This window comes from Amphiura filiformis, chromosome 4 (genome assembly GCF_039555335.1).
Source record: "Amphiura filiformis chromosome 4, Afil_fr2py, whole genome shotgun sequence".
Lineage (NCBI taxonomy): Eukaryota > Metazoa > Echinodermata > Ophiuroidea > Amphilepidida > Amphiuridae > Amphiura > Amphiura filiformis.
This window is the reverse complement of record NC_092631.1, coordinates 74,018,048-74,162,226: the sequence shown is the minus strand read 5'-3', so window position 1 is coordinate 74,162,226 and position 144,179 is coordinate 74,018,048. Positions and strand designations below refer to the sequence as shown.

Here is a 144,179-nt window from a genome sequence, read left to right as displayed (position 1 = left end):
TGCCAAATTTTGATACCCTTAAGGGCTGGGGTATGAACGTTTGGACAGTATTTATTTTGGGACATTAGAGCACATCAGACATATCGAATTGCATTCTGAATCGAAGAATGTCATTCTGATATCAAATAATTTTGATTTTTTGAAATTAGCAATTTAATACACATTTTATGGCAAATCATTAAAATTGATATTTTTGATATTTAACAGTACTTGAAGTAAACTTTATAAATCTGATGATTGATAATTAAAGTGTATGTAGGTGGGATGAAAAGCCGACGATCAATTGAAAATTTTGACCTTTCGTATTGAAGATATGGATTTTTTTTCCCAAAACACCAAAATAAATTAGGGCTTTTTGGGAAAAAAATCCATATCTTCAATATGAAAGGTCAAAATTTTCAATTGACCGTCGGCTTTTTCTCCCTGCTACATACACTTTAAGAATATATCATTAGATTTATATAATTTACTTCGAGGACTGTTATATATCAAAAATTTGAAAAATATCAAATTTTTATAATTTGTCATCAAATTTGTATTATATTGTGATTTTCAAAAAATGAAAATTATTTGATATCAGGAAGACATGCTTCGTATTCAGAATGCAATTCGATAGGTCTGGGGTGCTCTCATGTCCCACAAAAAATACTGTCGAAACGCAATAAACGCTCATTTTAGATCCCTTAAATAGTCTACAAATATGATGTGAATGTAGCGATCTAGCCCGAAACATCATGGCCCTGTTCCTTCCTCACGGAGAAGGACAGTGGAAATCGTAGTGACGGAGGTGTGAGTATCTCGGGCTAGTAGCGATCAAGACATTTTGCAAATGGTTTTCATACTGTTTTTGCCAAGATGGCTTGCTAGCGAGGCATAGTAGAGCCTAGCGAACATGGAAACTTTATTAGAAATGAAGGAGGACTTCACAGTCCTAGGAAATGATTAGAGCCTTCTTTTTATATTTTTTTATATCAGATTTTAATTGTGATGTTCAGAGTATGGTTTGCAGATTCGCTGAAATGTTAATTTTGTTCCTTGTAGGTTATATGGCATAAATTTCGATTTACATAACTAGATCAACATTCGGAATGTGTTGAGTCTACTCGTTAATTATGATATAGCCTTAAAATTTACATTCAACATTTACAGCTGAGCAGATGGCACAGTGGTTAAACCAATAGACTCCCACTCGGGAAACCCAGGTTCGAATCCTGGTATACCACCTTTTTTTTATTGTTTTCTTTTTCTATCCATTTCATATTAAAATATATACTTGCACTGGGAACTATATTATGTGCCCTGTTTTCTGTAATGGTACTTCATGGGTATTATGAATAAGAGCCAAAATCGTACCTCGGATGCCTCTTCACAATGCTTTGTAATTTGTTTTTAGATGTTCCTAACAACTGCATCCTATATATATTATTTTTCGGAGATCTTGTTCTAAACGTTTTAGCGCATATTTTTTGAAAATATGCTCATCAATGTGTGCAAAAATCGCTCGTTTCCCTTTTCGACCTTGCAAAAATAGCTTCCCACTTGTTTTTCTTGTCAAGTGAAGCCCCCCCCTTTTTTTTTATCCTCCCTGGGCTCGTAACCATTGCACAGCTTCATATTCTGATAATTAAAATGATGCCCGAAAGAGAATGACAGATCTGGGATAAACGCACTTTCTGTTGCCCAAGGACGACTTGAATGGGAGAATCACCTTGTATCATGTGATGAACATCGACAACGAAAGATTACGTCGCCCTTTAAATTGACCTGGATGAAAGGGGGAATCCCCGCTTTGGCACAATCCACTTTTTACAGGGGTGTCTTCCGCGACGGTCCTCTCTCTGGAATGTTTGTCATTGTGGTATTACTAAAAGTAAAAGCATGAAATATAATCTGATTATCAGTAAATATTTCTATAGCTATTTCTCTCTTGAGATTTGTCGAAAATACCCAATAATTTCCCACATATTGACATTTGTATTGGAATTACTTCCAGAGGCATAGCCTAAATGTAAATATGGTACAATCGCAAAAAGTGATCGGGATGAGGTCAGCGCGAGCGGAAGGTAAATAAAAAATGCATGCTTGTTTCACATGTTGAGAGCGTGGAATCTGCATGATTCTATATTAAAATGTGAATGAATAGTTGGGAGGTGTGTCTTAGGCTGGTATGCAGTGAGATAGTACTACTAGTTGTGTTTACAAACACAAGAACTCGACCACATCATATTAATATCATGATATGGAAAAGCAGACATGTTTTGGTGTGGGATTTTGTGATCGACCGGCAAGCTTATTTTGAATGACACGTCAGTGCAGTGGTATTCGACGATCTCTCGGCAACGGGACGCGCTCAGCCTCAGGTCTCATCAGGCTCAGGTCTGTCTTCTGGTAAGCTTACAATAAACATGATAAACTGAGGAATAAATCACGTGTAAATAACATAGTTCATGACGTGCAAGAAAAGCCATTAGTGACTTGTGCGTACATGTATCAGGCTCATAAAAGCTTAGGGCTGTGCAAAAATTATGAGCCATGGTGGGAGGGTAAAATTGGGGAGGGGGGCACAGGGTTGCTCGAGAACTCTAGCCAAGAATTTGCTCACCGATAGCTTCACATTCTAGGCTAGAGACCTTTGCATTCAAAATCTAGTCGGATTCCCTGAAGCATGACACCGTGTAAAGCAATGGAAGGTCAGAAGTAAACACAGCCGATCACGACAGGTGATTGCATCAAAATGTTGCTAAAATTACACTTCAGCAAAATTTTAGACTGTCCAAAATCGCAAATCTTGCTCAAAAGATACAGTTGACTCATCGAAATAACTTTCATTCAAATTTCAACATTAACAGAATAAATAACCTCCGTGTAAAAAATTGAACCGCTGTCCGACCGAAAAACCATAGTAAAGTACTCTAGCATCGAATGCGTAACTATCGTGTGCAAATTCGAAGCTAGAGTTCTCGAGCAAGCACAGGGCTGTCAACTCTAACGCATTGGCCGTGAGTCTCACGCATGGGGTCACTTTCTCACGCCAAGGTAGTTTAATCTCACGCCTAGGTAGTAAATATCACGCCAAAAGCTGGAAAATAGAGTAAAATCTCACGCATCGTCAAAATAATTTGTTGTCCCTACCCGCTTTTCAGATTCTCGAGGGCCGTGGCTCAAGTAATCACGGGTCAAAATGAACATTGTAGTCGGCAAATCCCGGCATGCCTCTCTCTCACGCCAAGCAATTCCAAAAAGTTGACAGCCCTGGAGGGCAGGGGAAGAAATTTTTTGGCGAGCCGAAAGTGTGGGGGGGACAGTGGCGTAGATTTCTTTTTGACATTGGGGGGATGGTGTTGAAAAAAATTCTTGAAGAATAGAGAATCCAGCACCTTTTGGCGACAGAATAAGTTGATGTTACAAATGCACGCAAAGCGCGCGAAAAATGTTGCTATTTTGAAGCTAAACTGATGAAATATGGTGCAAAAGCGCGCAAAAATTTGCACTTTTGGGGCTAAAATGGGCAAATATGAGGTTAATTTGGTCAGAAACCTATATTCAGAAACCCAACATTGGCAAAATATTGGGGGGGGGGGTAAATCCCCCCATCCCCCCGGGATCTACGCCTATGGGGGGGAACACATTTTTGACAAGCCGAGAGGGTGGGAAAGCGATTTTTGGCACACATTCATGGGGCGCCTTTTAAATAAAATGCTCTAAAAAAAGACCTAGTAAAACAGTACCGGTAAGCAAAAAAAAATGGCTCGCTGCACTCGCAACATTTAAGGCTTGCAAAAATTGGGATCCCAAAAATTTGGCGTGTGCAAAGGGGAGGGGCCAAAGATGTTTGGGCAGGCCGAGAGGGGGGGGGGAAGCAATTTTTGGCTGTTTGGAAATTTGATCCCCCTGGCTCATAATTATTGCACAGGCCCTTAGATGGGGTGGGGTTGTGCAATATAGACCTGTAGGATGTTAAAATTGAGAGGTGGCAAGTATTTTTGGCAAGCCGAAAGTTGCTTGAGAAATCTAGCTTCAAATTTGCAAACTGCGCATTTTAGGCTAGAGTCCATATATAATAGGGTGCAACTTTAATACTAGGACTTGAGTTTACAGAGTTTAGGGTTGGGGTAGGGCAGTCTTCATGGTCTTGTAATAAGTCTATTAGAGTTGCACCCTATCCGATAATCGCTCCGAGTCCATTAATTGCTGTTGTTTTACGGTAGATCAGCATTGATTTTTTGCAACACATATTATTTAAAAAATATTTTTTCGGTTGATGTTTAAATTTGGATGAAAGTTATTATGAATTAGCTGTATCTTTTGAGCAAAGATTGCTTATTTTTAAACAGTCTAAAATTGAGTTGAAGTGCAAATTTAGCAACTATTGACATTTTTGATGCGATCACCTGGCCACCTGCCATGTCTACTTTCTGAACTTCCATTGCTTTATTGATTTCTATTAGATTTCGATTGCCATGGACTAGCCTCGAATGTGAAGCTATCAGTGAGCAAATTTAAAGCTATAGACTTCTTGAGCATTATAACCCAAAATGGGGGAAGCAATTTTTGGCAAGGGTGAAGTGGGCAGGCAAATTTTTGGCACACATTCATATCATGGGGCACCTGTTAAATAAAACACCCTAGGCTTGAAAAGAAAAAGACCCAGTTCAGAAACGCTTTGAAAAAATGCACATCCTGCCTGATGTGCTCGCATTATATATCTAGACCATTTAAGGTTTGCAAATTGGGATTTAAAAATTAATTGGGATTTAAAAATTAGCATGTGACCATTTGTCAGTACATGTACATACAGAACATCAGTTTATAATTTTCAATTCCACAGAAGCCAGTACCTCGATGCCTGATAGTGCTACTTTTGTGTGAACAATATCAAGAATCCCTATAATCATCTGTTATCAATTAGCACTAGTGTATTGACTCCATGTCAATATTCTGTCGAGACGTGACACGTGGGTGGACTTGTGACTCTAGTCAGTCAACGAGAGAACAGGAGAACAACTTGGATGAAGAAAGGTTTTTGTCAGAAGATGGTAAATGGGCACATGCACTGAACAGCCTAATTGCAGAAGGTATTTATAAAAGTACACATTTTGTTCTTGCACCACTATTAAAGAGACATTCACAGCTATTCACAGAGCTCTGTCACTGATGGTCACTCCCAAACTATCAGCCTTTAGTATCGTTTTGTTTTGTTGCACTTTATGGTAAGTTTTTGGTAACTAATTCCTGTGATTTCATGACAAGAGAGACAAATTTAATGAGTTCCAAGCAAATCTAATGGGGACATGTGGTCTCAAAGACAGGCGTATACGTTTTCTTCATGTTTTGTTGATATTTCAAGAAGAAATGGTTTATAAACCATTTTAAAATATAATATCAGACAATTTTACTGATGTTTTTGGACAGTCCTTGAGGGATCTCAGAAAGTGCCTTTAAACTGATATCAATGTTTTACACGTAACCTGTATGGTAAGTTTTTGGTAACTAATTCCAGTTAGTGATTGTGAGTCCATATATATATACAAGAGTTTTGTATCAGGAGGGGAAAAAGTGGTATTGAAATTCTCAATGCATGTATAATAGGAATAGCAATTTAATCATAAAACTAGAATCTTTTTTTATGGCAAAACCAAATGCTGATTAACAATTTGATGGTCATAGTCCTAATGCCAAAACTAAAACTAAAACTCTTTAATTGGGATATTTGATAAATTACATTAAGGGTACACGATGTATTGTTGGTCGAAGCAGCCAAAAACTTGATTTTCATTATATACCTAATTCAATCATGTTTTGCAAAAGTTCATTCTACAAATTATATACTTTGAAAACTTTCTCGATTTATTGTTGTAAATGAGTTATGTACGTTTTACAACATAACTCAGGACCTACAAAAGTATATATCTGTGATATTTGAATTCTTCTACACATTCACTATGAAATGATCAATGCCATTTTTGCCAAAGCTCACTACCATTCGCAAGATGCTGCGTACTACCAAATTGCAACAGTTGAAAATAGTTGCTAACCTTAAATTATCAACAAACGTAGGACTCTTAATCTCTTATATATTTCCATATCAAATTTCAATTATCCATTGGAATTGTTCACATAAGTGAGGCTATTTCAGAGTGGTTCTCAACATTTACTTATTCAAGGGCCAAACAACTTTCAAACACATGATGCTTCAGGGCCAAATACACCCCAGTTTTGTATGTTTTCCTTAAACATTTTAGAGTTAGTCAAGGGCCAATATCAGTGGTTGGCAGGCCATGCCCAAGGAACACCTGTTGAGAACTCGTGGGCTATTGTTGTTTCTCTTTAAAATACTTCGGAAGTGAAGCAGACAAATGCAGGTGAATAACCATTGTCCAATCACATTGAAAGCATTCACTCATGTCAGTCTATTTTGTTCTCTTCTCTTAGGAGGTCAAGCAGACTACACAGGTGTCGAAATGCGGATATTTAAGGATTATTCACTCAAGCATGAAACCAGTATGTACACTTTGTTATCTCATGATATTGATAAACAGTAAATCATTTCACACTTTCGTGTAGATAAATTAAGTATCGACTCAGCATTTATTCTTGTTTATTTAAAAATGTACTAATAGTGAGTTTTAGATATTTGTGAAATATGCTTCATATTTCTGGGCCTATGAGTATTTCAAAATCAGCAATTAAACAAGCAATTATATGGGCCCAAAATGTCTTTTTCCATAGACTTGTGTATTCCAGAATTGTTTGTAATAATCAAGTCCAATGAGGCTATTTTTATTCCTCCTGGTTACTAAAAAGTAGTTACTTAAAGTATTTAATCAGTATTAGCATTGTATATAATTACAGTTTTTGAATAATTATACCTATACACCTAATTATGGAGAAAATTTTGATCACCCTGTGTACCTATTTAATAGCAAATATGATTGTATATTTTCTGGCCATATTCAATGGTATACGTGGCACAAAACAAACTTCAGTTTCATTTTAAACATCTGTTTATACAGCGCGCTACATGTATGCTATATCAAACACAAGCAAAATTTCAATTGATTTCACATGACACTGATGACAGTAGCTATAGAGCTCTAAATTTTTCCAGTGGCACAAGCGATCGAGGCTGTGGGATTTTTGCATTACAGCAGACGTAAATTTGGATGTACGCCAGCTCAGAGTCAAATAAAGGACAGTCTGTCTGTCTAAAGTCAATAATTATTTAAATGCCAGCTTAATATGTAAATGATGTTTTTAGTAACGCCCACACACCTCTTCAGGTCATTAGTGCATTGACTGCAGTGCATTGCATAGTGATGCGCATTGATATCGTACATGAGATTTGTTTTGTGTGATTGACATGTGCATGCAGTGTGTAGAATGAAATGAATACTAATTTTGTTGTATAAAGGTTAAATTGATCAGTTATTCAGACAGACTGGCTTTTTGGCTCTCAGCCAAGCAGATTGCTCAGACAACGATTGCTGAATATACATACTACCGGTACTTGATAATAAAGAAAAGTCCCTATGATTGAATTGTGAACCAATTTATATCTAGTACATAAACGGGATGTGTGTTTGGGTGGCATGCTTGTTTCTTTCTTTGTATAGCTCTTTCTTTGTTTGTTTTTTACTTAATCCTTTCAGTACATTTTTTAAATTTTTCTCTGGCATAAATAAATGTTGGTTTTTTTGTACAGCATTTTTATGTAAAATTTGCCATTCATTGTTGTGATTGTATAAAGTTTATTAATACATTAATTAATTTAGGTCATATTTTAATTTTAATTGTGTATAATTTGGCAGGGCATGGGGGCAAGCAATTCTTGGCAAGTTGAAAAGGGGGAAGCAAGAGATTTTTGGTACGGTAAGTCAAAAAAGGGGATTAAGAGATTTATGGTACATACTCATGAGGTATACCTATTTAAATAAAACACTCTAAAAGGGCTTAAGAAAACAGTACCGAAACATTCTAATGTGCAAAATTTCCTGCTTGTTACACTTTTGCATTTATTTATAATCCAGACCATTTAATATTTGCAAAATCTTGGGGCATGTGTAAACATTACAACTTTGCCAAAAAATCAGAATTGAACCAAATTAAGAAAGTTTGTATACATAGACAGTTAACTTATCCCTATATGCAGGACCAATGGTCCTTCTCAAATGTACATGTAGGTTCCAAGAAAATAAACCCCAATGATAATGATTTTAATTGTTCTTATAGATGGTGACAACAATGAAAGTTTTGATTCCATAATCCCTGGTTTGACACATCATTGTACCAGCAGCAATGACAGCAGCACATCTGCAGCGATACCTGTACCAACAAGATCATTGTCAAGACAATCCTCTTTGAACTATGCAACACCTGCAAAGGACATTACACTGGTAATTAATGAACCAGAGGCCACAGCTTGGAAGGAAGGAGAACGGCAAAATGCTTTGAATGCACAAGCAGATAGCATGCATGAAGAGACCCTTCCAAAAGACCCATGCTTCAGTCCTCTACCTACATCATCAGATTGCAGGTCAGCAGATAACAGTGGCTTCAAAGGTTACAGAGTCAACAAGACAGAAGATAAACAAGACAACATCCTTCAGGAAAGTAAGACTCCATTATCCGCCTGTCCCAAGCATGATCAATCGCATGTTAAACGTCACACATCAGTATCAGGCTTGCGTTCATCTGCTGCCTCATCCGGTTATGTTTCAGATGGCTTTCCTAATTATTCTAACTCATGGAGGCCAAGAAAGCCTGTTATGTCTACATCCAGAGGGATGCTTGACGATGAAGCAGGAAGCAGATCTTGCCCTTCAATCCTTTCCCTGTCTGCAGATCAGTCTCCAAAAGTTGGTTTCAGGTCTCGGAATCCCAAAAAGTTCAAAGCAAGTGTGGACAATATGAACTCCCTAAAGTCTCCCTATTTGGAACGTTTTCGTCAAACAGCACCACAACCATTATTTAGTAGTGATCCAGGCAATCGCACCAATACAGAATTCAACCATAGATGGTGCTATTGTGAGACTGTGCGCAGCTTACTATCTTCAAGAAGTGTTTCATTAAAATCAGAACATTGCTACAGGTGTTGTGGGGATTACAGAAGCAGCAGTTTTGACCTGGATATGTCTGTAAAAACCTGTGATGCATCAACTTCACCACATCTACCTCTGCAACGATTTTGTCCCAGATTCTTCAAATCTCTGGAAGACCAGGTATGTTACACAGATACATTGTATATAGGAGATAATTTAGTTAACAAAGTTAAATTGGTATAGTACGGTAAAAGGAGCTTGAGACTTGCATCCAATCCATCAATGGGCTATTGCAGTTGAAATCCATACACCCCCTATGAAAAACATGACCTTAATAATCTTCCACACACAGCGTGTGAATTTCAAATGAGATTACCTGAATGGATGACTCCATTTGAAGTCTACACCCCCTGTGTGGGAGATAAAGGTCATGACCTTAATAATCTTCCACACAGGGGTGTGAATTTTAAATGAGATTACCTGAAAGGGTGACTCCATTTGAAATCTACACCCCCTGTGTGGGAGATTAAGGTGACCTTAATAATCTTCCACACACAGGGTGTGAATTTCAAATGAGATTACCTGAATGGATGACTCTATTTGAAGTCTACACCCCCTGTGTGGGAGATTAAGGTCATGTTTCCTATGGGGTGTATCTGGAATAGTCAAATGCATCAATATCAGTAAAGCCAACAATTCACAAAACGCATAAAAGACAAGAGTACTGAAGCAATATGTCAAAACAAAGGATCCTTTTTTTTTGCATTCTCAGAAAAGTCCCTAATAATATACATTACACGGGGGTGCTGAAGGCAAATTGTGAAATGTTGGTATTTATTTTAGAATTACAATTTCTGATTTTAATATTAGATACCAGTGCTTGGTCACAAATGATATGTACCAAACAATTTTTCTCATAGAGTTAATAATAATACTGACAATGCTGTTTCTGTTAATTTCTTGTTTCCTGTTTCAAACAGTCTAAGATCAGTCCTGTGGTCGCTGACAAGTCTAGTACTCAAGGCCAGAGGAAAGGTAGGCCTATTGACAAAAACACGTACTTGCAAGATTATTATTGCCTTTTTGGCAGGGGGCTTTAGATGATAGGACTCTATTGAAAGGGGGAAGGGGATGTGTGTGTTTCCTACTTGTGTTAAGGAGGATCAGACCTCATATTTTTTATGTGCTCTCAATCAAATATCCTCTGAGTTTCCAGTTTACAACTTGGTATAAACCAAACACCTGTGATATCTGAAATTGTTTGTCAATAATATTGAGCAAACTGTCATCTCAAACAATAGATTTTTGCCAGTTTGGGGACACAAAGTCCTGATGGTAAGAGGCAAATATATATATACTGAGGGCCCAATTTTGCAAAGATTTTGCCATCAAATTGTGTCAAACAAAAGTCTCAAACCCAATCTCAGCTGTGATGCATTGAAACATTTCGGCAGATTTTGGTCATTTTTTTACTGAAGAAGTTTTTATTTTTGCAATTAACAGGACCAACACAAGCGGACTTCAAATACGATGCGTTCTTAGCTTGCAGTACCTGTGATGGTGATTGGGCTCATAAACTGTTGAATATCTTGGAAGGACCGCCATATAGATTTCGTATCTATATGTATGAAAGGGATCTGGTTTTAGGCAGGTATGTCATATTTAAAGTAAATGCAAACAAAGCTAAATACATGTATGTTCTTAGTGCACACATGTTTCCAAGTTCGCATCGTGATCTGCAATAATGCTGGTAGCTGTCACCTTGAGAAGGTGACTTTATAACATTTCTTTTGGAACAAATGTTAATACAAATGAATTTATCAATTAAACTCGGACAAACAGACATACTTGGTATAATAAATTAAGAGAATGAACAAATCAGGACTCAGCAGGGATTGAAACCTGGTCACTTGATTTAAGTTGATCACTGGCCGAGATCTTACTGCACTTTAATGAAAGACAGAGATAAAAAGACTAGTTCGCGTCTAAAATTCTGACAATAACTAGAGAGAAAATGCTGTACTGTGCAGGTCGGCAACCAATCATGGCACACCTTTGCCCTGGATGTCAGATGCGATTTAGTCTTTTTATCTCTGTCTTTTTTACTCTTTCATTATACCCCAGGTCATAGCTGTATGATCAGGTAATCTCAACTACTATGAACTAGTCATGACTGCCCACTTTGTCATTCTTTATTATTAGAATATATTCAGTTAATTTGACAAAGTAATAGATTTGCTAATAATTTAATTTAGATAGGTTTTACAAGTGGATGCTAAACTTAAAGCAAACTATATCTATAGTTGAGAGCATTTTCTCAGCTAGCTGATTGCTAGCTAGCTACCTGTCCACCCATAATTTGGGGAATTAATTTGCTCACAGAACTCACAGATTCCTAAACAATTAGAAGTCAAAGCAACACATTTGAACTCTTGATCTACTTGAAGACTATTATTTTGACCTTGTTTGTAGGGTCTGATTTTAGGGTTTATATATAGCAAATAGCTATTAGTGTTACTATTTCTAGCTGATACACATTAATATGATGGTTTTCTTACATGTATATACCGAAGCTCCAGATTATTATGTATAATAATTCAGTTTGTTCATGAATGTCAATATAGTCCCAATGCGTGGCAGTGCACACATCATACAACACACAATTAGAGTAAGTGCTGTGCCCAACTGCATGCAAACTGGCAATATTTAATCTGAATGTTATATTGTTTCATTATTATTCAAATCTTTCAGGCATATCATAAAAGATAAGGCTGACCAAATCAAGAACAGCTTCAAATTCATCTGCATTCTGTCACCAAACTTTTTGAGCAACCCACTCTGCATGGATGAACTTCAAATGGCACAGCATGAGCGGGCCATCAATCGACCATTCAGCAACTTTGTCATCCCGCTTCAGATAGCACCTTGTGAGATCCCAACCAGTATGGAACATTTGCAGTGGGAGAATTGTGTTGCCTGCACAGAGGGACCTAATCCGTATGTGGTCAAGAGGGTAGTTAGGGCTATTCAAGATGTTGTGTGACCATAGTTAATGTGAAATCCAACTAGTCAAGATCCTGGTCGCATGAGCATGTCCAGTAACCTTAAGGAGTGAGAGGTGGCTGAGTGATTGCAATATGGATCAAGATGGGTTGATTTTGCATGGTTAAAAAACAACCTGGGGCTGAAGCCAGCAAAGCCACCCTTTGGTCACACCACTGATAGCATGATTAGCACGCACCCATGAGAATAGATGGTCTGCTATCTATTTGGTTTTCTTGAGACAGTAGCATCTGCATGTGATACATGCAAGATCAAAGGCAGTAATTTGTAGCATGCGATGTGGCACGAAGTGACTGCCTTTGATCGCCCATGATACACACGCGAACTCTCCCATCTTGAGGAATTCCAAATGGACTATAGTGAAGTAGTAGAAGTCTAAGCATGATTCAGTGCACGTGTGTACAATAATTTGGCCAAGTTAATAAAAATGTTGTGTTCCCTCTTAAAAATGTTCAAGATGATTGGTTTTTAGTCACTCTTCACATTTTCTTTTTATTTACACATTTTTGTTAATTTTACTCAAAAATTACCATACAAGGATATAGTTAAACACCAGCATGACTGGAAACTTGGGGCTGTGGGGCTGGAAAATTACATGCTCAAATAGTTGGTAGCATCTTAGCCTGCATGTTCAATAAGACTATAGCTAAAATAATAGTTTCTCGATCATGAGAGCTCAATAGGCACGCAATGACAATTGCGTCGGCGTACAGCACCTACCACACACGCTTTGGGTAGCGCTGCATTTCCTGTGTGTGCACAATCGATCGCGCTATCGTGTCATTCCACTAAACTTGCGACATTACGCAGTGCACTCAGTACATTCATACTCTCATGATCGAGAAATTATTATTTTAGCTATAATGTGTGAAGTATATAGGTATTATAATAGTTCCAGCCGGGCTGGTAATTTATTATGCATACCCAACCGACAACTAGAGTGCCTCCTCTTCAGCAGGATGGGGGGGGGGGGGGGTAAGAAAAAAAAATTTTGCACCTCTGATGAAACCACCTATACTAGGAATTTCAATTGAATGAACACAGCTTTCAACAACTGTATTCGGTCCAACATTTATCGTATATCGCGTATTTAAAACTACAACGCGAACGCATGACCATGGACACAATACCAACCAATCACAAGTGCGTTGGCATGGTTGGATTCACTTCCACGTTACGCATGCACATTCGCACACGCTGACGTACATTATGGAGTGTACGTAAAAAATTGTCACACTATGTTAGGCTGTGTTCATTCAATTGAAAATGTCCGCTATAGTGGCCTGTGACCGTATACCTTGTATTATATTCAACAAGGCTAGTGTGCAGTATAAAATTATATATACTTTAATATGAAGAAGATCAAGAAGAGTCAAAACCATTCAATATAAAAAACAGCTCCCAAAGAAAAACAGTATATTGTAGTACGGTTGGAAAAGTGAGGTCACTAATCAAGACCTGCAATAACCAAAAATATACTTGTCAAAATTGGTATGATGTTATAAATAAAAACAACAAAGTATAATGCCCTAGAAAATGTTACTACATTTGGCTTTTTTTCTTAAACATGCAGTTTTTTATCTCTTTATTTAGTGTTGAACAAAGACAAAGATGGTAGCACAACATTTTCACACTATATTTTTTATGCCTTAGAAATGCAATTATTTGAAACAGTGTTACCTCATTCAGAGGCAATGTAATATATTTTATCTATGTTTATAACATGTACATTACACAGAATACAGCCATTATATAATCATATTGGTTTATACTTAATATATTCATTTAAATAAAACTCAGAAGTATTGTTGTAATTGTATATCTCCTATGTATCTAAGTAGTCATGTGCAGCTGTATTTTTTCCTACCTTTTGATTTTTTTCTCAAGATTTGATATACTTTTTGCAATAATTGCTGATGTTCATTTTATGGATGTTGAATACGAAGGGTCATAGACCGGGTAAGGATATGCTTTAGTGGGCTATTTCAATTGAAATCAATATACCCCCTATGGAAGATATGACCTTAATCTTCCACACAGGGAGCATAGATTTTAAATGGAATCAACCATTCAAGTAACCCCATTTGGAATTCTCACTCTTTTTGGGAGATTTAGGGATTTCAACGGGAAGAATCCAATTTCTTCAAAATTTGATCAGCCACTTCTCAAGGGTGAATCATGTCATTTATTGCTAATATGGATTTGTTTTGAATTTTGGATATAATCAAACAAGAGACAAAACTATAAAATAGAGTATATTTTTCATCTTCAATTCATGTGATCCAAAGAAAAAATGTCTTTGATAAAAATTAATCACTTCATTTCCAGGCAATTTATTCAGCTGTCTTATGAAATATTATTTATATAAGTGCATAATGTTACATGATATGTAGTGATTTTAAACACAAAGTGTATAGTTTATGTATTGTTGATGTTACAGAGAGAGTATTCAGTGCTGGTCACTGTACTCTAGAGTATTCTAGTTCAAGCTAAGAAATAAACAGACATGCACCAAAATATATGTTCTTGTACTGTAAAAATAGATTATTGCTGTGGACATGAAGGTGGATTTATTACAGTATCCAATTTTGTATAGTTCACAAAACAATTGAGGTTTTGCTGATTAAGCTCACATTTCTGCAAGTGCTCTGGACCTGATGTGGGCATCAGATTAAATGAGCTGTGTGAAGCAACCCTCCTGTAATATTGCAGACACCAAATCAGTCTATTTTGGAAATATATATTCTTGCAACTATATTCTTGCAACTATTTTGCAAATGCCCAGCAAACAGTGGCACTCCCACAGTTGTGTCACCTGATGGTACCAACCCAGGTACACTGCATGAAAATTTACATTTTGTATTTCATACCAACTTTTAGGTATAATTTTGGATATGTCCACATTTTCTTTTAATAGGCTGAATTTTACCCCTAGGGACATGTCTAAGTCCAAAATGTTTAAGCTATGATGTAACATTCTTGAGACGACTATAAAGATTTGATTGATAAATACTGTTCTAAGATTACATAATGAATGTTGATAAATACATTTGATCATCAATGAATATCCTATATAAAACAATTACATGGAATCTGATGCAATACAACATGCTGGACATGCCGGAAGTTTGGTCCTTAGTAGGATTCATATTCTTTGAAGTGATTATGAAGATTTGAAACATATGTACTTAATTACATAATGAATGTACAACTGTACATATACAGTACAGTTTATCTCTGGTACATAAAATGAATTCCCATGTAAAATAATATGATGGAATACAACATGCTGGACATGTGCAGAAAGTTTGGAAAGTACATCATTGATCCTTAAGGATTATATTTGTTGTTTTGTATTAGGACGTAAAGTTCAAAGTGGTCTGAAGTTATATTTTTCATCAAAGATTTAGAGTAAAAACAAAACAAAACATGAAAAATGGTTGAAGTGCAATTATACAGTTGTTTGTCAAAGGTGGTGGAACTTGGAAGCCCGGGGTGGAAGAAACAGTGCACAATTAAATTATGAGCCCTCCCACATGTGGGTGGGGTAAAATTTCCAAACAACATGCTAAATTCCTTGCCCCCACCCCTCTTGGCCTGCCAAAAATCCTTGCCCCCCCCCACATCCTTTGCACATGCCAAAGTTTTGCAAACGTTAAATGGTCTAGATCAGTGATGTGAGTGCAGCAAGCAGGAAAGTGTGCACATTTGAATGTTAACACTAACACATTCTTGCCTCGCCCCCCCATTTTATCCTCCCCAGGGCTCATAATTACTGCAACCCCAAATTGCTCCAAGAATGGATAAGAATAGGTCACTTTGATTCGACACCCAATTTGAATTAGCCAATTGCATGTCATCAACATTTACATATGAAAGGTGCCAATATTGGGACTAGTGTGTTACTTGCATTGCTGTTTGCCAATTACCGTACTTAATTTTGGTTAGAGAATAAAACTTTCCATGCATTGCGGTTTCAGTTAAATGTATGCAACCTTTGTTTCTGATACTTCATATGCATGCTTGTTCCATCAAAATTGTAGCATTTTTGGAAGTTTCTCAAGTTACATTTTGCACTCATTGTGTAACACTAACAAGTGTTCAAATATTTGATATATTTTTTCTATTTTTTATTGAATTTGTAGAATTTTATACAACTGAACTTTTTGCACTCATACTTTTATTAGTTGAAATCAATTTTATTTGATAAAAGTACATAATACAATTATGTATTTCTTTCTTTCTTTATAAAAAGAAACCTTTTGTTGATTTCACACTGTTATTTATATTCTGCAAATATCTAGGCCAGTTTTCATGTTTATCCAAGCAAAAATGGTTATACAATATACATGATTGCGTGAACCTGATATGGCCTGTATATTACCATACATAATAGCTACAGTTTGCTTTGAACTACAGTGTGCAAAAGAATTAAGGTACCAGTTATGTTCACCCCTGTATATCCTAAACAGAGACTAATATGTCAAAATTTAAACAAGCAGCCAATACTTCTACTCTTTATCTTTAGTTCAGATTTAAGACCTCATTTGTTGAAAATTAAAGAAACAGTGACCCAAGGAAGAAACAAAATCAAAAGTTGCACTTTTGTGTTCTAATCAATGAAAGCATGACACTAGTTTTAACATGCTAATCAATGGAAAGCAATTCGCTAGTACTCTTGCTCGAGAACGCTTTGTGTATATACAAATCAATAGGGCATGCAATAGAGCAAACTGCAATTTCCTTGGATTTTTAGATCGTTGTGTCATTATTGGCTGCTGGTTCCAATTATGACATATCTGTCTTTGTTTAGTATACAGGGGATGAATGTAACTGCAGTGGTACCTTAATTCTTTGGCACCCTCTTTATGGTAGCATAGAGAGCAGTATAGTGAAATGTTTGTAAATCAGTGTATGGTAAATAAGCAATTTATTTCATAACATATAAATTGTAGATTCTGCTGATGTATAAACAAAATAAATGTGTGATCAATTGAAAGAATACTTTCACTTTGGTGTTGAATGTGTTTTGTGGCCATCATGTACCTTCATGATGAATTGCAAGTAAAAAGCCATCTGAAATTCCAAAATCCTATTTGACATCTGAATACCACCATTTTCCAATATCACAATTTTTCATTTTCCTAAGGCTGCGATCACATAGCAGTATACTGTATACGCTCATTCGATCAGGCTGAGTTCACATACGAGTATACTATGTGAACTCAGCCTGATCGAATGAGCATATAGCGAATACCGTATACTTTGTACTTCTATGTGATCGCAGCCTAAGAGTCCATTTGCATCTGACGGGCGCAGACACTTTCGCCACATCGTGCGCTACAGATGTCATGTGTACAAGGAAGCCAAATGGCCTGTACATGTACTGTGCAAAGTATATTCTGATATAGGATTTTGTTCTTAAGACTTCCATACCTATGAATAAGTTTGACTATAATCTATGTCCGATATTCGAGAAATGCACTATACAAATATCAAGCAATTTGTTTTCCAGGCAAAAAACTAAGCACAAAAAATAATGTCTATACTATGGTGAAAAGGTTTCACTGCACACATGTGAGTGGGAAATCCCCACTTCTACATATAGAGTATGACATATACAATAGATTCGGGATAATCTCAGCTTGTATTAAAATAGATGATACCATTTGTTTACAAAATGGATAACTTCTGACCTTTCTGATGCTTTTACGTAATGAATATACAGACTGTATCAAAATGATTGGTACCCATCAGCTTTGATGGTTATTGAAAAGCCTGCTTCTTCCTTATTCAACATGTCTTCTTGAAATGAACATAATTTATAGTTTATGACTGTTCCTGTCATTAATCAACAGATTATGCAGACCATGTCACATTTTTATATGGCAGTCATGTTCATTATCACCGGAAACTGATGGGTACCAATTATTTTGATACAGCCTGTATTTGTTAGTTCCAGATTACAGTTTTGTGTGGGTTTGTTTACCTATCAATAACTACGTATCCATCCCTGGTTGGTATACGCTGGCGAAGGGATGTAATAATCGGATTAACTACTATAGTACGGTATATTCAAAAATTGTTTTCACCTATTGCTATGGAAGTTATATAATCTGATTATTACATCACTTCGCCAGCGTATGTTGGATGTGTGGGGTGTTTGTTTGTGGTGTGTGTAAGTGCAAAAGAGCATTCTCAAACCTACAACTGCAGACCATCCACATTCCCTTATCATAAGCAGTGGACCACAAACACAATACATATGTATTTGAGTCTTACATAGAGTTCCCCAAGACTTTTTAAATAAAAAATTGTTGATTAAATTTATTAAGTATTAAAGTTATTGGTTCCACTTGACAATGTCAAATAGTGTTGTGCAGATAAAAAAAGTTTAGTCTATAAAACAAGATAGGCTACTGATATTTTTAACCATATTTTTAATTTCATAAAAAAAAGTCTTAGGGGGAACTTACTGACCCTCTATGTCTTCAATTGGTTAGTACAAGAAAACATTGTAAAAGGGAAATAAGGGATCCAAGCAAGCATAATTAGAATACTAGGACAAAGCCAAGAAAAGTCAATGTTTGGATTTGGAATCATGGTGAAGTTGAATTTGATGTACTTTGAAATAAAGATGGTAAAATCAGCTCTGAGCTAAAAAAATGAAAATATTTTTTGGTTACAATTGACCATACATTAACACAAAAATTGGCAGAAAATTTCCATGGTATGTCCAATATACTATGAATATATACCGTCTGCACTTGCATACTTCAGTAGTTTGTACCACAATTTGTGACTGTATATAATGTGTGTATTTGTGTGTGGGAGGGGGACGTCATATTATAATTACTTTCCCTAGAGGGTATATTTTGAGCCTGGAAATAGAAGTTCAATTGTGGCACAATCTATATTGATGTGTTTTGGCAAAACTTCTGTATAAATATTATTAAAAAAGATTCATAACCTCATTAATATACGCAGCAAGGGCGACCCAATCAAAAGAGTTTTATTGCCTGACCGCCATTTTTTTGTGGTCATTAATAATTTTAAAAAGGCGCAGTGATTTATAGTGTGCTGACTTAGGCAATGACTCCTGGAACACGGTGATACACGCTACAATGACTTCTGCGCCCACATGTGTGTATACACTAAGCGTTACGGCAACGCCCATGTGATGCTGTTGTGCTTCTGTGATTGGTAGCTCTTGTTGTCGGCGCTAATGTCAACTTCACCAGGTAGGTAATAATAATAGTTATATTTAACAGCATACATACAATAACATATGCCATTTTGGATTGTTCAGAATATCAGATACGACAATAATGAATGACAATAATAACTTTGCACCATCTATTTTGAGTTCAGTGTGTGAAATTGTCGGGTTTTGTTTTAGGCCTCTGTATTTTTCCTCAGAAGCTACCGCTCTCTCGGAAAAATACCTCAGCCCAAAACAAAACCCTCCGATTTCACACAATGACCTCAAAATAGATGGTGCACAGTTATTATTGTCTAATTATGGCAAATATTTCTAGCTTATCTATTCCAGTCTCCATATTTCCTATACCTGAACCCTTCAGATTCTCTTTAGGTACAAAGGTGAAAGCCTTGTCTACGTGTCACTATCTTCATTTGCGTCAGACAACCACAAAACACACAATATTGTAAAATGTGCACAGTCTAGAGTGCCCTACACTGTGTTGCTGGAGGTGTCCGTCATATTTGACCTTGGTAGTCTAGTTAGCACCCTCCCTAGACCTAGTTATTGTGTCCCCATGGAATGTTTTTCTATCTACTTGCTGCTTGAATAGTATCACAGAAAAGTTGTGTACCAATGTTTTTTTCTCTTGGCCTATTTTAATAGATTTTAAAAAGTTTTCATGGTAGATGGGCATAGACCATTAGCATCAGCTAACAATATGCACCATTCACCAACAAGCAATTTCCCATCATCCCACAGGGATGTGAGAGTTCCTCTTTTCAGCTGATTTCCTCTTTTTTTGTTGCTAAAATTTACGCGTTTTTCTTTTATTTTCAGCCCATATTTGGTGTTTTTACCCTGATTTTACGCTGTTTTTAGTGATTTTCCTCGTTTTTGGTATGTGGCCTCTCACACCCCTGAATTCCCAGCATGAGCACCAATCATTTCAAATGAATGCGACATGTGAAACTCCTACACACATATTTTTACGGTCTTCCAAAAACGCACTCTCTATCATGTATACGCGAAGGCATAGCCGGGCACACAGGGCTGGCTTTATTTGTTTGACATGCACGATTGACCTCATGAATATGCAAAAATTCACAGCATACAAAGTGATTGGTCTGTATGTTTTAGTCTATGGTCCTGAGTGACAAATCCAAGGTGGTGCATTTAATTTTCCATGTCATAAAACACAGGGTTATGTACAAAATCAAATTTCTCTCACTTAAAATGTCTTAAGTTTTGCCAATCAATCCATTTAGTCTTAAGGAACAGCTATAACAATGGCAGAACCCACATGTGTCAGAAACACATTGTTCCCACTCATACTATACATAGTCTTGGCAAGTCTAGGAATGTCTACGTGACTGGGATCAAGGTTATTTACAGTAGCAATAAAGCAAATTTTGTTATCAGTTTTGCTTACTTCCTTCCTAAATTACAGTTTGTACTAACTTGATCCTACGCCCACTAAGTAAATCAAACTGCCCTGGGACGCAAACAAAGCCATGCAACTACATAGAAGTCACACCTGCTTCAACTTGGAAGTTTCTTTGTTCAGTGACTTACTGACCAATAACGATGCAGTTGCTTTAAAATAAGTTGGGAAGCCCCAAAAGTTGGGTGTCAGAAACTTGATGCATATGCTATAAATACTTGGAAATACTAAGTACACCAATACTGACGTCAATTGAATTGATACATTGAATTTTATCAGTTACATTTCAGTGGCCCATTAAGCCACTTGCAGTTTCATCCATTATGCACTATATGCGGGAGAGCCTCGAACTGGCAGCATACATGAAGGGGAATTGAACCAGTCATATAACATTCTGTGTAAGGTTACGTAATTCTTCCTTTCATGTATGCTGCCAGTTCGAGGCTCTCCCCGCATATAGTGCATAATGGCGGAACTGCAAGTGGCGAATACATAGCCAGAGATGACAGGGTTGATGTCATCATCACCTTCCTCCCCCTTGACCCACTTTTCAGGGTAAAATGTTTGAAATGTACACAAAAAGAACCAGTTAAGTTCAACTGTACAAAATAGCCAGCACAATAAAATCCATGGTATGTCAATGGTTAAGTCCGCTTTTTACATCTAAGCAATTTTTATTTTTTGGGTGGGTAAAAGGGTCACATTTGGGAAATTCTAAAAAATTCTTGCCTGTCAAATTCGAATAATATTGATGACAATGATATCTACTATGCAACATGATTTCCAATGTTATAAAGGGCCACAAGTTCACCCTTAAATTGAAAAGTTCCTTACAAAATTGGTAGCATATTTTGTTTAACACAATGGGTCCAATATACAATATGTTTGGTCACATTGGCTCATATGTATGAAAAGATGCAGTTTGAAATTTACACTTTGGTCCATTCAAATCTCAAACAATTCAGGCGGCCTGACCTACTAGCAGTAAATTTAAATTTTTAATACATGCAAAAAATGTGCGAGTTGAATGGATGAAAGAACTTGTGGACACGTTATCACACTATAGAAAATAATGATCTGTGGTTATTGCTTGTGTGCTGGCGGCACTTGTATTTCAAGTTGTATATCACCTGCGTACAAGGGCTTTCAGCAAGTACCCAAAGCAAGTATCTTATATTTGTGTAAAATGGATTCAACTCAAGCACTATGTGGGTGTTTTTTGTATCCTAAGCAAGTATTTTACTGTTGATTTGTGATGAGCACACCTCAAACTGTCGGTAGTGAACATTAAGAGGCCTGAAGAAAAACTAATGAAAACACACATATTTTGAGTTTAAGAATGCAATTTCCCCCAGAATATTTAACTCATTTTTGTTGGCACTTGGTGGCAAGTTTAGCTATACTTTTAAAGTACCAAGTAAAATCTGAACGATTAAGGTACCCTTCTTTTTTGTGCGTGAAAAAAGACCCTTTTTACTTTTTTTTGTATGTGGGTGATACCCAACTTGAATATCCAATGACCTATTATAGAAGTTTGGTTAATATTTTAAAGATCAAATTAGGACAAGTAACTTTATTCCAATGCTGGTCAAACCATGGAAGAAGAATAGAGCACGAAGTGCGATGGAATTGCAACTCCATTCATCGATGTGAGGTCAGTGATCGTCACGCTTGCAACATGTGGACGTAGATGGCAGCAACATTTTTCTTTAATTAGCATAAGTCTCCACAGCACTACGCATATTTTTTACGTAGCTTTTAGTACTATCGTGGTGGCAGCAGCATTTTTCTTTACTTTTCCAATATGGCGCCGCCCGTGAATCAATTTGGTGCCTGTTGGCGGCGCCATCGGACGCCATTTAAGCGCACAGTAATACACAGGGAAAGCCGACGCTGTCGCCACCTTTTTGTATTGCGCTAGTATATGAGTTGCAACGGCCTGGTCAAACCTCAATATCTGGCCAAGACATCAAGGGTTATACCACTGTGATCAATATACTGCATACTGGCCAATCTCAGAGAAGTATTTATCAGTTTTTGTTTTCTGAATAGAGAGGGTGACACAATTAACTTTTATATTTGCGGTGTTAAGACATTTTTGCCAGACTCAGACTCAGTATGCAGAGACCACAATATAGTATATGTACGAGTATAGCTGCCCTTGGAGATGAGTTACTCAGTAATTATGGTCTTGGACTAAAACTTAGGTCAGGATCTTCAAGATTGAAGATTACCTGTACCTTGAATGAACCTTTATATTACCTCAATGACTTTCTACACTCACTAAAGCGGCTGATACACATTCAATTTAATTGTGCAATTTGCTATGGTAGAAGTAGTGATGTAAGAGGATTAATTTAAATTACCATAGCAATAGATGAAAACAATTTTTGAACGTATTGCCCTACACTTGACGTGGGCTGTATTAAACTCTGCAGCGCACCACTGATTATCAAAGAATAGACCCGGATCGTAATTGCATACCTAAGAAGAAGAAGGGCCCAAGTCTATCTCCATAATAATCCCAATATTTGTGGAAGAAAGGCCAAACTCCATGGAGTTATGTCTTTTTTTCATGGAAAACATGATTAAGTGTACTTGGAAGACTATTAGAGAGTGGATTTGAGCCCTTCTTTCACACAAAAGGAAGAACTGTCTGCTAACAATAAAATGTCTGAGACATTTTACTTTTGTAAAATGGTGGGGTTGAGCCCATCTTCCACTTAAATATTCAATTCTATGGAAATTTCATATTATGCAGAGTCCATGTACATGTCACTTGCACCTGTATGATTGTCAGTGAAAAGAGCAGTATTGTATTCAATCTATGATTGCGCACATATACAGACATGATAGGTGAGGAGTGCAGGGCAAAACATTCAAAAATTGTTTCCACCTATCGCTATGGTAATTAATCCTGTTATACATCACAACTTCTACTACGAATATCAAAAGACCCTAGATACAAAATCTAGCATTGTGCACTATGAATTATAGTGTGTACAGTGACAAATGGAAGATTCTGTATCTTGGGTCTTTGATATTGCCCATAAAATTGAACATGTATCACTCGCATTAATGAAGGGCAAATATCTATATATAAATATACGACATCACATAACACACATGTACATAAAATACAGCAAAATACTAATTTTTTCTCATAGAGCTATAAGACCCTTCCTTTATTTCATGTGAAATAGCTACAATCATTAGCATTTGTTAATAGGAATTAAATCCGTTTTAATTTGGCTAAAAAAACAAGCCTTGCTGTGATCATTTACATTGAAACTTGAGTTATCTTGGTACAAAATTGTAGTTAATTGCATTATATTCCCTCATTGTAAGCGCACATATTAGGTCTGTCATACGACAACCTAGGAAAACGTAAATTCTGGGAAGAATGAACCACATTTTGTTATCGTTAGTTTGATCACCTACCCCAGCCCGACTGAACAAGGCACATATCATATCTTTATTACCATTTGAATAAATGAATAGATAAGGTTTCTATTCAATACAATAGAAATTAAATAGGAATTAAAAAGGGAAAACAAAATAAAACTGCAAAATAACAATATAGCAATTTTAATCTTAACATTATTATTTGTGAAAGTATATTACATGCTACTTTGCTTATAATGAGTGTTATACATTCAATTACCATCAATATTATGGTGCTTCATTAAATATCGACAATTCGGGGCTACCTCTATTGAGAGGATTTCCCACCACAAGTTACCAAGACAATGGCAACTATACCTACATAAATATTGCTTCAGTAATGAACAAACAGATATTTGGTGATGATTTACTTCTATAATTCAGGCATACTCTGCTTGTTACACAGAGTTAACGCTAACATTACAATGATATCATTTCTAATTAATAATACTCCTTGAAGAAATATATTTGGAAATAATTCCCCATGTTTTTAACATTATCATCTCATGAGCTGCTGTTTATGTGAATTACTTAGCGTATCAGTCCTATAAACATAAAGCAGCTATTTATGATTGCTAGCTCTGGTTACCTTCTTTTCAAAATTGATGAAATTTACACAGGGCATAACCCATGTATACACCAGTATCTGGACTGAACAGGTGCAAGACCAAGAGTATAATTCACTGACACAATATTAACTCTTGATCTCACAATGCCATTTGGTGACAACCCCAAAACACAAAAATATGTAAATTATCCATTAATTAATATTTTTTGCCAACGTCTTTGTAAAACAAAGTGTATACTCATCACCAAAACAAATAGGAATGCTTTTATTATACAAAAATTTGATGAAATCAAAAAAACAAACAAACAAGATTTGATTATTCTTAAGTTATACTATGGTGCGTCAAACTTAAGAACTCCAGAAGACAAGAAAAATATATGTGGTTTGTGTGCAATACTAGTAATATGGATGTTGCAAGCAGATTAATATTTGACTAAAATTATCGCAATATGATTGTAACTTTTTTTTTTCAAAGTTTAACCTTATTTTAATTGACTTTATGATTTAAACAGTTCAGTCAGATAAGAGTCAAGTCTGATATTGGTGAAACATGAGAACTTTTACAAGCAATAGTTGGACATACACAAAATTCCAAAATAAATCAGATCTTGTGCGTACAACTTTTCCTCTATTTTTGAAATATGGTTTGAAACTGGGTTAGTTTACTCTGCACACCAAAAATAAAAATACATAATTATAAAAACAATTTGTGTGTTTCTAGTCATGTTTTTATAAATTTTAGGTGTTTCTAGATTTACCTCTGCACATTCAGGCATCCTGATAACTGTGTCACACAAATAAAAATATACCAAAGGTTACATTGCAAATAGTCATACCCTCACCTAAACAAAAGAATGAATGGATACACACTTTTTAACTAGAAACAATGGGCTGATCCTAACACCCACCCACCCACCAACTCTTTACATCTATACAATCAAAGAATGCCAAGTCACTCACAATCCCATCTGATAGTAAATACATTTCAAACTTGGCATTTATTTGTCACAACAATATTATTTTTACAATCCAGCGCAGATTAAATACCATGTTTCACTGCATATATCTGTGATAAAAATTTCACCAAAATTATTATCATTACTTGTTATGAGGGATGCAACCATGTGGAAAACAATATTTGTATGAGCTGATTAACCCAAAAGGTAGTGTTAAAGATATGAAACTTAATTCATAAAACATTCTCTCATTCCAATCTCCACAAAAAGTCATTCTTATCAAGCTACTTTAAGTACATACTACATATACATATAAAATGTTCATCTTTACTTATTCAGATGACATGTTTTGCATTAACTCATTTAAATGTTAGGTCAAAGGTCATAACTGGTAGAGTTAATTGCATATTGTACACAGTCCTAGTAAGCAAACATTACCAGTAATCACCTTTGACTTTCAGTTAATAATTTTAAAATTATAATTTTGCATCCTCCGTTTGGCAATATAACAATGCTGTCTGCGCATCGTATGTATTGCGGTGGACGCGTGTGCAAACGACCCTCCAGACACTGCTGACGAATGCGAAGAGTTTTTCTCTTTCATGAAGCAAATTTAGCCGACTAATCACTTTTCAAATATATCTATGTATACAAGAGCCTGGAATTTGATGTTGTATGAAATAGTGACACATCTTTTTGGTTTGATATAAAACAATGACATCCTGGAATTTTCTCTTTGTAGGAGGGAGCTTCTACCGGATGTTCACCATTTATCATTTTACTTGTCTGGAATTATACAACATCTACCTGGCACCAGTATACATAGATATGATGTACTTTCCCAAACACTATTTCTTGATATTTAACAACCCATGTATTACTGTTACAAGGGGTGGGGACCTCACATGAGTAGCACAAAAAACTTCTATAATACAATGCTTCCCTTTTTCTCTCCTTCCTGGAATGCACATACCACCAAAAAATACGTACAAAATAATTACAATTTTGAAAGTTGTATAAAAAAATTGGAATATGTGCCCTAGAAAATTTATACAACCGTATCACTAAAAAAAAGTCAAATTCCCTGGTTATCGATGTTGTTTGTTGTCCAAAATCATTGCTTCCTTTTGTAAACAATTTTAAGCTTAGCTGAAAAAAAAACAAGCAAAATTTTGGCTGGGTTTGAATTAGCTAAACTTTAAAAATAAAGAAAAATAAGCTGTCTTAGAATCAGTTAAACAGGTTTAAATTGTCTTAGAATCGGTTAAACAGGTTTAGGTTGAAGGCATCGGATCAGGTCTTGCATGCTATCTCATAAATTATTACATCTTGTGAACACAACATGACTTCTTCTAAGTTACCTGGCTTTAACTAATCCAAAACAAGATAGGTAATATAAACCAATAAACCTAGTAAATACAGTGAGACCTTTGACTCTTGACCTCACTAACCAGATTAAATCATAATGGATACCATAAAATTACAAGAGTGACAAATAATTACAAAAGTGCAAATTAGTTTAACAAAATCTATAAATATTTAAGCAACCTAGAAGATCAATAATTCATTTTAGCTGAATTCAAGAAATTCTAAAATATAAGAAAATAAAGTATTACACTATTAAGTGATTATTATATATTTATATACTCTCATTTTAGATTTGGTTGCCAAGGCAACCAATAAGGGTAAAATTAACTCCAAACTGATTACAAGTGATTTTAAATCAAATCAGTGGAGGGACAAATTGTCAAATTCTGGAAGTTCTATTATAATCATAAGCTTCTCAATTCTTATAATTAATGGTTTTTCTGATTATACCAATCATTTTGGATACAGAGCATACAAAACCCTACAATACTTGATTGGCATGTGTTTTATTTGATAACACTTATGCCACAGTCAGAAGTTTGTCATATGGTGGTTACTGAGGCTAGATATACATAGCAAGCACTCTCAAACTACTATACATGTACTCCTTTTCTGTGCACTTTCTGTTATGCTACAAGTAAGTAAGCATGCAAATTCATCTAGAATGTACAAACAGTCCCTCAAGATATCATTTTGGCTGGCAATCCATGGAAATAAGATTCACAACTCCAAATGTATATAGCCTTCTCCATTCATAAGCCAAATAAAAGATAGAAAAAAGAAAAGGAAAAAAAATGGGAAAAAGATCACTTTGATATTCCTTGTGGGCATTCATGCAGTAGCGAGTCTGAATTCTCTTGACTTTAGTGATATTTATACAACATGGCAATTCAACATAATTATGGTCCAATAGGAAAAAAAAATATTACCTCCATACCTTCCCATGTATAATACAAAGTAACAAAAAATGTTTCCCCGATTCTCATTATTACTATTTATAATCTTTACATACTATATTAAACAACATCTTCATGTTTAGCCATTGGCCATGCAAAAATTAAGTTGTAGGCAATGGTAGAAACAATAGCCCAAGACTACTTGCATTTTCATTTAGTTGACCAATGGCTAAGCATGAAGTCTGCCTTATAAGAAATAGTGTTGGGTTAGTATTTTTTTCTGTAAATTTTTTTATTATTCTATATTGATAATAATAATTATAATAATAAACTATGTTTGTTAGTGACTAATTTTCCGATCCGCCTTCAGATCCATCAGGTTCCTCGCCGGCACTGCTGGTGCTGTCTAGCCCTTGTTTCCTGCTGGATCCGCCGCCGTATCTACTACGTGAAGATAAGCCACTACCTGCAGTCCTGCAAAAGGGGAAGGGGAAAACAAAATTTAAAAAAAATTACATCAATGTTATGAAATAACTTGAGATTTAACATCAATGAACCAGTCAAATGAGCTGTCACCATTTAAGTTGATGCACAGTCTGGTACACATGTAGGCTATCTGGTATACTAAACTGCTCAAATAAAGAAAGTCCGCAGTCATGTAACCTGTCCTAGACCAAAACCTGATCTTGTTATGACAATTTGATTGATTTGATTGCTACCAAAACACTCAAAAGTGACAAAGATTGATACCAGTTTATGACATTTGCTACATTTTCAAAAGTTGCAAATCAAACTATGCACGCGGTCGAAATTGCTTAGCGTAGCAATGTGGTCAAGCTTGCTTGCCCACGATGGGCCCCTGTCGACTATCCCAAGTGCGCGCTTTATTCAATTGTTAATTTAAAACGCACGGATTGCTACAGTGCTTTACTGATGAATACTAGGGCACGATGCGATCGATATGACCTAGCGGTTGTTTCGGGCTTTGTCAATGGTCGTGCTCTGCCATTCACCTCTACAGGTCCGCGTGGTCCGTTTTTAATTTGCAACTTTTGAAAATGCACCAAATTTCATATACTGGTATCAATCTCTCCGAATTTAGAGTGTTTGGTAGCAAATTTGGTATTAAATTGGAGCTAACAAGATTCTCCACACGACCTTATCAATTAAATTGTCATAACAAGATCAGGTTTTGGTGTAGGACAGGTTACATGACTGCGGACTTTCTTTATTTGAGCAGTTTATATTACATTAAAGGTAAAGATTCATGACTGTATCTACAGGCTGGAGTGTCATCTGTATTTTTGAAGTGTTGGGGACCTCCTATATACTTATATCTATCAAAAGTCTTTGTTTCCCCAAACTTGGTGCAAGTTAGTCTAAAAGAGTGGTTATATTTGATTGAAGAATTCTGCACAACAAATAACCTGCCAATTACTCAAGCATACCTCCTCAGGAAGCACCCAAATTAAATGCAATTTAAATGCAATCAAATCTTGAATTTGTCAGGTTTGAAAGGAGTCAACATCAAATGCAAAGAAAAGGAACATAAAGTAAAGCAAATTTGAAGAAAAGAAAGAGGAAAATGCGAGAAAGAAGGAAAGAAGAAACAAAATGTCTAGCTTGACTAAAGAGAAAGTATACCAAAAGCTAAGCTGATGTTTAGAATTTGTTTCTGGACTTTCAAATGTTTCATAAGCCCCATGCAGGTGAAATTAAAATATGGGTAAACATTCTTTCACATTATTTTCCTTAGAAATTCATACTAAAACAACACACACATCTTGCAAACGATGGTTGATTAGCTTGATATATGAACATCACCAATGAAATGAACCCATGCAACATTTAAATAAAATTTTAAAAAACTGATAGGAACAATTTGTCAAACTCTTTTGGGCCTGATATAATCTTGGTAGATTACAGTGTAAGCAAGCAGTACTAGTAGTCACCAACTGTATTGTATGGACAATGTTTAACTAAATTTAGTTACAGATTCTTTACAGATACAAAAAGTAGACCTTTGCTTCTTTTTCAAGAAGCCCATAGTAATATGGTGGCAAAATAATTTATGAAAAGTTTGATAAATCTTGCACCGAATATAGGAGATTTTTAAAAAACTGCTTATGACCTAAAATGAAAATTCCAATCATAATGAGGGAGAACAAAATGCCTGATTTATTTATTTGTTTATTACATAATATTTACCCAGGGTAGCCCGATCAGTTTAAATGCCGTTCTTACACGGGACCCTTGGTCCCACTAATGTAAGGTGCAAAGGAATACAAAATACGGGATGCATGCACTTTCCAATTATCTTAGTTTACTTCTTAACAAACCCGTCTGCTGAATTGAATATACCTTTATTTGTTTATTTCATCACAGTCCATAAAAACAGATCTGTGGTTTTAAGTCTACAACACTGGAAAATATTTACACTCTGTAAAATAAGCTGTAATTGGTTAATAAGTGATGTGATGGAGAGGGACGAGCAGGAGGCATACAGGCACTGTCAACTTGCAGTGTCTTCATCACAGACATCATCTTGCTGTTAGAAAAGAAACTTATGGTTATTGAACTCTGGTGCACTTTGCATGTCCATAATCAAGTGTTCTCACTCAAAAAAAAGACATGTCATTGCATGAACAGGTGCTTTACTCTGGAATGCCCTCAAAGCATGACCACTTGTTACTGTGGATGAGCCATCACTAGCAACAGGTGGTCTAATTTTGAGTTCACTCCATGTTGAATTGAATATAAACATCTCAAAAAAGTAACTAACCCCTCTTGAATAATGGCCATTATTCAAAAACAGGCTATTGTATTACAAATCTGTAAAATGTGTTGAAGCAGAATTTATTTCTGCGCATTTTGACACCTCATTTGATACGATAGCCCAGAAAACAATAAAACACCGGTCAATTTAATGTAGTGAGGTCCAGATTTGAAAGTTGCACTTACAATACAAAAACACAGATATCATTACACAGATTTCCTTCCATTATACTGAATACAAATCAATAGAATTTACTGCAACTTTCAAATCTTCGGTTACATTGATTTAAATGTACGCTGTGACGTCAATATTTAGACAATTGCTACAAATGTGGTGTCAAAATGTGCAGATATATAAATTCTGCTTCCAACGCATTTTACAGATTTGTAACACAATCTTCCATTTTTGAATAATGTCCATTATTTAAGGTGGGGTTAGTTACTTTTTTTGAGATGTTTAGCTGATTATTACCTGTTCCAGCTCTAGTGACACCTCATTTTTTCCACTAGACGTTTGGATGCATTATAGGCATTAGCAGTTGAAATCAATATGACAGGGCTGTAATACCAGTTGTCATGCCCCTCCAGTGAACATTGGCGTAATGAGGTGTCACTGGATTTAGAACAGATAAGCTACCATATCAATAAAAATGCAAGCCACTACAACATGTAGAAACATTTAAACAAAATGAATTCTCTGATATCATCAACATTATGTTGTACCACTGTTTTTGGAAGTGGAATTGGACGTGTGTACAATTATTAAAATTATTAAACGATCGATATATAAAAAACTGTCTTTTTAAGGATGTCTTGGTTTGTTTTTTGGTTGCTTGTAAAAGCAACTCATTCCAGAAGAGTGCTTTCTTCATTTCAAATATTTAGTTTCGACATCAGGTACATGGCATGCATTTTTTCGATATGCTGATAATTCATGTGTGATTATTGAAATAAAGCATTATTAAATCTGTGTGGTAAAAGAAGCATATCAATGGATTACTATGAATAATCATGTTTAAAAAACCATTAATATCAGGCACTGATATTGTGTCAACATGGTAAACTGATGCATTCGTCTGAATCTGTTAGAATAATGTTCTTCAATGTAAAACAACTTATTTCTACAGATGGAACCATAAGTATGCACAAAATAGTTCTAAATCGGTTGCACAACCTCTGCACATAAGTTGTTTTACACTGTGATGTAAACAAAAACTTGAAATAGGAACCATCCAAAGTTATATACAAACTTGAGTCTGTACTTGATATAATAAAGGATGATTCCTGATGAGAAATGTTACCCTTGTTATATCAGGATATTTTATGTATTAACTCTATTTATGTAAGGTATGCATCAATTGAATATATATCTGTGCTATTATTAAGTAGGCTCTATAAATAGGTATTCATACATACGCTAATTGTGCGCATGATTGGTAGAGAATCGGTCCTAAACAACGTTAATGCCCAGCTGCTTTATAGTGTGACTATTCTGGGATGTAAAAAAACTTGTAAAATGTTGTATCTCATTTTCAGTTTTAATTTTGATGCAATACATGTACAATCACTGAATAGCCTGGCATGTATGAACAGGATTCATAATAAAATTGAGGGCATGATCGTTGTTTATGATCGTAGTGAGTCCATCAAACCCAGCACCTATAGTTATAGAGCGAGGTACCAGAAAACCGTGTTGAGGGTTCCCACAGACTTTCAATTGTAAGATTTCATGACTTTTCAAAGACCCAGTCCCAAAAATCCACACCAGCAAATAAAACAACATACATGACATCAGCTCGCAACTATCCCTTGTTGACCTGACCTTTCTTTCCACTTTGAGAAACAACCCCCCCACCCCACTTATTTTGGACAAAAATTGCTTCCTCACTTTAGAATTCTACACTTTTGACTTCTTTCTGTAATTTCTGTGACCAAAATCAAAAGTCCTTGACTTTCCCAAGACTTTTGGTAAATTTCTCCCCTGTGGAAACCCTACATTAGCAGCAGAATGAGAAATGTCAGCTGCAGACACACTCTCTACCAGACAGGGATGGACAGAATCCTTGTGATATGGGAAGAAATTACCAAGAAAATCAGCCACAATGCGTGGCGACTTAAAAATGCAAAAATGTCGGAGTTGGCAGAATTAAACATATACGGTTAACAAGATATGTGCTGCATTTATTGCTTATACTAAATATGGTGGGTGGCCCTGGGAGAATCTGTGTTTTGTTTCCGCAATTTTTTTTCTCAAATTCCATGTTTTTCTGCATTTGAATAAAACTTTTTCCATGTTAAATGCCAGATTGTGTGCTCAAATAGACCCATTGTGCATCAAGTACATGATGGTATATGTCATACAATTCAAAGCAGTTTGAAAAAAGGTACTAGATCAGTCAGGGAGATCGTTGCTGTATTTAACCCCTTTCTTAACTCTACTGACTTCATTGATAAACATCGTTTTACTAGTCAATAATTTTTAATGATATATTAGTATACGAACAAGCTAACATTTGATTTTCTTGAAATAAAAATGGTAAATAAATGTACAGAAACGATCAAAATTGTGTCTGCAAATTGGCATTAATTATGTGCGAAAAGCGAAATTCCTTGAAAAGTATGTCATTTTCCACTCACGCTGATTCTCCCTAGCCCAACTACAAGGTATAATTGCACTGATATTATTAGCAAGGAAACTACATATGAAGGGCCCAAACACCATGTAACTGCTTGGGTCGTTGTATGGTTGGTTAGCTATAATCCAACTGCACACCTGCTTATTTCAATTCTATAGAAAGCTCCGCACCTTTGAATTTGTTTTGCTTCCTATATTTTGGACTGAACCTTTGTTTTTTCTTTTGATTAGTTTAGCTTTTTCCTTTATATGTATCACCCATCAGGGTTTCATCTGTGGATGACTCCACCCCTTATTACCGCTTGTCCGCCCCTCTTCCACCCCACAAAAACAAAAAATAACCTCTTTGGTCAAAACACAGTAACCGACAAATTCAGGTGCACATTAATGATAAGCTTGTCCCCCTCCACCCCAAAAAATAAACAAAAACTAACCTCTTTAGTCAAAACACAGTTACCTACAAAATCAGGTGCACATTAAAGAAAAAGAAGTAAAATATTGTCATATCAAAAGAAAAGAATAAAATAGATACCCCAGCCTATTATCTCGATACCGATATATAATGTGAACCGATATATAAGGGTGGTTTGTGAAAATAGCCTTAAATAATAAAATTGTCTCTAGTATTGCACTAGACTGATAGTAGATAGCTATAGGAATTAAAAAATATCCTGCACAGTACTTATTTGTTTGATACCATGAGAAAGTTGGTAAAATTACAATACATTATGATTTGAAGTATTACATTGACATCAACCTCAAAATTCAAAACGTAGTATATTGCAATCTCTCTTCATGATATTTTAAACGATACATGTGAAATCATGCAATGTTGTTAACAACTCAGTGATTCAATTCATAAACAAGTTATAATGAGTAATGAAACAAATAAACTGCTAGCTGTGTTGGAGGTTAGTAGTAGTAGTAGTAGTGGTAATGGTGAACTAGTAGTAGTAGTAATAACTTGGCCGTGCGTGTATACGGTAAGTCTAGCTGCTGGTCTTTGACGCAGTCTTGAATATTCAACTCACCCAAGTCTAGTAAGCATGTTAGGGAACATATATAGACAATCACTCTCCGTCGTTGGTGCTTTTACCACCTCTGCGAAAGACACCAATTAACACTCAAAAATACAGTCACATACAACTTAACATGTCAATAATGCAGGGCTTTCACGCCGGACTCCTTTCCAATTTCGAGGACTTTCAAGGCCAAAATAAAACACTTTTCCAAGTCTTTATGACTATCCTAATTTTGTAAAACTGGGCCCTTATCTCTTTTGTGTTCTCCATGAAATATCTGGATCTAAAACTTACAAACAATAAGGTATTAGAATGCATACAATTTACATGGAATTTCCATGGACCATTTGTAAATTTTCAGGTCTGGAAAAGGTGTTTTGAAATTCCAGGACTTTCATAGTGCATGGGAGACCTGATGGTGGTCATTTTTCCAGTTCCAGGGAAGGTTACATAACCTTTCAGAAAAAGTTTCTTGTTTTGTCTCTTTAATTAACCAATCAATTGACTAAAATTAGCCATTAAAGCCTTTAAAATTGATTTTTTGAATGAAGAAAATCAAGAGGTTGGGGCCGGAGAGTCCAGACAATGAACATCATTCTTGGAGAGCAAAAGATGTGTACCTTCAAATTTGTTGACCCCACACCAAGCACACTTTGATTTCAAATTAATGTGCTTGTTTGCGAAAATGGGTGTAATCGCAATATAAGCACTACATGCAAACCTTGTGCTGCAAGATGCCAAATACCGTCCAATTTCAGGCTTTTTGTCAATAAATGCCAAAAGTACACTTTTTGTTTCCAGCAGGCCTGAGAGTGTTTTTTTAAAAATATCTGTTTTTGGCGAACGGAGGGTCTGGAACAGCTAACAAAATCTGAAATTATTTAAACCATATATACTTTTGTACACAACAAGTGTAGACAAAATCTGGAAGTTGAAAAAAAAATATCTGGAAACAGATTAAAATCTGGTCCTTCTCACCCCTGGTTCCCAGTATGTGACAATTCAATACAGCATATATTCAGAGAATGTTAGCCATGGAGTGGACTCTCCTAACATTACCTCTTTGAAAACAATACATCACATTACAATATACATAAACAAAAGACAAGGCAACTCTCGATTATTAGCATTTCACACAAATTAGCTACACTATACACTTAAAAAGGGGGAAAAATATATAATGGTGAAATTAGCTGACAACTCCATCACAGGCAGGCATAATATTATTATCTGGAACAACTCGGCCAGACTGGGTGCATCAAACACAATATTAGCTGAAACATTTTTGTTTGAGACAAAATAAAATATCAAGTTAAGCTGGAATGATGGTGTACCCTAGGCTATTTTGCTTCAAATTCATCCATCAGATCCCATTGGTAGGTAAAAGCAGCTAGTTGTTCTTCGTGCTCTCTTTCTCTTTCCTCAATATCTTTATCTTTTTCCCTGTAAATTGAATCATAAGTTTACATCAAGTTAGCTACAGCAAACAAAGACAGACACACTACAGATTTATAAGGGGGCAATGCTAAGTTACTTCTAGATTTCTATGCTTCGTATGTCCTTTAAAAAAAGTTTTATGAAGACTAAACATCAAGCTTTTCTTGATTAGATGAATAATACACACAGAAATAGATAACCGGTACTGCAGACTTGCTGCTATCTTTATGGGGTTGAAGCCATTGGGATATTTCAGTTGATATCTATTATACACCCCCCTATGGACAACATGATCTTCCCCCACAGGGAGTGTGGATTTCAAATGGGATTACCTGAATGGGCGACTCACTCCATTTGAAATCTACACCCCTGTGGGGAGATTAAGGACATGTCTTCCATAGGGTGTATGGATTTTAAATTTAAATGGAATAGCCCATTTGGAACTCTAGTTTGTTTTGCCTAGAATTTGGTAGTAACGTAGCTGGGGATTTTGTTAATCACTTGCATTAATTTAATCCTCCAGTATACACATGCGTAGATAAAAGCACTGACACCACTACCAAATTGAGGTGAAACTAAGTATATATAACTGGCATGAGACAAAGGTTCGATCAAAAAAGAGGAAAAGTACCAAAAAGGAGGAAAATTAATGAATCTCCAATACTTTTGTACAGGGAAGAAAAACTCAAAAATGAGGAATTAATCCGAGGAAGAATCTCAACCCTGATATAATCAATGCTTAAGTGCCAACTGGGTGTAATTTGAGTTATACGCAAGATGTGATTATCATATGTTTTGAAAACTCTTCAAATGAGACAGACTTTGTGTCATTTGTTTCTCTGTGTAAGGACCCCAATTCAAATACCCTCAACTTTCCTTTGTGTCCAACGGTTTCAATATACAGGGCAATAGAGGGCATTTGATTCTCCTTTATGCATTTCTGTGATAGTATTCACCATAACTGCTGAAATGGTAAAACTGTACCCTAATTTATCGATACAGATAGTTAAAATTAAACTACTCTGCCCTACATTATCTAGCTGCCACATTAATGTTGTCACAATAAATTACAAAAGCGTTTAGTTCTGAGCAATGATGTGATGAAATATAAACCGTATTCACTACTTTGCATCTAAATGGGCAAATGATCTTACACATATTATAATCATAGGGTAATATTATTCCAAGTAGAAAGCCTAAATACTACACGTGCAAAATTATGATGATGATGATTTTGATACACGGGTATGTTACATGATGAACTTCATCCAGATTCACACTTGGGTGAATTGTGTGCACATGCAACATAACCTTGTCAAAGACCAAAGCAAGGCAAAAAAAATGTTTTGCTCTGTGAAAGACAGGGTCAGTCAGTAGGTCGATCAGATTTTGTTTTGTCTTTTGAAAAATCATAGCCAAATTTAAAACATGTATAAGCTTAATTAAAAATTAATTAAAAACCTAACAGGTGTGAATTGGATATTTCTCTATTTTATCACTTCATAATGTTTTTAAAACACTTCGAAGTGAGATAAAAATTCAGAAAAACTTTTTTTTTTAATTTCCAAAATTATTAGGATAGGTATTTTTGTGTGTACAGTAATAACTTTTTACCAGATTTTCATGAATAGAGCTGGTCGAGCGAGGATGAGCAAACGCTTTTTTTTGCCTTATGTATCATCTAGGTTTTACTGCAAACTTCCCACCACTTCAATCTTTAATATTCATCAAGTCAAACTGAATTTATACATACAATTAAAAAGAACTTGAGTAACATAATTACTGATGTGATTACTAATTGACCTAATTATCATTCTGTGAGAGCCTATATACTTTCACATATCCTGTATTCAGTAGTGCAGCTACAGGGTAGACCCAGAGTGCCATAACTCTTAGCCTGTGAAATCTAGCTTCCAATCAAATGGAATTTTAAAACATGTATCTTCAGAAAATGCTCAGGTTTCGTCCTATCATTTTGTATTGAAACCTTCTCATTCCTTCCATTGTCAAGTTCCAAAACCTGTGAACTGTGATCACATATTGGGGTTGTAGGTTAAAGGTCAGGGGTTAAAGGTGGATCATGTGATGCAGTTTTATAGTAAATGGGATCACATTCCAGAATAGGTTGGGAACCCTGGCACTAATTTCATCACCACTGCCACCATTCAATAAGCATGCATATTGAGTTATTCAATTTAAAATCTGCCACACCCCTGTGGACAATTTAAGAAACACCTTTCACAGAGGGAGTATGTTTTAGAAATGGAACTGGCGTTAATTATTTTGAAACCCATACTCCCCTATATAAGGCTTTACGTTTATCTTCCACAACTGGAGTGAGTATTGCAAATGAAAGTTACCCAATTGTCTATTCTATTTGAAACCCATACTCCCTCTATACAAGACTAGTTCTCTACCTTAATAGGTTTTTGATTGATTTATTAACTGAGATTCGGATAGAAGTTAGCATTGGCATAGTAAATTGCAATTTCAACCCTGACCATATAGATGTAAACCGATGGCACACACAAGGAGAGGAGACTCACCTTAGTCGGGTCTTGAGGGAATTCACCTCCCTTTGTAAAGCTTCACAAGCCTCCACCTGGTCGTCCAAGTCACGTTGGACTTTTCGTTTTGAGGCGTTGGCTCTTGTGCATTCCTCTTCGCTTTCGTCAAGCTGTCTCTTGAGTGCCTTCACACGCGCGTTCACCTTGTCCACCTGTCAGAGGTAAGTGACGAGGATATTATTACCATTTTGGATAAGTTCTTTGAATTTAAATAGTGAATCGTGGACGACACTCTATCAACTCACATGACAGGAATCATATAAATCCCAAATTTGTATTTCCAGTCATACAGATTTGATTTGATGTGAATGTTCACCAGACAGGGCTGAAAGTGTCGATTTTTAAAAATTTAAATATTTCAAAAAAATCAAGTATCCTTTGTGCTTTCTTTGCTAACCTACATCATAAAACATACAAATGCTAGATGTGTAAATTTACTGGAAAATCGGGGAGGATAAACTGGTTTTCCTTACCTGGTCCTTGTACTGATCTGCATGGCGTCTTTCATCTTCTACTTGCATAGCTACTTCGCGCACCTTCTTGTCTGCCCGACGGGCAGCTTTAGAAGCTGCATTACGCTCTCTGAAAAAAAAATGTTATAACTTGAATATTGATCGCATTACTTATTGAAACTACTCTCTATTATTCCATTTCAGGAAATGTATTTGATTATATAGATTTGTGGTATTAATATAAATGTTTAGAAAGTGGTTTTTTAATCAACTAAAGTATATTATTGAGTAATAATGGCAAAGAGGATATGAAACAATGTAATGAATGGAGACCAAGAGAGAGGAGAATGGGCAACTATTTGGTGATTTAACAGAGTTCATATGGACATTTTCGTCAACCCTGGAGAGCCTAGCTCAGCAAAAGGGGAAGAGGCAACACAAATACACATGCATGAGCCTGACCAGGAGAATGGTTAAGAATTGGATGAACACTCACTTGGCTTCTGCTTCTAGCTGTTCTTCGAGCTGAAGTACCTTGCCCTCCAGCTGCTGAATGGTGGCTTTGCTCTTTAAACGCCCTGAGTTTTCTTCTTCCGCAAGTTTGGCTTTTAGGTCCTTGTTCTGTGGTACATAGATAACAAACATATCAAATTACTTAACTGAGATCACAAGGATTTAATGCAATCAATTGTTATTTAGTCAACACAAAATGATATCATTCCCAATGACAGAAGATCATCTTAATTTAATAGTTCATCTCAAAGCCCCTGTGCGCATTCGTAAAATCGCCCGCTTTGTGTGCTTTATTCAGTTTTTCCCGCTGTTATAGTTTTTTTTTTTTAATCCACCACACAAAAATCGCACGTCTGACATCGCCACACATCAAAATAGCCTAAATCATAAATCTCATCTCATAAAATTCTTCATCTTGACCACAGTGAAACCTCCTCAAAAGATGAAAAGGTGGTCTATTCTTATCGAAAAGCTCATCCCACAGATAACAGACAAAAAAATTAAAGTAAAAAAACCACCTCATTCCGCATTAGGTTAACTTGGGAAGGGCTTTGAGACAAACTATAAAATTAAAATGGCCTAACATTTCATTAACTCCCACTTAATAATCACTGCTCAAAATATGACCTTCCACTGTGTTGCTGGATTTTTGTACTCAAAACATTCAAAGATCATTTTTGAGTAAAATAACCCAAATGATTATGTTGGAGTATAATTGCCTAGAAACAATAAAGCTCTTACTACGTACCTGTCTTTCTAGCATCAGCTTTGCACTCTCTAGTCTTTGTGCTGTAGATCTCTCAGAAGAAAGTTCATTGGTTGCGCTTTCAAGCTGAAATACATACAAGATATATAAAGTTAATTTCAAAACAAATACTCTCTTACGTGGTCAACATCGACAAATATCATGTTTGACTGCTTTTTAGACCTCTACAAGATTCACATAAAAGTGTATGTGTACATAGTTGAATAGAACATAATTATCCTTGTGTAAAGTCAGTTAGATTACATGGCCTACAAAATACAGAAATTTTAAATCTATATAAACATTTCAAATAAGTCACAAGACGGTTGAAAGTGATGCAATCAAAAATATTGACAAAAACTCCTTTTGCTAGCAAAGCTATTCTTTTCAACACTGAAAAGTGAAAACATACATTTCACTCCAGCAAAAAATAAACAAATGCACAAAAAAAAAAAATACACAAAAGTTGAGTGTCCTTACCTGTGCATTGAGTTTCTTCTCCTTCTCTATCATCATCTCCACATTGCTCTGTTCTTCTTCCAAGTCCTCTTCCAGCTGAGAGATGCGCTGATCAAGACGACGCTTCTCATCAGAGAGTGCAGAACCTTTACTGCTGTTATTGTTGATCTCCTCTTGGAGCTCATCTCTTTCTGATTCCGCATTCCTTCTTTGCCTTTCAGCTGTAGCAAGGTCCTAGACAGAAGAAAACAACAAAATAATGAAGTGACCAATTGAACGAGTTTGCTTGCAAAGCTTTCACCTATGGCATAACCTAATCAGTACATCACATATTTTGCTGAAGGCAAGTGGGATGGCAGGAGACATTTTCCAGTTTTTACCATTTACCTAAAAAATGCAGTTACTTCTTAATATTAATACATTGATCTGATCGGAAATGAGTCAAGGAAGCCAATACCACACAATTGAGCACTTTGAACTAACCAATGTGCATCAATATTACAGCCGAGAACTTCAGACAGAGTGAAGTAGCGGTCTTGTGTAGCTTAACCCTATCACTGTAGTGCTTTTGGCAAATGGAAAGGAAAGAAGGAAGGAATAAAGAGAGAAAATGAACAAAAAAAATGAACAAGTCTTCAAAATAAGATCTTACCTCTTGTAGTTGCATATGTTCTGCTTCCAAGTTCTTAAACTTGCGTTCAGATTCTTTGGCACTGGCAGCTAGATCATCTTTAGAAGCTCTGGCTTCATCCAAGTCCTGGAGCATTTCCTTCATATGCGCCTTTCGCGCCTTACGCAACTGGCGGATAGCGCCCTCCTTAGCCTTGTTTGCTGATTCCACATGGCCTTCCAGGTCTTTGATTTCACCTTCCAGTTTCTTCTTGGAGCCGCTGGCAGTGCTTCTCAGCTTCTTCTCGTCTTCCAACTCTGCTTCCATCTCACGAAGCTGTTTATGTAGTACAAAAAAAATCATGTTATAAAACCACTCTTAAATAATCTTAAGCCTACATAAATACTGAAAAAATTGCAATTTCAGACTTTAAAATTTGCATCCGAAAATCACCAACAAATTTAACCACACATTTTTATCCTGAAACCGTCAAACTATTGAGGTTAAAGATGTGTTTTACTGTATTTCTTGAACAATCATTACAATTTGCCCTACCGATTCTTGATTTAGAAAGTTAAAATACAGAGAAAATACTGGGTTCGTTCAAAATACCTCCTTGTTTTAATGTCCTTGGTAACTGATATTCTATAAATAATAAAGATGGACCAAGCATTGATGGTCTTACCTGTCGGATTAAGCTACGTCTCTTCTCCTCATTCTGCTCCTCTTTGTTTGCCAATTCACGGTCAAAGTTGGTCTTGGCTGCTTGCATGTTGACCTCAAGACGAGTTTGGCATCTTCGGTGGCGTAAGTTCATCTTCCAGTTCTTCCACCTGGGTCTTCATCTCCTCCATCTGGCTCTCTAAGGCTTTCTTGGCCTTCTCCAATTCATGGACCTGCACAGAAAAATACACAGATGGATCTCATAGATAACAGTGCAATGTGCTTTTATATGCCGCAATTCCTTTATTTAAATTGAATGCATATTACTATTAAGAGCCAAAATATCACATGGGTAAAGCAACATTTTAGGCAGCACTGGATTTCAAAAACATGTTGTTTTTTACCAATATAAAATGATAATGTAATACTGTGATTGTCTTTGGTGTTTTTGTTTTGTTTTTTTTGTTTTTTTGTTTTGTTCACAGATGCTTTTACCAATATCTTTGATTCCCATTACTGACGATTTGTATATTACATTTTTTATAGCTATTACAATAATAGAGGTGTATGCAAGATTGATGATCAGGCCTACAGCCAAGATGTATGGGGATGTAGGGGCTTAAAAGTGGACCTTCTGTGAATTTTTCGTTCATAAAGGCTGATTGTCAATGTTTTTTACAGAAAAAATGTGACATTTTTCAGATTGGCGGGGGGTGTGTCTCATCCCAATGGCTACCGCTTTGTTTATGATAACCAACATGACAAGTCTTGAAACCTGATAAACCTGCACTACCATTTGTAAGAAATAGAAAAATAATATATTCCCTGTTTGTGGTCATATCACATTCAGCCTGTGGTCTCAACCACCTCAAACCAGTAATATTTTTTCATATTACATGAACAAACAAGGGATAACTTAAAGCATACATCGCATATTTACTGCGTTGGACACACTTGTCTCTGATAACTAAAGTATTTTATAAATGTAACTTTTAAGGTATTATAGTGAAAAAGTGTAAGATATAGGGATGTGTGAAGCCCAGCATGCCATTTGCAGATAACCTAATAGCAACTTACATTCTTGCCAACATCATCCTTGTTGGACAGATGGTCATCAAGCTCAGCTGCCTGCGCCTTGCGCACACGTTCACTCTCTGCTAGTTGGTCCTGAAGATCTTCTAACTCACGAGTGAGAGAGATCACCTGGGAATAGGAAAAAATAGAAAATGATTAGTCATAGATGTGTAGTACTTAACATTAACATACTACAATGGTATTTATTATGATAATAAAGTATGATTTGTTGTACTCTCAGGGATACAGGTAGGTAGTCAATACAGTATGCAACATCAAAATACTCAATGCCTCAAATAACCAACAAGAAATGTTTGAAGGACAATCCTGAATTAACTTCCTCCCAGAGGCAGGTAGTCACTTGAAGGACTCAAGTTTGGAGTTACTCTATGTGCACTCACTTCTGTTATGCATCATTGTGCTGCAACAATTTATTGCATTTCTCTGGTCTTGGACCCACTTCTCTCACTTCTGAGAGCTAACCTTTGTGGTGCACAGAATGGCTTTTGGAATCATCTCATTTTGGACAAATTTGTCATACTTTTTGTATGTGCTATCTCACTTGTTGCAAACTATGACATCAATTTATGCTGCCAACAATGACTATTGGGGTATATTTCTTAATGGTTTTTACCTTTGTTTCTTTGTTGCGTGACTCCCTCTCAATATTCTCCCTCTCGGTTGCCAGTCTGTCCTTCTCAGACTTCTCTTCTGCCAGCAGTGCATCGAACTTCTTCTGCTTCTTTTCTAAGCTATTCACACTTGCCCTCTCACGTTCCAGGTCAACCACTGCATCATCAAGCTGAAAGTTGTTTAAAAAAGAATACATTTCTTTAAACCAACATTGCCTCAGTTGGTACAAATTGGTACAAGTTGGTAAAATTCTGGGCTAGGAGTAGGAGTCTTAAATAATTTTGTTCGAGTGTCGTAAGCATTTTGTTGTTAGGCAAATTTGACAATTTCTTGAGATTTTTGGCTCAAGAAATATTCACAGTCTGGAAAAATGAAGATAAAGCCTAAAAAGGCTCCTTTTTCATTCCTGGAAAGCTTTGCGTCAATTCTGGTAAGTCATGCACCAATCATGCGCCATACTGGTGGGAATACTTGTCATAAGCATAAGCCGTAAGTCAGCACTGGAATAGGGACATGAAAAGGAAGTTCTTTCTTATAACATGTTGCATTAATAATATGATATCTAGTGACACCTGATGTAAAACCAAAGCCAAACACCTGCACAAACAACTTATATATATTGCAGGTTAAATGCCAAAAGACCTACACAGGTCATCAAGAAATCAGTATATTCCTCACCTCTCCTTGCAGGCGATGTTTGGTCTTGTCTAGTTTTTCCATGGCAGCCATAGCCTCTTCCAGACGGGTTTGTAAAGCTTCAACTTCCTTCTGATTCTTCTTCTTACCCTCCTCGGCAGTTTCCAAAGCAGCAGTGTCTTCATCCATCTTCTTCTTGAAATCAGCAAGCTGCAGCAAGCAATGAACAAAAGTGGTGTTTGAGTAAAAAAAAATTGGACAAAGAGATTTATGTGAGGGACAAGACAAGCGAGTTGAGATCACAAGTCTTGGGATTAGAATTGGGCATACCTCCTGATTGTAAAGGATTATGAAATACAGCTTGTAAATCAGAAGTACAAGTGTTGATATTGTATCTGTGCAGCTGGCTTTGTTACACAAAGCAAAAATAGTGCCATCCTTTTTATGTGCTCTTTTCTATCTCACCTGTGTCTGGAGTGATGACACTTGGCGCTGCAAGTTATTCTTTGATTGCTCCTCTTCATCAAGTTGTTCCTGTAGCTGTTCCCTCTCATCTTCGCTTGCTCGTAGTTTGGTGTTGAGAGCCAACTTCTGTCGAGTTTCATCATTCAGATTTTCCTGTACCTCTGCGAGTTGTGCTACCAGTGAGCTGGATTCTTTGGATGCTGAAGAAGCCTTCATATCTACTTCTTCTAACTGCTGGCTTAAGGACTCTACTTCATTCTGAAAAAAAACACACACACATGAATTTCAATTAGTCACATTATCTTTGTAAAAAGTTGAATCAAGAAATTTCATGATTTATATGCGAGTAGTAATGAAGGATTTTGCACTCTTAGAAATGATACTTACTTGTAGTTTAGTACAACGATCCTGGAAATCGGTGCGGGCACGGTCCGTCTCGGTGAGTCTTACATTGAGCTCCGATAGCTGGGCCTCCAGATTCTTACGTTTGCGCTCTGATTCTTGCTTGGCTTGTTGTACAGCTTTCAAATCATTATTCACTTCAGCATTGCTACTTTCCAGACTACTTTTGTTCTTTTCAAGAGAAGCTTTAGCCTGCAAAGACAACAAAAAACTTAAGTAAATAAGAACAAAAGCTTCTGTATACAAAAATGGTATTGCACCTTTAAAACAGTTAAAGAGAAATGTACGCAAATATGTAGGTGAAATGAGATTAGTGTACACCACGCAATGCACAACATCGGACCTAGCATGTTGACCTATTCAGTCCAACTCACTGATCGTTATGTTAACGAGTTTTGGATATGCCCAAATATGGATAAAAGTCTTGCAAAGCCTTTAAACTTCATTTACTTCCACTATCCTGTGCATGTCTTTCCCAGAAAAAAAAAACCTACAGGATTTTAAATCTTGCTATGGTAGGTAAGCTCTACCTCTTTTTTGGGGGTGTTTGAAGAAAGTTAAAACTAGAAACTGAAAATGGCCTGCAAGGAAATAGCCAGGAAATGGCGTGCAGGTTGTACACACCAAAAATTCCAATTTTAATCCCACTTGTTGACCTTTGACCTACCCTCTTGACAGTTTCAAGTTGTTCTGTGAGTTCCTCCACTGCATGATTATTTTTGTGTCGTAATTCTTGCACATGAGTTTCATGAGCGCGGGTCTCTTCCTCCAAGGCTTTCTTCATGTCTGTAAGTTCAGTTTCACGCTTGTTGCGAAGCTCCAGTTGGGCAGCAGTGACCTCCACAGAGTCTTCCAGTTCACTCTTGATGGCTTCTAGTTCCTGCAATACAAGAACGATGAGCTTGATGAGGCAAATTAAATGTATACATATTTCTTGTGACTTTGGCTAGACAACAACTGACCATGATATAAAGTCAAACATAACAATTATTAGGTACTCTTCAGTGAGTTTAATAAACAAGCTAGACAGTAATTACAAATGAGACATGGTCCTCTTTACATGAGGGCGACCTACCATGCCAGACAACGCTAGGTTTTTCCAATTATATAGACCCACACGTTGAATGTCATGGTTTTCAACCATGCCTTCAGTAATGGGAACTGGTAGAACAAAACTAATGGGCTATTCCAAATGAAATCCACACAGATCCCATATGGAAGACAAAACCTTGACAGGGAATGTGAATTTCAAATGGGGTTACCTGAATGGGTGTCTCCATTTGAAATCTACACCCCTGTACGGGAGATTATAGTTACAGCTTCCATAGGGGTGTACGGATTTGTGGCATAGCCAAATACCATTAAAGTAACAATGAAAATCAAACTTATGCCCCACTGGTTTTCACTTTAAGTGACAATTCTGTATGAAAAATTGTGCTTCATCTTGCATGCCTTATACCATTGTAACCAAATCTTAACTCCATCCTCTTATTAAATAAGTCAAGAGCATCCTTGTTATGTGCAACATCATTCACTGCACTTTTAATTTCAGGAGTAATTGTATTTCAATGATTCAATAAATCAATGAATTGCTAACCTCTTGTGTGTCTTTCTTCTGTTTCTCAGCTTTGCTCCTAGCAGCTTTCTCAGTAGCAAGATCCTCCTCGAGTTCCTGTGTTTGGTTCTGAAGTTCACGTAGGGCTTTCTGGGCTGCATTCTTGGCCGCTGTTTCCTCATCAATTCTGCAGTGGGAAAGAGAGGAAAATATGTTATGATTTGCAAGGGAATCACAGAAAGGATGGGAAAAATAGGATCACTTTCAGTTTCAAACAACATACACTATAAAAAGGTTGTCAAAGCAAATTATTTCAGCCAAAAATATATTTAACACGTTCCAAACAAGCTCAGGAATATCAACATTTTGCTTTCTGATATTCTGACATAACAGTAACATGGTACAAATTTGTTTTTCTACCATGAGTACTTGACCAATATTAATGGTACCTATATTTGAAATAATTATTTGCTATAATAATCAACATTTAAACAACTCAATTTATTTTCAATTTCAATAAATGCACATTCTTACAATAGAAAAGCAAATATTTTCTATACTGCTTCTGGGAAGGAGATATTGATTTTTGAACTGGGATCTTTTTTCCACAGCTAGAATTCGAAGAAACAAGCCAGTCCATTGATTAGATTTTGCTCACTCATCACTAACAAGATGAAGTATAATTTCAGCTGAATTTTTAAAAATATTATTATATTAGATAGCACTGGGTGATATCACAAATATGGGAGATTTTAACAAACACAACTTATATCCACCAAGTGGATCTCAGGAATAAAGTTGTCAAATAATAAGACAACATTGTTCTTCAGTGTGGTACAACTGGGGTCTATTTCACTAAACTTTACAAAACTTCGTAAGTCTCAAAATTGTTTGTAACTTACGACGAGTCGTAAGTTCCATTTCACTAAACGTACTTACGAACTGTACCCTTTACTACAGCAACTCTTCTTAAAGTTATGTCTAGTATTGGGTATTTGTAACTTTACGAACTGTTACTTGAGTTACGAAGGGGTAAAAGTTTAGTGAAATAGATCCCTGGTCACATAACTGACCTGGCGAGAGCTGCAATGAGTTCCTCTTCTTTCTTTGCTAGTTGTAGCCTCAGCTCTTCCACCTGTTGTTTCAATTCATGGATTTGTTCTCGCAAGTCGTTGAGTTCTGTTTCTATTTTACGCTTGCTCTTCTCAACATCTCCCCGACCCTGCATGATTGATAAAAAAGCAATGGTTCAAATCCTGTTATTTTTGCGTTTGGTTTCAACAGTAAAACATCTTTTACTTTGATATCTGAGTTTACCACCTTTATTGACTGTGTATATTTTATTCAGTTGCCCAAAATTCCCCAATCTTTTTCATCCCAAAAACTATATACAAACAAACAATAAATTGTCATACAAGTCATACCTTTTCTTCCTTGCGTAGTTTATCCTCCAATTCCCCAATAGAAGATTCATATCTAGACTTAAGTTTCATCAACCCTTTGCTCTTCTCCTCTTCCTCTACAACTGTGGATTCTGCATCATGTAGACGTTCCTCCAGACTCTTCCTTTCTTTCGATAGCTGCAAATAACAAGTACATGTGATTAAAGTACTCTTGGCACATTGAGTAGGGTCTGCACAATAACTGTTGATTCACTGGATATACAGTGGCTTTAAAATATATTCTAACGTCATTTTGTTGACGCATAGGGAAAATGTGGAGGTATTTGTTTTTTGCTCGGAATGCATGTGCAACATTTACAGACTAGGGTGTGATTTTAAGAGAATCAGAGATAGATGTTAAGCAACATTTGACCCACCTTCATGTGGTTGTCTTCAAGCAGGGCCAGATCTTCTTCTAGTTTCTTCATTTTAGCATCGGCTGAGACTTTGTCTAGATGGAGCTTCTGACGAGCACCCTCTTCTTCCTCCAATCTAAAATTGAGAGAATATGTGTCAATATTATATTACCATCCTGCCCTTTATTTATATTTAATGCCTTTGAATGTATACCAAAAATGACAAAATCAAATGTCACAACAAGCGGTTTTGTTGCACTCAAGCGATTTACACTAAGAATTGTTCCATGAAGCATGTGCACAAAAATACTACACCCATTCTGCATCCGTTACATATTTTTTCAAAACAGTCTTGACATATGTTGGGTAAACATACATAAGCACCATATAGAGCTGATAATAAACCCTAATACAGCTCCATGGAAGTCACAGACCGTGTGCATGATTTGTTAGACACAGGTGATTGAACGATCGGCCCTCATAAGTATGCAAGGATTCTGCGATCAGACTCCACAGCTGGTATGTGTATAATATACAACCTCTACAGATTGACTGCGAATACAAACACACCCCAATACACACACTCATATGCACCCCCACTTATTCTCTCTCTCTCTCTTTTTTAATGTTGAACTTACTGTTCTTCCAAGTCCTGTATATGTTGAGTCATTTTCTTCTTTTCAGTACTCAACTGAGTGCCTCTCTCCTCCTCTTCCTCAATACGGCTTTCCATATCATGAAGAATTTCTTCCAATTCTTGTTTCTTGGCTGCCAACTTGGCACGCATCTAAAGGGGCACAAGAATAGAGAAAATGTATTACTCTGAAAAGTAGGCATTAATAGCAAGAATCCAATATGCCCCACTGTATACAGAACTAGCCAATAAAATAAACCTCTTCCATAATTAGGCACAAGAAGTTGGATTTGGTCAGATCACACCAAACTAATTTCATTCATTGTGGCCATCAAACAAATTCCTTGTTGAATTAAACTAATTGTATCTGAGTTACAACACAATTCAGGAAGTGAAATTATCTGTATACTTTATTCCACCTCAATTTTGGTAACACTGTCAGTGCCTTTACACGCATGCTGACAAACCATCCTTGTATGCATGTATATATATGCTATGTCTGATTAGGTTAGTGCATACTAAGACCAGCAAAATACACATCTATATCACTACCATACTCAAGGTGAAAGAAAGTATATAGATCTACTGGTCTGAATAAAATGTCAAACTGCCGTAAGAGTTACGTACTGCAGTTGAAATCCATACACTGCCTTATAGAAGACATGACCTTAATCTCCAAAACAGGGTGAATATTTCTTATGGAATCATCCATTCAGGCAACCCCATTTGAAATTCACACTCCCTGTGTGAAAGATTAAGGTCATGTCTTCCATAGGGGGTGTATGGATTTCAACTGGAATAGCCCATGATGCCTTCCTTCACTTGCCTGAAGCCATTCTTTCTTTCTATCTGTGAGTGGGTCTTTAAGTTGATCCAACACCACATAGTCACTAACTGACTCCTTCACTAGAGCCCAGTCAATGGCACGAGTCCTCCATTCTTGATTAAACATACTGAAGAGTGTTGGGTTATTACATTCCCCAGTCAAATACCACCGATTCTGACTTGTTTACTACAAGACGCTACCACTGAAGTCGAACCTCTTGATAACTGCATAATGCTCATGATATTGGGGTTTTGAGATGATTGAGAATTGCCAAGGTCATCAGGCATGTATCCTATCCAAAGTCAAGGATATTTTGATATAAGAGATAAACATGCCATCACAAGGGGAATTTATATCCAATACAGCATACTGCAAAAATACTTTCTGTTGCAGTTTTTGATGTAGAATCCTTTTATCAACCAGCTATGTCCATGATTTAGTAAATAAAACTTGGAACAAGACTGAAGGTTAAATCCAAAGCCAATCCAAATTGTACATTTTGCTCTCCTATGCATTGATTCCATATATCCTTTTTGGTAGGTAGAGGTCCACAAAGTTAGTCAATGTCACTATGTAATGATGCAGTAGTTCCACAACTTCAGTGATATATGTTCTTATACATTTTAACGAACTTCAATTTTGCTCCCTTGTACTGCTAGTACTGTTGGTTTCATATTTGATCCTTCAAACAAAATAGTCCAAATTCCAAAACCTAATCCATGTGCCGATATGATCATTGTTGTATGCCTGAGACACCTATATCCTGTTAGTGACTTTTGGTGTCCACTTGTTTGAATGTTATTAACTGGATATATACTTCGAAGGCTTCATATCAATGCAAACCGAATTTCATCTTTTTATTCAAATCACAATGCATCTGGTATATTCCAAAGAGACATTCTTGAAGTCAGCCACTTTGCTTGTGTACTTGACTGGAATAGACTTCAAGCTCTGTTTTCATAGAATCACACACTATTTATATTTCCCCACAACTTCACGTCCCCCGAGGTCCACATCCTTCATCAGCTACAAACCCATACAGTATGATGAACTCATGAACTATGCCATACATTATGAGATTTTGTTTATGGTTTGTATTTCCCGTCTCCACCCCAGTCGCAGACAATACACTTGTAATGACCCCATCCCACCGGGCCAAGCTCACCCACCTACACCGACTACAAGATACTTCAAATGTTGATTTTTGCATTCTTAGCTTCATTGCTCATACCCGCAGACAAAATCGTTAATAATGAATTGAGAGAGTTCATCAAATTGTTTACCATAAATCTGATCAGTATTTTCCTTGTTGATCACAAAGCCACAACCCTTGTTCCTATCTAATAACTCATCTTAATTGCTGCTCCAACACACCCAGCTATGTAACAGTATCAAGCTATTATAATGCTATTAACTATACAGGAAATGAGACTAAATCAAATTGTCCAGACTTGAGTCGGAGGAACTTGAGTTGACAGGTACCCAGTTGGTAATAAGTGATGGCTAAGGTGATCGAAACAAAGGAAGTGAGAATAATGAATTGCAATTGTCTGCATATACTCCTGTCTATAATTTGGTCAAGTTCAACCACTAATAAGCTGGAATTATCCAATTTAATTTCCATAAGTTGGTCAAGTTCAATGAACACAATACACAATGGTGTGGATCCTCTAACAGCCATATTCAACCCTAAGGACCATATTCAACCCCCTTTGTGTCAGATATTAAAGATTAAACATCTCTCTTAATACAATGTCTTTATGCTCAGCCACAGCTTCTTTTTGTGATCAATTGTATTTTGTTTGTTTCCTTTCCTTTTTTCTACATAGGGGTGGTCATACCAGGCTTTCTGACCTTTCGGTCATCTCTTCTATGATAATTACTTGTTCATTTTGGATATTTTTATCATATTTATGGAAATAAAGAATTGATCAAGTAAATATTTATCACTTTCATAGACCAGTAAACCTATAAAACAATTGATCTTTTAATTAAAAGAAACTTTTGGTGTCCTATTTTTTTCTCTTTTCAATAATTGGCTATTCTAGTTGAAATTCATATACCCCCTATGAAAGACATGACCTTAATCTCCCACACAGAGGATGTAGATTTCAAAAAAGAGTCATCCACATTCAGGTAATCCCATTTGAAATCACACTTCTTGTGTGCAAGATTAAGGTCACACCTTCCATACAGGGTGTATGGCTTTCAATGGGAACAGCCCAATGAAACCTGGTATTCTTACCTCTTCAGCTTCAGCACTGAGCTCAGCTTCAGCTTGTAGCTGTTCAGCCAAGATGCTCTTCTCTTCCAGGATCTGTTGATATTTACGCTCCATTTCTGTGTAGTCTTTCTCTGTTGTCTCTAGCTTGTCTTGGATCTTGTTGAGTTTGTCCTCAAGGGTGTGCATCTCATCATCTTGTCTGGTCACTTGGAGGAGTGGTTTCACCTGATGACAAACAACATACACATTTAAATAGTAATCTTTATGTATTAAATCAGGCCTTCTAAAGCCAGTGTGGCTCAATCTATGCACAACACATGGATTACAAAGGAGTCCTGCCTTTATATACATGTATCTGAATTTCAAAACCTGATTTATATTGGAAATTGCTATGAATAGCCTGCAACATCTGCTCAAAGAATAATAAGAGGCGTAATACACATTATCAAGAAAAATGAAAGGCAATTAACACCACTTTTCAAATACTTTTGTACAGGGGGAGACACAAAACTTAATCACCATTTAAGGAATATATTCTTTAATCTTAATAATTGTACTTAATATGTTCCATACCTTAGTGAAAAGACGCCACCATGGCCAGTTGCGCAGTTTAAGGTAAGCCTGACAGTTACGTTGAATGATCTTGATGGCACTCTGTTGCTGCATACGTTTCTGGTAATTTCTGTAAAATAATGAAGGAAAAGATATATGAAAAGATTGAAACAAGATGAAGAGATTTTAAGTCTAAGAAATGGATTTCAAAAGCATGTTGAACATGTTTAAATTTAGAAAACAAAACAAAACAAAACATTTGAGAATCGGATCACATTGGCACGGAGCAAGATGAAATTGAACCCCTGTTGTTATGAAAACACTCACCTCCTAGAGAGCACTCCACGGCAGTGAGCTTGGAAGCGTATGATGATATCAGTCAGTTTGAGATCTCTCTCCTCTTCAAGATGAGCCAAGACACCAGCACGGAAGAAGATCTTGCTCTGCCCAACACGGTACAGGTTGGGATCAAGCTCAAGGGCGTTGATCTGCAAAATGTTTAATAAGCAAATTAGTTCAGAATCACCCGAAATGCATTATGGCAAGACAGACTGCATTAACAAAAGATTCAATTTGAACTGATCAAGCTAACTTTGGGCAATCAAGTTGTTTTTGAGGTATGGGCTAATTTGAATTCCCTTTTTTACTTCTTTTCACTATCAACATTTTGTGGTAAAACTTGGCAATTCTTTCAACAAAAATATATCACTCATATTTTCCTTTTTCAACTTTTACATCAATAATTAATACTCAACTGGGTTATTCCAGTTGAAATCCCACACAGGGAGAAGAGATTTCAAGTGGAGCCATCCATTCAGGTAACCCCATTTGAAATTCACACTCCCTGTGCGAAAGGTTAAGGTCATGTCTTACATATGGGGTGTAATGGATTTCAAGTGGAATAGCCCATTGAGGGTTACATTGGAAGTAAATATATAGTTTCTTGTAATCTACTGGTGAATTGCAAGCAGAAATCCAACTTGAAGGAGAAGCATATGGGACCAGATGCCCAAAATGGGTACATGTAATTCTTTGTAATATTTAAGCTATCTACAGTAGAAACATAGGTCTACTTAATTTGTAAAATGTTAATCCATTATTACTCACCATTTGCTCTACAGCTTTCTTTCCATCCATGAAGCCCTTTGGAATAACATTGGGAGTAAGTAGCTCATATCTGAAATTGTAAAATCAAACATTCTTTTGAGTTGTGCTGTTGGGGCGATTTAGTGGCATTCTGGTGTTGTAACTGGGAAGTTGCAACTGTAAAGGTGAGTTGTTTTTGATGCAAATGTTATTGGTATACAACTAAATTGTACTGTTCTGTATTTTGTATTGAGATGAAATTGTTATTTGGTGATACTTATGCTTTCAATATGTTGGTGTACCAAAGTAACTAAGATGGGTTGTCTTTTTATTGCTACTAAAGATGTATTGTTGATTGTATCAAGTTGTGTTGCTTTGTAATGCATTTGTTGTCTGCACATTAAGAATGTAATGGACAATTACTTTTAATTCTAAGGGTTCATTTCATTATTAACTAGTGAGTGATGTTTCATGCAAACCCATTGTAACTCTGAATCTGGATGCTTTTTAGGGGAATGAGTACAGTTTTAAAGATTTTATGTAGTATTCCCTCATTTACTTGTTCCTCCTTTGCAGATCTTTCAGGGGTGTGAGAGGCCTCAGACAAAATAAGAGGAAAACTACTAAAAATATCTAAAAAACAACTTAAATTCAGGGAAGACATGCCAAATATGAGCTGAAAATAAAAGAAAACTCATGAATTATGGCAATAAAAAAGCTGAAATCAGATTAAAAGCTGAACTCTCACGACCCTGGGTCTTTACAATTATGGGTGGGTGGGGGTGTGTGTGTGTGTGTACATTTCATACCTCTGCTTGAACTCCTGGAAGACAATTCTGTTGGGGAAGCCCTGACGACAGATACGGATACCTTCAAGTACACCATTACACCTCAACTGCTCCAGTACCAGATTGGAAGCTATCTTACCCGCCTACAAAAACAAACCAACACAAGTTTACTACATAAGCTTTTCAGTTTACATTCCTTTGCTTGCCTCACTTAAAATTGTCAACAGTATTTAGTCTGCCCAAGTTCCATTAATCACCATAAATCTGGTTTCACAGTACTGCAGCTAACTCTACTGTTTAGAGTAACTCAGACATAGTCTGGGTCTACTGCCCAACCTGGAATGTACAAATAACAGCTCTAACATGACATGTTGTTTTAGCTAAGTTTACATCCATAACCAATGTTTGCCTTTTCTCTTTACATTCTGTGATTGAAAATGTTGTGAACTCAGATGAAAATGCTTGTATTATCTTTTTTATGTATTTTTAAAATTATTGTACAAAAGTACAATAAATATATCCATACAGAGAGACCAAAATCATTGTTTGATGTTCAACTATTTCCATTATCTAGTTTTAAACTTGTACTGGAAGGTTTAGTGCTTTATTTCAATTTGGAATTGACACACTGAATATAAATCACTATAAATTCTTACCCTCTTCTCGTGATTTGGAATGATACAGCGCACAAAGTTGGGATTGGTGTTGCGTAGTGTGACCATCAACTTGGACAGTTGCTCCTTGTACAGCTGGCCTACAGTACGGAACATACCCTTGCGAGTACGGCTGCCAAAGGCACTTGAGCTATCGCCTGCGAGAGCGCTCATGCTCACAATTGTGGCTGCAAATTAGCAAAATCAATACAAATTAGTCTTTACGTAATTTTACAAGAAATATATGTTTTATTCATTATGAAGTTGATATGTTTGCTTCGATATGAAAACTTGTACCTTACATTTGTGACAAAAAATTTTCAATGACATATGTATTTATGCTTCTCAGCTCCAAATATTTAATTGCTGTTCATATCATGAAGCATTCATGTATCAACTTCAAATTGATTTACTCTGTAGGTTTAATTACATGCAGAAACCAGAATGAAATTTTGCAGTTTTGTAACATCTTACAATATCCATTTCACCTTTGGAATTGCAAACTGGCTGAGAAAAACTGCAAAACCTCATAATCTGACCACTATAGTATTGAATAGTAACAATCCTTGTGCTTGTGTTGACTCCAAATCCCTGAGTGCAGTTTCTATAGAAACAAAATATGTGGATTTTAGTAGTGGCCATGCAAGTTACATAACAAGAACATCTATTTCTGGCATAGCCAGATGTAATAGTAGTAGTAGCTCCTGTTATGCTGGAAATTTGTAAAAATTTTATTGACATGCATCAATCATAATGATGTACTTAAAGGGACATACAGCCATATTTATTTTGACATTCAATGTGTAAGTTGTGAAAAAAAAACCTGACCCTGGTGCTGAATTTTGACTCAAATTGATTTTCTTCATAACTCGAAAAAAATTAAAAAATTAAAAACTGCATGTAAGTTCTTTATTCTGTCATGCATATAGTGCAGAGCTACCTTCATACATGAGCAATTCCATTTTGGATATTATTAATCTTTCTCCTTGAATTGTGAAACTTTCAGTGTCAGAAGCTGTAACAAGTTTGGTTTTCATTATAGGATGTCAAAATTTAAATCTAATTTTCCTGTAAAATGGCCGTATATCCCTCTAACTACTTACACCAAATGAATATCAACACATTGGTATCATCCCTGAATTGACTTAAAGGGTATATGTACACTCAGAAGATGACCTTGGAAGTAATAAGACACACACTCTGCAATGTAAGGTCAACTTGTAAAACTGTACTGAATATTGTACACTATTCGAACTATGCAAAGGGTGTAAGGCTAATTTTCACATCCGAGTGTCACAATTAAGCCATTTCTAAGTGAAATCCATGCACCTGCTGTGGAAGACATGACCTTAATATTCTACAGGGAGCAGCCCTCGAATTAAGGATCTGCAGGGGCACGGCAACTTTTTTAGGGCAAGTTGAAAATTGCCTTGGATTTTCACTGAAAAGGCAAGGCAGCACGGCAGTTTGTAATATTTCAAGAGGGCATCATGGCAACTGTTGTAAATTTGAGAAAGGCACCATGGCAATTTCTCAAAAGTGAAGAAAACACACACAAACATAGATAGATGATTTTATAACGAAGGGGCAGGGCTGGGGCACCGGCGGCAACTTCATTAGAGGGCACGGCAAGTGACTGCCTTGGGTAAAGGACATATTTTGAGGGCATTACGGCAGTGGGGTGGGCACCCACGGCAAAATGCCATGGGTGCTGTGGGTTAATTCGAGGGCTGACAGAAGGTGTGAATTTCAAATGGGGTTACTTAAACGGGCGACTCCATTTAAAACCTACACCCCTGTTTGAGAGATTCATTCAGCTGATGTCTTATAGGGTTGCATAGATTTCAACTGGAATAGCCCATTATTATACCAATTATTTGTCTGTCAGCATTATACCATCTACAACTGTAATTGTCATAAATTGCATGTGCTTGTGCCCACAGCAAAACCATGCATTAGCTGTTCATATATATAGCGCATTCACATGTTGAAGCAATTGAGCTTGATAAGCAACTGGCATGCATATTCTGTCCATCCATTCTACTCTCAGAATCAATGCCATTGAATCTGAAAGAATGAATATGACCTTGAATTTATATACAAAAACAATTAGTATCATAACAAAAGTTTTCTTGTCCAAATATCTATTGATAATGATCCTAAGACTGAAAACTTCCTGGAGCTTAAATACCAATGGGGTTTTGCTGTGGGCATGCAAATATAATCCACATAATACAGTAACATTTGAAGGGTTCAGATGCAACAATGTGATACACCCAAAAGCTGCAGTGTGTATCTTTCTATTTATATTGTGATTTAATGGAAAGAGCTAACACTGTACTAAACTATACAGGCCATTTTGTATACTGAAGCAGAATCATCCATAACAATACCGTAAAAACTTGATAGTTAGCATATCTGCTTACTAACGAGCGCTTTTAAAACATGCAAACATGAAGTGCACCTTCCACAAAAGTGTAAAGGGTTTTGTGCAAATCATCGATACACATAGTTATATACGAACAAGTAAACCTGCAAATTTGTGTCTCAACTCTACCCCATTAGCTCAGTTAGTAAAGCGCCAGACTTTGGGAGAATTTCATGTTTTAAAAATGCTCAATAGTAAGCACATATGCTAACTATGAAGTTTTTACAGTAGTAATACAAAATGACAGAAGACAGCATGTGGCTATCATGATTGGCACCTGAAATCTTCATTTATACCTGGTTTCAAATCATTTTATAATAACATCTCCTGTGAATTTCCAGGGAATACACACTGAAAATTTCAATCTATGAAGATAAGATTTCCTGTCAATTAAACATATTTCTTCATTTTCATATCTTATTAAATTTTCCTCCAAATCAAGGAATGAGGCTGAATGATCAAGTTGATAATGGGACAACCTTCAATACGGTGTGGGGAAGACCACATTCAGTATCATACTATGCTTAGCCTTCAGCATAGCCTAGTATGGCACTTTGTGGCATGGCCTTTTTTTCATTTCAACCCATGAAATGCTTCAAATTCAAATATGATTTGGAACCAGGTATAACATATAAATAATTCAGAATTATTAGAAAAAATACTCCCCAAACGTTTTTCATGAATAACATATTGCACACTGTACATAGATAATTGTTCTGAAAAAGTTAGGTAAAAGACATTAAGCTTTAAAATTCGATCAAAATAATTAAATCAGTTAGTCCACGCCATTAGACTTGGGTACACAAGAAAACACAGTAAACCTTTGACAACATGGTTGTTGTTTTGGTCATTTTTTTTGTGATGATTGTTCATCCAGCCGCCACTGATCAAGGTGCCCCCGAGTGCAATGGATACTGTTGATGTAACAAATAGTATAATATTATTACATGTATACATATATTATTACTACAAATAGGGCATTCGACATGTACTTGTATCCCATATGAGTATCCGATAAGATTTAGTTTTCCAGATTATTGAACCGCATAAAAAAGTAATTTTAATCATGTAAACAAATTGATATAAAAGTCTAGAAACCTTATTAAGTTGAGTTGTTTTTAAAAGCATATGTGGCATCAGTGTAAGTAATCATCTATATTCTTGCATAAGAACTATGCAGAATCTGAGACAGAAGCGATTTGTTTACAATGTCTATGCTTCATTGACAATGCCAGATCTTTCATTTCCTTCACTTTTAAACACTCAACTCAACAATAATAGAGATTCCCTTCAATAAATAGACAAGTACACGTCAATGGCCCTACAACTAATTCAATGTTATTCAATATTCACACTAACAATCATAAATATTTTAGTGCAGTTACTTTTAGCTGATACCCACCATCTTTCCATATGTTGCAGACAAATGGATCTGATGAGTTCTGGAGGAAGCTGACGACATTGTCATTGAGTGGGTCCATGTTCTTAACCAGCCATTGGGTAGAGCAGTAGTCCACCTGAAGATAAAATAGAAATATCCATAGTATCATATAACAGTCTTTGCTTCAATGGTAGGCTATGGGGGCATATTTCACATACTGACTGTATAATGCTATGGCATGGCAATTTCAGCATTTCTGTCACTTTTACTTGAAAAAAAAATGCGGGGGCGTTTATTAGCGAGAATATGGTAAGCTCAAATTGACCATCAGTAAATAGATGCATTTGTAGGATTGTAGATTACATATTTCAAACATTGACGCGGGAAAGGCAGTGGACCAAGTCACTTGTGTCCAAGCCGTCAGCCCTGATGGAGAAAGGTAAAGTAGTGAGTTACTTTCTCATTGGATTTGACTACCTCAATGTTTGGAAATATCAAATTGACCATGTCTGTCACTTGCAGCACACTCCACAATTACCACTGTCAATTGTAATTTAAAGACAATCCACAACGTGTACATTGTTTCACCACATGTAGTAATGCAACTGAAATTCCCTCCTGGTCTGATAATACCTAATATCTGTATGGTTACTTTTACTGATTAAAAAAAAAGCCAAGTATCAAATTTCTAAAACTTAAAATTAATTTTAATCTCTTTCTTACCTTGCCAGCGTAATGGATGATACTGAAATCAGCATCTTCACGGAAATCTGGCTTCTTGAAATTTGGTTTTTCTATGTGTGTCTTGACCAGTTTCTCTACTAATGTCTTGTCTGTGGCTTTTGGGAACCAACATTCTTCATCAAGCAGGGCTAGCACACCCATTGGCTGTAAGGAGGAAACAAAAATGAAAGGACCAATTAATCATCAATTTAGATAATGTTGATGAACAAAATCAACCTTCTATCATCATCATCATCATTTTGATGAGTTGACCAATCATCATCATGGGTGGAGGCAGCAACTTTTTCATGACTTTTGCGGATCAGGTACCATTGCATGTTTAAAAGCAGCATCCAAGCAGTCAAGCCAATCATGCTTCTTGCCCACTTTTATATATAAACGTTGCTGTTGATTTGTTATCTTCTCTCTCTTACAAAGTTTGTTTCTCTCTCTCTTTCTCTTTGAAAAATAATTGGCCAATCCTTATTAATTCTCTGGAACATCCATGGCTGAAATCTTACCTTCTCAATCAAGTCAATACAAGGCTGAAGATCCAGGCCAAAGTCAATGAACTTCCACTCGATACCCTCTCGTTGATACTCTTCCTGCAATAAGAAAGCAAATCACAGTTACAAAGATACCATTTGTTGGTCAACACAATTGTTCTATAACGACACATTCTTGAGACCAGACACACGCACAAATTTTCTGATGAAAATATGTCCTATCCACAGTATAAACAATGGTCTCTTCTTCAGCAGTCAAGTTATCTGAATCGATAAAGTGTTACACTCCAGTGCATTTAGTGATGCGAGTTCGAGCCCGACATAGGAGCTATCTTGAAATTCCCTGGACAAGGAACCAATTGTCTTTGTTACCCGATATTCAGAAATGTAAAAGGGCTCTTACTGAATTTCCTGACATAGGGACAAGAGGCAGGATGAAGCTCAACAAGAATCACTTGCCCTATATGCAAGTATGATGTAATGAATTGGATGATAATCACCCAGGATTTACCCATGTCATGAACTCAACCCAGGAAGGGGGGCATTCCCGGCACCTGCCTGTATATTGGCACTTTAAAAAAAATTGTTTTTTTAAAGCGCAGTGATTTGTAGTGCGCTACGCACAGGCACAACGCCTAGACGTTGATCCACAAGCCTCAGCACACTTTACAGGGTGTCGCTGACCACTACGGCCCCACATCATTCCATAAACCATTAAACAACAAATCAGGGACTTTGCTGCTTCAAGAGCGCACACCCTAGACATTCCACAAATAACCATCGCAACCAGGATCAGCTCCCCGAGTTTCGTACGGGTTACAACGAGACAAATTAGCAGTAAGTTCGTTGTCCAGAGGAATTTCAAGCTAACTCAATTATTTTCCACGAGAGCGTACTAGTCACCACCAGGGTTTCGAACCCGCAACCTCTCACACCATAGTCGAACGCCTTATCGATTGAGCTAACTTGACTGCTAAATCATAAAATAAACTTTAATCATAAAAATACTCTGTGCACACACATACCTGTTCTAGAATAAACATAGTGTGGTTGAATAGCTGTTGGAGTTTCTCATTGGTATAGTTGATGCACATTTGCTCAAAGGAGTTCATCTGGAAGTCAACAACAGTATTACAATGGTGCATTAAACATTTACAGATTTGGATAACATTAGGCATGCAATATTTCACAATCATATAAAACTTGTGCTTGTTGTCCTCTTCTGTTAGGGCTTGTGAGAAGCATGTGGTATAACCTTACAATAAATAAAATAAAGCCTTGCAAGAGGCAACTGGGGATTTTTTACAATTATCTCTTTATTTATGGTTTAACCAGTTTAGGAATGTGAGCAAACTATTTTAACAACATTCTATTAAACTTAAAAATGCAAATATTTTTTCAGGAAAGAAAAAAAAATGTCTGGAATTTCAAAACTATGGTAGATGTTCTTTTTTACAGTAAAAATTTTTTCCCGCTTGTTTGGTGTAGGCAGTGTAGGCAGTGGACGGCAATCAATCAACTTTTTTTATTTGCATATGGAACTAAAATTGATCAACGTTCAACATCATTGCTTATATGTTGTTATTTCTGATACTGACTGGATTCAAATCTCAATTCAATTTTTGGTTTGATGCACACTTACTTTAAATATTTCAAATCCAGCTATATCCAGGATTCCTATGAATGAAGCTCCTGTGCGTTTGGTGCGGTCCAGAGAACGATTGATGCGGGTCACTATCCATTTGAACAATCTCTCGTAGATCGCTTTGGATAGGGCTTGGGTAGCAAACTCAACCTATAATCAACAAATAGTTGCAAATATCATTAATATATAAAGTACATAACCTTAGAAAGTTACATTTTCAGAGGCTGTATTGAGCAGCAACGTAGCAAAAAAGATTTCTAGTGAAGAACACCGATGCATGAAAACATCCACCAGAAGCTGCTTTACTTTTCCTACGGACTTAACAAAGATAGTAGCGTTTGACTCTGGGATAAGTGGTTTGATTCCAATGGATGGTGAAATACAAAATTATCCAGTCTCTCCATTACTGCATTTCAATCGCCTGACAGCTGCTCTGACAAAGATCTCACAGCCAGTTCCAATGAAGAGTCAGAATACTAAATGATTCGCTGATGTTAACATGTCAAATAAGAAGGGTGATAGGGACAGCAAAGATTCTTACCTGCTCTTGGGTCTGTGCCTTTGTCACAAAGTCTCTGCCTACTTTGAGTTTTGGTTTGAGTAGAGCACGCATCATGTCAGTGACATTCAATCCCAGTAGATGACATAGTTTCTGTAGGACTGCAATGTGAAAGATTCATATAATAATTGATTAGTCCATTAAGTATGATGAAAAACTATTTAGGGTATACCATCAGTCTCCATTATTTTGGTACCAAGTATGACAATCCACTAGGGGTACAATTCCCCTCACTTTTGACTATACAGAGTCTTGAGTTGTTCTTGTCTTAGATGTATATCACAGTTTGTAGAAACTGGCCTAAGTGCTTGACATAGACCAGGGATGGAGGTAGTGTGAGCTGTAACCATCTCCTATTTGGGTCATTTTGAGAGTTCCTACAGGACAATCATTTAAAATAATCAAACAAACCTGTTGTATCTGGCAAGGTAGCTTGGTCTGAACTTCTCTCTTGTTTGAACTTGAGGTTGCCCATCAGAAGGACAGCTGATACTATGAGCATCACGGCTGAAAAACAAAATGAGTTAGATAAAATGTTAGCAACATAATATGAAATAATAATAAACAAACTAAGAAATATTTTATTACATAAAATATCTCTGGATGAGCAAAAGATATGCAGTTATCCTAGAAAAATACGCTGTTACACTACAAACCTTTGTTAACCGATTGTTGTAATTAAAACTTGATGCACAATTATAGGTTAAAAACTGTGTTTTTAAGAAATAAGAATAGATTCCATTTCATCTTGGAGCTTTGGGTAAAGATTAAAACATTGGACTTTGATCAATGCCTGAAAATATAAATATGACTGATCTCTTCCTAACTGTTCACAATGACTCTCTATTGATCATGCCTAATCCATTAATCCATTTAACAGAGAACACCAAGTGTATGTCTAAAAAATTCCTATATGATGCCTGTCTTATCTATTGTATAGTTTATACTTACATCCCATGTCTTCTGGTGAGACACCCATGATGTCAAAAGCTTCAATGGTAGCTTCAAATTCCTGGATGTCATCCACTCCTGTGACGGGAACATGTCCATTGCTGAGGAATTCATAGTCATTAATGTTTTCAAGTAGCCAATCCTCTGAAAAAGGACAAAACAATGAAAAAATTATGATGGAGTTTTTTTAAGGCTTGTATCCAGTGATACGTTTGACTCTGGTTGACCCATGGTTTTTTAACCATTGAATGCATTGTTCAATTGCACCATAACATTTAAGCAATATGTGTCCTGGATGTTGTCACTGTATTACAATCCTGTCATCATCAGCAAATGATGAAAACATTTCTGTCACACAATCTGGAAATTGTGACGCACTGAAACTTTGCTATTCAATAAAGGAAAGGTAAATACAGCATTGGTCATATGCAGCAACTTGCACACAGTATAATTTTGCAAACCCAAGAGCCTAATCCCTATGCTAATCCACATAATCCCCTTGCTAATTTACATTAATGCTTACACTGACCTAATGATCACCATACCTTAAACCTAAACCGTAAAACCACAAAGGTAGTTCTTTAATTATGTAACAAAAATAACTGCCGAGAACATTGGCACAGTCGGCAACAACATAAGCTTGTTTTACCATTTACAATGTTACGACTGTTTGCAAAGCAAATATATACTCCCAAAATCTTACATGCAAACATTCCAAAACCAGTTTCTAACCCTTATGATATATAGATTATTTGCCTAATCAGGAGATACAGTTAGATAGGTGACTCCTGGAATTAAATTATTTCAGGACCACTTGTCTACAACTAGAAATGTTCATGGAGAATGACTTCTCAGCATATAAGGAACATATTTGAAATCACATGTAATACTTTTACATGTATGTTCTATCCAATTACATTTTAAAATCCTTTCATTATCTTCGAATTACATTCATTTTAAACTAATTTGAAATGCTTCAATACATACTTGATCCAATCTTTTAGTTTTATAATATTGAATTGATGACTTTTTTTTCACATGTGCAGATAAGAGGATTACTATAATTTGATCATGTACAAATATTTTTATGATCATGCCTGGAATGCTGTTACTACTACTACTTACAGGAAGTCATATAAAATATTCATAAATTCATATGGCCTCATCATGCTTAATGAAATTACAAGTATTGATGATCCCATTTATCATAAAAATATACCATATACGACGATCAGGTACACGGATAAGTAGCTGGCGATTGCAGCACTTTCTTCTTCTTTTTTTTTCAAAGTGGAAGGATGTCTACCTGTATGCCAGAGACTAAATGGTTAAATTTTGTATTGGTTGGGTTGTCTGGACCGACATTTTTTTAAACTTTTGATAGAACAGCCCTAGAGATGCTTCAAATGTGTTTATTAACTTCTTCAAATCCACCATCCAATTCAAAAGCCACAACTTTCAATTACCGTACTGACGCGAGTATAGTCCCACCCTTTTTTGGGGTGAAAAATGACCGAAAATGGGGGGTGGGACTTTACACGAGGATTTGCTAGTTAACAAGGTGCATTTTTAAGCTTTCAAAACAGTGAATACACGTCAAGGTGTCCGATATTCGGCACCAGAAGCTTTAAAAAGTAGTCTCACTTCCAGTTGTAAAAAACTCATATTTTTGGGTGGGATTTTAGCCTTACCTTCACTAAATAGAATGTTGGGAATATTGTTAATAAAATATGTCAATTTCTTTGAAAGAAATGACATGCAAACTATCATTTTTAATTTATTTTACGCCTATACTCTGACACAAGGTCGATCTTTCCACATGTTATTTTCTAACTGTGGAGGCGGCCATCTTGAATCTTGAATCCTTGTTCACGGCCGTAGAGTTTATTTTCACTAAATTGGACTTCATTTTCTCACATCAAAATCCTTCAAATATTCCAAAATAATGTTTTCATGTATCCATGATTTATGTAGAGCATTTTAAATATTTAGGATTGATTTTTGACAGCAAATATGAGACTGACAATAAATACAATCAGCGAAAGAGGTTTGATTGGACTGAGCATGCTGAGTGGCTTCTACATGTAAACAAAAACAAAACAACTGATTCAGTTTCCATTTTTCCAGCGAGAGTTTTGTGAAAGCTTGATGTTTTGTTGAATTTTTATCATCTTTACAATAATATGTGAACTATTTTGAGGATATTTCAAGGTAAATTAATAATCTAGCAATGAAAATTAAGCTCCATTTTAGTCACAAAAATAATTTTGAGGTCATTTTGCAAATGAAGTTGTATGATTTGGGTTGTCAAATTCGAACCATTCTGTTAAAAATTGGCAGTGGGACTTTACTCGGGGAAATAATAAATTCTGAAATTTCCCCAAATATTAGGGTGGGACTATACTCGAAGGTGGGCTTATACTCGCGTCAGTACGGTACTCTCTTAAATCAGGGAAGCTTAGACTTTTGTTTGAAAAAATATCACCCATAGAGTATTGTGAATCTATCAATAGCTCTCAATATCTAAGCGGCTCTTGTTTATATTTTGTATACATTTGCTATGGAGCAAGCAGATATACTGCAATGCATGATGGGATACTCCTTTCAGCTGCTGTGGGACTAAGCAAATGGTAAGTGAAAATTTGGATAAAATAATTAGGTCTAATTCTGCACTGATTGTCCAAAGTGACAAAACATGAACAACAACAAAGTCTTGAACAATGTCCAGTGTCAACAGCCCTAAAGAAGAACAACTTTGTTGATTTGTGCCTCTGGTGAAATAAAGCTTCCTATCTTTAATCCTATCATTAGAATACTAATTATCAAGATCATACTGAGATAACAAAACATGAACTTCAAAGTCTGCTTTACAGCATGTAAAGGATAACATTGTTATAAGGATGTGGTCTTTGAGCAGAATACCTGGGAGATCTGTATGAACTGTACTTTCATATGTGACTGGACCTACATTTTTAGTATATTAAATAAGTGAGAGAAATTAATTCATGTACTTACTACACCCAACCACCACCTTTCACTGACTAATCAGCAATAATATTCATTTTTCTTCCATTTTTGGACAGTTATGACTGAACCCAAGGTAAGCCAGGAAGGAAGTGTAGGTGCTAAATGCTCCAGGGTATTCAACCTGCACTCTGACTGTGTGTGCATTATATCAACAAGCTATGTATTTTACCTGATGTAATGGCGTGTACATCTACTACATTCCATTGAAATACTGTATCATGACAAGTAAAACCACCAAACCTTTACAACAGTGGGCGTGTCCAACAAATGTAATGACTTAAACTAGAACTATCTGTGTTCCAGATCCTCCCCTTTGTATACAGGCACACTCACACCAGTACTCATACACACCGGAAGGATAAAACTGAAATATCCACAATAAACTAGTTACACAAGATTAGTCAAAGAAGAGTTTTGACTTTACGCTTCCAGGTTGTTGTTTTTTGGAACAGGGATATGAAAAGATTTATTTTATGATATCTGAAACACATCTCATTCATAACTAAACAATTGAGCACATAATAGTACCACAAAACCACATTCAATAAACCAAGCCCAAATCAATGTAAGGTTACTGTCAATGTCAACTATTGTTAGTATTAGCTGATCCAAAAATATGTGATTCAACCACAAAATAGGAAGTCCATGGCAACATTCAAACATGTTTCACCACTGTGTGACGTAAGTAGGTTTAGAACTTTAAGCTACATTAAATTTTTGAAATAAGAATAAATCAAGGACAATTAAACCAAATGTTGGACTAATAATGACTGCTTTTGCATGGTAACCAATTTTGTGACATAAAAAAAGTTAATGGCTTTTTGCATGGTAACCAATTCTGTGACTAAAAGTTAATGGCCTTGTACAACAATCTATCTTTTTTTATTTCTCTTGAAATGAATTAAAGATGATAATAACAAATGCAAGGTCATGTAGCATTTCATAACAATGCCACTTTTCTTGTCTACAAACTTTTGTCAAATACCTTGTGAACAATATCTGGTATTTGCAATTGATTCACTTTACTACAATTGCAGAAGTCAAATATGAATTGCTATTTTGCGCACAGGTCACTTTTTTTTTGGTGTTAATTTGGTTATGAAACAATTGCTGTTTTGATTTAGCACATGCAACAAATTTAAAGTTTAACACTGTGTTAAATTTGGTTCATACTCAAATTGACTCATTTAATTCACTCTGACATAACACTGATGTAACACTCTGCTTGCAGTATTTCATAAAGGTTCATTCTTGAGATGGGTGTTTGAAGTATGATGACATTTCTAAATGCAAGATTGATCAATGCATTACCTGCCAGCTACTTCAATTGTGTGCATGTACACAATACAGTTGCACCTAAACAATTATGCAAAAAATTCACTGGGAAATGTGATGATGTTAAAGCCCAATGCATATTAACTGTAGAGAGGGAGGGAAATGTGTATGTTTCATTTAGTTGAAAAGTTGGTACTTGTCAGCTTCCCTTCCTCCTCCCTCCTATGTTGGAATGGACATAAATCATCTTCTACTCCCTTTCACATTTCCAAGCATAATTGTAGAACCTGAGAGTAACATTTATAATTTAAGAGATTGGAAGCATGCACTTGGCTTCGTTGAACATCACATTCCTAGTGTACAGAAATATTTTTAAGACGATATGAAACGTTTACGGCTCAAGCGCAAAAGTCGCCTAGCACTTCCATGATCTAAAGTTCACACATCGTTAATGTTACTTGATGCCAGTAGTGCCCGCTTAGCTATCAACATTATCACAATCCGAGGGGATCAGGAAAATGATTGATACACAATAAAAGGCTTGCTTCCAATCTCTTTAGTTATAGGTAGTAGAATTCTGCAGCATTTCATTGATCCCACACTACACTTACTCTTCTGTTCATCGGTGGATCCATGCAATAGCTGATAGAAGATGTGGAAGGTCCTCTCTGTGTCTGCCTGACGTACAACACGGGCTTTCTCAAGAAGATCTGCACAGTAATTCTGGTTAAGGTAAACTCACAAAGCACATGTTCTAATTTGTATTTAATCCTGCATAAGTGGGACTCTTACATTTAAATGTGTATTGACCGTTTCATTTTCGTGAGCATGGTGGCACAAGAGAATTCAACTCATGATCGGTTCGAATCCTAGTAGTGCCATTATGCTATGCACTTAGGGAAGCGCTTCACTCTTTCCACCCTGATGTGTAAGTGGGTAACTGCATATGATGGAAAGTTAAAACACTTATTTGGCCCCACTTACACTACAGGGAAGAAGATTTGAGAATTTTAGCCTATGAGCATTGTTCCAGCATGACTTCAGGCCAAAAAAATAAAGCATATTTCAAAGCTGTTGCTTTATAAGCATTTGTTGGTAGAACTCTTTAAATTAGTGAAAACATTTCACCTTGTGTATAAGAATATAAGCTTTGAATTGAAAGTTCAAAGCATCTCAAGCTTATTTTGACTGAGTTTGAGAAAAAGGGGGGAAAGAAAAGCATTCCACATTGATTTCAAAATCTTTGCATGCTTTGAGACTTAATATTGTTTTTTTAGTTTGTATGCAAGTTTCAACATTCATAGTTTCAGTGCATTTATTCATTTTTCATATTTACTGATTTTCTGAAACATGATCCTATTCATTTATTACATTATTTTTTTCATTGCTGTCAAAATTGTCTACATTCAGGGAAGTTTTGGCAATAATCCATTAACTTTGCAATGAAAGATAAAAATAGAAAGCAACTTGAGTCACTGAAATGAGCATTTACCCAACAGGGGGTTTCTTCACTACCATTATTCCTCAAACGTAATGCATGTTGAATGTAACTTTGCATCAGATTTTCAAAGCCGCAACACTCCACAAAAAAAAAAGTTAGCCAAAAATACCATGGAGTAAAACTTGCCTTGGATGTTATCCCTGTAGGGGTTTGACCCACAGAGTGACACACATTCCAACATGTAAATGGCTTGCTAAATAAAGAATTGTTCCTTTTTGACAAACTTCCATAAGGTTATCAACAATCTATTTACTTAGTCATACAAAACCTTCTTTATTCCATGTTTTCAATAAAATATTGGCACACTGAATCGCAAAGATCAGCACGGTTCGATTGGCAATGCAGAAAAAAAATTAAAGTTGGTTTTCAAACATTCTTGTTTTGCCTTTTTTGATAGTTTTAGGAAGTATTGAAGCAGAGTGACAAATGTGTAAACCTCCTGTGGGTTTCCATTAGCCTTATAACATTATTGCACTTGTTTCATGGTGTGGCAGAGATTTGCAACAGAATTTTAAATCTGCTAATGTTGGATCCTCGTAGGCGTTTTATTGCATACTGGCACCTACGCACCTGTCAATGTTTAGATGCCGGGTTTGAGTTAGATTCTGGGATGGGTACAGTAAAAAATCCTTAAATATCTTTCAATTTGAAGTTGTGTAGTTGGTGTCAAACTTGTGGTATTATAATTTTCTATTTTAATTCCACAGGCTTTGAGTCTTAAATCACATTTAAGCATAATCACACTCCTCATTCACAAAATAGCACTCCTCACAAGTTTGAGGAGTGCTATTTATCACACTCCTTAATTTTTTTAAACTCAAAGCCTGATTCCACATGGAGGAAGGTGTTTTTGATACATATTCATACCAATTAAGGCAAATAGTTTCAATAAGATCCGTTTCACTTTAAACAACTCAAATGTAACCAATGAGTAAAATCATGATTACCTTTTTTGTTCTAAGCAAAGAAATCAACTGGAAGAATCTCTATATAGGTGTATGCAAAATGACAGCGGAAATCTGCTTTATTGGATTGTCATACGGGGACTGAAATATTGTTCCTCAGAGCTACAGGAGTGAAAGACAGAGGCTGTAACAAGAGGAGGAAAAGTGATCCGACATGGGAATCAAACCCAGGACCTCTTGTCTACAAGACTTGCACTTTCACCACTTGGAACTTTTCCTTTCTTCTTTAAAACCTGTTACGGTGGAACAACTATTGAAACCTTATAAGTATATGTTTTATTATATGCGAGGTACTTATTGAAACTTTTTACACCTCGTATTTTGTATGATGTGTCCTTGGTGTCCAGGAAGGATGATTATACCATTGCAGTGTCCTGTCCTATAAACCACTAGCCTCTTCCTTCCTATATCCTGTGTATGCACCTGTCAACCCAGTGCATTAAAACACCCATTGTCTTATCCATAGTATTGGAAGTAAGCTATGTCAGTCTACAGACAACACCTAGTTTTGTTAGAAAATAAATACTAAAATCCACAGATACTCTGGGGGAAACACCTGAAAATTTTAAACCTTCTCTTTACATTTATAAACTAACTTTCTGTGCAAAGTAAGGCAGGAGAGGGAAAGAAACTCTTGAACTATTAAAAAAAAAACCTGATAAGTCTTCACCGAAAAATTCATTAGTGATATTTTAGCAGCCTGGTAAAGCAGGCCATTTATGGTTATTCTAAGCAAATAACAGTCAGTATTGTCTTGACCTTTGACCAAGCTGACCTGGGAGTTCTATTCATGGTAAACAGTTGTCTGCCCATCTTTATGTGAGTAAACATGGAATACCTAGTTAAATACACAAAGTTACAATATCAACATGTTCTGTGCCAATACAATTAATAGTATACATTGTAATTATGGTGCATTCTTTGGACTTCCAGGGCTAATAGTGGGAGATTTAAGGTTCCAATTAGAGTTTCTTTCACTGTTTCAGAGACATCATTCAACTGAATGTGCATTCTTGGTAAAAGCTCTGTATAATCTGCATTTTAGAGTGATGCTGGGGCATAATACCAGCATCACACAATGGAGTATACATTGGGCTTAAGCTTTGATCTCACAGCTTTGGAATGTTAATTATTTTCCTTAACTGCACTATGTATCATTGGATGTGGAAGCTTACCTCTTTTTCCACTCATTCCCTTCTGCACATTACCAGATGACTCTTTGTATACCTGGACTGGAGAAAGGCAACCAGTGCCTAGTACCAGCTTACCAAGGTGTGGCTGTGTTAATGCAGCTATATTCTACCTAGTCAAATTACCTTCTAGATTTCACATCACCAAATAATGTCTCTTGTGGGACAATATTAAAAACCAAAAAAATTGTGCAGATTTTGGGAAAAATTTGTGCCAGGTAATAAATGTAGGCTTGATCTAAGCATCTGCCAAGATTGGAAAAGATTCTGGGCTTTTAATCAGATTTTTCATGTATTTCTCAAACCGGCTGCTTCTAGGTAAAATCACAAGTGCTTCTATTTTGAAAATTGGGTGAAAAAAGTGTATTGCATTCGTGGTCCGGTAGCTCGAAAATTCAATGGTCACCAATATATCTAATTTAGTTTGTTTACTTGCTTGCTTGTTTGTTTGTCAGTCAGGAAAACATCACTTTGAAAAATTGAGTCATTTCGTAAGGTAGGTAGAGCCATTTGAATAGAGGCCATTTTGTACACAAAGTATAGGGAAATTTATTACTATTGTGCACCCTCTATATGCTTACTGTTTCATAATGACAAAAGGATACAAGTTTCAATGCTGGCCCCAGAGATGTAGCCGGATGTGTCAAAGTTGATGCGAATGAATTTGCCCTGGAATTGAAAGGGAAAAAATGCAATATGTGTGGGTTAGTTGTCACTGGTTCTGATGATGATATTTACAAAGATTTATTTGATTAAGATTCAGTTTTGGTTGCATATTGTCATTTCCTTTTCCAGTGTGCATAATTCATTATAATGCAAGTATTCTATAATATAGGGTATTCTATAATGGTTGCCTTAGTAGTTTGGGTTTACAAAATGTATACAGTCAGAATAGGGACAACAGATACTTATCAATTGGGTTAGTTCTTGAGTTCAATGATTCTTCAAGTGGTCCCTGTTTTGTAAACCATTGAAAGCAATGAATTTCAGGCCTGCACAAGCACAAAATTACCAATTCAAGGTAGAAACCATTCAGTTATATCTAATTTCCAAAGAAAAAAAATGCTTTTTTTTTCATGACACCGCAAAATTATTAGGGCCTGGTTATAAGCAGGCTTCAAAATAAACACAAGCCAAGTGCGAATATCCCTGGTTACCATGGAAATCTTTGTGACCAGAGGTAACGTTTTGTTGACTATTATTGCCCTTGGTTATTTATAACATTGGGATCATCTTCAGAACCGCATCATTCATTTTTGCCCTGCATTCACCTAGGCTAGGTCGGTATGATATTGCTTATTTGAAAACAATGATACATGCACCAGGGATAATCTTTGACAAAAGGTTGCTCTTCTTTCTGAAGATCTTATTTTGATCTGTTTTATAAGGTACTTACAAATCGAGATGAGTTGTCATTCTTGACTGTCTTTGCGTTGCCAAATGATTCTAAGATAGGATTGGCCTGTAGTAGCTGAGCTTCCAATTCGCCCTGTCAATACAAACACATTACAACACACATTAGTATTTAGCAAACTGAATCATAAATTAAAGCAGCTGGGATCATACAGTTGGGAGCACTTTCTGGGTAAGATGGTTCCATGTTTGAGTAACAGCACTTTTCATTGTTATGAAAATTGTTTCCATTGCTAGAATTGCACAATTTGTTTGATGTACTGTGAAATTACATCAACATGTCAAAGCTATTTAATGTCAATTTCCATTGTTTGGGTTCTCGCACATAGTTGGGGCGGGGTGGGGTGGGTGGGTTTTGGTCTTAGATAACTATTTGCACACCTTAAAATCACAAGCAAATACAAATAAACTTGAAGCTGTGAGAAAGACTGATGCTAATCTGCTGGACTTATATGCATATATCAGTTGGAAGGTATTTTGCATAAAAATCTCCAAATTTCAAGGTTTTCTCATTAAATAGAAACCCTTTTGATACACATGATTTCCTTTTCAAGTCAGTTCATATTGGGCATTATCCTCCATAACTGTCTCAGAATAAAACACATTCATAAGAGAAGAATAATCTTCATTACTTTCTTCTCCAGCAGTTTATGTTCTTAAATTAAGCAATAGTTTCTCAAAACTTCAAGTGAATATACAAACCACAAAAGGAAAAAATAATATATATACAAAATGTGAAAAAAGTAATTGAGAAAAATCACACATAAATGATTTTCTTAGAAAATGTCAAAATCCTCACACTGTATGTATCATTCAATGTTATTGAATTGATAGAAAATGTTTTGATGATACGTACATCAAAACTTGTTAGACAAACTTGAAGTTGGTGATCTTGCTATCAGCAAAATGATATCTTTCACACATTTGACGAAAAAGGTAAACAAAAGGGGAACAAAGCTGGAGACATATAGCATGGGTATAAATAAATAAATGTCGGTGATTTAACGTGCGCTACACCTAAGTACCAGCACACTTCAACAATTATTCCGCTGCCATTAGGATATATCAGAATCATTTCCGCTTCCACAAGTCCGCAACTGATGCGCAGGTACTCTCAGCTGACTTAGATTGTGATTACCCCAGCAGCTCCCCATTTTACACCTGGGTGGAGTGAAGCAATTGGGAATTAAGCCGTCTTGCCCAAGGACGCAACACACTGGCCGCGATGGGGGTTAGAACCCACAACCTTTCGATTATGAAGCTCGCGCCCTAACCATTGGACCACCGTGCTCCCCATGAAGAGGTATGTGAGGAATTTGACTGGGAATACAACTTCAACAACTTTTAGTAATAATAAATTTCACCAAATATACCGTAATATGATATAAAGATTATCACCAGTCATTAAACTTTAAACATTTTAAGGTATTAGGAAAAACACTTGCAACGGGCACATACAAAGCAACTCCTTTTGAAGACAATAATAATGAAAGTTGATTTCAACACAAAGGATAGAATAGAAACAACTGCAGAGAAAAAACAGCTTCTACTTTACTAAAATGCTCATGGAATAGAGCAGACTTTACTTTGTGACAGTATGAAGCAAAATTAGAACATCTTCCTGAACTTCTGAACGTCAGTTACACCAAGCATTAAAATACTCTTGAATGGTAACATGTCTGTAGCCTGATATTTTTGCATTCATCTTGCAGTTCAACACACTGCTGTTTTTTGTTCTTTGTGGAAATCTTCAGATAGCAGGCAAGATTTAGTGCTCAAATTATTTTCTTCTTCTTGATGTTTCAACAGTAACATGTATGCTTATAATAATAATAACAACACCAAAGCTCAAAGTTCTGGTCTTTAGTGTATCTTCACCACCTGCTATTGAGTTCTTGAATCGTTTGGCAGATTCAAGCTATTCAACAAGGACAACAATGCTTCTTTTGCTTGATTCAGTCACAAATTTACAAAATACAACTAAACCTACTATACTAACAAAGCAGCATATAAGAAAGAAAGCATTGAAAAAGCACTATCTCATCAAGTAACTCCATGGCTCGTTCATCACACAAAACAATGAGTGATTTTTTCACTCCAAATTTACACCTGTTGCCAAAAGTTGGAACTTTTTGTCCGAAGTTGCTATCTTTTTAAAGTTTAGACACATTTCGACAAAGCGAGGGAAGGAGTTTGATTTTCTTTTTGTGCATTAATTAAGAATATGATCCCTTCTCCAAGATGTAAGATCCAATAGATTTAGGGGTTGTTTACTCACTGTAATAACAGACACATTTCACTACTCAAGTTGACAAGTACTTTCATGGTCGACGCCATTTTATCTTGTGACCTTTGTTGTAACCCTAGCAACCAAATAGATGGCGCTATACTGTTTACTCTCAGAGGGGTTGGTAAGCTTGAACATTACATCTCTCCCCTTTTTAGATAAAAGTCACTTTGCTTATTGTAAACACTGAATGTTAATGTCCATGAGTTCAAGAGTTCTCAACAAATTGTTCACTGTTAAGCAACTTGTATAGTGCTATGAACTTGTAAGTTTATACCAGGTTAAATAGCAATGTTCATTAAAACTCAGAAGATGATCAACATACTTTGAGTCTGGTGCTTTTGTATTGACCTGTTTTGCATTTTGTTTCTTATCACACCAAAACAATTAATACAACGTGTTCCAAAAAACTCCAAAACAACACTGAGCAACTTGCTCAAATTATCAAACTTTGGCACTTGGTATCTTTCCAGTGCTAAGATAAAGTTTAAAGTCTCACAACTGGTACACATGTCTTGTGCACTTTAACTATCAATTTTCAAAGAACAGTTTCAAACAGGGAACTTTGAACATGACGCGATTACGCACCAAATGCGCTTTACGCACCAAAACAACCTAATAACATGCGCTTTACTTATGCGGGTAAATATAAGTATGCACTTTACAGAGTGTTACGCTTTTAGAGCGCTAGGTAACATAACTCTCAAGTTTCTTGGGTGGCTGTCTGATCCTTGTGGACCGTCTTGGTTGAGTTGTGCTGAGTTGAGATGGCTGCAATTCAACAGATGGTTCTGCTGGAGTCTCAGCTGCTGCTGGTTGATCAGAAGTCACAGGGAACATTGAGGCAGGGGTATCTGCATCTGGGAGTTCCACAGGGTCGTGTGTGGGGACCATTTTTAGATTTATGGGAGTGTCTGCAGGGAGTCTCTTGAAGAAGGATACATTCCTTGTAAGTCTTGCCTCACCTCTTTGGACAGTTATAGCGCTTTCCTCTCCTTTCAACTACTATGAAGGGATGAGGATTGTATGGTGGATCGAGCATGTTTTTCTGTTCTGTTTCACTAACACCCGATCACCTACTTTGATGTTGGATTCAGTCACATGGAGATGCTTGTCGGCGTTTGCTTTGATTTTGCTCTTTTGTTCAGCATCTCTACTGCGAATTTTGTCGTTGACAGTCTTTGTCGGGACTTGTGGAAGGGTCGTACTCATCTTTCTGCCGTTCAGTGCTTCACTGGGCGAAACACCTGTCGTCGCGTGTGGGGTAGCACGGTATTGGCGAAGAAAACCCCACAACTCTTGCTTCCAGTTGCTTGCTGTCCCGATAGCTTTCACCAATGTTCTCATAAACCGCTCAACTTCCCCGCTTGCTCGCGCCACAACGGTGTACATTTACGATGAGTGAAACCGTGAGAATTCTGCGAACTTAGTAAATTCACTGCCATTGAACGGCGGTCCATTGTCCGTATGCGTATTATTTCAGGGATACCCTGACGAGCAAATACTGCGTCTAGTTTAGGGATTACCGATCGTGCTGACGGAGAGCTTACTATTTCCTCGTCAGGAAAACGACTAAAGTCATCAACTATCACGAGCAAGTATTCACCAGTCGGAAAGGGACCTTTAAAGTCAACCGAGACTTCCTGCCAGGGACCATCCGGTAGTTGAGTCATTCGTAGTGGCTCAGGAGGGATCTTTCCTGACGTTGTCGCTGCTTGACATGGGACACATCCGCGAACCTTGTGTTCAACTTTGGAGTCTATGCCGGGAACCATATCTTTTCACGTAACAGTTTCTTTGTTTTGACGATTCCTTGGGGCGAGTCATGTGCAAGATCGATGGCTCGTTCTCTCAGGGCTGACGGTAGAACTAATCGCGATCACGTGGGATGACCTCATTGTCCAATACCATAAGCTCGTGGCGATTTGCTTAAAGTCACTGATCGCGTTGTCATTCCAGTCCTTTTCTTTTCCACTTAGAAGGGCTGCTTTGATCNTCTGTAGTGTGGTATCATGTTTTNTCGCTTCGACGACTTCCTCGTATGTCATTGCTTTTGAACTGCGTTATGACATACGTAATGAACGTATTCATCAGATACTGATACTTGCGATGCAAGGTTAGGGTCGGTGTGACTGGGTGGGTGCCTGGACAAATAGTCAGACGGATTGTCTTTCCCAGGTTGATAGACGAGTGTGTAGTCATACTGCTGAAGTTTTAACAACCACAGTTCAATGCGTGCATTTGGCTTTGAGTTCTTGTTATTAAACAATGGCAGAAGTGGCTTGTGGTCAGTACATACTACAAAATCACTACCGAACAAGTACATGCGAAAGTGCAAAATTGCCCAAGTCACGCCAAAGCGCTTGGCGCTCCAATTTGTGAGTATCTAGATTCTGTATCCTTAAGCTGCGGCTTGCGACGCTTACCACGTGACCTTCTTGACATAACATCGCTCCTAGGCCGCTGGGGCTAGCGTCCACAACAACAGTTGATTTTTTGGCAGGGTCAAAGTACACGGTTACTCCTGATCCAGCGAGGGCGCTCTTCAGATTATCAAAAGACTGTTGTTCATCGGTTCCCCACTTCCACTCTATATCTTTGTGGGTTAGCTGGCGCAAGGGCGGTGATTGATGCATAGTGTGGTATGAACCGGGCGACATATTGTGCCATTCCAAGCAAAGACATGACCTCTTTCGCATTGCTAGGGGGCGCTGCATTGACTATAGCCGCTATCTTTTGCGGGTCAGGGGTGACGCCTTCTGCGCTGAATACATGTCCGAAGAATTGTACTTTGTGCTGCGGCGTGCACTTGCTTTTTGTTTAAGCGTAGCGTTACATTCGCAAGAGTCGCTGAAGCACCGCTGCAAGATTCTTGTCATGTTCCTGCTGCGTACTGCCATAAACAATTATGTCGCAGACATGTTGCGACATCCATCCAAACCTGCTAACATACGCGCTACCGCATTTTGGAAGATTTCTGAGGCCGCGTTTACCCCAAACATTAATCTTTTATACCTGTACAATCCTGAATGGGTTGTAAACGTGGTAATGTACCTACTCTCTGGGTGTAATTCAAATTGATGGTAGCCTGCTTTTAGGTCAAGTGTACTAAAGACAGTGGCTCCGCTTCAAATCTGTGATAACTTCCTCAATGGTAGGCATGGGGTGTTTTCACGCTGTATTGCCTGATTTGCTTCCCTCATATCAACGCACACGCCAGCACTGATTTGTCTTTTTAGGCACTATCACAACAGGGCTAATCCAAGGTGTTGGACCTGTCGCGCACTCGATTACATCATCATCGAGTAGCTGCTCAATTGCTACGTCAACATCTTTTCTCACATGAAAAGGAATTCTCCTATGTTTTTGGATTTTTGGTTGCACGTTTTCATCTATGTGCAGTTTGATCACCTCATTTTTCACCTTACCAATACCATTGAAAAGATCATCATAACTTGCTATCATGTCATCAGTATTGTTTGTGACTGAGACATTGTTTGTGATTTCAATTAGCCCAAGCTCAGATGAAGTTCCAAATGACAATAAATTGCCTGCGCTGCCCTCTACAACACTGAATTTGGTTGTTACCTGCGCATTTCCAACACTTACACGCGCTTTGATCTCACCAATGACAGGGAGGGGCGCTTTTGCATTATAACCAAAAACCGGCGTACTTGATTCTCGCAAGCTGGTTGAGGGCGCACTAGTTTCCTTGCGGAGGCGATTAAAGGATGCGCTATCCATGATATTGACACTGGCTTGTGAGTCAATACCGGCTTTTAGGACTACGCCGCCAATTACCATGTCGCATGAGGGGAGCCGATCTTTTTTACGCGAGCTGGTGTTTGCGAACACGTATTCTGAATCGTCATCCTCTTGCGCTGCTTGTTGCTGCGCCTACTGCGCTTTGCTTTTTTGAAGATGAACTATAGCAGTATTTCTCAAAATGATTGCTCCGCCCACACGAGTGACATGTTTTACCTTCTGCTGGGCACGGCGACTGCGTATGCGGATAAACGCCACCACAATTCCTGCATTTGTTTGACGCTGGGCATGGCGATTGCGGATCATGCGCCATGCGCCACCACAATTTCGCATGTTTTCTTTCCTTTGCGCTTTCCTGATCGCGCGTTAGCTTTGTTTATGCGCTGCTGCTGATTTGATCTCACGGTGTGCTTTAGGCTTTCTTGCACCTGCACTATGCACAGTGGCAGTATTAGGCTCGAGCGTGGCTGTATCTGACATAGACATCGCTTTCATTTGTGCTTGTATGTCCTCCAATTGCGCAGCTTCGGACAAAAATTGAGCGAGTGTCCACACCTTCTGCACAGCTTTTTCCTTTAGCCTTGCATTGTCCACAGTTAGAATTAAGTGTTCCAAGATACGCTCATCATGATTGTCACCAAATTCACATTCACCTGCTTTTTCTCGTAGTCGCGCACCGTACGAAGCAGTAGATTCACCAGGGTAGGGTCTTGTGCTCGAGAAAAGGTATCTCGCATGTTGTTTGTTCTTTTTAGGAAGGTAGTACGTGTTCAATTTAGTTCTCAGTTTTGTGTACACATCACCTTCATCTGGGTCTGGCAGAGATTTCGCCAACCTAGCTATCTCCTTTCCCCCGAAAATTATGATTGCATCTTGCTTGTCTTGTGCCTGTGTTATTTTGAAAAATCTAAACTGTCTCTCAATATCCTCGATCCAATCTTGCCATGCAATGCCCGTCCGATATTTGGTCGTCTGCATGCGTGAACGGGCTATTTTTAGATTTCTCGATTCCGTGACAACAGTTATTTCTTGTGCCATTTTCACAGTTACTCACAGTTACAAAACCTCTCTTGGATCACTACTAGATGCTGAAGTATCTTGCATCCCATTCTCGTCGCCAAAAATGTAAGATCCAATAGATTTAGGGGTTGTTTACTCACTGTAATAACAGACACATTTCACTACTCAAGTTGACAAGTACTTTCATGGTCGACGCCATTTTATCTTGTGACCTTTGTTGTAACCCTAGCAACCAAATAGATGGCGCTATACTGTTTACTCTCAGAGGGGGTTGGTAAGCTTGAACATTACACAAGAGAAAGTAAAAACCTGGTCAAAACAGTTCCAATAATACTGCAAAATATCATCAAGTTGCCAGCAGAGAAACGCAATGACACATATACATATAGTAATGATAAAAACAACACTTACACAAACAAGAACAGGCTTGAAAAAAGATGTGGCATAAAAAATGACATGTTATGACATAAGATTAAACGATAGATAACCAATCAATATCTCTCAGTCATTATTTTAATATGAACATAGTTATAAGTCAAAGGATAAACCTTTATTTAAGTGGGTGCATAAAACCATAAAATGGGTGCCTTGAAACCCAAAGTGCATTGGTTTATTACATGATAAGAATGGTATCAGTACTATCTGAAATATCATTATATAACATCCAGTCCTTGATCTTAGTAACTTTGCAAGTTTTCATGAGGCCACGATAAACTTGTCTAATCTGACAATTGTAGTCAACCACTCTTTTCTTTGGCACTGCTGGCAGAAGCAACCATTAGATTTTCTGCCAAAATACCAAATATATACCACATATAATGTATGTGGGATGTCTTTGCATGGAATTAGAAAATAAAAGCCCACTGCTCAGCAATGATGTTAAACTTGGAGACCACACTTTCTTTCTGATTATAAATAAATTACTGAACCTGTCTGTTATTCAGAAGATTCAATGATCTCACCTAATCCCTGATGAGTTACCATAATATGAATTTTACTGGAGGATTAGATTCAGAACATGTTTGAAAAGGGAGGTTTTCTGGGTTAATGAATGATGTGCAAGGTAAATGAATCAATTAATTATTAATTAATTACTGAAGCATATTTCATAAATTTTTTAAAAACACAGCAAGTAAACTTCACAGCAAGCAAAATAGCAAACTATCAGGGTTCCCCCAAAAAACCAAAATAAATAAAAAAAATTTAAATCACAATTTCTTATTCAAAGTATTGGGGAGTATGAAATTGGAGTAGTTCAAAGTACACAGACAAATTGTTTCACTTGAAGGGGCTGGGTAACAAAAATATTAATACATTCCTTGTTTATACCCAAATCAAATTATGATGTTGCAAGTTATTTTTCTAAATTTTACTATCACTATTTCTTGATCAACATGATTGAACTGTTGATAACATATTAACATCTAACTTACTTTATACGATGGGAACCCTGAACATGAATATATTTTCTAAAAAATTAATATAACCATAAGCAAAAAAAGAAGTAAAATCAACAGAAACCACACTACAAACTGATAAAAAACAAGTGGAGCATGCGTGGTACTACTTACGATGTGACTCCGTGTGAGACTATCAACACTCTAAAATCAGCCAATCAGAGTTGGTGTTAAAAATCAGCCAACCAAAGAGTTGTTGTTAGGTGAGAGCGTTTGAAAAAACGTACAAGGTGAAGAAAAACAAGAAATGGGGTGGAAAGATATATACTGAGTTAGGACTACATATTAATGTTCACTCGCTGTCATGAAACAAACTAACATGCCTTTAACATCTCTAATGTTATCTCCGTGTCAAATGTTCAATGTTGAACTTCATCTTTCAACAGACAGACCTTTTCTGTAACCTTTTATTGGGCCACAAAACATCACGATCCATTGCACATTCTATACGCATTAGATCTTCTGTGTAATGGATTAACTTGCGAGTGTGAGGGATATTAAAGGATATATCAGAAAAGATCCTCTGTGAAATGATTTTCAAAATCAAACGTATCAAGATATTCCATATCAAAATGCAGAATTAATCAATTTTGTTAGCCTATAATAACATGCTGATGCAAGAATGATGCTAGACTGTAAGAAGTCATAGCGAACAGGGAAAATAACAGAACTTAACAAAATTATGCAATGATCACCTGTTTCACACTAATAACCTCACCAGTCTTGCCTAGGTCTTTTAACTGTATCTACATATAACAACAGACAAGAAGGTACATGAAAGAAGAAAATATTGATGTGAAGTTTTTACTTTTAAATGTTTATTAAGTTTACGATATAATGTGATTACAGAAATCAGAGCAATAACTTATATGGTTATTATCTATGATCAAGAAAAAATACAAAATGCTATGTCTTTACATGGCACAGAATTTCATTTGTGATAAAAAAAGGAGCTACTTGCATTTTCTTTTTAAAGTAAGGAGGAATTTTTTTAATTTTTTTTTAATATTATTTAACATGTATAATTTGAAGATTATTATAGAATCTAATTGGAAAGCAATTTTTTACAGGAAGCGGAAAAATTACGGGAAATACAAGGCTATGTTTCCCCCACTTAACCCCATCAAAATGCAGATTTTGGTATCAGGTGAAAGCTCATATTTTTTCATAACCAAAGTGAAATATTGGGCCTGGAATATGTTTTCGTTTAGGGCGGTATGAACAAAAACAAGGTAATTTGGTGGTTAACAGCCCATAAGTTGCGTACTGTTTTATGGACCACTAGGATACACATTTTTGCTCCTATAATCCAAATTGCAAAAGCAGTTCATCTCAAAACTTAGAATAAGAATGTTTGGGGGACGGGCGTCAATGCGAGGTAGAAAATACAATGCATTATAATGGGGCCATAATCTGGCAATGCACCTTTAAATACGATATTAAGTTGCATAGTACAACTCCATTAATTTTTGTCAACCAAAGATAATAATAAAGGTACTGACAGCCAGTGTATGTACAAGTTCTCAATTTGCAAACTGGGGCATGAGCCAGTCTGGATATCTCATTTCAAATTGCTAACCTTTTAATAAGGGTGTCAGGAATCTAGGGTATCAACACATCCAAATGTTTTGTAGGTGTAAAATAAGTTCAACATTGGTGGATTTTGAGAATATTGGAACTGATAATCCACTATTATATGGCATCCATGGGTGAATTGATATGACTTGCCATTCAAAATCTATACATAGAAACCATGGGCATTATTGAAGGATCACATTGGATCTTTGGAATTGTTGACTCATGACTATTTGGGCCTCACTATGATAAGAGTCATGTCTAACTCTGTGCCACATTATATCACTTGCGTGACACGACTAAATTGCAGGTTGCATGTTACACCAAAATGTAAATACAACTTAGGGTCATTAAGCAGTTGAACTACTTCACCTGTAGTAATATGCAACATTTATTAAGACTTGAAAAGTAAGATTATTTCAAGTACAATTAAGGGAACACATCATCCAAAATTAAATTTGCATAATATCTAGGTTTCATTTTGTAACCACAAATCTTTTTAATTAATTGCTCAGACTTCCGTGTATGTGTAACTGCTAGTCTGCTACTAGTACTAGAACATTAATTGCACATAGTATACTTCAACACCTAATCATAGATACATAATCACAGATATATTGATAATGCTAATTACAACACATTTCAACATTTGAATTCAAACTGTTTGACCTATAACCCCACGCATATGGATATCAATTTAAAATCAATATTAAAACTGTGACATATTGGTACAAAGTCAATTTGCACAAGTTGGTTAAAGGTTGAGTACCTGCAAACCCAACGATTTCGTACTTCAATTAACAATTAAATTAACGTCTTTGCTGTGAACTTGGATCAAGGACATGTACAATGCATACTTTTCACAAACTGATATTAAGCCTGTCATAGTGTGCACACTTATAATGTAATACATCACACATGATTTACTCCAATTACACGAAATTGAAGAATTAAAAGGCCAATTTTTTCCTCCATAATATGTGAGAAATTATGTATTCAGGTTGCTCTATGACTTGTCTCCCACACTACAAGCACAGCACTACTAAGGTTTCCAAATCATTCCACCATTCTATGCATGTTCCAAATTTGTAGTGAACACATTATATTATTGAATATGATTGGTTAATTCTGGAGTAGATTCTGATTCATTGTGCCTCATCTATATTGAACAAAAATAACTTATTATATACAAGTATCTTGAGTCTGTGTATAATCTGAAGTTTTGATTTCATCATGATAGATATTCATGGTGATAAACAGGGGTTGAGTTTTAAGGTGTACCAGTGCTATCACACATCTGAAATTATCACAATGAGTATGATTTATAACACACCTGAAAATGTATAAAGGATATTTTAGTCAAATTAAATCAAGTGAATCACACTCCTGATAACATTCCTAAACAAAAATAAAAGAGCAATTCATAGCAGCCTGGAGTTTACAAAACTCAACCCTGGATAATTATCACTACAGGATTGGCTGGGACATAAGTAGCCAGAAATACAGTTTTGCACAATTTTGGTATTATTACCAGGGAAACAATTTGGACTTTGTGGGAAACTGGGAAATACTCGTAAACTTGTAATTTTAAAGCCTGTCATTTATATACAAAACATAGAAAGTTATAATTCATGTACATGTAGAAATCCACAAATGTTATCTGCTGTGCAATTTATATTTCTTTGTACAACATGAAGATTCTTGTTCTACTCTAATACACCAATAAAAGACCACAACTGACATTTTTGTTTTTAAAGTAATTTTTTTTACTTCCAATTGCTTCACACTGTTGGTATCTACCGATAGAACATCTGAAACATCCCAAACTTCACATTTAAGCCCTGTATCCAATCATTTTCAATTGATGTGCACGCACAAGTCAATGGTTTTTGCTATATTTTTTGTAATTTATCTCATAATAGTCCTGTCAGTTGTGCCCTTTTGATGTGGTAAAACTGTACTGTACTGCATGCAGGGGAAGGGGAGTGGCAAGTGGCCAATTTTGTTGAAGTAAAATATCCTGGAATCAGAACATGTACAGAATATTTATATTACCATCAGCTTTAATCGCATTCATTCTACACAAATATGAAATGCTTTTTTTTTTTTTTGCTTTCTCCGAGGATGCGGAAAGGTTACACTGACCTTTTCTCGCTCTTCCATAAATGAAACAAATTTCAAGAAGTATATAATGTACAGTATTGAATATATAGACAATCTCTATCGAATCTAGATACTGATAACACTTAGATATTGATCCTGGATACTGATAAGGCACTTGAAACTTGATTCTGAGTTTAGCGTCCACCGCCCGCGTTATGAATTTTGTGCCGCATTTGAGATATAAAATCTGAAAATAATTCATTATTTTGCAAATTACTACTAAACCAGAAAGAAAATTTGTTCTGCAAAATTTTCAAACCCCTTTTTTTGTATTTTCAACCCTTCAAAAACTACAGAAAGCCTTGAGAACTATTAGATGAATCCATCTAAATATTTTTAGCATTAAAATATACAGGTTTTGACCCTTGCTCTATCCAATTATTTTAATTATACCTTTGGGATACCAGGGTAGAAGAAAAATCAACCTAGCCAAAATGTTTTTACCAGATGGACATTGAATATAATTTAACTAGGAAAGACCTAGTTTTGACAAATTGGTGCCAAAAATTTTATTTCATAATACAGTATATATTTTAAAACAATGACAATGTGCAACAGTCACAAGACTTAGTACTATTTGCAGAGCTGTGGTAGCTTGCGACCAGCATCTACAGGTCTTCTTTAGCCACTGATAATGTTCTGCATGATTGTTATATTTGTATTTAATGAGTCAACCCCCCCCATTTCCCAGGTTAGTACAAATTGGAGTGAAGAAGACTGTCATGGTATACTTAACGGAATACATTTAATTTGTTTTAAGGGGGTACTACACCCCTGTCCAATTTTGTGCCTATTTTTGCATTTTTCTCAAAAATTATAGCGCATTGGTGACAATTAAGATATGCATGTTGTAGGGGCAAGGACTACAACTATTGCTCTGAAAATTCAGCAACTCAAGGCAAGTAGTTATTGATTTATTGATCAAATATTGGTTTTCCCTCATTTTTGACTGCAACTCCACACCTGCTGTCTGTGCCGAAATAAAAATTCCAGTACAGTAGTTGTAGTCCTTGCCCCTGTAATATACATATGTCTTAATTGTCACCAATGAGCTATAATGTTTGAGAAAAATGCAAAAATAGGCACAAAATTGGACAGGGGTGTTACCCCCTTAAAACTTGAAAAACAAAAAGCAAGATAATTATACTTTTATGTTTATGTGTGTTTGTGACATTATATTGCGACTGGTGATACCCAATTAGAATGAACAAAAGCGCATAAGCACTAAAAGGCCGCTGATAATGAAACCTTGAAAATAATGAATAATGAATAATGAAATAGTTGCCTCATTATAAGCTGAAAAAAGTGGGACGCTAAACTCAACATCAAGTTTCATTAGCCTAACATTAAATTATTGAATGCTTTTGGGTTTCACAATATGATGCACCAAACCCAATTTCGGTAAAAATATCTGAACAAAATAAAATAAAATTGACCACTTATTTTACATGATGAAATCTTTTCACTAAGCATGCAGTGAAAATGATAGGTGTTGTAGGTATGAATCATGCTGAGCAACATGCATACATGCAGAGTATGTACAATATGATGTAAAAAGATGAGACAATGGAAGGGAGGAAGGGCTGCCTCTTTATATACTAAGTATAAGTAGGCAGCAAAGTATACAATGTATTCACTCAGTGAACATTTATTATGAGATCTGTTCCAGCCATTTCAGGAAAATAAACCAAAGCATTTTTGTTGAAAACGAGATTTAATGACTAGTTTTTTTTAAAGTACCCTGCTTTTGAGATTTAAATTGTCTTATTATTTTCACCCTTTTTACGTTTTTGTTTTACTAATTAACTATTGTTAGTAGTTGTCGGTTAACTGAAGGTTTAACAACAGCCTTCATTGCTGGAATAGGTCACAACACTATTCTGTAGGTTAAATTACTAGTGTCAATTGGTGTGGTACAGATCATCCTCAGTTTTGGAGATTACACAAGATTTTCAAGCGTTGAATCCTGATTGATACTCACAGCAGTGGATACTGGTTGTCATTCTGTGGCGGAAGTCTCAATTGTTCGAGTATCAAAACGGATTTGTCACTCAAATATTTTTGATATTATCATGTTTATGTAAGTCGGTGTCACAGGTTGCCTGAATGTCCCACCTTTCAGCAATCGCTTCATGTTGCACAATAAGACGTGTTTTCAAAAAAGGGCAAAATTCTTAGAGCAAGAGCTGATTTCTGTCATACAGAATTACACAGCTGCTTCTGATACAGCAACTGTTAAAGTGTCTAAATTGCCATCTTTATTAACAACACCATTTCCTGATCTACATGTAAGTAAGTACTTTCAACCTTTAACACACTACCCAGTAAAATAACACAATAATAAAATTTAACAATGTAATACTCTGTCCTGTCAAACAAATAGTGTTGCACTTTTTTGGTTTCCGATGTTTCCCGAATGTTACAAACATAGCCAGAAGGCACATACGGAATCAAACCCAACTTTAAATCATGACATAAAGAATAACAGAATGCTGCAGCACAGAGTTTAGATGTAAGAAATCTGCAGAAATGCTGAAGGCTGAGTTCAATCCTTTGATTAGTTCTGTCCAGTTACAGCATTTTTTTTTCCAGTTTCAAAGAATAAGGTAAAAGTAAATCTTACTAACACTAATATTCCAATATTCACCTCTCATTTTTTAAGGATTTGGGATTAAAATTGGGACAAAACCCCCGATAACTTAAGACAGCTTGAACTCAAATCCCACTGATTATTGAGATGCCTCCGAGCTACGCCTATATCAACAAACAAAAATGTTTACCTTTGGTGACAAGACCTATAAACCAAGATTTTCAAATTAGGTACAAAACGATCGCAAAATCTTTAAACGACAGATGAGCTGACAATGTCACCTTTTAAAATGTGACAGGTGAAAACCATCCATCAGTCACTCATGCTCATTACATCACACATTCTTTAATGCTATATCAACTGTCTACATCATTTACCTGGATTACGCTGCAATGAACTTTTCCTCCCATTCCTGATTTCAACAATCCATGCCCACAGACAGTTTACTTGACCACCCATGACTGCTACAACACAGCTTTCCCTGTCTATTTTTTCTTGAGAATAAAATTAGATTTAACTATCACACTGACCCTAATCCATACACAATAACCTCAAACGCATTTTCAGAGTCCAAATCTACCTCATGCCTCAGAATTCAACCAAAATCCACTCATTTTAACATTTTCCAAAATTGAAATTTCGGTTCTGAATAATGCATAGGATAATTCCGGGCAGAACTTATCAAATAACCAAAACGGCAGCTTTTAAAAACCATCAGCAGCACCATCTGTCCCTTACAGTGGACCGATTGCCCCCTAGTCAAGTTTTAAATGCCACGGTTCTAAGTCTTAGCTTTCTTTTAATGTTAGGAAACACATGGTTTCTATTACCCATGTTTATTTTTTTTGACACGCGCTGTCTACCTATCCTTTCAGAATGGTGTCTGTGCAACATTGCTCTTTGGGCACCGTAACGCTGGTCAGGTCGCTCGCTGACAAAATCACTATATAACAATGTTAATCTAAGGGGAAAACTGTGTAAACCTCTCACTTCCTGAACAGGTGGAAAGGGCATTTTGCACATGGCTTTGAATCCAACTATCATATCCTACAACATGTAAATGCTACTTCGGAAACAACACATTTAAAACACAACATCACTGCAATCATTTCTGTAAAAGCAACCTTTACTAGATAAAACTGAATAGTTATCAAATAAACCTTATTTTGACCTGATTGAATAAATTGAACCACATATTTGTATAAATCAATTCATGTATACATTTCAGACATTTTATTTTTTATAAATCAATGCATGTGTGCATTTCAGACATTTTTCCTTGATCAAACTACGTCATGTCTTGCATGGTTGATAGCCTATAGTTCTTGACTACCCCACCGTGAATAGTGCAAAGTGTTCAACCATTAAACTGTCCCTGCACATTCAGACTACATTGATGTCAATGAACTTCACCTTTGACATTCTACCATTGAAATAATTCATTAGCTTTCCCCAAATAACCTTAGGTCATTGACTACATGAATACACACCGAGCCATGAGACATCTACAAGGGATGTCAAAATGAGAAAATCAATGCAATTCATCTTGAAAATTGAAACATTGGGATTCAGGATTGTTTTTGCACTCAATTTTATCGTATCCACTCTGTCAGTGAGTCACACTTATATGGAAATTCACCTAACCCAATCACCACAGGCAAAGTCACACCTCATGCAGCACTCATAGTCTAGGTGGACTCTAGGTATGAGTCACAACACACACTTTTAACTACATGTGCAAAGATCAAGATTCTTGACAGAGAGCTAGAGGAAAACTAACAGAATCAGGTCATGAGATGGTATTGTACCAAAGCACTCTACCTTGAATGATTCTTTCAGACAATTTGAATCAGTGAGCCAAGGCACATATTATGACTTGGTATGAGTGGGTAGGGATTACCTGACTAAACAGTACACAGCAACATTACCAGGTCTTAATGATTCATGGCTTTGCTTCCATGTTTGACCTATAAGCCTCTGTTAAAGAGACTGGCTTAACATGCAATTTAGATGGCAAATTTGTATTCGGGTCTATTACAGTGCCTTTCTAATACCAATACTTAAAGCCACAGTAAATCCATCTAGCAAATCGAGGAGAACCAATTCCATTCAAATGAAATTAGAATTTGACTTGACGGGCATCAACTTTGCTCGTTTAAACATCAGTCCGAAATCGCATTCGTAACTGAAAATTCAGGATTTTACTTATAGTATGGAATAGACAGAACACCCAGTGGTTTTGAAATAAACAAACCACCCTTCATCCAATAGCTCTGGCATAACCTTAATAGGAACTTGATCGCTAGATCCACAAAGGAACCACGCCCAACCATATACATTTTGAAGTTCAGCAACCTTGTTGAACACCGGAAAAATGAATACCGGAAACATTTTACTAACTCACCTATCTGATGCCATACTGAACAGAAAACCCTTTATAACATTTATCACAAAATACACTATTCTATTGAACATAATATGCTGCAAGAAGTAGCACCTGTATCACCTAGTTGAGGACAATACCATCATGGAATTCTATCAAATATTCAAACATTGCAAGAGCTGACCAATAATGGTCTAAAAGATAGAGCTGATTTGGCATGTCGATGCTAAAATTCCAACATATAAAATTCTCCAACCCACAAACATTGATGTCAAATGAAATCATTGTAAAGAAAGTGGGGATTGTTTCATACATAATAAAGATCTATGACTTTGTTGTGAAAAGCATGGAGAGGTAAACGCTGCACACAAGCTTTATAATGAGGAAAAGGCTTACACTAGCTTGTCTTCTTTATGATGAACAGGAGTTATTTCACTATCATTATAGGATAAGCTTCAAACCTTATCCTTAATAATGACAGTCAGCATTTTACCATTATTGTGGTGGAGAGCATGGGCAGGAATGCTGCAGGATGCACAATAAATATAAAGGGGAAGAGCGCCACTCCTTAGAAATCTGCAAGTGTTGAGCTATCATCGTTTTGGGAGCGCATATACTTACTGGTTGATTGGTTGACTTAATATGTATTATATAGTGAACTGCCATGATCAAAGTGTAACTGCGCTAAAAATTGCAACGCACATCCATCAAAACTCACTAGTCCCACTATACTACAAGTTATTTCTGAAAAGTTTTGGTGCTTCTAAAGCATTGCAATTTGCCCAAATTGATCGCTAAGTGATGAAGAATTGCTCTGCTCTGCTGATACTGAAACAGCGCTTGCAAGTAACCCATAACCGCATAAAATTGAAGCATGGTCTTGGGAAGGATTGGCAAAGAAATGGCATTTAGAGGAGGGACAAATGGAATGCAATTGAAGAGGTTGAAGCATGGTCAGCAGCACATAGCAGAGTACCTGCAGAAATGGCAGTGGCATACAGGTATTGATATAGGACTTGAAAAGTGCACTTACTGATGCCACGTGGTATGCAGAAACTGCTTCTTCTTTCTGATGGGTTGTAAACATAGTAACCATGGGTAAACCTTGGGAGGATGAATGACTGGGGAGGACATTGGGTAACTTACATGCCTGCAATCATGCTGGTACTTTTGATAGCCTTTTGTTCAGTATGATCTCAGGTTGGGGTAGAGGAGGCAGGGAGAAGTTATCTTTTGAACAAGATTTTGTAAGTAAACATGCTAAATACAGGTGATCACATGAATGAATAAGGACAGAAAGGATACAGTGTATCGTAACATTCAATATGACAAAAGAGGTAACAGGTTTTTTTTTAAATTAATATCTCCTCCGGTATAGGCAAGTGGGAGTTCATGGAATTTATAGCAACATTTCAGGCTATATATACTGCGGCATTTGTCTGGGTTCGACCTGATGCACTTTTAGCTTTTTACAGGCTATATATATAAGCTCTATGTTTTATAGCCATTCAGTTTTCTTTTTTAAAGGCTTATATACAGCGTAGACGGTTCACATACTACCACATATAGTTCAATGAAATATTTTAGTGTCCCAAGATATTAGGGTTTGCCCTGTGAGTCTTGGATCATCAGATAATTGTGGCAGTTCTATTTTTACTAGACAATGCACTCAAATCTATGAACTTTATTCAAGATTCACTTGGGCAAGCCTGAACAAAAATACACCACTTTAAAAGCCATCATGTGGAATTATTACAACTTATTTAATTGACTTTTCCATAAAATATCAAAATTAAAGGATGATGAAACCTTGTTTTCTGATTATTATTTCCAAGGCCTGCTGCATGGTACTTTTTGAGATCTATGCAAATGCCCTGTGTATGTCTTTGAATTGGAGCAGCCATTATGCAACAGCCAATTTGCATCTATTGCTGATCCCACCATTCCAGAAGCACTGCTGATGAATCCATTGCTTTTGAAAATCAAGCAAGCATGAAGTGTATCCCTCTCTACTGCATATTGTAGTTAAACATTTAGAGTTATAGATTCAAAATTGGAAAACTGCATCTAGAAAGATGCAAGTGTTACAACATTGAATCCATAAGTCAGTAAGGCACATACTTTTTGCATCTGCAAGGAGCAAATAGTTATTTTTTACAGAGACTTAGTAGATACTTACAACAAGATGTACTGGAACAGGATCTGAAACAAGAAACACAAAACCAAGCTCCTCTCTTTCCCCATTCCAAGATGCTATTCAACATTCATGTTTGAAGTTCATGCTTCGTATTCAAACACATGCTGTACACTGGGGGAAAATATTGGTTGCTTTTTCTAATCCATCAAATCTTTGGATACTTGTGCCATGGTGGTAAGATTTTCCCATGTAGAGAAGTGTAGATCAAACACACATCATTATTGTGTTCTCATGACCTTAACTCCGAAAGATTTGTTTTCAAACCAAATCTATATTTAAGATACTGTGTTTGAAAATATTCCAAAATATTCCATAATTTGCATTCATTGAGGACATTACTGACTTGCAAAACAAGACTGATAGATTGAAAAGCAACCAATAGAAGCATTAATCTCCCAAACACTTATACTCTGGTTCATCTTGAGTTTGGCTGCGCGTATTTCGCATGATTAACCTAATACCATACAAGGGGGGTTTGTTGATATGCTTGCGATACAACCGTGTAAAAGCACCAACGCCATTACCAAACTGAAGGTGAAACAAGAGTATAGTATCCTGTGAAAAGAAAACTGTTATTGATCAACCAAAACCTACTGTCATAAGATTCAGTTCAGTAGCCTTATTACTGATATAGTTTCCCAAATAGCATTTTAAGCTCTATTCAATATGATACTCAAGATCTATAAATGGGTCCATATTTCAGTAAACAACTTAACTGAACTACTTCTAGTAAGCTGAACAGAAGATTATGGCTGGTGCCAATATGTACCTGTATAGCGTGGAGGGTTGGTGTGGTTGCTTTACCGCCGCCTTGTCTTGCAGCAACGTAAGCTAGGTACTGGATGACTTTCTTGGTGTTTTCTGTTTTACCTGCTCCTGATTCACCTCTGTACATGGAAAGGAAAGACAAAATAGAACAAAGGAAAAGGATAAGTGATGATTCGTAATAAAAATGCTGTACATTCTCATTAAATGATAACAGTAACCTTAGTCTGTAAACCATTCTTTCAAGAACTAATCAAAAATGTATCTCTGAAGGACATTTCTATCCTATTCACTGTCCACATAGGTAGCCTCATCTAGGCAGAATCAGCCTCATTACTTTCTTTAACCATTTTCATCAGGGTCCTTTCACATTTACCAATGCACCCCCACACAGTGAGTATCACATGAAGAGAACCAGGCCATGTGATGCTAAGCAGCTTGCTCTTGGCCAATGAGATGATGGTATGTCATGACCCCGGTCATGACATGACCAATCAGGACCTCACTTATGCAGTGCATATGCTTAACCAGACATCCTATTCAGTGGTGGGCTCTTCCCTTTTAAAGGGGATTTTATTTCCTAACAATCTGCAGTGAGGTCATGTTCAAAACATTTTTACTATCCTTTATTCTCATATTTTTTATGTTATTTTGCATTCTTTTGCAGTTTCCTGTTCCTTTCGATGTATTTTTATAACTTTAAACACTTGTCATATTTAAGAACCAGGAAGTAAACCACAAGAATTACACACACCTTGATGCGATGCAAGCAACTGTATCTGCAGTTTCACTCCAGTTATCAAATATAATTTGTTTGTAAGGAATTATAGTTGGCAAAAAATTTAACTGTTTTCAGGTCATCTTTGAAGAGACTGCAAGGTTAAAGAGACTGCAACTATTTAAATGTTTAATCTCCCTTGAAAAGAATTGCAGTATTTTGAATTCAAGTTTTTCAGAAGCCAAATTCTTGTGCTGGGGTAGATATTCTACATGTGTGTGTGTGCAACAAGACAAGATATGCATGAATGCTTGCTTTCTCTAACCATTCAAAGTAATTTTATGGTCTATTACTTGCTGTTTTCTCAATAAAATTCCTATTTGGTAGACATGTTTGTTTCCAGAAACTGTAGCACTAATATTTAATCTTGCTTCAGCAAATCTAAACCACACACTCTCAGAAACCAACAGTTTCTTTCACCACTTCGCGGCTCAATGTCACTGCTTCGCGGTTTGATGTCCAATGTCCATGTACAGACATTTATACTGAGTAACCCCCCCCCCATCCGATTGCTTCACATATATGCGACCTACTTGAAAACAGTTTGAACAAAAACCTCATGATTACAAGCCAACAATGATACCTGAAACTCAAGGTAGGTTTTGTCAGTGTGGTGAAATGCTAAAGGTGAGTCCTCCTTTCAAGCATGTCACCAACCACTAATTTCACGTTCCTATTAATGAGGGGAATGTCAACAGAATAACTCATGTGCCTTCAAGAATACCCTACATATATGGAAAGTGTATATTATTAACAGATGGAATTACAAATAATACTATTTATTTCCAGTGGGGTGGGGGCATCGAGGGGGCAAAGTGAATTTCAGGGGGGGGGGGAAAATCAACAAATTTTGCGCAAAATTGCAGCAAAAAGTGGAAATTTTCATCATTTTGGGGTTTTACTGGGGGACAACAGGGGGGCAAGAGTTCTGAGTGGAAGCATTTGCCTCCTCATGCCCCCACCCTGTAGTGCCGTCACTGTTTATTTCCCTTTCAAAGACTAAAGAATGATCATGATGAAACTGCAATGCATAGATAACCAATTACCGTATTCGACTTTATTAGCACCCCAGTCAGTAATTTTCGGGAGGGGAGGTGTATTAAAATTATGAAATGATGGTTCACAATCAGATATTTGATGGAATTTACTTGTACAGGTGCACTGAAAACATAGCACTTAGATAGTCACTCAAAAAACTCTGTAGTCTGAGCGCTTATTGAGGGAGTGCTAATTAGACCTCAAATGTTTACGGTAACATGAAATTTATCATGGCTGAGTGATAAATGATCAACACATTCTCTTACATTTTACCAGCATCAATTGTATGGTCTGAAAATATATCCAACTATTAAAGATGATTGTCCATCAAATGCTACATTTATTGGAAATGGACAATCTAATAAACCATGAATTGAAGAAACATATGCACAGAAGCCCATAAGTCTACTAATTAACTTTCCATAAACTAAGAGAAACCCTCAATGAAATAGTGAACATACTATAGCACCCGACATCACTCAGTAGAAGCATTTGGTATTGACTAGTTCTTGTTAATGTGTAGTGGCATTCAGCACTAGGTTTGCCTACATTTTCTTTCCCTTTCATAGGGTGTGAGCTTCTCAAAAGACTTGCATTTAATATTGTCAAGAACTGGGCCACTTCTGGGTAAGTTCAGCTGAGAGGAAATTGTGTGCAGGTCTATTTTTGTCATCTGTTAGGAGGTTCTTTAAAAAGATGTTGTACAGGGATGCCCGCAGAACTCTCTATACCTATTCAGAAAAAGATATTGTAATCAATCAATATACCTACTTTATTCATAGGAAGCACTCATTTTGTCAAAATCTGGTACTTTAAAGGGAAAAGTTATCATGTGCCCAATTCACTATACACCAAAATTGCTGAAAATGCACCGAAACCAGGGCACATGTCCATAATTCCATATACCATCAAATGGGGAGATCCCCCCATGAGGACCAAGAGTCAACCAAGCCTTACTCCTGCAGTGACAACTATCTAGTCCAAAGGTTCCCTTGTCCGAAGGCTCCTTAGTCCAAAGGTTCCCTTGTCCGAAAGCTCCTTAGTCCAAAGGTTCCCTTGTCCGAAGGCTCCTTAGTCCAAAGGTTCCCTTGTCCGAAGGCTCCTTAGTCCAAAGGTTCCCTTGTCCGAATGCTCCTTAGTCCAAAGGTTCCCTTGTCCGAAGGCTCCATAGTCCAAAGGTTCGCTAGTCCGAACACGTAATTTACCATTCGCTAGTCCGAATTCTGAAAAAGGTTCGCTAGTCTGAATATCGGGTTCTCTAGTCCGAGTATTCGCTAGACCGAATAATAAATAAGGTTCTCTAGTCCGAATATAGAATAAGGCTCGCTAACCCTAACCCTAACCGTAACCCTAAACCTAGCCCTAAACCTAAACCTAACCCTTATTCTATATTCGGACAAGAGAACCTTCGGATTAGAGAACTTAATTTGGTTTTCGGAAAATCAACCCTTCAGACTAAGAACCTTTGGACTAGCGACCCTTTGGACTAGAGAGAAGTCACGACTCCTACACACCCTGGACTGCATGTTTTCAGTTTAAATATACACAGCTTCCCCGATTGTGGCAAAGACTACCAACCTGGTTGCTATGTGTCTGCAATGTGCAAATCCTAGCATTTTGTGAAAAGGGGACAATGTGCCTGTGATATCCTGCCCAGAGACTTTAAGAGGTCAATGACCCTCCATGTCCCCATGAGAGTAGTAGTACCAGTGCATCCCTTTAATGTCCATATTTATTTGTCAATTTTCAAAATCAAAATACCCCTGGCTATCTTTATCCATCCCACATGATCCATAGCATGCATAAATTCATAGGGACATTCTCAATGTAGTAGGGTAAAACTAGGGTTACATAAACACACCCCTCCATTCTCATAATAATAAATCTAAATCGTTTACTTCCCAGGCTAAGCTTCAAATCAGATCATGTATGAAATGATGTGTTTATCTAACATTCATGTTGCTACTGCAATATTAAATATTGTGTTGATTTAAGGGAAGGTTCAAAGAAGCATTGTGATGATGAAGGGTGTAGGGTGAGATGGCTTCCACTTGGCGATTCTAAGGCACTATGCTATATCAGCCAGGTGAATAAGATCTGCCAGGGTCTGCCTTAGCCAAGGTGAGAATTGTCTTCCTCTCCCAAAATTTTCCTATAAGGTAAGGAATCCTGCAAATTATGTTCAGTTATTTGCGAGAATATAATTGTAGAATTTCTTCTCACCCCTACACACTGCTTAGCACATGTAGTAGCAGTAAATGTGCGGCGTATTGTGGTTCAAAATTGATGTAAAGCTGTTGGTTCCGTGTACAGAAAAGTAAACCCTCTGCATGTTTTAAAAGTGTCAGAGCTAATTGAAAAGAGAGAGGGGGATCCCGGGTTCTGATATCTGCAATGAATCCTAGATTTCCGCATTGTGCTCATAAAACCTATGCGTTGATAATCAATTGAGATACAGCACGAATATAGGAAGGAAGGAATGAAAGGAAGCAAGAGATATAGACCAAACAAGAAATGTCTTTAAAAATTTTTCCCACCATAGTACATCACAGATATGCTCAAAATTATTATTGCAAGAGTTTCAGATCATACAATAATCATAATTATGTAGAAAATGTCTTTTTTAAGTTTTTAGAGCATGGACTTTTTAATTACGTATAGCGATATGTCTATTTTCTTGGCTTGTTTATTCGATCATGATTTCAGAGTGTCATAATTTTAAATCATTTTATCACGCATCATACTTAGTGAGCAACTCATATTAAATTACAACGGCAATCATAATCTTACTAAATTTCATACACCACAAATAAATTTTCATTTAGCCTGCCAACAGCCGTCCCCACACCCGTAAGTCATATATATACAATAATTTCAACATATGTGAGATGCAACCATTTATGGTGATCCATTCAATCACCAGCGTAGTCTATAATTGGCAAATATTGGATAACCTACAAAACTATGATGATATCACCACATTCAGTTTAGTGTAGGGCAATTTCACTTTTATTTGTTTGTTTGTATTTGTTACAGTTATTGATGTTTTCTCTTAAATATTGACAAACTTCATGATCCACAGCCTCATCCCACAACTTACTCTAAAAAGTTGTGATTTACATACCATCAGAAACCTATAACTACATAATGTTTGTGTGCATTAGCTTTGCTGCAGATTTGGATGTCTGACAAAGACATCAATTAATTTGTATTTTCTGTCTGTTGACAGAAAGAAATTGCATTACAGTTGCCTACATGTATGGGGCACTGCAATACACTGAGTAACTCCCACATTCCATGTCCAAATCAACTGAACTTTTTTTTTAAAGAGGATGTGAAAATGCAGAATTAATCTCAAAATGTATCATCTTGATTCATTATGAACTATCCATCTTCATACACAAGAAGGTATCAAAAAGCAGTACGAATGACAAACTGAGTCTTTAATCTTCCAAGTTCAAACTCAGAACTTTCTGTAACTGAAATTAACACAGATATTGATATCAACAACCAATGGGTTCACTTCATAACTATTCCACCAAGATGCATAGGCCTATATAAAAGAAACAACACACTGACTTGAAAGATCACAAGATCAAACAAAATGCTTTGGTTTCAAACATTCAGCACACAAATAAGGCGATCATGTTACCTGGATCAGATCACAAGAGGTGATGCACCGCTATCTTTCTGAGGATTGGGTTTCATTATGTTCTCTTTAGATGTGTATCTGTCTCAACTGAACTCACTTAATACTCAAATATTCCAAATTATGAATGAATATTATTACAATGGACTTCATAGACAAATCACAAGAGGCGGGGAGGAAGAAATGGAAAAATGCTACAAAATTTTTTTGCATCTGCTTAATTTCCCAATTTAAAATGTCATGTTCCTCTTTTCCATCTTAAACTTTTTGTTTGCCTCCCTCTTCCTCAAGTACTCTATTTTTGTGTTCCCCTATATTGAAATTCTATTACTTCTACCCCCAGCATAAACATTGATCAGTACCTTAAGTCATAGACTGACCCTGGATAAATATCATTAAATTTTTGAAGGAGTTCCTTTGATTCTTCTGAGGTACACATACTCAATATATATGAGATGCACTGCCCTTATCTTGATGTTTCAAACAACTTTTTATCCAATTTGTTAACCTCTAGCCCTGGAACTAAAACTGGATCACCTCTCCCACTGGCTGACTCATATTTTGGGTTATTAGGAAACACATAGTGTGAAACCCCAGCAGAGACAGGCAAACCAAAGTTAACTCACAAATTGATATCAAAATACAGACAATCTTAAGGTGAGTCTGATCAGTTAACACCAATCTAGATTCTTGGGCAGGGCATATCTAAGAAATATTTTGGTATTAAAAAGGTCACTGGTGCTATTACTATCTCTATAGTTCACTGTTTAGGGGAACCCTAGGCTTGTATATTTAAATTTGAGCTGACAAATTTTCAAATGGTTCTGTAATGAGCCCTAATCAGACACCAAGCAGGTTTTCTGACATTTGTGGGTCAAGCGCTCAGTTTCTAGTGCAATCACAACTGGACATCAGAGCAGTGGTCTTACATCACAGTATCTATTGAACTGTCACAATGTCATATCTCTCACTACCAGTTGTCATGTTTAGGTTTTGTTGTACCACAATTTTAGTGTAGAGAATTAAGGGAAAAATTCAAAAATTTTAATCAAAATTGAGCTATTTAATATTTAGTAAATATATTGATCCCTAGGTTTTTGTTAAAATTGAGGCGTTCTTGGTTTAGTGGTAAATCAAATTATTCCATCAATGTGATCTGACAAACTTGCTGTATAAACAACATATCCAATGACAACACACCACCTGCAAATGGTGCTAGCCTGTCAGTTATTAGTATCAACATGAAACACAAATTTCATATAAAACGCCCGGGGGGGCCACTGTAATGGTGAAGGGGGGTATCAGGCGCGTCCATAAATTCACGTAAAAAGGGTATTTTTTCAGACTAGGGTACGTTAATTGGTGTAAAGGGGTATGTTTTTGGAGCTCTTACGTACTTAGGGTAGTTTTGCCAAGTTTGGCATTTTGTGCTTTCTCCTTCATTCATGAAAAGTGAAAGGAACGTGTCTTCTTTCTACACCCCAAAAGCAGTTAAAAGCCATCTTTTAGCTGTCAGAGATGACATATCCCTATACTGGCCCAGCTAGCATACACGAGGTCCCCGGACGAGGTCACAACTTGTTCAGAATATACAACCAATCAGCATGCTTTTTCTTAACTGTGGAGTCAATAAATATGAGGAAAAATATAAGAGGATTTCCGATTGGCCGAACCTCTTTAAACTCATTAATATTCATAGTCTTGGTGGCTTCCAGCCCAGAAAATTTGGTTGATCGGAACATGGTCTAAAGGAGCAACAAAGCAACCACGAACTTCTAGGTTTGTAAACAAGCTGTGTCAATGAACTTTTGACACGTGTGAAATTTTAACGGGGTATTTACAAACACAACAATTGAATAATTTGGAACTATTTTGGCTTTCTTAAAATATAAATCAATGAGTTTCAGGATTTTGGTTGGGTTTACCACTAAATCCAGTATGATAATTAATGCTCTAGGATGTTAAAATCGAGACGGAATTAGGAAATAAACCAAGCTAAACCATGTAGGCCTAAACTGGCCGTGTTTGCCGTCTTCTTCCAACTATGTGTGGTTTGCAATCGCCATGGTCGTAATTTGCGTTGGACTTGCAGTTCAAAATTCTCTTGGATATGTGGAGAAATGGGTACATCCCAATCCCAAAGAATAAATTCTACAATGTTTCAATAAAAAGGGTTGGACCTGTGATCCAAAAAGGGGAAATTATTGGCCCCAAAATCTTGAAAATATTGGACATACTGCATGAACTTTGAGGTAAGCTTTAGCACCACGTAAACTTGTATGGCTCAAAATTCAGACGGCTTGCCACAAATTGCTAGCCCTATCATGCCACTCGCCGCCTGGGTTCTGTGTGTTTACTAGGTTAGGGGTAATAATTGCATCAATTACTTGTTTAGGGTTGGGGAAAAGACAACTACTTGTTTAGGGTAGCAAATCGTGCAACTTATACTTGTTTAGAGGGGAAATTCAGTCTCGGAAATACTTGTTTAGGGTGCTTTTGAGAGTCCTCGGCGCGCCTGATACCCCCCTCTTGACACTATAGTGCCCCCGGGATAAAACGGTATATTTGCAAGCACATTATTGCAAGCCATATGCAGGCTTGAAACTGACCTTTTCAGTAAATCCCATAAGTCTATTTGAGTACACCTGAGATGTCGTCATTTGACATCACGCAGGGGTGAAATCGGCTTCAAATAAGGCAAAAATTCCAAGGGTCTTCATCATTAATATTACATATTTTTTATGTTTTTTATTTAATAAGATGTCAACTTTTCCAAGTAAAGCGCTTCAGTTTTGTTGTTTTCATTTTCTCTCTGACAATTTGCAAATGTTGATTTTATGTTTGGTCTGTCAAGTCTGGGCACATGTAGTATTATGCAGTCTGTGGCAGTCAGTCTACTCCCACAATTGTAGGTGAGTGTTGAAATGGGTTAGGGTTAAGATTTATGCTAATGGCTAGGATTTACGTTTAGGATTAGCTTTTGACATTTACAAGAAAATTGCACTGAAACTGCACTGATGAAACCTTTGCACCAATTCAACGAGCCAATTCTGTCATTTCCTACCTTGAAAAAAATAAGCAAACTAGCCATTAACATATAATAATAACTTACACGCAGCATCTACCAAACCCTAACATATCAATATATCCCATCTGATGCCTCATTATCATTCAATCTCATCGGGGCACACGCAACAGGAATTGTTTTTCCAAGAAATAAAAATACCATTTGCCCTTGTGGTTCTGTTCTACTTGGGGCACGCCAGGAGGTAACGGTCAAGAGTAGCGCATCATTCATTACACACTGACTGTAGGTCAATGCCACGATTAATCATTATGCGTCTCCAGGTAAATTACATTACACATAAAGAAATCCACATGAACTGACCATCTTAATTAAACTAAACCAATGAAGATGAATCAAGATGGTTCACAATTGAAACAATTACATCATATATTAATAATATAATGTGAATGACCTACATGTGCTATCTTGTTCAAATTATCAATATTTTTTCACCTACTCATAAAGGATTCAAAATAATGTTATTACGCAAGACTTGACTCATCCCCTTGGTGAATAATCCTGGTGGGGTCACTCATCTTGCAATACTGACCGCACGATCGTTACCAAAATCAAGGAAAAAGGGGTCATTTTTAGGGCATGTCCGCGGACAAAATTGTCCGTGAAATTGGAAAAATAGGGTGTCTACTGAAAATGTCTGCGAAATTGAAAAAGGGGTTCTTATTATTTTCTCCTGATCCCGTGGCCAGATAAAAAAATCACAGGAATAAATTTTCCTACTTTGTAGTCATCCCGTGATCAATATTGTTCTCGGTTCTGATTTATATGCAAGGGGTACTACTTGAATTCTGTGATGCCCTTGTTAATTACTAGAAAAAAACATTCATAGGCCTAAAAATCCCTTTCTTGAAATGTTGAAATAGGGTCAAAATTGCAAATGTGTCCTCGGAATCTAAAAAATAGGGGTGTTTCAGAGTACCATTTTGTCATTGTTTTGGAGTAAAAAAGGGGGTAAAATTTCATGATTTGTCCTTGAAATCGACTGCAAAAGGGGTAATTTGTACTTGTGGTAACGGTCCTATGCGTCCCCCCTGCCAGGGAGTGACCCCACCGGGTGAATAATCAAGATTTGTGATACTTCGGCATAAAATCTTGGCATTTATTTTATAATCCACTTGGCAAGTACATTGTACAGTGTTGAAGCTTCCAACCATTTTCTGATGATCAATTGTTGCCTATCATTTATGGTCAAACGTACAAGTACCAAGTCAGGATTCTTTCCATAACCTGATTTCCAATGACCACATATTACCTCCTACACAACACAAGGAATGAACCCCGAGATGAGGCTGCTATCAATTAACACAACAACCTGTATGTTACATTCAAAGTTCACATAGACTTATAGTAGATGACAGAACCAAGCATCTAGTTATGACAATACTTTCAGGAAAGTTACACCTTGGGTATAAATGTCAGTTTAGCTATTTGCATATCAATACCAAGTGTAAGTATCAATGACAATACATAGTCCATTCTGTATACAAAAGAATTTCAAGATTACACTCTAAAAGGTTTTGAATTCTGTCCTTTTATACAGGCTATATCAAAATGGTTGGTACCCATCAGTTTAAATATTTACTGAAAAGCCTACTTCTCCCAAATGTAACATTAGATCCTATATTTATTGAAAAGCCTGCTTCTCCAAAATGTAACATTAGATCCTTTTGAAATGGCCACATTGCCCACAACTTATAGTTATAACCATTTATAACTTTACCTACCAAGGGGAATCTTTATGATATTGTGATACAACAGTCATGTTAATAATCAGCATAACTGAAATAATCAGTGGGTACCAATCCATTTTGATACAGCCTGTACATGTAGTTCTCTCTCCACGATATGAAGCTGGAGTGCAAAAGACAAATTTTCCAGAAGCACTGAGGATATTGCCCGGGGGGGTCACTCGCATACCAAAGTGGTACGCATGCTCCCCCAAAAACGTCGAAAAAGGGTTGATTTTTGGCCTTGTGGCGGCGTCGAAGTTTTTAGAAAAAAGGGTGCTTTTTAGGTACATTGTCGACATTTAGGGTATATTTTTTCAACTTCAGTGGGTTTGTTTTAGAATTTACGCCATTTAGGGGTCCAGTTTAGTTTCTTACGCCGAATTACGCCATATTTTAGGGGTAAGATTTACAGAGCCTTACGCCGATAAGGGGTGAAATTTTTCCACACTGATTTCGCCATTTAGGGTCCATTTTTGAGGTGCTGGGACGAGCATGCATACCACTTTGGTATGCGAGTGATCCCCCCGGGGGATATTGCCACCATAGCCTACATATTATTGACAGCCAATGTTTTGCTCAATGTCCCAAACAATTTCAATTGTTCATGAAGTTCATGTTTGACACATAAAAGTATCTTTAAGAAAATAGTCTCAAAGAGGTGATGTGATAATGGCATAAAAACATGAGTAGATGTTCATCTCAGGAGTACCAGTCAAAGTTGGTTCCTTTGCAAAAATTATTTGATCCTAAAATTCAATTACTATCGTTTTCAAGAATCAATGTTGATTCAGGCAACTCAAGTTCAGAGGAATATTTCAATTAACCAATTCTCAGCATACCACTGGAAGAACAACCTAATTCCAGGTCTGATTAATCAAGTGATGTATTATTCAAGACAGGTAATTTTAGTATAGACTGTACAAATTTCTCTAACCCACTGACAAGTCTTACATTTGCATGATACCCCACCAATTTGACAATCACCTTCCTCATTCCTCCCATTTAATCAAGCATCTCCATTTTGATCAACAATGTTCCTGTTTAGTGCCCCTGTTAGTAAGCTGTCTAAATATATCCATCCATACACCTTTACTAGTACATCCCCTAAGACCCGAGTGGCATGGAGGTAACTTGCAGCATCCTTATGAATATGGAGGATGTGATGTGCATATAACTGTACAATGTCAGCATCAGATGGCAACACCCAACCAACCAACCATTTCAACATGTAGGTCCTTTTTTTGGACTTCCAAGATAAATCTTGGACAGTAAGGAAGCACTTTTCTGACATAATTATATGTGGTGCGATCAAGCAAAATCAGTCGGAACTCGGAAATAACAAATTTTCAGTTTTTTAATGAGTAAAAAACATTTACAAAGCTGCATTTTGCAGAAAACCCTATTTAAATTGAGCAACCAGTTCCAAAGATATGAACAATTAAAGAGTTTCCAAAACAAAAGGAAATAATTCCTTTGTTTGGCTATATCTCAAAAGAATATATTCATTCCAAAAATTCAAGCACCTAAATGTTGTTTCATGTTAATTCAAGAAACTAAATTCTTAGCAACTAAATGTTGTTTTATGTTATTAAATTTTATTACAGAAAATAACTCTTGTGTACATTCCATAACTTTTACATCCACCAACACCTTTAGACTCGTTAAGATATTAAAGTTATGTAAACAAACCCACCATATTATTATCAAGCAAACTCATTCATGTGTGCATCTTCCAAACTACTCCACCTACACATACTTGATTCTATCGTAAATAAGAATACAAACAGATTTGAATATTTTCAAGCAATCAACAGTTGAATAATTGATCCACGCTCAGACCGTGACTAACTGTGGTTTCCGCCCAGCAACATTTCATTGCACCCCTGTTACATAATGAGACTTACAACACGGAAACCAACACAGGAAATAAGAATTAACTGTCTCTTTTTCTATATTTCATTCAAAATATATACAGGGTGCAATTTGTACAGTGAATGAATTTAAAATGTAATTCTGCCTTTCAAGATGATGTGGTATCATTATTTTATCCCTTCAAAAAAAATGAACCCTTCAACTCCTTCCAAAACAGAAGACAACATCAAGGGAATGAAGCATCTGACAGGTGAACATATAGGCTAGTTATCAGCTTGGGAGAGAAAAAAAATTGCTGTATCCTTCAGTGGATAAACTATATCAACTATCTTACCTCTTCCAAAAAGAATGAAGATGGCTGAGCGGTTAAGGTGTTGTGATGTCGGCCGGGAGTTACGATCGGCAAGGGTTCAAGCCTTGCGCTTGCCTTGGGTGAAAATTCTCTTCCCTCCCAAAAAGTTCCTATATGGTCGGTAATCCTTCAATTAAGTCCAGTTTCATCACAGAATTTAATTGTAGAATTTCTTCTCGCCCCCATACACTGCTTAGCACATGCAGATATAGGTAGTGTATGTATGACGTCCATGATTCGGAAGTCACGTAAAGCTGTTGGTCCCGTGTTCAGGAGGATTCATCCCTGTGCACGTTAAAGTGTCAGAGCTATTCAAAAAGAGAAAGGGGACCATCCCCGGTTCTGATATCTGCACTCAACCCTCTAGGTTCAAGAGGACAAGATGGGCGTGATACAACTGAAGTTGTCTACCCATAAATCCAATAAAACTAGAACTAGAACCTTCTACCCTTCCAAAAAGAAAGGTTAGAGAGCAACATGGGTAGTTGGGTACAGAAATAATATATCTGACAAATGAAAGTTAACTTATCCCAGTAATTATCAGCTTAGGAAAGGAAAGCGATAAACTGACCATAGCTTTTCCAGGGTCTATAAACTGGCTAGATTTTCCTCTCTGTCTCAAATCATGTTCCACAAGGCCCATGCAATTTACTAATCTACACCTTCATTTTTAGTACGCTAATTTGAACAATGTTGTCTCAGTGTTTTCAGTGAACATGGCAAAGACACCAAAAAAATGCAACAGATTATTATTAACAGTTAACACCAAATGTGCACATCCATATCAAAAGGGTGCACTTTTTGGCTGCTACATGTGCCTCATTTCAGATAATAGCTAGGAATAACCATGATAACTACCAGACTCATCTCAAGTGGAGGTCACTTCAAATCATCCCCAAGTGACATGGTTTTATGGAAAACTCTCTGTAATAAAATAAGCCATGTGACTTGGGGATGATTTGAAGTGACCTCAACTTGAAATGAGTCTGGTATTTATTCCAGTTATTATGTGAAATGATACACATGTAGCAGCCGACAATTGCATCCTTTTGATATGGAAGTACAGAAATGATATTCTTTTCCTTTTTTGCGGTCGTGTTAAATGTGCGGTGCCAATTACTCATTAACATGCACTCGTCTGTGATTGGTCACTATGCTGTTTCATCATAAAAATACATCAAAAAGTTGTATCGCTTATTAATATCCTTGCTACTACTGCTAGTACTAGGCAGAAGTAGGCATACAAGTTAGCAATATCAATAATTACTTTCAGAAAGATTAAAATTATACAGTGGAATGTTTGAATTTGTTCTTTTGTTTGGATTGTTTGCTTGCTGGACTTTGTATGTTTAACTTTCCTCATTTCAGAATGCCGCAAAAGGAAAACGAGAGTGCTCAGAGGCCATGGAAAGATGCAGGAAATGTTTGATGGCATTACTAATCGAGTTCTGTTCAGCTAAGATTGATTTCAAAAGGGTCATGCACATAGTCCTATGATTATATTTCAGATTAACATCCACTTGTTGGATAACATGCATTTATCCATATGAGCAGAAAATCTTCATTTTCTGCTGTGATATGAGCAGAAAATCATGTTGTGTACAGGATAAGTCAGTTTGCTTGATTGATCATATTAGTTGAGGAAGATGACTTGAGATGGGTTGAATTTGATGGAAGACCAAAAGTGTGGGGGCTACTGGTTGGTTGGTACATGTAGTGGGGAGAACAGAAATTTGACCTGTTACTGACTTTTGACCTCTCCAGTGTGACCTTTAAAATCTCAAACAGATAATACAAGCTAATACAGCTGTACTCTATTCTATGATTTAATTTATGTGATAATCGGTAGCGGAGAGAAAAAAATCAACATTGATTTTGTTGAACATGTGTGGCAGCTCAGAGACAAAATTACCACCTCATGTGACATGATGGTCTTGGTTTAACGCCATTTTCTGCTGCCTGTACCATGCCCCAATATTACCCATCTTCAATCAAGCAGGGCTGGGGCAAGTCTGGCAAATCTCTTTTGATCACACGCTGCTAATTGTGTCCAAAAAAGGCTATGTGCAGTTGGGGAAGTTTCCACACACTTATGATCACACACTGCTCATTTAGTTCAAAATAGAGTATATATGACATTATGGTTGATGGCAATTATTATGTTTAAATGGTGTGTGAAATTGGCGATTCATAATATTATATTAATGTCTGCAAGTATGACCCATTTGATGGGTTCATTTGTGTCAGACAGTCATGCAAGAATTCACTTAAAAGTGACAGTAACTAGCACTAGCCCTAACCGAACTGAATCTCACTATAGGCTGCCTACTATGAAAAGCACTGTGTATGCATGGATATCATGTGATGCAATCAGCCCTACTCATATACTCAGTGAATCGCTGGCCGGGCCAGCGAAACCGCCATGGGTACAGGCTGGTGTCTTGTGCATGCAAGGGGTCAGAGGTTCGAATCCTGGGGGTGCCAGGTGACTTCTTTGTTCATCTTCTCTCTAAAATTGTGTGTAAACTGTTAATAAAACTTTGTTTTAAGTTTGTCTTGCTATCAGGTGCATGGCTAGTAAATATTAGTTTTGGAAGCACTTGAAATAATCACATCCATATGATAATGTTACAGTATTGAGCCTAATCAGCACCCCTCCCCTAATTAGCCCCCTCCCTTGGATTTTTGAAATTGACAGCTGTCTATTGTGTCTCCTTTCCGATGCACCTCAACACTAAAAAAATCCTCTAAACCTTCCTAAATAAACCTTCCAGTTTAGAATATTATATGATGATTTTGACACTTCAGTACTTTTTATGATAGTACTTACAAGCATCCAAAAAGAGAATTAACCTTTTCGGTAAATCCCATACGCCTTTGTGAGTAAACCTGAGAACTCATCATTTTACATCACGCCGACTTGCAATGCATAATTGCATAGTAACGATGTTCGATAAATGTTGTGCGTAACGTAAAATGATGAGTTCTCAGGTATACTCGCAAAGGCTTATGGGATTTACTGAAAAGGTCAATTGTTTGTGTCACTCATGGAGGAAGAAATAATGTAGAGTAGATCTGGGGATTGTTTTCCCATCCACCCACCCATCACATATTTGATTCCTAGTGTAATTTGTGTGTGCATTGTGCTGATTATGCCTACTAGCACTACAAACCAAAATAACCATTTACTTTTAAAGTCAGCTATTGTTTTGTCCTTAGGCCTAAATATATTTTTACCATCTCAATTTCATCATGTGAATCAAATTAGGTCAAGTTTGTAATGCATGCTGAGGTTCTGTGGATTGGGTCTTAGCTACATTTATGAACTACATTTATGAAATTATGTCGTTTTTAGGAAAGCCGATGATCATCTCCAAGATTAGACAAAGCACTGGAAGAAATGCACCTCACATCCTGTTTGTAATTTGAGTTTACTTACGTGCAGAGGATGGATTGATCTTCACGGTCTGTAAAAACAAAAATAACAAGAAATATTTAGCATCATGAAAAGAATATAATATTAACAATTAACTCATGAAATGTATATAATCAGCTGAAAAAAAATTAAACATTGTATGATGTATTTCTGAGCTTTGAGTTGGTCTTTCTGACATAATTTACATTTCACAAAATGGAGCATACCAGCATCTACTTTGGAAATATGTGAAAATTAAACCATTTAGGTATTAATAAGTTGGAATGTCGCATCATATAATTGGCTTGGCATAGGCTTACTGTAATTGCATACCAAAATCCCAGTTCGCACCTACTGAGCGGATACAGGCTTTAACTCTCTAATTTCAGAGCATGGTTCTCTTGACATCAAAGCTGCTGGGTAAAAATCTACCATATCATAATGTTCTGCAAAGCTTGTACTAAGCCATAACAAATTTAGTCATGAATCAGAAGAATATCTTGAGTTTTAAACAATACAAACACCTTTCAACAACTTCATCTACACTCATGCAACAAACCTTTATTCATTCATTTGTCTTATCTTTATGAATTTTAGAACAGAATACAATGTTCTAAAAAATGCCTTCAGCAAATTTTTTTCCCCATTGACACTTATTAACCACAAGGAGCAAAAAATCATTCATAAAATTTCTCCCCAAGACAACGAACATCACAACGAGAAAACGCCGGCATCGAAATGTGCTTTGATGCATGTGAAGGCTTCACAAATAACATCTGGTAATGGGATTCTGGATCTGGGCTGATGATTACGGAGGAGAAGATGAGACTACTAAATGGTATAGAGGCTTGTTAACATGATTATATGAGCACAAAACACATGGGGAAAGTACACTTGTAATGACCTATTCAAATGGAAGTAATGATAAAGCTTAAACATACAAACAAAAACAAATATTAAATACATGCTGTAGGCACCCCCAATTCATAGTATTTTGCAGCATTTATCTAATTATTTACCTACTTTCTTTATAGCAGATACTGGAATAAAAAATTCACATAAAAATATTAGAAATTTCCTTTGTAGCAGTGAAACATATTTCCAAAATGTTTTTCTTATGTTTGCCTAACTGATGAAACAGAAAGTGTGAAATGCTTCTCAAACCATAAAGCCCCCCGCATAACTCTGAAAGCCCCTCTGAGTCCCCCGCAGGAAAAGATCCTGGACAGTGGACACGCCGGCGTACATTGTACATGTATGCCTTTCCAGTTTATAACGTTCCTGCTATATACATGTAGAGCTATGGGGTCCAAATGTGACAAATATGGACCCCACAATTATTGAGTCCACAGACACAAACTCTGACATATCAACTTCTATGCATCTTATTCTGGGGTACATTAAATCTGCAAAATTAGGAAAATATAGGACCTGTATGACTGGCCTGTATGTGTCTAGCAGGAATACTGCTTCCTATTGTTGCAGAAAATATGATTGACTTTACATGATATTTATTAGAATAAAATCACAAGTTCCATTAACCTCCATATTCGTTTGCTATAAAACTGCCATATGGAAATCACTACATGAGTTATAACCAAACGCTCAATTAATTATCGGCGCTGCTTCTCCTTGCAATAAATCTTTCGCCACCAAAGGGGTTAATACAGATGTTAATATGTCCATGTTGTGGATAATCCACAATTTATCATCTGATTTCATCCATGTTATAGTTTTCATTCACATGCACTAGATATATTATATTATTGATATGAGCCGCACATCAATCCCACTGGGACTTTGGAGACATGGAGGGGGAAAAGAGAGAAAAGGGAAATGCCTTCTTTTCTCAAACCTTCAGCTAGTCACAGTGAGTCACTGCCAATGGGCAGACAGACATGATGCACTATCTACAGTGTGTATTGCAAAAAAAAAAAAAGAATATTTCAAGAGCCTTTATTGATAAATGATGTCATCAAAATTTTATCAAATAGGTCAAACATTTCCTGGTGTCATCCTTTTTCCTGCAGGTTATCAACATTACATTTCGGGATCTGAATTATCTTAAAAGGGGAGAGTACTAGTAACACGTTTTGCTAATAAAAAATTACAATTTACATGTACCAAATGTTATGTGTAGTGTAGCGAGTCAAAATGTTACTTCCTACCAGGGGTAGCACTAGGTTTTAAAACCAGGGGTTCTCAGAACCCCTGAACCCCCTGAAAGTGTTAAAAATATGCGCTCAAATCCTAAAATAAGGGGTTCTCTAATCTGTCAAGTATTGAATGTACCGTTTCAATATCAGTATCAGATTTTGGTTATGATGTGTTACTACATGTAATAAATAGTTAAGGCCCGGCAAAAAATGCGATCGAGTTTTCACGCTATTCTCGCTATTAACCAACTATCTTGCTTTTTAAGAAAGTCCCCAAGCAGTGTACTTACTATTAAAAGTATTGCTTTATGCCATAAAAGTTCGCCGAATTCCATAAAATGCAATTCAACTTCGGCAAAGTGCAGAATTCAACAGCATTGCAAGTCACATGGACGAGTTAAAAAGCCATGCTTTACTCAATAAAAAATGACATTTCATTGCAAATGAGTTCAAGTTTAGGCCAAATATCATGATATTTATTGAATTACTGGAGTATTTTGACTATAAAACATAATTCAAGGGCAAATTTTTGTCATTTTTTTCTTCTACGGCCTCGTATTTCACCGATGGCATATCTCTACACACCGCCCGTGAAGCATTTCTTTCCGATCCCTAGAATTAGAAATGACCAACTCACATATGTGTAGTCATTCAGTACCGTACTGCAATTAACTCAGTGATTCTAGACAATATCGCAATCTGTGTAATTACGCTGGCGGTGTGTATTTTATTTTTATTTTTAAATTATGTTACAATGCTACGGCGACTTCACTTCAACAACAGTCATTGCATTTTATGTTACATAATTTCTGGACGGGTCGTAAATATTGGAGATCGAAGCTTTTATTTTTCTTTCACATGTTTTCATTTTTCTGCGCGCATGAAAACCCCTGAACTGGTATGCAAAAATGAATATATGCGCTCAAACTTAAAAATATGCGCTGTACGCGCAGAAACGCAGGTTAGCGCGACCCCTGCTTCCTACTGATCTTATAAAATAACCATTCCTTCATTTGATAAACCTCCTTATAATTATTGTTAGCAGTTAAATCTTGTTTGTTTTGTGATGAAGTTAAATCTTTACCAAATGTAACCAATACTTGTCACCAATAATCCAATATTCATCTTTCTATTATATGCATTACAATTGGGACAACTTCAGTTGCATGTGTCACAATATGTACACCATATTGTAGACCACAGACAAATAAAGGTCAAATATTTTAAGGGTTTCCTTTACTATGTACTTGAAAAATATTTTTGTCACTAAGTGACAAAATAAGCGAGGCATTTTGCATTTGGTTCTTCCCCACTGAGCATATACCACGCATAATGGAACCATGTTTTCACTCTATGGCATATAACAATGGCACATAACAAACACTTGACGGTTGCATGTGTCATGCAATGGTCATGCATATTTCATCCAACCGCAATCCTTTGATCATTATTATATTTCATTCAGTGTTTTAAAGAGGGATAGAATAACAGTCCAAGCCAAAATTTGACGTAAACAGGGCATTCCCAGAAAATCGGATGTCCTGCCATGGGTTCAAATTCTCACAAAATTTCACCTACTCAGAGTACTCTATTTTAATCAACTTTTTATATAATAATTAATATCATTCACTCGTTGGACTTTGGAATCTTTATGTAGTATATTTTGTCTTTTCAACCAAATACTGACCCACCAGCTGGCTATATCAGCTGTGTGTATATTTTCTGTTTCTTTTCCCTTATAAAACCTATTTTAAATTTAACCTACAATTTTTTCCACTAATTATGAACCTAGACACTTTGATTTTATCTTCCAAACAAATTAAAGATGTCTGAAATGAATTGCACATTTTCAATGTTAAAGCGTAACTGACAGGAAATTTAAAGGCATACTATTTCCAAAGATTAATCAGAAAGGGAGGAAAAAACTGTAGTCAAACTGCTGATACTACTGATGCTGATATAAGTGGTAATCAAAAAATAAATAAAAGAAAAAAAGAATCAATGAATTGTTCATAATTATGCATAATGTCAACTACACCTGCCAAAATAGTGAACAATTAGGCTAGGCTAACCAAGATTAAATGAATATTAGTAGAATATGACAGCAATGAATAAATACAATCAAATAAGAATTATGATGAGCAAACATTTGAATGTCTATTTAGACAGACTATCGATCATGTTACTACTTTTATTATTATCTAATGATTTAGCTGAATTCGTATTTATCCAACTTGTATCAGGACTATGAGTCTATGAACCACAAAAATCAAGTTAAAAATGTTGATATTACAAAGCATTTATTTATCAAAGGGGTGCTAAAATATGGACTGTTTTTTATTAAAAATGAAAGGCAAAAAAATCAAATAACCAGCATGGATGCCAGTGATGCTTATTGCGTTGTCACAAACACCCTTCAACAACAAATTTATATCACATCTACTTATTTTATTTGATCCCTACTCTGATCCTTAAATAACAACATTTATTTTAGGAACCATATCTCATAAATGGTATTACTATTTTTATTGCAATATAGTCCCAATGTAAATTTGTAACACATGAATTGTACACATGTGTCACAATTTATTGCCAAATATTTTTATAGGTCTGATCTTTTGACTTTTCCCCCTGAAACTTTATTTAGACCAGAAACAACATTAATGTAAGCATATTGGCATGGTCTGTAGGGCTTAAAATAAAAGAGGCTTACTTTAAGTTATGTTTTCATTTATGTTGTGGGAATAGATTACCTTAGAATGAGGTTCAATCAAAGTTGCTTGCATATCACACCACAGATTATTAGAAATGGCAGGGACAGTGAAATGGTGATTAATGTTATGCAATTTTCAATCAATAACATTAATTACAGTAATTCAGGTCAACTAATAAATACTGATGAGGTTTAAAGATCAATATCAATTGAATTCATTCAATTGATAAGAATGATTAGATACAGTGGTCAAAATGATATTGAAAATGAATAAATATCTGCTTATGTGAAGTTTATATGTTACCTGTAATTATTTTCAAAGTTTTAGGGGCCTGAGCTTTCGATCCTAGCAGGATCTTTATCAAAGGCAGATATTACTAAATTTTTAATAAATAGGCTATTTTTGTGGATAAGCAGTTTTCAACAGCTCTCTTTTTAACGCTGTAATAATTTTAATAAATGTGTAAAATACATTTTGGTTGCAAGTCAGTTTGAACACTTCTTACCAAACTTTAAAATTCAACAATATACCAAAATGGCTACATGAAAGAGACTAAATAAACTCCCTTGATGCAAATCAGTAAGTATTGAAATCACTTGGAAATATTTTAAACACACTTGTGGTTTCCAAAGGATTTGGTATCCAGTATTTTTATGTTTTCAAACCTAAACAAATCCACCCACTGTGACAGGATGAATTTCAAACTATGATATGGAATATAGCCCTAACCCAAATACCATGGCTAAACACCTTGACATCGACCCTTCTGATAAGGAACTAAGGCCAAGTCTAAAGGCTGCTTTATAGGTCATGGGCAAATAATACATAACATAATACCATTTGGTCTGTGGTCAGACAATGAATCAGACATTGCATTCACAAGTTCTGGAGTTTGTATTCAACCTACACGTAGTTCCCGATGTGGTGTACAGTATCTAGATTTATGGACACCCATTTTGAAGATGTTGATATAGATGGCTTCCAGTGTCATATTTGCCTTTTTATAGCCTGCCTTGAGTGTCCTATTTGTACAGATTACATTTCCCATTTCCAATGACAATGTGCAAAATTAATGTTCTTTAATATTCAACATAATGACAGTGTCAGGGTAGATGGGGGAAATTCTGCCTACCCCTCCAACAAAATTCTGGTGCTGTCACTGCACTGAATTATTGAAAAGTGTAGACCTGCGCGGATAGGCCATGATCATCATAGGTCATATATCATTGCGATGAATTATTAACTCTATAATGTAGAGAAAAAGTGGACATTTTCATAAAATAAATTGTTTGTAATTGGCCAATTTTGTATTGTCTCACTTGTTTTAAAACTCACAATGTTCCAAGTTTCCTAAAGTTACAGTATGATATACATGTATCAATGTGCTTTGTTAATGTCACAATAACTGCCTTGGAATGTAAAAAGCATGAAAATACATGTAGCACAATTATGTCCACATTTATAGTAGCATAATGCAGCTATCATTTTCATTCACACTCAAAATATTATGATACACAGCATACCACTGGCTAGAGAAATCTTATCCAGCCTGTGTGACCATCTAAATACCCTCTGGTCTAATTGCAAAATGTATATCTAATGACTGCCTAGTGATTTAGCTATTTCTGTTTTGCTGTAAACAAATGGATGTTTGTCTTTTGTGACTTTGGAATTGTATGTTGATATAGTGTTATACTAGTGTAGGCCTAGGCCCTATTGTAAGCCTATTTCAAGAATTGAAGAAAACATTCTTTTCTACAATGCCAGGTGAGTGAAGATGTAGGGGTCAATGTTAATCTGAGAAGGGTCAAATTTTAAATTTTGGCCATTTTATAAAAAAGAAATATGAGAGTTACTCAATGTGAACAACCTTGTCCCAGTACATCACTTTTTAAAGCGATTTTTATCTGCAATGTCTTAGGGAAACTTGGGAGATATAAGTTTGTAGCTCTAAAAGTATACACACATTGGACAACACTTGATTGTCCATGACAACATCTCCCATTCTAGCAACATCTCATCTGCCTGGCAGATTTCTTGGCTGGCAACGACTGATGAGAATCACAACCATGTATGTTTGTTTTATTGACCTCAAAGGGCTTCCTCATAAATCCTAAACATAACACAACAAGACTGAGGTTTTAGCAAGATTTGACTTCAGTCTAATACTCCATCCAACTGATATGCTGTGACCATGACCTGAGCCAGGACATATCATACCTGTCACTGAGATCAAGAAATGTAAACCAAGGGATTTGGGGTTATCCATGGTCTCTGAAGATGACCAATACCTGATAAGTGGTCCACAAGTGGTAGCTCCTCACCACATGTGGTCCTATGTCAGCTAACCTGGTTTGACTGGGTCCATTCTCAATGGCCCAAGGCTGAGTCTCATAAATTATGGGAGTTGGTTAACACTATCCCTTGTTTATGGTGAAGTAAACATCATTTGCATCAACCATGACCTTACATGACCTACTGGGTTGAAAACTGAGATCAATGTTGATGATACTTACAAATGTTGATGAAAAATAATATGTGTAAACAAGCAATAATATTGGCTTTGAGTGGCTTGCAGATATTTTGGACACTACATGTACATGTATGCCTAAACCTTTCGGCAGATGGTTATTGCAGTTTTTGACCAGTACATCAACTGGTATCAGTGGTAATGTTTGTATCTATTTGAACAAAATGACACCTCTGCATTTATTCTACTCAAACACAATCATCATGTTCTTGATACATAAATAACAACTAAAACAACAAAATACTCAAAAACCACTCAGGTATGCAATACCAACATTAGTACTGACCTTGACATTCCTGTGATTGAAAAACAATTTGTACCATTGTGACATTATGACTTTTGGATGACATGCATGATAAATTAACAGGTTTTGTTTTCAGTTTGACCTTGAAATATCTATAGAAATGTGCAAAATCATATGCACTGAAATATGTAGGCTTAATATAATAGAGTATTTCTTTATTACGTCTCAAAACAAGTTTTTGTGTTCTTTTTTAAATTCAAATTTCCTCAGACTGTTTCTTGCTGTTAATAGCGAGCCTCCTGTCAAGTTGCATATTAAGCCGATTATTTTAAACTTAGCTTTACGTAAGACGCAAAATTAAGAATTACTAACTTGCCAACTAGGCACAAAATTTAATTTAATGGGTTTATATTCACAATAGGAGCACCAAACTACATTCAGTATTACTTGCAACCAACCTTACCCATAGAACTTACAATTAAACAATACCGTAGGTCAGAGGTCATGCTACGTGTTCTTGTAAATGGAGTAGCATACAACCACCTTAGCAACATAGCCCTATGGGTACTTGGCATGTGGCACAGTGAACGTGCTAGAATGGGGAAAACGTTGGGGAGAAGGCACCCGAAACTATGCAGCAGGCAGTGATAATCAGCCACAGAGAATGTCACTTGCATATTTTGCCTTCCTGACTTTACCAACTAAACCAAACCCAGCGCCTTTGGTGATGGAGTTATATAAATAGCAATAGCATCCAGGTTACTGCAGAAAGTTTCCATGAAATGCGAGGTCAAACTCCATTCTTTATGGAATAGATAAGATGATTGGTAAAATTATGTGGTACCACACACAAAAAAAATATATATTGAAGTGTTTTAATGTTCAGTTTGAAAGTAACTTGCTCAAAGTTCATTTACATTTGCAGATCAGGTAAATGTATTAAACAAGACTGACTGAATTATAGGATCACTGGCATACAATTAAAAACAAAAAAAAAAATAATTAAAAAAAACACGAAACAGGTCTATTGCATACAATATCTGGTGCAAAGTTAAAATACAGGCCTCATCAATGAATTGATCAATCAATCAATAGGGAACTATTTACATTTAAATTTAACTAAAACGATGCAATAAATTAATAAAAACAATGTACCTTGTCAACAAAATGCATTGGTTCAATCTTGGTTGCACATGAGCCATGTCATTGAAACAAATCCATTTCCCATTTATTTGTTTTTATATAAAACATAATATTTGTATTAGAATATAAAGCTGCATGGAATGTTATGTCATGTTCATAAACCTGGAACTTTAACACACATGACTTCATAATGTAGACATGAATCAAATCAATACTAACATAATCTCAAGTTATCTGCATACAATACAAATAAGAATTTTCCCCAAAACTTAGCTTGACAACAACAACATTAAATATTGATTTGCAAGAGCGGTACACTACAATTGTACATGTGTCACTGTACATACGTGTATCAATGTTGCAGAGAGCATCTATCTTAAAATTTAAAACATACAGGCCCTACAAGATAACATAGGTATACTTGACAATTTGATTTTACACTTTGCCTGTTTTTATTGATTGCAGAACCTACCAACCTATTCTGATTTATCAAAACATTTTGACTGTCGAACAACTTCCAAACAAGCCAAATCATGTTGTTTGGACCATTGAAAAATGTCAAAAATTGCACGCTTTAGAAGTTAAATTGCTACTTATCTAGCTAAGGCCTATTTGAAAATACAAGACCATATATTTTCTGTGGCAGTTTTCTTTTTAAACTGTCAAAATACAACAAACAAATTCAATAAATATATCCAAGGGTCCAAGGTAATAACATGCAGAGAAACCATTGAACCAGAATACCATGCATATGTGGACTAATAGGCTTACCTGGACCTGGATCTTAATACCTAGCTATTTCACCAAGGTTCTATTGCATTTCACCTGAATATAGTCGTGTTCACATTTTGAGTTACACCCGGCGTAAACTTACGCTAACATTGATCAAAATTCCACAAATATTTTCCCTACTCCTACCAAGCGTGTCCACACCTAGCCTACTCCTAGCACTACGCCAATTAGTTCCACCAAGCATTCACTTCTGGTCGGCGTAAACATTGGCTACCACTTCCGGTGTTTCTGTGACCTTTATCAACTGCGCGATATGTAATTTCTTAGTTCTGACTAACAAAAGGTCATACTTACACCGGGTGTCAGGAGTAGCAGCGTTCACATTGCAACTTACGCCTGGCGGAGGTTACACCCAGCTCGCTACTCCTGACTTTTGTCAGGAGTAAATCGTCGGACGTACGCCTGGAGGAACTTACGCTGACCATCATTCACACTGCACCTACTCCTGGCAGGGCCTACCGCTACTCCTAGCAACTAACGCCGATCAAGTTCCGCCGGGCGTACGTCCGACAATGTGAACACGACTTATATCAGGTAGCCTACATATAATATGGAACAATCAAGCAACTGTACTACCACTGTAGGGTAGGGCCTATGTACAGTTTTCAGTATTCCACACAGACATATTGCATATGAAGAATGTCCTTTTATTATCAGAATTTGACTTTTCGATGGCACAGGCTTCGACAACAAGTTGTGGAATACACAGTTTTTGTAACCTCATACATGTACATCCGGGAAAAAAAGTGTAATTTTGGGGTTTTGTCCTCACATACTGACAATTGTTTGAGATTCTGTGACAAGTGGACATTAGGACCTTATAAATACTTTATACATGTACACAAGTGAAACAATTAAATATTGGCAATGCACAAATAATTGTTTTTATTAAATGTTTTAAGAATTCCACTTTGTCTCTCAACAACACTTGTTGTCACTGAGCTGAATATCCTGTATCATCTCAATACAAATAAAATGGATTCACTCAATTGAGATCATGTCATGCACATCCATATTCATTGCTATTTACCATGTTGATCTTTGACCTACCCAAAAGATATAATCAAAGTTATCAGAGCAATAAACTGTTCTGATATTCTATAATGGGTGATGAGGTACTGCCCTTTTCCAATTTATTGCACCATTCTGTACAATACATTTATGAACACTTGAAGTATGGGTTTTAAGTACCAGTATAGCTGGAAATGTGAGAAAACTTCATTATTACAATCTGATATCACTAAATATCAGCTATCTTCAGTAGATACCAACATTAGCCAAATCTGATAGCAGCCATCTTTAGTGGATACTAACATTAACAGTGTGCCGGGACATTGTTCTTTTTTGACCCATAAAGCAGTACTAACCTTTTTGATTGTACATAGGAACATTAAATGCTGGTTCCTACAATAAACTCACTTTTGGGGGATTTGATTGCAGGTACCCTCTGTCTCGCCTTCCCCCGCCCGTGGTATGGTTGTGTATGTTTCAGGGCACTTTCATTTTAATCAATATGCCGAAGAGCAGGGTATTTGATGCACATGTGTTGTGGACTGGGAGGCGCTGTGGGTCCCCAAGATACTGTCTATGGATACACTCACTTGGGGGTGGTTGGAGGTGTCCTCTGCCTTACATACCCCTGCCCGCTCAAGGGGAGGCACCCAGCCTATACGGTTTTCTATGGTTCGGACCATGAATATACTACCTGTACATTATCTATGTATCAATTAGAGGCATGTGAAATAAATTAAAATAAGTGCAATGTCTTGTCCAATGTTTCTTCTGTTAAGACCCAAGTATCCACATACAATGAAATAATTGAACACGCCTTTGGCTTTATTGCAATGGTCTGATGTCTAGGCTATACAGGGTCTTGATGAGTAAATATTTGTTCACTTGCAACATGAATACAGACATACATTGTACTGCACTAGTAAGCATACTAAGCTTGTGATGAAATAATATGCAGACATTTCCCTCCTTCAAGATGTTGAGGAGGCCAACCTGTTCCTAATGTGCTGAAAATGTCATGTTATTACTTCCCTAATCACAGTAAACATGATGCATGGTTTATTCTATAAATAATGTTCCCGCCTACATGTACATGAATGTACAGTAGTACAAAATTACCCAAGCAGTGTAGCACAATTACTTAATAAATCCTGTGAACTGTCTCATTTCGTGTTACTGAAATTTCTAGTTCCCCACATTTTTCCTGGTTATTTACCTTCCAAAATTCATCTTCATATATGGTAATTATTTTCACATTCTATTTCATGTCAGTTTGCCATAAAGACAAATCCTTTATTATGGAAATGCAACATTTGTTTATGTTTTTCCCACTTGATACAAATCTAGTGCCTACATGTATACTGTAGGCTGATATGTTGTAATTCATTGCTTTCGACACGCCTATTCAAATAATACATGAGAAGCAGATCTGAAACTAGGAGGAAGCATCTGCTCACACTATACATCCAACATTATTTTCTTAATGATAACAGACTTGAGATAAAATGAGCAGACACTTTGTTTAGGTGGTGTGCACCGGCATGTAACCGATGCTGTATAACTTTTATTAGCATTATGCAACCCACTTTGTTGCTATTATTAGCGTTGCTAAGAAAAGATGGCGACTACTTGACTCTAGGGTAGCTTGATCTTGATTTAAACACGAGCCGAGCCCAGCGTCATACCGCAAACTTAATTCATGTTCATCTGCACCTCAAATCAAGTCTACATAAAGATAAAGTGTTCACTCTTGCAAAAAATAATATATAGTGATTATTAAAATTTGGGAACCATAAGCGGTTAAGGTGGTTATGGAGGCATTATAAAAGTGCTCCAAGCATATTTTAAACAGATTAATTCAGCATCGAAGTGGTTACGTAATTCTCTTGGTTACCGGATCACGCTATTTTGATATCCTTCGAGTACCATATACTTTGTGTAGTGATTGTTTCGATCGTAGTTCATTACTCTGGCGCGTGATCCCGTTGGCATAGTAACATTACGTAACTTCGATACTGAATTGAGTAGAGCAAAGTACACTGATCAATATGCCTTTTGTTTGGAGTCAATCGGACATACGGCTTTCAAATATATCAATTTATATTTTTCTTTGTATCCTATTGTTTTTATCAATAATCAATAAAGTTAATGAGCTAAAATGACTGGAGAAGCTCATTAACATATAATTTTTGCCAATATTTTGCTAAAAATCCATGCATAAATGTTCAGGGTACTTTTATTTTGCATAATTTTGCCCTGAAACTTGTCAAAGTGTTTCTAATATGTTCTAATGTATTATATAGTGAAGCCGCCCCCTAATTTGCATATTTGCATAATTAATTAGCATTTATGCATATTAGCTCATTAATTATGCAAATATGCAAATTAGAGGGCTTTCACTATATAATACATTAGAACATATTAGAAACACTTTGACCAAGTTTCAGGCAACAGTATGCAAAATAAAAGTACCCTGAACATATTTATACATTGATTTTTAGCAAAATATTGGCAAAAATTACATATTAATGAGCCTTTCCAGTCCTTTTAGCTCATTAACTATATTGATTATTGACAAAACAATAGGATACAAAGAAAATATAAATTGATGTATTATGGAAACCGTATGTCCGATTTGCTTCAAACAAAAGGCATATTGGTCAGTGTACTTTACCCTACTCAATTAATCTGTTTAAAACATGCTCAAAGCATTTTCTAATTTCTAGAAAATGCATCCAATACCACCTTAAGCCAATGCATGCAGCATATTTTCCTCTAAAAATTGGGAGTACATGTACATATACAACATTGTGTAACTCGGAAATCACTACTCTATAGTCAGTTAGAGAATTGTAATTTTTTATATGGAAACCCAAAGTGCGATGCTATTGCATTCCAATATTTGAATGTGTAATGTGATTACAAACTACTTTAAGCTTTGGTATACCTGTATATTACACTCTTCCCCTTCATTCAATATGATAGGATCCATGTCACAAAGTCACTTGGTGAACTGTCATCTCTGAAGAACAATAGGCCATTACCATGGCAACCATGCAAATGTTTAGTTACCAAGACACCACCTTAAATCTAGCCCCTGGTTGTGAAATGTCTAGAGTTTCAGTAATACAAGAGAATTATCCCTACTAAGGGCTCCAAAATGACGACCTGAGCTGTATGCGCAAATCTTGTGAAAGAATTGCAATACCGGTACACACAATGTTGGCAATTCTCTCCTATGTACTATGTAAAAGTTTTATCACAAAAGGTATGAATTGAAGCTGACAGAAGTAGTTGTACTTCAAAACTTATTTTGATCTATTCTACACTTAAATAGCCTTTGGTACTCCAAACAGAGTGTAAAAAGGGCAGTTTTGCAAGGAAAAAGTTCAGAAGAAAAAAATGCACAAATTCAGCTAGTATTTATGGATTCAATAACACAATATCAAAAAATTATCTAAAAATAATCGAGGGTGGCTGATTAATTCTAATTTCATCTACAATATCATATTATTACGTTTCAAGACCAAGATCACATTCTTTTGTTTCGTTCCCGTGGGATACAAAATATAGAAAATGCAACAAGAGTGACATTGATGTATGAATATTATCGGCAGGACATCAACACAACTTCCAATCAATCACAGACTCGTTGACAACATTGCAACTGACAGTTGTAATAGCATAAGTATGTGAACATTGCAACAAAACTATGTAAAAAGGTAAATAAGAACAGGGGAAGAGATTCACAGAAATTATAGCGAGACAATACATGACAGTTCTGTGCAATCCATGTACAAACTCTTGATGGAGATAATAAGGTTAAAGGGTCTGGGTGGGAGACTGGGGTAACAAAAACATTTTAAATTACAGCCTCAAGTGTCATTTCATGTCAACCTTTTCCTTTGTTTTTATTAATTTCTTAGTACTTAAACGTATTTCCGAACGTAGCATCAAATGTACATGGTATCTATTCAAAATCCAGTCACAAGAGAGTGGTTTTGAATAGATTCCACGTACGCTTGATGTACGTTGTTTGGAAATCGCAAATCTCTCTATTTTGTGGCATAAAACTTCAACTTCAAGCAAAACAAGATTATTACTCTCAAACAAGGTGATCTTAAATTGCATAAAACTGAGATAGACTGACTTATTTCATATTATTAAGGAGAACATTTGCCATGAATTCAATTGATATTAATCACCATCATCTTCGTCAAGCTGTCAGGACAAAACTTCAGTGCATTAATCAGCAACACTAGACATCTTCAATAAGTTGACTATGTGTAAATGCACACCCATGTAACTAATGTGACAAAATTGACAATGACTGTCATGGAAGAAGTGGCACTGAACGACTGACTAGCCCATAACGTTCTCACATGTTCTTACAGGATCTTCAAACCTGACTTAAATGAGAGAGAGGACATTAAAGTGTCACTTCTTTCTTTAAAAGCAATCCACAATTGTCTTGTGTCAAAACACAAAGGTCTGATCTTTAAACAATGTGACACAGTTGAAAAAAAAGGTTTGATAAAATGAGAACATTGTAATCTATAGATAATTTTTTTTTAATGTTTAATTTGTCTGAATCAAGCAGGAAAATGACTGAAAATTAATTTCATTTTAAAATGCGGAGGGAAACCAGGAAATTCCAAGTATTTGAAATGACAACAAACCACAATTGCTGCTTTAATTCTTGAAGGAAAAAAACCATCTCAGCGTAACGTCTCATACTTAATTATGCCTCCTGCTAATTGATTTCCGTTCTAACTTGTGAAATTAACGAGTCAGCAGACTCGCAACATCAGTCAACTGGGAGGGGGCCTACAAATGAGAAATATGAGATAGATATATTACTGATCAACAACTCAATCGTGTCAATGAGTGAAAAAACAACAACAAATGTTACCCAGAATCACAAAGTCAAAAACTACAAATCTTTTTATTTTTTAAATTTTGTTAAGCTGTTAACGTTCTGGGAGTTTCAGAATGCAGATTACAATCTTTTTTGTTTGTTCATGTTTTGCTTTATTTGTTTCTTCATTTTTTAAGTTCTAGACAAGATTGTCTTTTAAAATGATAATCTGCAGAAAATTAATTAAAGATTTTAGCCCCTGAGCTTGATAATTTTACTCTGGAATTTCTAATTTGTTTGCATCCTAAAGTGATCACTATTTACAAATTTAAAGAAAAATTTGCAAATTTAAAGAACAATTAAACTTTGTATAATACTTTTGATAATTACTGACAATGACCTGTACTTTTCATGCCTCTTGACTTATGCATACATCCAGAACCAACTCCCAAGGCAACATGCTTAAAATCTGCTCTTCCAAAATTTGCTATCAATACACAAAATAGAGAATTTTATTATCTGCAAAATGTTGTATTTCTTGTAGTAAAATCACTCAGACCTATGTAAAAATGTATATTGCATAAGATGCATATTATATTGGTAATACTGTACATTTATCACCCAAGTACATTTTGAAGCCTTTTACTTCCAACTTAATTTTAAATAATAAGTTGACAGATCATACATGTATTAATTACAGATGGAATTTGAATTTAAGTATAAGTTTGACTAGACAAGACAGAATATAAAGTACGTAGGCCTATCAGTAATTTATCACAGTCAACCTCTGTATGGCTGCCTATCTATTTAGTTCTGTTGCATGACCTGACAGCATGTATAGTTGACTCAGACTAGGAACAAAAATGGAACGTGTTCATCTTTAGGCTAAATAGGGCAATAATTATTTGCAAACTGAGGTATAACTCACGTACAATACTCGACATTTCAAGCATAATAGCATATTTCATAAATATGTGACTTTTCACCTCAAATAGTCATTCAAATGAATTAAAGAAAGGCTATAAAATTAAAGCCGAGTGCGAGTTTATTTAGGCTTAAAGATTAACAAAAGTGTAAAGATCCTAAGCAAACTTGAGAAATAAAAGTTTTTATTTAAAAAAAATTACTAAACGATTTTGAAAATCAATTTTTAAACGAATTTCAATTTCTGTTCATTTTACAAATATAGCACTCATTCAAAACTTTACACATACCGAATTTGTAAATTTGTCTTGTAAGTTTTATCAAAAAACATTTATATTTTTATGTGAATTTGAATGTTGGTAATTCAGTCAAATTAAGTTCTCCACCATTCCTTTAATGAAAATGATTCAAAAGGTGAGAACAATAAGCCCTCAAAATGATGTGGAGAAACAAAATGTACATTTATCAGTCACAATATTATGACATGATTATTATGCCTATTGAAACCCTGATAATCATCCCTCTGATATTCAAAATATTTGAGCTATGTGATTGTGAACCACAACTATTATGCCCACTACCTGTGAGTTTCTTTGGGGTTGAGACATTTCCCTGAACCTTCCATATCCAAGACATCATATTAGCCACATAAAGGTGATCTCATTGTTTTGGCAACAAGAGCTCATGTCAAGTTGAGGGACAATACCCACCTGATAATTTGAAGCCAAACTTCTATACTTTGAGTTATATGGTGTCTTGTCTCAAGTAACGTCAGTGTGTTAACATGGTTGCCCCGGATGGACTAGTTGCACTTTTACGCTCTGCGGAATTTAGGTTAGCACACAATTCGAAAATGCCACTACGACATCCAACAAGGTGTTACTCTCAACTTGAGACAAGACACTATAGCTTAGGGAACAAACCAAAAGATCGATGACGTCCTATAAACGAAACTAGTTTCGTTTAGGGGGGAGGGGGTAAAAATACTCGATTACGTTTGTACAAAAACATCGGTCTGAAGAATGTGTCATTATAATTATTATGTCAAAATTTTCAACATTTCATTACTACGTTTCTGGCAGGGAGGGAGGGCAGGGGTCGAAATAAGCGATAGCCCGATAGCCATGGCTATTAGGTTTTCTGTCGGGCTATTGGGTTTTATCTCCATGTAGCCCGTCAATACAGGGGTTTTCATGCGCCAAGAAAAATGAAAACATGTGAAAGAAAAATAAAAGCTTCGATCTCCAATATTTACGGCCTGTCCAGAAATTATGTAACATAAAATGCAATGTAACGACATTTGTTGAAGTGAAGTCACCGTATCATTGTAACATAATTTAAAAATAGAAATAAAATACACTCCCGCATAATTACACAGATTGCGATATTGTCTAGAACCACTGCTGCTAAGTTATTGCAGTGCTGAATGATGACACGTACATGAGTTGGAAAATTTTCTAATTCTAGGGATCGGAAAGAAATGCTTTGTGGGTGGTGTGTAGAGATATGCCATCGGTGAAATACGCCACAATGATCGGCCGTAGAAGAAAAAAAATGACAAAAAGTTGCCCTTGAATTATGTTTTATAGTCATCATACTCCAGTAATTCAATAAATATCATAATATTTGGCCTAAACTTGAACTCATTTGCAATGAAATGTCATTTTTATTGAGAAATGCATGGGTTCCATGTGGTGCCAATGGTGTTGAATTCTGCACTTTGCAAGTTTACTGCATTTTGTGGAATTCGCTAACTTTTATGGCATAAAGCAACACTTTTATAGTAAGTAAACTGCTTGGGAACTTTCTTAAAAAGCGAGATAGTTGGTTACAGGCGAGAATCGTATGGCGTGAAAAGCGAGATCATATTTTTGCCGGGCTTTAACTATTTATACCATGAATCTATACCGTAACACATCATTGTAACCAAAATCACAAAATCTGATACCAATTAATTAAAACGGTACATTCAATACTTGACAGATTCAAATTTTAGGATTTGAGCGCATATTTTTAACACTTTCAGGGGTTCAGGGGTTCTGAGAAAAACCTAGTGCTACCCCTGATTATGGGGGGTAAGGGTTACTCACTAATAACTGAATATTTGAACAAACGATTGGTTTGAATTGTGCAAAAACAATGTCTTTTTTCAGGGCTATTGAATTTCCTTCAGGGCTATCAGAAAAAATGGCTAGATAGCCCGGATGGCTATCAGGAAATGGTCCCTTATTTCTACCCCTGGGAGGGGGTCGGCTGAGAAACGAAACTAGTTACGTTTATAGGACGTCATCGATCTTTTGGTTTGTTCCCTTAGTTAGTTCCTCTTTCCATTAATATTTTGGACACCTTTCATTCCTTGGGTGCTTTAATTTTAAACTGATATCCCGAGTCTAAGTTCATTTAAATAAAATGCCCCTGCATTTTGAATCCTCTCAGGCTCTCACCATCAACCGGGTCATTTCTACTGCGCTGCTAATGCAGGGTGACAATTCACTACGGGCCACATATTTAGTGGAGAGGGTAATGTCCACAATCGCGTTTTTGTGTCAAATTATGGTCAGACTTGGATCATGTGCGCTGTATTTGTACCTTCAATTGCCTTCCGGTGTCACCGATTAAATCGTCACCCGTACTGTTACAACTGGGCATGTTGCCTCGTATCCCATTAAAAACCACCTGAAAAGGTGGTTGCTGTGAGGTTTTATTGCATCACCCTTCACCTGATCTGTTTCTACTTGGGACGTTTACCTCGCATCACTCCCCCATTACCCCACATCTCAAATATTTGATGGATTATTTTGAAATTGGGGAAATATTGGACACCTGAGTTATAGTGTTAGTGTGTTACCCCTGCCTAAGTCACGCTCCCCAAATGCTCCAGCTGAAAACACTGTTCCTGTGAAGCAAGCAATATTTAACCACAACCTGCATGTTCCAGCCCTGAATAAAATAGCACTTTATGGTCCTGGCATAGCACTCACTTTCACACCTTTTCCTTCCTTTCATATCACCTTTGCAATATCCCAAGGCTGACACTCCTTCCTGCCTGTTATTTCATGCATGCATTCCAACTTTTGTAGCTTCCGTAATTCGTAAGGGCACTGACCACCAAATAAACTTCCCATTGAAAAGCATAAAATTTACCATTATAGTATTTCACTTTCCTACCGTATGACAATGTTGTTCACAATTTAATTTTTGTTGTTATATTTTCTGATGCCCAGTAAGGCAGTATGCTATCAACTTTTTTAACAGTCCAATCTTATTGAAAACTAGGTCCCAAAATAAAAAAAGGGATGCCAAATTGTTTCCAGTGGGCCTAGAGAATACATCTTTTGCATCTAGTGATTGTGTGCAATGTACCCTTAAAGCCAATTCAAAGTTTGCATACTTCAAAGCCAGCCAGCTGGCCACTGCACTGGTTGGATGATCTGTCGTTTACTGGCTCATCATATAAAATTTTTGGATCTGATATCACCGGTGGCAATGAATCGAATTGTGAACCACATCTCTTGTTGAATACAACATGCCTACCTGATTTACCTGTGATATTTACATCAGGGAATGATTGGGTCAGTAGTCGGAATCTAAAATTATTCACAGAGAATCTAACGGAGGGACACGCCCATTGGTTTTGGAAACAGTTTGCACCTCTTCCTCTACTTCCATCAAATATGATTGAGCAATTTTTGCTCACATTTATTTCTGACTTGAGCTTTCATCTGGCTAATTAGCATTTAACAAAATGAGACCTACAATTAAAATACTATAAGTCAAATCTATATAGTGTAAAGGGATGAATCTATTTCATGACTTGACTCATGTACTGCCCACTTCAAGTTGGAAAGTTACATGCTGGCTATGTAATTAGTTATATTGAGTCCACTTGGAAATAGGTCTTCAACCCTTACATGTCATTTTGCTGAGTAGTAAATTACTAATAGGTCAACAAATAACAACAACCTTAATTAACTTAACAGCATAGATGATAGACCAAAAAAAAATTGTCAAGAATTCCCATAAAATGTAAAAGTTTATAAGATACCTAATTTTCGCTACCATTCTCTTAAAATCTAAAAATATGTAAACATGGGCTAAACACCGAAACATAGCCAGTAACATCAGGGGAAAAACAACATTGGTATAATCGACAGATGGTGAAATGAAAGATGACATTTCCTCTATGAGCTGACTCACCCCTCTATACAAGTTGCATGGCTACTCCTGGCATGTAATTGAGTCAAAACCAAATATTTGAAAAATTGGGGCCATGCTTGTTTCGTCATCATCATTTGAATTTATGCAATTTTCCCCCTTGCTTTACTACGTGTCCTAGTACCACTGTACCATATGGAATTGAGTCCTGGTCAGACCAAGCTTAATACCAGTGACAGTTTGTGTGAGGCAGGGCATGAAGAAACAAGTCTGGAGGGCTGACATACTTATGCGTGCATTGCTCGCAGTTTCAGATTTTCAACTTCTGAAATACTTCCACCGGTCACTTGCCAAGCCAAAATTCCTGCGGTAAAGTTAATACTTCTGCCAAGGGTCCTCATTAGGAACATCTTCCATTGGGAACATAATATGCAATTTAAGTGACATCTTATCCTCTTAGCTTGAACTTGACCAGCAATGCAAATTTCAAATATTTTCAACACTTAAATATTGGCATTAGAAGCATCTAACTTTATGAGAAATGAAAAGGTATTACACCAGTCACAACTTTGCACAAATGAAACTTTTATGACTTCAAAATAACTCACTTTCCCAACTTTCTAGTAATTTCTTTAATCCTTTTCAACCGATGCAATAGTTTAGTATTGTAACTAGTGTCTTGTTTATTTATTAAAAAAATCCCATGATGACATCATAACAACAAAGAAGGTTTCTCAAATAACATGTTCCGTTTCCATAGACGAGACATATCATTAGCATGACTTGGGACGTATTAATGTCACACAGGTATGTTTGGCAAACAGCCCGACATTGCTAGTCCATTCTGCAGTAATTGCTCATCATCCTAAGGTCAAGCGTAACATCTGCTGCGCTGACAAAATCTAGTTGATACAAAATTACTTGAGCAATCTGACCAACGTCCAACAAGGCAACTAAAACTATTGTATACTTTCCCATTTCATTGGAATAAAGTTACAGTACATCTGGTAGACATACATGTACATGTGCCCTTAATTAACCTCATACTTGTGAGCTAATTACGAGCAACTTAATTAAGGTCCTCTATTCCACTCTTGAAACAGAAGGCCTCTAAAATGGAAGGTGTTGACTGTGCCCTACATGTATTGTATCAGCAATTTCTATTTATAGCACTATAGATCCAAAGAAAGAACTTTCTTTTCCATTTGAGATTGAAATCGACACACACACTCACATTTGAAGAAAACGATCTTGCCCTTCATATCTGCAAAGCAACCTATTTAGAATTGCATTCATATTTTATTTCTTGGCAGGAGGGGAACTAAAATAGGTCTTCTGTTTACTGGACGCCTACATGTGTACATTCTGGAAGACAACAGTTGTGTGATTACGCCAAAACGTTAATAATCCTATTACAGCTGCATTGACTAATAACTTGATATGGTAATAGAATTACAGCACATGGATCACCACTCTGCAATGATGAAATATCATTCAGCGCAACATATCCGGTTGTAATGATCACATTCAGCGAGTAAGCGGGAGGGAGGCCCCCACCAACCCTCTTGGATTTGGCATTTCAAGTCTGTCTTAATCACAAATGGTAGTGAAGTTTACAAGCACAGTCATAATGCTTTGTCACCAGAGATGCTACTGATGAGATACATGTGCATGATGTATCATGTAGCTGTCTAGATTCATTTGTCAAAATCTATCTATATTGAATTATGAATAAAATAATGTTTACAATTTTCAATTTTTTAATAGAAAGGCTCCCAAAAATGTATCTTAGAAACTACCCACAATTAACAAGTAGACCTACAAGATACAAGTTTGCTTGTATCGAATGGCTAAGAAGAGGAAGATAATCAAACAGTTTTCCATTATACAAAATGTAGATCAATCTAATTTACGTTGGTAGGCCTACAATTGCACAATGCACATATCATATGTAATGTATCATAATTTCTAGAAATATCTAGATCATTCATTGGCTTATCATGTCATCAAGTCCAATGATTCAATCATGGATATCTTTGACTAAAGAATTAGGCCTACATTTATTTAGCATCAGTCCGTTTAAAGTGAAATTTAAAAGCATTAAGGACGGGCTGGGGTTAAACTGGCTTGAGGTGAAAGGTCAATTAGAAAACCTTGCTATCATATTATGCATATGGATTTGTAAGTTATCACTGATGATGTCCTTCCTGTTTCACTTTCTACTTCTAAGTTTGAGCCACAAAGGATGGCAATTAAATATGAATAGTATAAACAATGAATACCATTGTTAAACAGTGCAGCGATAGTTCACTTCAGACCTGAAATTCATATATGGTTTTCAAGTTACAGGGGAGGGGGGCTATTGGAAGTAGATGACCATGCTTGATGATGCTCCAGATGATATTTATTGGCAATTATGACTTCATTTGGATTTTTTTAAATTTTAGATTCCTATCCTATCCTGTATTTTGCCAACCTTCACAAAGTATGTAGAGGATATGAGGAAACATGTGTAACAATTAACATCAGCCAAGATGTTTTATTTTTTTACTTTTAATTGCTTCATTTCCTACTTGGTAATAGCTGCCAACCTATCACTTCATCTGCACACCTGAACCTAATAATCAAACGCCAAGAGTCTCCACCAAAGCAGAAATTCTATCACCTCTCCCCGACATCGTAACAAGCAGCAAATCAGCTCAGGTACCCGCTATCACCGACACCACATTTTGGATGCATAGGTGGCTGTGAATTAGAACTAGGTTACCTGGTAAAAAACTGACTGAAGCGTTTGACGGTGCATTCCTGAGATAAAGTTGCACGACTCCCTCTAAGCAGCAGCGCTGTTGTTTACCTCATAGTTTGCCTACCACAAACTCCTTTCCGTGCACTTGCGGCTTAGAACTCATGCTATGTTGGAAGGGTTTCCTTCTCCTTTTATTTCTCTTGCAGCCATTTCAAATAAAAAAGGAAGAATAAAAGAGGGTTTTCAACGTTCAAGCATGAAAGAAGGTCCCAGATTATTTTAAATTTGAAATAAAAAAAAACAGTGCATGAATGACATTATGAATATGAATATAAGAAACATATTTTCCCAGAAAACTTGGGACAATTCAATTCAAAGTGGTTTATTCACAAAACCTATAGTTATTAAACTTACATAATTTGTATGGAAATACTTCGCAAAAATAGAAGCAGGCCTATAATTTTGTTATCTGAAAAATCCCATAAACACTCATAATTTTAGAAATAGTTAGAAAGATGAGTGTATGATGACTATCAAACATGAACTACATATGTAGTGAAGGGACTCAAACAAGCTTTACTCAATATAATATGCCAATTTAGCCTAATTACATCTGTTTCAGGTATTTTAGTCTTAGCTAACATTCACTGTACACTGTATACATGTAGGGTACAATGTATACAACACACATACAATGTACATGTACATAGTGTTTATGTACATTTTTGCAACTAGTACAACTGACATTGTTAGTGTTTACATTGTAGGGGTTAACAGTTAATTGCTTTATTGCTGTGCATCTTGTTGACTTTGCTAATAAGATTAAAGCTATACTAGCCGTGTTCAGACCCATGGGTTTACACCCGGCGGAAGGTCGGAGGATGGTCGTAGTAAGCACTAGTCGGCGGAAGGTCGTGGGAAATGTCGGAGTAGTGCCAGTGTGAACGCTAGTCTTGATAAGCTCTTCCGACCTTCCCACGACCGATTTACTCCTGACTTTTGTCAGGAGTAACGCGTAAACACGACCTGGTGGGTCGGAGTAGCTGCCCGTGTGAACAAGTATAACACGACCAGTCGGAGTAAGGTGAATTTTCACAATGAGCTGTTGACTTTTTGTTTGCTTTTTGGGAAAGATCACCATTATAAAGATGCAAATAGTGCTCGATGCGATGTTCATCAATGCACTATTTCATACCGTTTTCATCATTCTATTTGTCTGATGCATGGGGTAGGCGTGGAGAAATTAGTAGTAAAATGTCGAAAAAAAGTATTAAAAAGCAGAAGAACATATTGCGGCTGACAAAAAAAAGTAAAATACTGTCAGCAGCAATTTGTTTTGACCAATAAATAAACAAATTTCGTTTGGCCGTTTCGTTGATACCCAATCATATTGGAACTTGTGCCACTTGTTGAAAGCAACGGCATGTATGCAGCACTGCCACTTTACTTCCAGAAGTTACTCCGAATATTCAATGGTCCCCTGCGAAGGTCGTGTTAAATTTGTCTGGCAGCCCGTGGTAAAGTAGTCGGAGTAAGCGTGTGTGAACGCATACGTGTGAAATTAAGTAAATTCTTTGGAATGCCGGTGTAAATTTACGCCGACTAGTACCCACTCTGAACATGGCTACAGCTTAAACCATGGTTCACTGGTTACAACAATCAATACAAGCAATTAATGCAGGAAGTGGTTCACGCCCACTTTCGGTGGCCTAAAATACTGAGCAAGTGCTGTTAGCCCTAATGTTCACCTTACCTGACAGTTTCATAGGTCTTCATGTACTTGGGGGAGAGCATATTCATGGGAACACACTGGGAGATGAATTCAATTGTGCCACTTTGATGTTACAATGAGATTAAGGTGGTACTACACCACTTTGATAATAAATTTGACTATTTTTGCATTTTTCTCAAAAAATAATAACACACTGGAAACAAAATGTATATTATAGGGTCAAGGAATCCAGTTACTACACTGGAATTTCAGTGACTCAAGACAAGCGGTTCGTTATTTATGATAAGAAAAGAGGTATCGCTATAATGTACCTCATTTCTTTTAACATATATAACATACCTGCCAACATTGAATTCCCAGAAAACTGACTCAATGCGAAGTGGAGCGAGCTCAGCGAGTGGAGCTCTCGCCCATCACGGCCGGGGTCCAGGGGCCAGCTTAAGGGCCCCTGGTGGTGTCCAGGGGCAACGCCCCGGTGGGGGTCGAGGGGGCGAAGCCCCCCAAAGCTCTTGGGTTTCTACACTCTAGAAACCCATAGAAGGCACTTCTAGGAGAGATATTCAACATTTAAAAAGCCATCTAATCAAGGCATTAAATGCATTGGAATCATATCATTTGGACCTAACAATTTATACATTGCAAAAAAATCAAGAAAGCAAGTCAAGTGAACACTGATTAGGGGTGTGATTTTCGGTAATTTTGTGCCCGGTACCAGCGCATTTTTCAGCGGGTAAAAATTTTTTTTTTTTTTTTTTTAAAGATTTTTTTCAAAGTTTTTTTGGTTTTGTAGTGTCTCTGAGTCTGGACCTAGACCTAAATGCTAGGATCATGGTTGACCTAAAAAAAAAAAAAAAAAATTGAATTTTGCACATTGTTTTGTAATTTTATTTGAAAATTGATACATAGTTTTCATGTCATACTCTATTAATGATATCAAAATGCATTGAATTTGAATGCATTTTGATATCATTAATAGAGTATGACATGAAAACTATGTATCAATTTTCATATTAAAATTACAAAACAATGTGCAAAATTCAATTTTTTTAGGTCAACCATGATCCTAGCATTTAGGTCTAGGTCCAGAGACACTACAAAACCGAAAAAAAACTTTGAAAAAAAAAAAAAATATTAAAAAAAAAAAAAAAAAATTTCTGAAAATCGAAAAAAAGGATACGAAAGATTTTTTTACACTTGGAATTCTAGAAAACGGACGGAATACGGCAAAAACGGACTAGTTGGCAGGTATGATATAATGAACCACTTGTCTTGGATACTGAAATTTCAGTGAAGTAATTGGATTCCTTGACCCTATATTATACATAACTTTGGTTACCAGTGTGAAGTTATTTATTGAGAAAAATGCAAAATTAGTCACAAAATTATCAGGGGGTGTAGCACCACCTTAAGCTTATTCATATCAGTGTTTCCAATGAATATGCACTCCACAAACTAGGCTACATAAAAATAAGGTTTGTCTCAAGACCCATGTGTGTTTGTTACCAAATACATAAAAAAATGACAAAAAACAAAGCACATAGCTTTCTGATCAAATGTTTCTGAGACAAACCTTTTAATTTTTTGTTGGCCTTATGTTCAACCAATAAGTTGCTGTATTTCATGACTCGATTCGAATCATGTGGTCCAATCAAGTTGCAGGGTTGTCAAACCTGTGATTTGGGTAGCCAAATTACAGGTCTTTTATTCATTTGTGGCCATCAGGAGATATCCTAATCACACAAATGATTTGATTATGTTATCCAGGAGCATGATTGGTCTGGGGTTTTTTTTAAACATACTGTTCAACCCATTCCACTCAACTTTACAAAGCTTTGTAAGTCTCAAAATCATATCATAACTTATGACGAATCGTAAAATCCATTTCACTATAAAAATGATTTACGATCAGAAACTTTCGTAAGAAATAGGGTTTTAACACAGGAACCTTCGTAAAGTTACGCCTAGTAAAAGGGTGTAACTTATAACGATTAGAATTACAAAGGTTTCAAAGTTGAGTGAAATATACGGGTCAGGCTCTTACCCAGGCCGATCTGACACACAATTGATTGTGATACCTACCTTGAAGCATACTCCTGTAAGCGGTGTCTGTAATAGCGTATACGTGGGGAGGTACTTCATGGCGCTTCTTTCCTTTGTACAACTCTATGACCTTATCGGAATAGATGGGGAGTCTCTTGTAAGGGTTTACTACAACACAGAACAGGCCGGAATAGGTCTGAAAATTAAATACAAAAGAAACAATTTTGAACATTTTAAATGTTAGATTATTTAATTTCTTAGTGACATTATAAGTTATTTTCAAGACTGCTTTATTTTTTTTAAATGCCAAAATGAAATCATCACAGAAGTAAAAATCTATGACCCTGTTTACACAGAGAGAAGTCGACAATTGCGACAAATTCAGATTGCGACTAAGGATTAGCATAAATTATTTCTTGACTGGGTGTTTACACGGTAGTCGACTTCAAAACAGACTGTGAATTCAACTTTTATGGCATCACTTACTCATGCTTCAAATGTTATGAAGTTGACTTCTACTTTGTTTACACTGCAAAAGTCGAGTTTGAAGTTGACTTTGAATTTGACACATTGCTCTGGGTCGTCATCTGAAGTCGACTTCTGAAGTCGAGTTCAAAACGCAGCGACCCTGGTTACACACAAATGAAGTTGAGTTCAAAGTTAAGTCGACTAAAGTCAACTTCAAGCTCTGTGTAAACGGGTCTATTAGCTAGTCACCCTCCACCTGTCAATTTGGTCAAATTTTGCACTGACCGTTTTGGTGAAAATGACAGGCACATTTGTCAAACCCTGCTTGCCCTACAGAACTTTATCATTTTGATGTGCAAAGTTGCAATTGGCTTCAGAAAGTACATGGGTTAAATATAGACCACTTGACATCACTGTTTATCAACAAAGGCGAGAGACTCGTCTATTGATATGCTCGAACGTGCCCTTAGCAGACTATGATGCGTACGCACACTGCAGGGCAAAGAACAATGTAAATGGTCATAATGCGCACGCATACTGCCGGGCAATGACGTCACATGCCAAGTGGTCTATAAGGCAGTACATACCAGTACATGTAGATGTTTTCCAAGAAATGTCTAGTTATTCATTAACCCATTTAAACTTAATTCCCTGAAGTTTGCTAACAATCGAAAAGCTAATTAATTAAGTGGATATTATTCCACAACATGAACAGTAAACACCAAACAGACTCGTCATGAAACCACTTGATAATTGTGTTATTTTCAATGAGACCACAATATCAACTTGAACTGTGTAAGCTTATTCATGGAGTGGAGTAATCCATGGATATGCCTGTGCAGACACCTTGAGAAAAAAACAACCACACACCAATTTGAATTCTTCAGTTTGTGCTTTTTAGTATAAACCCTTGTCTACTGGAGGCACTTGCCACTTTGCACTAGTGACATCTACAATCCCCCCTCTGAGTTTGCTATATTTTATAGGCATGCCTGTCGAAACAAATTTGAAAGTGGTTCAGCTGAAAGTGGGGTCTGGGGATGAACCCAACAGGGTTTGAAGGGCCAGAGCCCCTCATGTGGGTTAAAGGGGGTGAAGCCCCCTTGTAAATGAATGCAGTTTTAACGGTACGGTATAATAAGTTAAAATATGGTGGTTTTTTGTTTTTGTTTTTCGATTTTAAAAAAAAGTGGTGGGATATCAAATTGAGTACAACCTCAAGAATTATGAAAAATATGTTGCACTACCACTCGCAAAAATAAGCCAAAATCTATTCTCGGCTTAGAAAAAATTATTGAATATGCTATTTCCACCAAATTTGTAGCCAAATGTAATAAATTCCAAATTTAAAATAAAAATCGGTACAATATTTTCGTAATTTAAGAACAAAAAAAGAGAAACAAAACATATAGGCCTAATTTTAAGTTACATCCCCCTTGAGTCTTAGGCAGGATTTGAAGGTTTGGGTGTGTAAATTCAAAAAACTGGGTGTGTAAATTTAAGATTTGTGTACAAAGTATAGGCCATGTGGGTAAAAACTAGGTGTGTATTTACAAATTTGGGTGTGTAATACACTCCCTACACGGCTGGCTGCCTAAGCCTTTGCCCCCCCTCCCCCATCACCCTGGGCAACAGTGTTCGAAATAAGCACTTATAATCCTCTTGTCCTCTTGTCCAAAAATCACTGGGGACAAGTTACAACCATATTGAGCTATGTACTTAACTTATCCCCTAGACAACAACCTCTAAAATATGACACATTTTGGGGATAACCGAAATGTTTTGAGGACAAGCAGAATTTATGCTTTAGTTGTCCTCGGGACAACCTCCAAATTTTCCTTATTTCGGACACTGCTGGGCAAGATGGTGTTTTTTTTCTTGTTAAAATTAACTGCAACTTTTAGCCAGACCAAATCTGTTGGAGTTGCTATCCCGCCTTCCTCCTCCCCCCTTTGATAGAAAAGAATAAACTTACAGACTTTCATCAAAATTAACTTGACATAACATGTGCGCCAATCAGGAAATGGGGGTACATGTACAATTTGTACACTTTCTTACTAGCTGGGCAAGCCCCTTGTATTGGGCCCACTACTTTACAAAGCATGAGTCATCATCTTGAGCTGGCTGCATGATGACTGCATTGACAATAATTCATCTCAGGTTGCCACAGTGAATGATTTGTACACAATTTCAGGGACACACACACTTCTACTACATACATCTACCCTGGCCTGAGCTGAGCCAAATTAAAATTTCCGGAGAAAATATATTTAATTAGTATGTGTATTCATCTAGTTACATTACTACTTTGCAAAATCTTAATTAATGCACTTTTTTAGCTGTGATATCCATGAAGATTTGTAGTATAAATCTAAAATGGCACTGAAATAATAACAACTGGCAACCTTATTACACTGCACAGCTAGTGTCCCACATGTGTGTATTTTGCTATGCATGTAAATGAACACAACATGGAACTGTCAAGCCTACCGCGATCTATAGCTTTGTACATCTAGGACCAGTGTTCGAAATTTTGGTTGTCCGTTCGCCCGGGACAACCAAAACATGCACCGGACAACCGAAAATAATGCTCTAGTTACAAGTCCGGTGCACAACAAAAGATCTACACCCAAAAGTCACTTAATTTCAGCATGTTAATTGTTAGTTTGCTCAAACCTGACACAACTGATGAATTGTTAAATATTTAAAAATAATTGTTCATAAATTGCCTACACTCACTCCACTAGTCCACTTTATTGGTCACTTGTAGTTGTTTCAGATTGTGGCAGCTGCCTTACGGACAACCAAAAACTTTGGTGGACAACCTGCATGGTTGTCCGTGGGACAACCTCTTTTATTTTCTTAATTTGGACACTATCTAGGACGTACAAAATCAACAAGTATCCAGCAAGAAATCTCGAGGAATTCAAAATGTACATTCATTTAAAAGCCAAGTGAAACACACTTTTAAAAAGAGCCAGTTTTTCTGTACTTAAAAATGCATCCACAGCCAATTTTCGTGTTATTAAACTGTATACATTGTAGTTTCTACTAGGAAACACTAGTTCATCAGTATAGTCAGTAGTAACTACAAATTTCGAAAGTTTGAGGACTTGCTCTCAAGTTGTAGGAAGTGCCATAGGGTGTCTCCAGTGTAAACTGTTTTAATTAGTTTTATTGCAAAATATTAATATTGATATTTAGATAATTGACAACCTGTTTGACCGTCCTAGTAGCTGTGACTGTGTTTTCATATCATCTTTTGTGGTGACATTACTGTGACAAATGATATTACAATTACAAATGTGTAATTTTCAATTATTTGTAATTGAAGAGCAAAGATTTTTTCTTTGGCTTCCTCGAGACAGACGCGACCTAGTGTTAAGTGTTTGTACATACGCCAAGGCACAGTCACTTTGCGTCACATCGCACGAGCGTGGAGCGCCCGCCAGATGCACTAACCTTGAACTTGCGTGTGTATTATTACACACCGACAATCCGACATGCATGACTGAGCCTACGGTCTCGAGAAAGCCAAATGGACTAGTACATTGCACATATTATAATTATTATTATTGTGCAAGATTGGTTCTAAACCCCGGTTCTAAACATGCTAAATTTGTTTACTTCACATGCTTCATGATTGTTTCACCAGTCCTGTGAACTTTGACCTTGAAAACTATGCAGACATTTTCATATTCTTATTTTAGGCAGCTTAAAATGCTGGATTTCCACATTATTACTTACATATATAAGTCCAGAATAGTATCTGTCCTTGAGATTATGAAGCACCGAAGCTTCATTTAGGCACGTCAACTCTGCCATATCTTCTACTTTGTTGAATTTAGGTGGATTCATCTTTTGAATGTCATCCTTTTGTACAACACGCTTTTTGTTGGTATCCACTATTTCTACGGTGACTTCATCCCCCTTCTCCGACTTGATACTGGCCGAGACGAACCCATGATTTTCGTCGGGCACCCAAATTAACTTCCTTGCTGTCCATTCTGCCTGAGAAGCTGGGTCGTTGATCAGGGTCCTGTCTACAGACAGATATTTTGATGGATCCCCATCCGCCATGTTGAGTTTCCGTGTCAACTAATATCGATAAATCGTACTGTGTTGCATGCACGTTGAGTGCCAACTTCCAGTGAAAATGGTGCACACACAACTTGTCAATAGGAATTATACCCCGGTGAAAATCCTAAATAAGATCATAAATCCACACTTTGACTCCGGTACGTTCCAAAAGTAAATTAAAACAACATAGATGAAAATCAAACGGTTTAGAAAGTTTTACGGAAGGTGTTTCTTCCGTGGAGTAGTGATAGGAATGCTTCCACTGTATGTGTGCACTTGTGTACAGCCGCCGCCCGCTTGTGATTGATTGATCACGTGATCCGGTAAAATTAACCTCGGCAAGAAAATGACACGCCTCCACTTTTAGACATTAGGCAAAATAAAAAATAAACATGTTTCACGTCCCTCCCGCTTCCTTTTTGAGGTTTTCTCAATAAATTTTTATTTTTGAAATTCAGTAATAACTTTTCAAAAATATGTCTAGGAAGTTGGGATGCTTTCTATAGCCTTGTTAAGATACAAGAAACATTTTAGGAAGGTTTTGTGATCATTAGAGGGGTGTAACTCTCAGAACAACAAATAAAAAAGGGCCTCCTCCTTTTTCCAGGCATTATTGTATGTACGGATTGTACGCTAAAACAGCTCTAAGTATGGGTATTTACACCAATTTTGCGATAAAAATAGAAAATAAAAAGCCCCTCTTCCTCCTTTTTTTTCGAAAACCCGGACGTGAAACATGTTTTATTTTTTACTTGGCCTTAGTCTTTAGAGAATCTTGAAGCTTCGCATGTTTTCTTCTAAAATGTTTATTTCTCCCCACTGAAATGATACTGAAATAAATATGTAAATAGAACAGTAATATGCAAATCGTATGAATAACGCTTCAAGTGCAGAAAAATTAAGTAAATCGATTTTCAGATTATATGTTCCAGGAGCTTCCGGTTTATTTGAGGTGAGGGAAGTCGCATTCCACAGGTCCAACTCACCAAAACCGTCATACAAAAGTGAATATTGATCGATTGTCTCATAATGATATTTATAATAGGCAGACTTCACTTTATTCGTTGAAATTATATTTTAATATTGAAAAAGAAGTAGGCCTACCTAAAAACGGAACTTTGTGGTTTGGCAAACTTTGTCACAATTTTCCAGGGCATACTCGAGCGAACTTGGGAAGTTGGACCATGGTGGTCGGACCAGCCCAATCAAAAAACAAATAGGCTACTATTCTTTCCTGCTGAGGAAGCAGGAGGAATCCCAAGGACACAAGCCTTAACAATACTTTTAGCGACTTTTAGTGACGTAATATTATTTTGAAGTCTCACCAGAGCTGAAGTCATGAGTCTACGCAAAGCCTTAGTAGGCCTATATATATAGGCCTATAATAATTAAGTAATAGGCCTATCCCATATAATTTTTATTTAACCATCAAAAGAAGAACATAATTATATAACCCCAAGATCAAGAATTTAAATACGGTATAAAATTAATCTTAGCCTATAGATTAGAATTTTAAATCTCAAAAGATTTAATTTTAAATCTAAGGCCTACTTGATTGGTCCCTATTCACAATCCCTTAGGATTTAGGATGGTCCATACAATCATCCCCCTCACATGTTGACGCCTGTAGGCCTATGTGGGTTTCTGACCAAATTAACCTCATATTTGGCCATTTTACCCCCAAAGCCCAAATTTGTGCAATTTGTACCATAAACTTAGGCCTATATTATGTCGCCAAAACCGGATTCACTATAATATTTCAAGAATTTTTTTCCACAACATTAGAAGCCTATTAAAATTTCACACCTAGGCCTACCGGTAGCCTATATGTTTAGTAGGCCTACCAGGGTTTGAAAAAAAATATACCAGAAGACAGTTATATAATAGGGTACCTGCAGGTAATATGGGACCATTAAGGACGTTTAGCTTATTTGCATAAAAACTAAAGAAGATATGCCCACAAGAGATTGTTATGATGAACAACCTGTCCTTTAAGATTAATAAAACAGGCAATGTTACCTTGTTTTTATGTTTGTTTGGACGCTATGACGTCAAAATGACGTCATCGTCAAGTGTCCCATATTACCTGCATGTGCAGGTATATGGGACACTGTGTTATCTCTATGGTGAAAATCAAAAAGTTCAGAAAATCACTCTTTTGTTCTAAAAACATTTTTGTTACATGATTTTGAATGTTAAATGCAAATTTCTACAAGAAAATTCAATTTTCTAAATAGTTTTGCTTTTCGCATTGACAATGCACACAATTTCCTATGTGTCCCATATTACCTGCACCCATTCAGTTGAAAATCAGAGAAAATAATCATTTATAAAAGGAAAGTGCCAATTGTCAGTGGAATTTTACCTGCTGATAAGCTTAACCCATCACCTAAAGATCATAAAAATGACAAATGCCCCTCAGTACCAGAGTTTTGGATACACAATCATGAAATGTGACGTCATTGATTTTATATCAGGCCAAAAAAACGACATAATTTTTTGGGCAATTTCACTCTTTTTGGCATTGATTTCCAAGAGTTTGATACACAGACTCCAAAACTGCATTTCTAGAAGCACAATTGATGTCTCTAAACACTTAACAAATCAACTTAAAGTGTTTACCTTCTCTAAGCTACTTTTTGTTAAAATGAAAACAGGTGTCCCATATTACCTGCTGTCCCATATTACCTGCAGCTACCCTAGGTTTTTTTTCTGACATTTACCGAAAAAATGAAAATAAGGTTTTCATTTGAGTCGAGAAAATTAATATTATGAAGTGACAAGGTAGGCCTATAGGCCTAAATAACAATTTGCCATTTTAACACCGAATTTGATTGTTTCCTGTGCCTAATTAAGTGACTGAGTCTATCGTCTGACTATAGCGTTCTGACGGTGTTATATAGCACCTAAAACTCGTTACATAATAGAAGCTATCTACAGTAGATAACAGAATAGCAGATGTGCCGCAATCACGACGGCGCGGCGAGGTCTATTCAGTATAGGCCTTTTTTTTTCTTTTTTTTTTTCTTGCTTCTTTTTTTTTAATAGACCTATTATATAGATGAACATGATGCAGGATGCAGTCATGTCTACAGTAGAATTCACCACGACCTTTGCAGGACTAAAAGCTATTAAACCAAGAGAACACTCATTGAAAACAGCTCAACTGATTAAATCAGATCTTCTCTGGTTGTGCACATGTGTCTGTTTTACCTGTGCGGTATCGCAATGAGCTGGTATTATAGTTTTAGTTGGGTAACCGATTATAAAGGAAACGTAAGGTAACAATGGTATGTGGGCCTTTGTTCACGAAATGAGACAATGGTCTGCTTATTGTTAACCAGCATTCTTGAAAATGAGCAACATAATGATTGTTGGCTTAACACGGTTTGGAAATAATTTCTTCATATTTTTGGCGTTATCCTTCCTAAAACACAAAAGTGCGAATACTTCCAAACACCTAAATTAGCTAAAATTCTAGGACATGTTACAAAACTATATTTTCTAGAATTTTTGAGAATACTTTAAATGTAGCTTGTAGGCCTATCTGGTTTTTTTTGTGGCATCCTTCAGAAGTGAGCGGTCCGTTACCAATATATTCGGTCAAATCTCCATTCAATTAACACGGGGAGTTGGCTAGCTATGAGCTAGCTATGTCTTGCCCTCACTCATATTTTACCAAAGTGCGAATATTTCTGAACATCTAACCTAGCTGTAAT

At 36.5% G+C, this 144,179-nt stretch overlaps 2 protein-coding genes across 2 annotated transcripts; one reads left to right on the top strand and one right to left on the bottom strand.

The window, feature by feature from the left end:
* Window positions 1-2,050: 2,050 nt before the first annotated feature.
* Window positions 2,051-13,071, top strand: LOC140151407 (uncharacterized). The gene is made up of 7 exons (XM_072173736.1): window positions 2,051-2,388; window positions 4,829-5,075; window positions 6,433-6,501; window positions 8,230-9,218; window positions 10,019-10,073; window positions 10,542-10,689; window positions 11,790-13,071. Exons 2-7 carry the CDS (start codon window positions 4,928-4,930, stop codon window positions 12,079-12,081), a joined length of 1,701 nt encoding a protein of 566 aa, XP_072029837.1. The 5' UTR covers window positions 2,051-2,388; window positions 4,829-4,927; the 3' UTR covers window positions 12,082-13,071.
* Window positions 13,072-23,900: 10,829 nt separating this feature from the next.
* On the bottom strand, window positions 23,901-140,766 carry LOC140151403 (myosin-10-like). The gene is given in 45 exon segments (XM_072173730.1): window positions 23,901-28,452; window positions 38,394-38,566; window positions 38,888-38,996; window positions 39,363-39,487; window positions 40,128-40,211; window positions 40,605-40,817; window positions 41,236-41,529; window positions 41,879-41,982; window positions 41,985-42,002; window positions 42,005-42,089; window positions 42,934-43,059; window positions 43,565-43,732; window positions 44,242-44,409; window positions 44,665-44,922; window positions 45,052-45,258; window positions 45,734-45,946; window positions 46,664-46,808; window positions 47,695-47,843; window positions 48,046-48,201; window positions 48,441-48,555; window positions 49,058-49,206; window positions 52,125-52,328; window positions 52,677-52,785; window positions 52,983-53,143; window positions 53,763-53,832; window positions 54,551-54,672; window positions 55,186-55,370; window positions 58,432-58,524; window positions 59,013-59,127; window positions 59,715-59,879; window positions 60,236-60,319; window positions 61,246-61,332; window positions 61,863-62,015; window positions 62,407-62,525; window positions 62,836-62,931; window positions 63,376-63,519; window positions 68,289-68,387; window positions 71,939-72,002; window positions 72,730-72,822; window positions 81,390-81,419; window positions 91,020-91,055; window positions 92,953-93,070; window positions 108,892-108,919; window positions 135,952-136,108; window positions 140,128-140,766. Coding segments are annotated over 45 exon segments (6,051 nt in total). The 5' UTR covers window positions 140,461-140,766; the 3' UTR covers window positions 23,901-28,325.
* Between the last annotated feature and the right edge of the window lie 3,413 nt (window positions 140,767-144,179).

Excerpts from the sequence above, each read along its gene's own strand:
- LOC140151407 (XM_072173736.1), top strand. The coding sequence starts at position 4,928 with ATGTCAATATTCTGTCGAGACGTGACACGTGGGTGGACTTGTGACTCT. Across the intron at positions 9,219-10,018 it reads TCAAATCTCTGGAAGACCAG|TCTAAGATCAGTCCTGTGGT; the intron begins GTATGTTACACA and ends TGTTTCAAACAG. Across the intron at positions 10,074-10,541 it reads TACTCAAGGCCAGAGGAAAG|GACCAACACAAGCGGACTTC; the intron begins GTAGGCCTATTG and ends TGCAATTAACAG.